The following is a 144,179-nucleotide window of genomic DNA, read 5'->3' on the forward strand; positions in this document are numbered from 1 at the left end:
CGCCTCTCTCGCGTCATAAACTAACGCGGCGGACAGCCCCTGCGTGGCGAGCCCCTGGCCACCCGCCCCGCGGTGCTGCTTGCTGCGCCGATAGCGGGACACGCCAGACCGGGACTGGGAGCCGCCAGCTGCTAGCTAAAGCGAAAGCTGTCACCGGCACACGCACGTGACGTCACGCTTCGCGACGCGCCCGGCCGTTGTTAGCTACGGTCCCCATGGTGACGTGCTGCCCGCCCCGTTAAAAGTCCCCGCCTCACCGGGGCGGGCATGCCGTTGCTGACGGAAGCGAAGATGGCGGCGGCCGCCTCCGAGCTGCTGACGGGATGGTGCCTCTTCGGCCTGGCGCTGCTGGTGAGCGGCGGCTCTCCCGCGGCCGGGGCTCGGCCGGCTGCCCCAGCCGCACCCCCCTGCCCCTCCGCCGGCCCCGGCCGCTCGTCCTTCCTCGGCCGCCGGCTGCTCCAGCTCCCGGCTTCCCGCCCGGCCTCCTGGCTCGGCCCGGTGCCCCCCGGCAGCCGGCGCCTCCCTGCCGCTCCTGCCGGTGCCTCGGCGGTGCTGCCGCGGCAGAGCCCGGAGCTGCGGGCGCGGGGCTGTCCTGCCTCCCCGCCTGGGTGGCCCGCCGTGCTTGTTTGTGGTTTAGCCTGTTCCGTGTGCGAGTGCCGCCCTTGTTGCTCAGGCTGCTCCTCGCCAAGGTACAAAGAGTGAACTGTGTTATATTTACCGCACGCTGATGCTTAGGGCTCAGGTAAACAGTGCGTTGACGCTATGCCAGTCATCAGTACCAAGACACAGGGTCTAACTTAAGTACCTGCGTTCTGGCGTCCTTATTATGCAACTCATAACTATCTTTCCCTGTGTATTTCAGGCTATTCTAATTTTCTGCTGGGTTTATGTGCGCAAGTATCAGAGTCGGCGGGAAAGTGAAGTGATTTCTACCATAACAGCTATCTTTGCGTTGGCAGTTGCTCTTATCTCATCAGCGCTACTACCAGTGGACATCTTTTTGGTTTCATATATGAAAAACCAAAATGGTACATTCAAGGTATGAACTTTTAAAAACATTAATTGCCTCTTCTGAAGAAACACTTGCGTTGAAAGAGGATATTCTTGGGTTGTCAAAGTGTTTAAAATAATACCTGTTCTGGTGCTTGTGGTTTTTTTTGAAAGCTGGGAACTATGCTGTGAATACAACACTAAGCTCTGTTTGTTATTTAAGCTTGATTTCAGTTTTCACTTCTATTACTTACTTTTGATATTCTTCTCATTTCCAAACACTCATTCCTTCTATTGCACTAAAAGGAGTGCATACACCATCCTGAAGATATAAATAAATCTCTTAAGTTTTGCTTTTTAGTACATCATAATGTGGCATTGTAGAATGGAATTTGTTGCCCCTTTGTTCAGAAACAGACTGAATTGCCCATTTGCAGTTTAAGATTATTTTTATTGTCTTTTTTGGCAGCATTCTCTTATTCTGGTACTGAAATATTAACATCTGTAAAGATTTACTGTGTTAATCTACCTATAATGTAGAGCCTGAGTTAATAAGCACTTTAAAGAGGGAAAGCTGGAAAAATTCTTGGGGGAGGGGAGTACAGTAGTATCTCTTGTTGGCTGATACTGCCTTAACTGAACTACTGTTTTTATAAACTTAAACTGTAGGGGGTTGCTGTGCAAATGAGTTCTTAATGAGGTGAATAATCATTATACTCTGCTCTAAGCATTTCTTTAGGTAAGCGTTCTTCCTAATGCTTAAAGCACTGGCCTTTTTAATTTTCAAGGAGGGTTCTTAAAGGTAGTGACCCAGTGTTTTTAAGGACACTACCACTAAAACCAGGTCAAACTGCAGCATATTAATAAATTTGAATAACAGCATAGTTTGGTTTGGAGCCTATCTGGATCTATAGTAAAAGAGATGATCCTGAAACAAATGAGAGAGTGGGCAGATGGTAAATGCCTGCACACTAGATTCAAAGACTGTATTCCCTTCCAGCCCTCCTTCCAAAGAAAGACCTAGGTTCTGCCAGATCCTTGATAACACTTCAGAACTAGCGTGGAGCCAATACAGTGCCTTTTGGTTGGTGCTCATGTAAATGCAAATCATAAGAAGCCTTTAGAATTGAGCTGTGATGTGACTTTTGTTGTGTTTATTGCTCAGTGGTAATACAGAATAAATTAAGCTATTGTTCAATGTTATTGTTAGAAGTTGGTGTCTTCAGACCTTGTTTGTTCAGAATTAAAATGGATATAGAAGATGGAAGAGATCTTTCATAAGTCACCATACTAGCAGTTCATTGAGAATAATACTGAATATGGAGAAACATATTGAGCCTGACTAGCTAGAGAAAAAACAATGATGTAACTAGTCCCCAGCAGATGTGCATTTTTCAGCCAGGCCTAGGCAGAATTTCCTGGTGCAAAGGAGACTTATTTTGTTAATGTGTGCATTCCCTGATCTGAGAAACAAACCCGTGAGGAGAATAGGAGGCCAGATGTGGTTGTGTGGTCACTACAGTCTTATTTAAGGAAGTATGATTAGTAGAAAGAAAATTGCTGTACTTAAAGTACTGTTATTCTTGAGCTAGCTCTCTTTGTTAATGGCCACGTGTTGTGATATGATGGAGTGGGTAGATTCTGTTTAAAAATTGTATCTGAAAGCAAGCTTTCATACTTGTAATAAAGCTTTTATTTCTTTGAAGTACCTTTGCCTATACTTCTGCGGCTTCTTGGTCCTGCTTACTTCCTAATGTTTGTAGATGCTGCTGATGGCCTGTTGAAATAAAATGGCTCCGTACTGCCTTGCAGAAGAATTCTTCCTTCTCCTTTAAGGCTCAGCTAATTGAATTTCCAGCTTGGCAGCAATAACAAGATCTTCTGATACTAATACATTTGATCCAACACAAGTGTTGAAATTGCGATACAGAAATGTTAACGTGACCTTCCTGATAAAGTTGAGTGGATCTGAAGTCAGTCAGAACATACAAAGCTGTATGTAAACACACAGCTTTATTGATTTGGTAATTTCAGTTTAGGAGTAATGTCAAGTTAGGAGGTTAACAGCATCTTAAATTGAGATTTTCATTAATTGTTACCCAGGACAGTGTTAAAAGCTTTAACGTGTGCTTCTTTTCTGCTACTGCTTCACAAACAGGACAGACTGGATTGGGTTCAGAATATTTCCAGAAGACCACTGCCCTTCCTCTGGACCATCCTTTCAAACCCAGCACCTCCAAGGCCCTGTATCTGATACCAGGGTCTGAAGGACTATGCCTCTGGCAAGAATCCTCTGTTGTTTGGGATTGCCAGAGTGAGTTAAGTCTTCACTAGATTATTCTTCTCAGTGTGTTTTTGAGGCAGATCCAGGTAGCAGATGTGGATAATATTCTCTGTAGGTAAATGATTAGTTCATCAAAAAAGCTTCCAACTGGATGATTTCAGAGCTTATGCCAAAAGAGTAGTGGCAGTTATCCAGATCCTAGGTAAACAGGTTTTTTTTTTGCTGTATGTACTCTCTTCCTCTACCTCCCAACTGTAATTCCCAGTATCAGTGTTAGATGAGAAAGTCAAGGATGCTCAGCCAAGGAAGAGGTACTGTATGTGGACTTTCAGTTCATTTTTAATGCATCTGGCCCTACTATCCACTTGTAGATATTCTTGAGGATTTCCTGTTCACAAATTTGCAGCAAACTCAGGGAGAAGTATGTTATACTAATAGCAGAGGTTAAATTGAAGGCATAGTCTGATGGTTCAAAGTTCTCTTTGAATTTTGTGTTCAGTGGCAAGTGAAGGTATGTGTCCTGGCTGCAAGGATCCACTTAATTGTCTGAAGTGTAGTATCCAGGCAGATTACCCTTCTCTGAAGGCTGTCAAAGAGATGCTGCTTTCTGGATGAATTCGCCTACAACGGTGTTGCGTAGCCCTTTTCCATCATGTGTTCTGAGGTGTCTTCCTTGACAAGGGCCATATACTGTACCTTGCTCAGCATTTGTTAACCTTGAGGTTTTGTCCATTTTGTCAGGACTGTTAATGTACTATTTATACATCTTTCAATTAAGACAAGTTATTCTTTACTGTAAACAAGTGGCTTGTGGCAGTTGGTACCTGTTGGTGTGTCTCAACATATTTTGTGAGACTTAACAAATATTATTTTAAAGCTTTTAGAGAGTGAATTGAGCAGGTTTGGTATTAGAAGGTGTTGCTCAGTAGTTGTGTAGTCCTTTAGGAAAGGAGCAGTGGTGCGTGGACTTGAGTGGTCATTATTCCTATGTACAACAGAATTCATTGCAACAACATCTTTTCTGGAGGCTGGGATTACTTTGATTCATAGTGCTGTTAAGTAGGAAAGCAGGCTTTTGGTTCTAGTACTGATCAAAAGAGCTAGAGTACTACCTTGTAAGCAAAGTCCTGATAATATTCACCACCACTGCTTTTATCTTGAAGGTTTTAGCTGTTTGCATTGACAGTGCTTTAGTTTGTGCAATGGACTTCAAATACATTCAGTTGGATCTGATCTGTTTGATCTGAAAGCTTGTTTGACTTATAACAAGCACTTAGGAACAGAAAACCTCACCCTAGCTTAAAGACTTAAGGTTGCTGCTGGAACCCAAGACCTCTGGGTCTAACCTATGTGTCATAAATATTTAAAACATAGCTGATGCTATCTTGCAGCAGGAAAACTGCTTGAAACAGGGATGTTATCACTACCACACTGTCTTTTTTTTATTCTATTGCTGATGCAGCAGAAGCCAGGGGAGGTGGTGAGAAGATTTTTTTTTTTTGAAATGTATGGATTCTTGCTACTATATGAAGTTAAAAGCCAGTGGCATTTCTTTCACTCTGGTTAGGCTGAACACCTCACAAACCTTGAGTGTGTCATGGTTTAGCCCCAGCCAGCAGCTAAGCACCACGCAGCCGCTTGCTCATTCCCCCTGCCCTGATGGGATGGGGGAGAGAATCAGAGGAGTAAGAGTGAGAAACACTCCTGGGTTGAGATAAGAACAGTTTAATAATTGAAATAAAGTAAAATAGTAATGATAATAGTAACAATAAAATAATAATAATATACAAAGCAAGTGATGCACAAGGCAATTGCTCACCACCTGCTGACCGATACCCAGACAGTTCCTGAGCAGTGATTGCTGCTCCCCAGCCAACCCCCCCAGTTTATATACTGAGCATGATGTCATATGGTATGGAATAGCCCTTTGGTCAGTTTGGATCAACTATTCTGGCTGTGCCCCCTCCCGGTTTCTTGTGTGCCTGGCAGAGCATGGGAAGCTGAAAAGTCCTTGACTAGCATAAGCAGTACTCAGCAACAACTAAAAACATCAGTGTGTTATCAACCTTCTTCTCCTACTAAATCCAAAACACAGCACTGTGCCTGCTACTAGGAAGAAAATTAACTCTATCCCAGCTGAAACCAGGACAGTATGTCTGCCTGGGCTGTTAAAAGCCAGTTGTCTCCTTAATGATTCAAGCAGTAGCATCTGTTTAATGGGAGTTCCTTTTTGCAGACCACTCTGTTAAGATTTTTTGCATCTTGCGGGAAACTCATTATGTAGCTGCTCAGAATACAGAATTATTAGAAATGTCAGATTTTTTTTATTCTAGAAGGGTGTTAGCTGAGAAATCATTATTGACTGAGACCATGCTTCCTGTCCTGAGCAGAATTACTACTTGTGAAGTAACAATACTTGGCCAAAATATTCATGGTAGCCAGATGTGGCTGATATGCATGTTTCTGGATGTTACTCTCCATCTGGCAGTCAAAATCCTGGCTCTCTCCCATTTTGGAGGTAAGAGGATGGAAGATCTGAGACCTGGATATGAAATTTCTCTAACCATACTATGACCGACTCTCCAGTCTTTGGTGTTGCATCTTCTTTCTGTTGGCTAAGCTTTGTGGGAGGCTAATCAGCAGAATGATGGGTTCATGTACATTTGAAGAAACACTGCAAATACTGAAACCTGGAATATTGCACCACTTCAAGCTCTGAGGTACATTTGTGGAGAATGAGAGCTATCTTCACCAGGTACTCATGAAATTATTGCAATTCTTGCAGGCTCCAGCAGTGACAGTAGAAACGTTCCCTTTAACAGGGACAAAAGAATGAAATTCATGGCCATTCCCTCACCAAAAAGGGGGGAAGGTCAAAAATGTCAGATTAACTTGTCCTGCTTTTGTTTGGGGAAGTTATCTGTACAGTTTGAATAGTACTGTTCTATTGAAATATGTTAATATAAATCATTAACTAGACACAGTTGCTGGGAGAAGGAAGACTCCACTCAATGATTGCTGGGGGAAGTAAGTGCTTTTCATAACTACTTTTTCATGACTGTAATAAAATGAATGTTTTGAGGGAGCTTTGCTTTGGTTTTGGCTTTTAGGTAAACTGGAATTGTCTTAAACTGCCTTTTTTATATCCTCATTTATGTAGCAACATTTTACTCATCTATTTACTTTTTACACTTGTAACTGTATTTAAGTTTCCTGAATCATTCAACATGGCTTGTGTTAAGGAATACTTAAGAGTAATAGCTTAACGTAGGCCATCATACTCGTTGCACATCCTTGCAACTTGTTGATTCTCTTATCTATCAGTACAATGCATTGTTACAGGTATTTTAAAGGTAACATAATGCATGCTTGCTAAACTGCATGAAACAGAATGAAGTACAGTAGAACAGTGCAGAGTGCCTGAATACTGCAGATCTTAAGAGGAATTTGTGGTCACATTTTCACATCTTAAACTGCTGTTGAAGGCAGTAATGAATTGTCACCTTCCTAATCTATTGTGCTTCTAAGGTATTTGCTGTATATATTGTAAGCTTGGGCCATAATGGATGGATAAGAGAACAGACTAGATCTAGAGGCTGTCCAGATGAGTTCTCAGCTATCAACTTGATGTATCAGCACTGATACTGAGAATGTCAGAGCTCTGACGCTCACTAGGTAGCAGTGCTTTTTGCTTTTGACAAGACAGTGCTGCTGTCACTAGCTTTGAAACAGCTCAGGTGAACTGGTTACTGCTGTTGAGTTGCTAATGATATGTGCATAAGGGTAATTTGCCAGTAAGAATAAGGATTTTTACCTTCTTAGCTTGTGTAAATGTGGGGTTTCAGCAGCTGACTGAAAGCTGACATAATGGGTGTGATATACTATTAAATTGGCTTGTATTACGGATTCTTCTTGTGCAGAGTAATGCAAAGTCTGTAGCTTCAGGCACATGTACACAATGGTGAAATGCATGCATCCTCACATCTTTTAATGTAAGGTAACATCTCAGTATTTTAATATACTGTAATGTATGTTTCCTAGTATATTACTCTGGTCCTTTATACAACTGAATTTGAGCAACAAAATGGAAAGGAATTACAATGTTTTGAAGTCCTACATTTGTATCCTGCTATAAGTGTTACTAATGCTTTTCTGGAGTTGGAGGAGAAGCAGTTTTTTGGCAGTTAAGCCCTGTTGTATTTAAATTACTAGCTACCTCTTGCTGTAAAGTGGCTATGCCACTTAAACTTCAGGTCTTACTGTTGCTTTTCTTGCTTACTCTTTGTTGGTGTGGCTTTTCAATGTTTACATTGCTCATAGGAGAGACCTCTTTCAAATACATACTTGGAAGTAAATGGTGGCACCTGTTCAGTTCAGTCTTGCTTTTCCCTTAGGCATAATTAAAGCAATGCATTTCATTAATTTTTAACACTAGGCAATTTAAATGCTTTAATATTCTGTGTATGTATTCTTAACTTTATTAAGATTAAATTCTTTTGTGGTGTATTTTCATACAAATGCCTAGAAATTTTTCTGTTGAAATGCTGTTGGGCTTAAGCCTGACAGTCTTCAAAGGTTGGGCTTATTGTGTACCTGACAGACACTAAACTTAAAGTGATGCTTCTGTTCCTTCTGCTAACATATTTTTCATCCTTTTTTGTTGATTAGATGACAAAATGCATGTGTAATTTTCTACTCAAATTCTAGTTGCATGATAATCTAATTTACTTCAGACGGTGAACTTTAAAAGCTTAATGTAAAGTGGCCTGCTGGAAGTCTTAATATAGTAACATGAAGGAAGGCGGTGCTGATTTTTTGAGATTATAGAAGAATGAAGTGTTTATGGTATGTCATCAAGCCCATATTCCATAAGAGTTTAGGCAGTTCTGAGACAACTGATAAAGCAAGTGTTAACCTTCAAGTTTTATTGTGTGCAGTCTTTAAGGAGTATGCTCACTTGCATTTTTATGTACTCTTTATTAATGCATGCGTCTTTACAACAATTGAAAGGGTTCGAGCTTACCAGTCTAAAAAAAGACTACAAAGAAATTGAAAGGAGCTTTGACAGTACTGGATCTTCTGTTTTCTCACCAATTGAATTATGTTGGTGTGTGTCCAAAATTGCTGGCTTTTGAAGAATCTTACTTCTGGATACCAATTTTCTTGATCTTGACTATATGTAGAGTGGACCCCACAAGACTTGAACAATTCTGGAATGTTTAAGCTGTACAGGCAGGCTCAGACCTCTGGATTCAATCCCTGAGTTTGGCTGCCAATGATCATGTTACAAAACATTTAGCTTCCTTAAACCAATACTTCCTCTAGAGGAGAAGAAAAAAGGGATGGGGCAAGAACTTGACTTCAGCCTTCTGGCTAGGTGCAGTTACTAATGCAGCTAGAGTTGTATTTTCACTTCCATTTTCTGAACAGTTCCCCAGGACTGAGTGACGCAGTTCTGAAAAAGATCAACTTTTGCTCTTGTTCAAATGAGGGATATCAATGCTGTTACATTTGGGGAGTTGTAGGATCTAAACCCAAACATGCATGGATGGGTCTCCTGCAGTTCTGTGGTAAGATTGGAGATATATTACCCTATTAATTTCTGTTAAGAACTGTGGCTTCTTGATCAGCATGTGACTTTTTGGATAGGAACTTCAGGAAAACAGTCTGCCCTTTGGTATTATGTAAAGAGCTTCAGTGCTTAGGCCAGAAACTCAAGATGGTATACAGTTAGTGTCTAAGCTATGCTAGTGTGCATAGTATCAAGTAATCCAATAACTTTTTTCTAATACCTTGTTTAGGATACTCTTTTCTGAAGCTAACTTGAATATTCATGTAATTCAAGCCTTGGTCAAACTATAAAAGGTAAAGGCTTATACTTCTGAAAAAGGAGATGATAGCTGGGTGGATAACTAATAAAAATAAAAGTCTGTAAGCTACAATTGAGCATAGTAAAAAGCTATTTGCCATTCTTATGTTTAATACTGTTGCATCTGTATATATAAACTTTAGTCATAACTATTCTGTGATAGAAATGCTGTGTGCATTGTGTACTGTGTGCAGCTCTGTGCCCCACAGTACAAGAAAGACATGAAGCTGTTAGAGCGGGGATACAAAAATCGTCAGAGGGCTGGAACACCTCTCCTATGAAGAAAGGCTGAGAGAGTTGGCATTCTTCAGCCTGGAGAAGAGAGGCTCTGGGGAGACCTTATTGTGGCTTTTGAATATCCAGAGGGCTTATAGGAAGGATGGAGAAACACTTTTGACCAGGACCTGTAATGACAGGACAAGGGGCAACAGTTTTAAACTGAAAGAGGGTAGATTTAGATGGGACATAAAGAAGAAATTTATGGTGAGACTGCAACAGGTTACTCGGTAGTTGTGGATGCCCCATCCCTGGAAGTGTTCAAGGTCAGGTTGGACAGGGCTTTGAACAACCTGATTGGGTAAAAGATATCCCCACCCATGACATTGGGATGGGACTAGATAATCTTTGGAGGTCCCTTCCAACCCAAACCATTCTGTGATGATCTTAAGAGACCCTGTTACCAAGATACTGTGGGAATCAGCACAACACACTTGGGAGCTGCCAAAGCTAGTCAGTGTTCTTTCTGGTCTGTAAAACCTTCCCTTTATGAAACTGTCCTACGCTTATTCCTGTATGCCCAGTCACCTGCACCTTTGCTAGCACTCTGTAGCCAGTAAGTTTTTAGAAGTAGAATTTTTTTGTATCTATCTCTCTATGTATTTGTGTTCTTTAATGAGTGATTCTCTTGTAGTGTTGTCACATACTGTAGTAACAGGTAATGAGTGATTCTCTTGTAGTGTTGTCACATACTGTAGTAACAGGAAGTGAAGTGCTGTAGGGATTCTCAGAAGAATATGGATCTTTATATACTATTCATATCTAGACTTACACACTTGAAAAATAGATGTTGGGTACCTTAGAAAGGGCCATCTGTAAAGAATTAATTTTTCTTCCTAATTCAAGTCCTAACACAGCAAATTCTGCTTATCAAATTTGACTCTGCCCTTTCTATTGAGTTGTGTTAGAAAACATTTTTGTCTTATCTGACTTTTCTTTCTAGAAGTTGTTCCTAAACTCATTTGTGGTGTCATTTGTATGATTGAAATTCAGTAATGTGGATATCAGCCTCAAGTGGGGTTTTGGGGCTGCTCTTCTAGCAATTCCCAGTGTCAGCCTTACTGATACAAAACTAGTGCTTTTTTGAGAGGTGTTGACTTAAAAATGAGTGGATCCTTGACTTGATTGGGTCCCTCCATTAGTGCCTTGCATGTGCATATTTTCTGAAGAGTTGCAAAGCAGATGTAAATGTGTTAATTATAAAATTAAGTCCAATGCATCCAACTGCTGGGCTGGGCAACTCATACAGCTTGGTTGTCTGTGCAGTCTTTTCTAATGTACCATGCTGCTTTCAAGCATATCATATGTTGGGTTTTGTGGAAGACTCATCCTGAGGACAGCTTTGTCCCTGCAAGGACTTGGCTTTGAAGCTTAGTGTCTACTGCAGTGCTCAGAGTCCAGAAAAAAGGGCTAGAACTGCAAATAACCATACCTCCAGTTGTCTTTTACAAGACACTTTGAAAAACTGTTCAGATTGAGCTTCAGACTCAGTAGCTGCATTGTCTGATACATAGAAAACAAAAATCAGTTTTGTAAAAATAGGTACTTAGGGTGCCACTTAACAATTCACTTTTGTATTTAGCTGCTAAAAATCATATTCACTAATAAAATTATTTCAGTTGTGCATTGACAATATAATGTATGGTGACTAAGGATTCTTAATCTGAAAAAAAAAGTAGAGCTTTAAGTATGAGGCCAACAGCCAACGTGGGTATAAGCAGCAGGGATACTACTGCAGTGTCTATCCCCTGAAATGCAGCATACTACTTGATCATCTTTGTTAGGTGAATTAGCTCTAAATTAAATTCTAATATGTAAAATAGGCAAGCTGGGTGCTTGATGCTTTTCCTTAGGCATTTGATATGAGCAGTTTTTTCAGTTCTATAAGAATGCTATTGAGTGAAGTGTTCTTTTGTTTCATTTGATATTAAATACTTCTATCCTTTATTACTAGGACTGGGCTGATGCTAATGTCTCAAGACAAATTGAAGACACTGTACTTTATGGATACTACAGTAAGTATTTTTAACTTTTTTCAATTAATAGGACCTTTAAGTGAAGGCATGAAGTTTTTAGGGGTCCTACTGGATTATCCCTTTTTGGTTAAACATTAGTCTTACCCTTAGTACCATTCAGTGATTTTTTTTTTTCTTTTACATTCAAGAGCCCCCTAAAAATGTAAATATACTGAAGGCCAATCTATGAAAAGGCTAATGGCTTCTGTCATATAATCTATTGTTAACATGTTTCCTGTGTGTTTATTTAGAGGTCCATTAAGGGAAACACGTGGTTTTGTGCTACCTTTTATGGCACTTAACATATGCAGCAGTGTGAAACTTGCCTATGGTGTATAAAGTTCATGCAACTTTGAGTATAACACTTCTGTTTTAAGTGTTCAGGTTCAGCAACTACCATATTCAAAGAAAGAGCTACTGTAAAGGAACATAAAGGAGTTGATTCAAAAGTGGTAATCCTAAACAGAACTGAAGTAAAACATTAACTGTAATCAAATCTAATAAAATAACTGTTCACCAAACTTCTGTGTAGTTTTAGATCCGTTTATTTTAGTTGTCCTTCTGAAATTTATGAAAAGTTCTACTACTAATGAATATATGTAAGAGGTAGCTATAGAAGCGTGATGCTTATCATGGTTTGAGTGAAATGCCTGCCTCTGTCAATGATATGAACTCAGAGGTAGTTGCCTGCTTTTGGTCATGCTTTGTAAGACTTGAAGGTTTTTCCTCTTGGAAGACTGTGGGTTGGCTCTTTTGAATATATTTTTTTTAGGTCAGGAAATAACTGGTTCAAAACAGTGGTCTCTTTTTAAGTTACAGAATACTTACTGCTTGCCAGCGATAGTGACAGAAACTAGAATGTGCAGTTTCATGCTGAGTGAAGCCTAAAGCCAAAAGTAGTAAGAAACTTCTCTGTTTTCAAAAAGAAACTTTTTAAATGCTAGTTTATCTTCCACAAAGATTCTTCACTATAGAATAATGGAATTGCTTTTTATTTGCTTTCTACTCTTGTTAGGTTGCTAAGGTCTTATTTAACAATCCAAGCATTTCACAACTCCTAATGTGGAACAGTCTTCAAACTCTTTTGTGGACCATTTTCTGTAGATTTTTGGGACTGGTGGATTAATTTCCATAAGATGTTTTGGGCTAACTGAGTCTCTTTTTAAAGCAAGATGTCTCTTGGTAAATCCTGAACTTATTTTTTGAATAGATTTGAGCTTAAACTTGAAAAACCACTTTTGGTTTTGGCCTATCTGGACAGGTCTACTTGAAATATTGTAGGACTAATGTTTTATTTCATAGCATATCCTCCAGATGGTGGTAGAGATTTAAAGATGGCTTTAAAAGTATTTATCTTTTGTGATCTTAATTTGAGGAATTGATGCCTAGTTTTATAACCAGAGCTACACTAAAGTGAACAGTAATAGGTAACTTATTTTTCAGAAGTCTCCATCATTCCTATATAAAAACAAAACTTAACGCCTCTCCTGCATCACTAGGTCTAGTACCCTGCTGCTGTTGCACAGCATAGTGACATGAAAGCTGAGAAGGAATAAGTTAAACAACTCTCCCAGTCTTGTTATACTATTGCATTTTTTCCTACTTCTATCCTTTTATAAAAGTATGTGGTCTTGGCATGTTTTTTTTTCAATAAACAGGATGAGCAGAACTGAAATCTCCTTTTGCACTTAAGGTTGTGAATACCAGTACTTTCTTATCTCTCCTGAAAATGCAGTCATAACTATATAGATGTTACTTGCCTGCTGTAGCTATATTGGCAACTTACAGTATGAATAATTGGTACACTGAGGTCACTGCCCTTCAATCTAAGTCACTTCTAATTGTGGCAAGAATTTGGAGGCTGTGGTTTAACTGATGTTTTAGAATATTAAGGGTTACTTTACTACCTGTATTGCAATTTACTGAGAAAACTGTCACTAAATGTAGAAAAGCTGTGGCTTTTTTTTCTTTTACAAAGTCATTAGTACACATGTATGATGTTCTCTCTCTCATACCCAGCTGGTTTCTTGGCTAGGCTGATATAAAAGTAGAATGGCTTTGTGCTGGTAGAATAATAAGTAAGGTAACTTTCAGAATGAAGCTTGAAATAACTGTATTTCAAAGTGGGACTTCAGTAGCCTAGAAGCTTTACTTAAGAAACCAGTCTGATTGCTTTGAAGCCTTAGTGGCTTAGTGTGTTAATTCTCATAAAAACAGCTGTAATAGAATGTGCCTGCCAGTACTTGAGTGACTGAAGAATGATCAGTGGTTGGCAGATGCTTTAAAACAGCATGTCAGCTTGTTTGGAAGGAAAACCCTTTTCAGAAAGGGTTACAATTGGAAACTGTCCAATGGCAGTTTCCTCTGTACCACAAAGAATCAGGCTGAATCAATTTACAGTAACTTGGAGCTGTGTTCTGTAGCTTTTCTTTCTCTAGTAAGTAAATCCTACCTGTTGGAGTCAGCTTGTTGTTCAGTGTCCTTTAGTAAAGTTTTGTGAATAATGAAAGGATGCTATTGGTAGATATCGGTCTTCCTGTGAGGCAGACAAAGATCTCTTGACCTGCATGTGTGAAGTGTCTCCCAACTATAGCGTGGCAAGGAATGTCTGCTAAATTCTATGGGGAACTTTTTGGGTGTGCTTTAAAGTCTATGCTAAACTTCTGATTTTCTATTTCTTTTTTCTTAAATAGAATTATTTTCTGAAGTCAGCAATAGTTATTGTATGGTGGTTCCTAGGTTAAAGTCCTTGAATAAGAATTTATCCAAAATAGTACTTGCTATAACTTGGATGACTTGTGCATGGAGTTTTGTATGCTTACTGCAAGTGTTTGATACTGAGTAATTGACATAAGGACTTGGGCTTCTAGGAATTAGTAGGCACAAGTCAAATGTGGCTACATGTTTGGTCTGGTCCTAAGAGGAGATGTGCTAAATACTATGGAAGACTTGCATAGCTGTACCTGGCAAATATTGTGGCATTAGATCTATAGAAACACTCTTCTAATAAGTGTGATTTTTGAGAAGCAATGTGCCAGAAAATAAATTGAAAGTCTGTTACAGTATTGACCTTACTGTGGTGAACTGCTTTAACTGTCCTGCTTCAAACAAGTGTGTGATGGCTTGAAATTCATTACTGTTTTGTATTCCTTAACTTTCACTAGGGAAAAACAAGATGTCTGTTCTTACAGTCCTGATGAAAAATTGGTTTAAGAAATTTTTTTATTAGATGTGAGAGTAATATATTTGGGAAGAAACACTCATCTTAAGTTATCTGAAGTAGCTTGTGACTTCTCAGCAGAAGTGAGGAAGTATATAACAAAGCATTGTTTTAAGCAACTTAGTAGTATTGATGTTATGCAATGCACTGGTATATGATACCATCTGGAAGAGCAGAAGTTTTGTATGATGGAAGAGACTTCTGATAATACAATATTCTTCAGCCTCCTGTAGTGTCTCAAAGGGATTTGAGGGACGATATTGATCTCAGATACTCTGCTTGAAATCTTCCTAATTCTTGAAGATATTTTGGTTCCTTCTGCCTACTGCATTTTGCTATTCTTTGTTCCTAATGCTGTTCCTAGTTGCCCTTGCATACTACTAGGAGAAAAAAAAAACCAAGTCAAAACATAATGAAGGGACCATTGCTATAATGTACTTGAAGACTACTACCAGGTGTACCTTTCTCATAGTTAAGGTGTATTTGTATTGATATGGTGCAAAACAGCAGAAGATGAGTCGTTTTGACTTGAGGTAAGAATTGCTGTCTGATAAACATCTTTAAAGCAAACCTTACCAAGGAATTCTTGCTAAAGATTGCTTAGACTCAGTGGCAGGAGCCATTCTTGTACTGGCTATACAGTGAAGCAGTTTTCCAGTGGTAGTGGTTCAAGCTTCTGATACAACCCAGAAAAATGTTTTGAAACTAAAGTGGGACCTCTGAACCAGAGCAAATAGCAGTCCCTGATCTAAAACTAAAGTCCATAGAAGTGTAATAATGAAAGCTGAGACAGTCTGTCATGCCACAAGGTTACAGGGGACTTATGGGGAAGGGAATATCTTTGTCACTTGTTTGACTGGCTGTTTGCTGCTGCAAGAGCTTTGAGTTCGAAGATTAGCTTTCCAGGGAATAAACAGCCCTTTTAGTGGGCAGAATAACAGGTGATTAGATGCTTGCCCTTGGGTAACTAACTTGTATGAACTGATGAAAGGTGCTGCTTTTCCTTTTTCATAAGTTCAGAAAAATAAAATTAAAAACAGATGATCAGTTTCCTGTCTTATTGATAGGAACTTTGCCAAATCTTTTTAAGTTTCCTTTGTATTATAATAGGAAGAACAATGTTTTGCTACTTTTAACTGTGTAAGCTATAAATGTAATTTTCAGTTCTAACTGAAAAAAACTCACAGGCAGTTTTAAAACTTCACCTGATGGACAACCAAAAAGGTCTGTCTTGGAATGATCTTGCTTGGGGAAAGGCAAATGCAAAGCTGCTTAAGCTCACTTTTTCTGTGGTAGTCCTATAAAATTACTATGGTAACAAGGTTTTTCAACAGAGCAAATAGAGCTGTTGGAACAGTAAGTGTAAGTTGGGGTTTATGCTACGACATGTAAATAGTTACACTCAAGTTGTAATATTAAATCTTGTCTTGAAATGCATTGAAAGCCTGTAACTTCTAGAGAGCACATTTAAGGTGAACTTAAGGACTAGAGTGCCAGCAGAGCATTCATGACAGATGGAAAATTCAGCATGAGACTCATTCCAGAATCTTGTTGTGTATGCAGATACTGTCTCAGAGTTGATACAGAGTGTGCTATTAGAGCTTAAGGCTTTTAATATAAAACATCTGTTGCAAGTCAGCATTGGCTGAGAACTTCAGTTCTTTTAGCAAAGCATAAATTTGAAGGAATTGTGACTATTTAATGACTTCAGATAATATCTGTGGGACACAACTGCAGCCGAAGTTGGTTGATTGTCATTTTAGGTGGAGGTGACTACCATGACAGGTTTGTGAACTGCATCAAGGTATTGGTCTCTACTTGGGGATTGCCCAAGGTCTTCACTGAAGAACCCCCAAGGAGGACTGTTACAGCTCTACAGGTCTGCTGACTTCCACAATTGAGTTGGCAGAAACAAAGCTTTAGCTGCACCTGGAATTAACTTGGCTCAGTTTTTGTATGTATTTGTATTAACTTGGCTCAGCTTAAATAGTGTGAGAAGTATCACTTAAGTATTAGAGCTAGATGCTCTCTTGAAATGGAAGTGCTCTATGTGTGCTAGAAGGGGTCCTGTTTCTGGCAGCGTGCTAGTGTGCTTTTTGCCCCCTACTGCTTGAGCCATTGTTAGCATGTGGTGGATGCTTGTGGTGCGCTAACCCAGATTTCAAAATTGGTAGAAGTTTACTTTGACTTCTACAAGTGCTGAGGTTAGAAAGGGAACTCTAGAGATAATCTAGTTCAATATACTCCCTATTCACAGTGGCTTATTTATGCCAGTCTCCAGTTGGATTCTGAATATCTCCAAGAATGGAGACTCTACTGTGTCTTTGAGTAGCCTGTTCCAGTTTCTGACTGCAGGCAGAATAAAAGTTCTTGTTTGAATGGGAATTCCTGTATTTCAGGTGGTGCTCATTCCCTTTTTATCCTTTCCCTGGGTACCACTGAGAAGTCTGTCACAGTCTTCAGTCCCACACAAGTATTTGTACACACAGTCAGATCCCTCCCAAAGCCACCTTTTCTCCAGGCTGGGCAGTCCCAGCTCTCTCAGATGCTCAAGCCCTTAATCGTTATTTGCTCTTCACTGGACTCTCCAGTATATGTGTCTCTTGTACTGGGGAGCCCAGAACTGGACATGGCACTCCAATTCTGAAGTGCTGGTGAGCCCACATTTGAGTCAAGGGGAATAATTACCTTCCTTGATCTGGTGGTGACATTCTTCCTTATGCAGCCCAAAGTGCTGTTGGCCACTTATGCTGCCAGATTGCCAGACTTGTGGCTCTTTTCTACCAGTGTGGTGAGTTAAGGTGACCCAGCACAAGGTCTAGAAAACACTAGAGCTGGTGCAAAGAAGAGTTTTAATATGACAGATGGATGGTGGAGAGGGGGATGTGGGACCTTTCCTTGGATCAGACATGACTTGCCTCTTAATGCTGACTGAGGAAGGCATTTCAGCATCTGACTGCTGTGGTCAAATAAAATAAGATTCTGTTTTTATTATTGGTGTGGAATGTTGCTGTGCTTTATGGTCTGCTTCTCAGGTGCTTATGGCTAGAAGTAAATAGTTGTGTCTGAATGTTTTAGCCACACTTAGAGTCTTGAACTCACAGATAAAACCCCATGTATTTAGTCTTTAACTTGGAAGCACAATCTAGCTCTATAATACGGCTTTTGACCATGCCTTAAGAATCAAGAATGGAATGTGGGGTAGAGGAGACTTGAATCTAGAAGCAACTCCTGTGGTATACTTCCCATGCTGAGTTTCAGCTTGAGGCACTTCATTTAGCTAAAGAACAAGCCAAATGTGGCAAAGAAAAATCTGACCTAATCATGTTTCTTAGATGAGGGTGAAAATGGAAAGATTTTCCACAGAAATAACTGATCAAGCAAGATCAGATGAGTCTTCAATATCCAGTAACTACTGCTGTAAGTATACTGTAGTTGCTTATCAGTAGCACAATAGCATCAGCCTTGCTGCTAGCTCTTTGTTTGCCTGCTTAAAATGGACTCATTTTGAGTAGGAAAAGAGAGTAGGCCAGGATGCTCCAGTGATGGCTGTCTGGGGAGTCTTAATGGCTGAAACTGCAGAAAGTGACCAGGCTTGCATGCTTTTTCTAAATCTCCTCCTTTTGCCACCATAGAGAGGACAGTACTGGGCTTGATGAACCATTGGTCTGACTCCACTTTTGCATTCTGCACTGATTTTTACAGGATTGTTGGTTTTTTTTCCAAATTTGTTTTGAGAATTGTGGAAATGGAAGGCTGTTTTATTAGCAAAGGCTTGCAGAAATATACTCAATTAGATTCGTCCACGACTTTAATAACCACTACAGTCTCTTTTTAAGAAGGTGTAGAGCTTGAGCTGATGGAGTTCTGTGTGAAAGGCATTAATTTGATATGATCTGTAATGAGACTAAAGCATAGAAATCAATCTTTTTTTTTAAACACACTTCTATATATAGTGTGGGGACTGGCAAGGTAGGTATTTCTTGTAGCTTGCTAATCAGCTCTTAGATGAGTTTTAATTAGTTTGGCAGTATTATCTGTAGCTAAATTTTTACCTTATCTTGCTAATTTGAAAATATATATAACTTTGGTCAGATGTGGCTTGGGTTTTCAAAATAAGGACCAGAAGCTACCTCTTCTTTTTTTCAAGAAGCTGAGTGGCACTTCCTAATACTTGACTGACTTTACTTTTCAGAGTTGGTTTTGACTACTCAGGTAACTTCTAAAAAATAAGCTAATTGCTACCAGGTAAGCTTTCAGTGAGTTGAAGCATTTTGGTTTGATAGTTGAGGGAAGAGTATACAAAAGGAGGTGGGTAATAGTTAGCTTCAAACTACTAAGGAGTTGGCTTGACATAAGAGGGCTTAGTGGGATCTTTAAAGGGTTTGATCCTTCATTGTGCCTTCCTTTATTCCATTTTCCAGAGCATTTAACACTCTACTACACTGGGTTGCAAAAAATCTAGGCTAAACTCTTCCCTCTTGTTTTCCTGCTGACATGACATTGTTAAACTAGTATGGATTTTTTTCTTGATTTGGTAAATTCCTGGCAAGAACTTAGGCTGGAGAATGCTGGGAAGAACTTGGGGATTGGATTGAGTTAACTGACTTCAGAGAAAGTACAATTACTTAGCCTTAGCAGAAGGTTAATCTGGATAGTAATTTGCTTTTTTTTTAAACTGACAATGGAGAAGCTTATAGATGTTAACTTCAAATGTATGAAACTTGGGGAGGATGTCAAGAGCTTTATGCAGTATTCTATTTGGAGCTGCTTAAGTTAATTCTTACTGAATGAAAATTCCTTGTTTTGATGTGTCTTTGATCTGGTTTTACATGAACTCTTTGCATATTGCAATGTATTACTGAAATAGTGGGTTTAGGGAACTAGTATAGTCATTTTTCTGACTGCCTTTAATGTGGAAATCAGATCTGATATGTAAAAATAAAGTTTAGCCACTTATTTGGCACACAAACTCCTCTAGGTATTCACATGGTCATGGTATTGAACTGTTATAAATTCTGTAAAGGTTTTGTTTTATAGAATTGCCTCCAACTTAAGCTTTACTGTAATGGTTTAAGCTTGCTAATTCATCATTTGAGTTGAAAGGCACCACTTAGCCTGGAAGCTTGGAATAGATGACTTAAAGATAAGATATATTTTCAAGACTTCTTGACAAGTCAGTTGCCAAACACTTGTCACAGTCCTTTAAAAGCTGAATACAGTGATATTAATAGCAGTGTGTGAAAACAGTATTTTTGGTAGTGCTTTTAACTGAATTGAAAACTTTGTTTACTTGTGTGCTGTTCAGATGCTTGGTCTATGAATGGCTCTTTTAAAACCTGGTGAAGGCTGGGCAAACTCTACATCAATTCAACAGCCTCAATCCAATTAAATAAGACAATTCAACAAAAAGTTCAGTTGGTAAGTGTAGCTGATTGTCACTAGCCATTGAGAGTAGTCCTCAGCTTATATACTGATCAGAAAAACTTAGAAAACTGGACATTAGTATGAAGAATTACAGGAAAGTGTCAGGAAACAGGTTTCAGAAAGGAAAGGATTTATAGTTTTATAATGTGACAGTAAAACATACTATGTTCTGGTTTCAGCTGGGATAGAGTTAATTTTCTTCCTAGTAGCTGGCATGGTGCTGTATTTTGGATTTAGGATGAGAATAATGCTGATAACACTGATGTTTTAGTTGTTGGTGAGTAGTGCTTACAGTAGTCAAGGACTTTTCAGCTTCCCATGCTCTGCCAGGTGCACAAGAAGCTGGGAGAGGGCACAGCCAGGACAACTGACCCAAACTGACCAAAGGGCTATTCCATATAAACTGGGGGGGAGTTGTCCAGGGGGCAGCTATTGCTGCTTGGGAACTGGCTGGGCATCAGTCAGCAGGTGGTGAGCAATTGCATTGCGCATCACTTGTTCTGTATATTGTTATTGTTGTTGGTTTTCCTTCCTTTTCTGCCCTGTTAAACTGTCTTTATCTCAACCCATGAATTTTTATCCTTTTTTTTTCTGATTCTCTCCCCCATCCCACTGGGGAAGGGAGGGAGGGAGCGAATGGTTTGTGGTGTTTAGCTGCTTGCTGGGTTAAACCACAACATATGTAGAACAAATTCAAGATATAGGTTAGCTATGCATTCAGTAACTGAACGCCAGTGTCTTAAATTAAAAAAAAAAATCAAGTTTAGTGTCAGAAGCCTGAGTTGTTCTCTTAAATTAAGTTACTGCAGCAACAGCATTTAAGTAGTACCAATGTTTGATTGGTGTAGTGGTAAATGGTAGCCTTATTTCACACAGTTCATAGATATTCTCTTGAATTTGAGTATCTCTGCCTTTATCCCTTTGGAAAAACATGGATCAGTCCCATTATCTAGTAAGCTGTGGGTGTACCTCATGAGTAAGTATGCTGAAGTTAACATAGCAAAACTTGGAAGCGAGGATGTTTTCTGTACTTGCAGCGACCTCTATGGGCTGACTATTCTTACCTTTGATTAATGATGCATGTAACTTGCCAAATTTACTGGCACAATGCAGTGTGGATTTAGGACTAGTCAAAAAAAAAGCAGATTTTAGAAAGGCTTGATTTCTGAAAGCATTCACAATATTGAAGTTGTTTGAGTACTACTCTAGAAGGTCTAAGAATACTATGTTTCAGAGTTTGAAATTTTAAGGTGTCTTAGCCCTGAACCTTATGCTCTTGGCAAATGTGAGAAAGCTTATGGACTGACCAAGACATTCTTCCATTTGTCACACTGCCATACTAACTCAGCAGTCTAAGCAGTAGATACCTCTAACACCTTGAAATATTTTTCCAAAGAATGAACTCTGTTTAGATATAAGATGTTATTCATATTTAGGTTCTAGGTGTTGATATTTTATTTGGCTTCTACACCACCTTGAGTAAAAATGCTGAGGTAGATTTCTTTGAAGGACATGGATATTGTAAAGAGTTTACTAGGCAAGATAAGAGGCCACAAACTTAAGTTAGGTTAAGTCAGGCCACAAACTTATATTGGTTAGTGGTGGGAAGGCACTAATTAGTTATGCAAAATAAGACAAAGATTTAAAAATAGCCAAAGATTACAGGATTTGTGTGGTTCTAGGTACCTTTACTTAACCACTCAAAAGGGTGATCTTATGCTTGCACAAGCAGTCTTGGTTGTGTGGTACTTGTAGCATTTTGAGGGTTTGGTTAACTGTTCTAGGTTACCTTTCTTGTGGGGTGTAAATACTGTAACATACTGCTTTACTTTGCTAATAGACTTGTGAAATGTTCATAGTATAAGATATTTTGAGGTATTGAAGGATTTTGCTAAATAATAATGTCCTAAAAAGTAACTTACAATAGAGAGGTGAAGATTTAAACTTGAAATTCTTGATGTGAAATTAATCTCTTCCCTTTATATCACTAGCTAACCAGTCCAATTGTTTTTGACTAGCTTTCTTAATGTCTTCAGACTTACCAGTTAGTATTTGAAGACTTATGTGTTAGTTTAACCCTTCACTTAGGTTAAGCTAGCTGGTTTAAAGTCTCTTAAGATCACCTGTGCGTCAAAGTAATGTGACAGTATGACAGTTTTGATTTAGTGGATACTCAGCTAAATGTCTGTTGCAATCTCCAATCAGTCCCCCCTTTAAAAAGGGGATGTTAATTGATGATACTATATTGCTATAGCTTGTTCCATTCTGTGAACTGAGATCATCCATAACAGAACCATGCCTTCCATCTATAATGTATTTACATTAACAGTAGAACATCCACTGAAATGGACTGCAGTGATCAAAATAGCCTTGAATTTGTTATATTTTTGTATATACCTTTTCTATGAACAACTCCTGTTATTAGGTGGTATAGCTTGCTCTTATTCACTGTCTTCTGTGCTACCTCTTCCTCACCATGCTAGTCCTGTATGTCACCTACATGCAGATGATTACTTCTAGTTTATCATTACTGAATTGGAGGTGGATCTGAAATTCTTAGTCTGAAAGGGTTAATTCTATAAGTCATTTGGTGTTTACAAAACAGTAATAGTTCATATGCTGGCTAGTAAATTTTATTAACTTTTCAATGCTTGAAATTAGTAAGAGCTAGAATGAGAGGAAGCTAATGTTTGATTCATTCCTTTTGAATGGCTATGCAGTAAATGAAGTGCCAATGTAATGTCATCTCTTCACTTAATTAAATTCTTTCTCCTAGCGTTGTACTCCATCATACTGTTCTGTGTCTTTCTGTGGATTCCCTTTGTCTATTTCTATTACGAGGAGAAGGAAGAAGATGATGGCAACACATGTTCAGTAAGTTCACTCTAGCAAATGTACCAAGTGGTGAAAAGACAAATGAATACAGGCAAAAATGAAAGCAAGAATGATTGTCTAACTGGAATACTACAATGTTAATAGCATTTCTAAGTCTGTTACTACAGTTCCTTTAAAATACTGAGGCAGCTCTTAATAACACTTAGTCTGACATAGTCCACTCTAAGCACTAAGGTCTCACATGAAATGAAACTGTAGTGAGATAAGTAATTAACTTCTGTATTGCCATGAATTCTTTAAGCTTCCTACACAAATTCCTTTGAGCCTGATTTCATATACAGGAAGTCAAACCTTCTTACATCCTTAGAATAGAAAACATGTATGAACAGGTTTTAAAGTAGAAGATGGGAAGATTATACTGATTCTGAGATAAACACTAAACTTGAGTACCTTCTTGTAGTGTTTGCATTTTTTAAGTAGGCAGTAGTAATTTATCTGACGCTAGCACTTGGTTATTTTTATAATGCACTGAAGATTTTTGACATGCATGACATTCCAGGGAATACAATAAATGCATGCCAGTAAGGTGCTAACTTCTCAAATTAAAATATTTTCTTAAAGAATCTTTTAATCATTGATCATGGTCACTTCCCCTCTATTCAGCTGTAACCTTAACATGAGAAAAAAAGACTTCTAATCATAGCCATAATATAAAGCACTGGTAATAAGAATCTTCTTTCAGTGTATTTGCACTGAAGAAATGTACTCTGGCTTCTGGCTACAGCTGCTCAAGTGCATAGTTTATGATGGAAGCATAATTCAATGTCATTGTTCATAGTTCTCAAGCTATGAGACTTCAAGAATGTATACTTCTGACTTGTATCCAAAATTACTTATGTTTTCTGTGGAGGTCCTTTTGTAGAACACAGTTATGCTAAGTATGCTTTGCCATAACTTGTTGGACAAATCTCTGGACTTAATTTAATTATTCACTTTCTCTTTAACATACAGCAGGTTAAAACTGCGCTCAAATATACTCTGGGATTCATCACGATTTGTGCAGTTCTTCTCTTAATTGGGTAAGTAGTTGTATTGAATGTTAACAGGGGATATACTAAACAGAACCCCAAACAGAACTTTGTCCTGTGCAAGATCAAAAAGGTAGATTATGGTACACTCAATCCATATAATGAATATGTATTTTAATCTCGAATAGGGCTTAAATATCCTGAGAATTAGGTATGTGAAAAGTAAGAGTTTAACTGGAAGCTAAAACAGTTTTCTTAATTGTGGAGGAACCTGTGCTTACAAGTTCTGCCTGTTTGTGCAGTGTGAACATCCATCAAGGACATGATGGCTATGACGCTTACAACTATTGATATCTCGGTGTACAACAGGGAGTAAAATATTTGTGCTCTTCCTGTTTTCTGCCTCTATCAAAAGCTTTCATGGATGTCCCAAAACAGCTTTTAGGAATATGAGTATGTTATATGTGTATACTTTGCTAAATTGAAGTGTCTGTGAAGGACATAAGTATAGTGTGGGGTTATACTTGACATAGTTGTGCCTTGTATGATAAAGGTTTTGCTGGCATTTGTTTGAAAGGCAGACATGACTGAAGTGGGTAATTCATTTGCAGCAAGTGCTGTTATTCTGAAACTGCAAGCAATATTGCAAATTCAATTTGAGATCACCATTAAGCATGACATGCACACCAATATTGGATGTTTCTAATGTATGCTGTGTCATAAGCTTTCTAGCATTTTGACTGCAGCAATAAAGTTGATAAAATTTACAAAATGTATGCTAAAATGATCCATATCAAAGTACTGGAGTGTGAAGTAAAACTAGAGTGAAATTAATGCTTCTAGCTGTATACTACCTTATTGGAATACTGTTTTAGTTTTGATAAACACTTTGGGTACACTTCCTAGAAGTCTGTTGTCCTTTCAATTAAAAGTAACATATTTGCTATTATGATAGACTAAAGGAGTTTGAGTTAGCTTAATTGTGGTCTGGAAATATTACTAAAGCTTTAATAAAAGCTGTTTCTCTGACTGTTGGCTCACATCATAGACATACCTATATGTACTATATAATATATCAAGTTTAGAAAATTTTGCAGTATCTCTAGCAGGTGTCAGCTGAATCCTCAGTAGCTGTAAGCATGTTTATTCCTCTCTTCCAGTAAGATGAACTTGGTTCTTGACTTCCTAACTGTCCTCTGTGCTCTTAGGCTTGTTCTTTAAAGTCTTCACAACTTGTAAATTACAGCAGCTTCCATGATCCCCTGTGATACTTTGCCATATGACAGTGAGATTGACTTGCAAACCAGACAGCTGTAGTACTTGGCCTGGGGCTAAGTTAGTTACTGAACAGTGCTTCTCCATAGGTCCAGACTTGAAACCCACTGATCTAAACAGCTGGAGTATCTTCTGTAGGGAGGCAGGACTCCTTGAGGTACTGATAGGGATTTTAGTATTTTGGGGTTCTAACTGGAACAATTTTTCTGCTATTATATGTATGAGGTTGCTTGCTTTCTTTTAAGATGGTAATGATTAAATAGTAGCATCATCCTAATGCCCTCAGAATGGAAAAGCACTCTTGCTACTTAAGATACTGCTGCAGAAGAATATAATTCTTCTGTCCCCTTTAAGGGAAACTACAAGACTGAACAGCTCAGTTTAGGAAGCAAATGAGGTGACTGTGCTGAAGAAAAATGTGAACTTTGGTTCTAGTATAGTAATATATATATAAAAAAAATACTGGGTGTCTCAGTATTTATGTACATGCTTGTTATGGAGAAGTTATCTGTCTTGGAGTTAGTCAGCTGTCTGCACAGCAAGGGCAAAGAGCAGCCTGAGAAGTCCCAGCATGATAGAGAGATAAAAGTGTTGGAGCTGAAGCTTCTACATGCGGGGCTCAACTGAATGTGGTAGTGAAGACCAGTCTTGCAGTACTACCTGTACCTTGCAGTAGCAGTAGATTTTCTCACTGGTGGTCAGAATCAGACCAACATTAAAACAGACTGGAATTTTATGTACTGCATTTAATTTTAGGGGGCTAGGCTTAATGGGCTAGAGTACTCATGCACACAGGTTACAAGAGCAAGAGGGGTTGGACTATTTCCTGTTAAGTGCCTAGCAAATAGTCTATCTTCTTGTGCTTACATGACTAGTCTCATGTCAAGACAATCTCTGTTCTGATTGATTTAGCAAGTATTCTGTATAAATAAAACAGGTCAATAAATATCTTGGTTCCTTTAAAGATAGGTCTACACAACAAGTCCCTACCTCTTTCCTGGTCAGCAGTCCTCAAAGAAACCATAAAAGCTGGATTAAGCTTGAAGTTTAAGAATCTCTTATTCTTACCTGGATGTTTACCTTGCTCCATTAGAGATCTGTGTGACTATTTTGGGAAACATAATATCTCTTCTGTGCCAGATGATCTTGGAGGGTTTTTCTAAGTTGGTAACACAGCTCAATGAGCAGGATTCCATTGTCTAAATTGTTAGCAGGAGTAGTATTTATACCTCTTACTCTTGTCTGTCTGCTGTGGCAAAAATGTGCATGTCTGTAATAGCACTTAAATGCTCTGCACACAAATAACTTGATGCAGAGTATCATTAAAAGCAAAGTATAGGACAAATTTATACTGGGATACTTGGGACTAATATTTACTTGTAAAGCCTTTCCCTTCTTAGAAATTATCTTCTTTCCTTGAATATAGCTTATTTACTCTCAATGTCATGTGCTGGTGCCAAGGGGCTTGAGATACTGCAATCTATATTAAGAAACCCTTATACAGCAGTCTGGTTTGAACTAAAATATTTGCTTTTGAGGCTAATGAATGTTTGGTTCTAAAAGTAATGTTTCCCTTACTGTCAGTGTTTGGAATTAAACTGGTTACCTTTTAAATTTTCTAGATCCATTAGCTTTTAAAAAGCTATCAATATATGTCTATTAGCCTATAAACAATTATGCAAATTATATTGTAGCAGAACTCACTTTAAGGAAATGAGTTTAAATTTCATAGAACCATAGAATGCATTGAGTTGGAAGGGACCTTTAGAGATCATAGTATGCTAGAAATTTTCTTAAGGATGACAGTTAATGGCACTCTTTGATTTAAGGATCAAACTTGACCCATCTATACCTATGTGTTATTAGCCCTGCCAAAGGTTAGTAGTTTTAAACTGCTTGTTTTACTTTCCTTGTTCTGCAGCCTAGATATTGATCTAGATCTTATTCATAATATACACAGGATGTGTTTCAAACAGCACAACAGTTTGCTTCTATTAAAATTACTGCAGTTAATTTCATTTGTGTCCAGAATTCCAAGTATAAGACATCACATAGCAGTTGAGCAGCTCTGTTTGCTTGTGTTAACTAAATTCTCAGCCACACCTGTAAAACCCTGCACTGGAACTTGTACTCTATTCACTTGCTGTCAAGGGACTGACTTGTATTGCATCACAGTGATGACAGGTGAATGGAGTTATTTAGCATGGAAACTTCTCATTCTGATGGCTACAATGGCCCTCAGGCTATGTTGACCATTTAGTCAACATAGCAAAACGGCCAAGACTTGTCAAATTTCTTCTTGCTTGGCGTGCATGAAAAATAGGCCTAAACTTCTGTGTGCTGTGCTGGTGCAATGGATGGACTGGTTTTTTTTTGTGAGTGTGGACTGGATGCAGGTCAGTAGATGCCTAGGCATGCTAACTCGGTCTTGTTCTTCTAGCCTGTTAAGGTAGAGGCCAATAGTCTGTTCAAGTGGGCTAGTTAGCCTTCTGGCTAGTTTGCTACTAGTTGAGGGACCCTGCTCAGGAGGGGAAATAAGATTGCTGCTTGCTTGGGACTAGTGTGTGAAATTATAGCTCCTCTGTTCCTTTCTGAGGCTCTTGGTCCATGGAACTTGAGCAGGAGCAGAATCACATGTCCATCTCCTTCAGTCAAGATTTTCCTGAGTACTAACTGAAAAGTGTGTATAATGAGTACTGTGGCTTCTGCTCTGATTAGTGTCCTTTGACATGCTGGTTGTAGGTAGTCTCAGGAAAAAAATTAACCCTGCTGCTTGGGGGGGGAGACAAGCAAACTGTAAATATCCTAAGATATTTTTCCATCTCATTTGTTCCCTGCATATGGTCCACAGATAGCAAATTCATACTGATGCTAAAATAAAAGGACTTGAGCTCACTTTGTTTCCCAGAGTCTCCTATTTTAACCCTTCTTACCAAATAAACCTGCAGTTATTTGTGTTGCTATCTCTTGTAAGTGGAAATATTGCTTGACTTTAATACCTGTGTCTTGGTTTTTGCCTGGATGCTATTTTACAGAAATGATTGCTATTAGAGGCGGATACAAAACAAAAATCAAGCATGCATCAACTTAAGTAAATGCTAGACTTAATCTACCTCTTGCACATTCAAGAAGCTAAAAATCAAACACTTTAATTCTAAAAACTTTAACTTTGCAGAATACCAGTTTGGTTCTGATGTGATGATTATATGTGCACACAGTTCATTTAGCACTAACCTTTGAAACACATGCTTATGTTCTGTACCTGAAGTTTGAGACATATTCCTAGAAGATGTATATTTGTTACTCATTTGTTTATTGGGACTTGAAGCAGAGATCTAATTATGTACTCTTTCTTACAAAAGACCAAAAGATACTTGTGAGTGTTCTTTATGGACTTTGGTTTGGGTTCTTGCATTCTTCACCTAAAAAGTTTCCCTCCAAGAGATGCTGAAGAGTTACTCATTATTGGACTTTAGATGAGGAGACTGACAGTAGGAAGCACTCTTTGCTAGTCTTTGCTTATTGGAAGGTAAAAAATATTTAATGAACTTCTCTCCAGTTCAGTTCTCTGGGCCAACTACAGAACAAGGAATGGAATGCAGCAGATGTTGTGTTATTTCAGTTGTAATAATGGAAGATAAACATGTCCCTTTAAACTTAAATTAATGCTTGCTGTGGGAATCATACTTGGTTTATTCTAGCTTCCGGAAGTGTGGATTATAAGAATGTGTCTCAGTTGATGTTTAAAGTCTCTTTGCTCCTCTGCATGTGAGTCAAACCAGGATAGTAAATCAGATGATTATATCTTTTAATGATGCTTGAGTGTAGGATCTTACCTCTGTTAGGACTGGTAAACAGAAAATCACTTGTTCATTGACCTCAGACCTGACTCTGCATGCGCTCACACACATACTCTGCTGATCTAAATGCAGCAGTTGAGGGGAATGTGAATAAAATAAAACTTTGCCTTCAGAATTTTTTAAACCTGTCATACAATTTTTCTTCAGGAATAAATGAGTTTCTGTTTTTCTTAGTTTGGCAATTCTTTTGATATTTGACTGATTAGGGTAAGTGAGACGACTTTTTTGCTTTGTTACAGTGCTTTTGTTCCTTTGGATATTCCCAACAAGAAGAATTCCACAGAGTGGGAGAAAGTTAAGCTCCTGTTTGAAGAATTTGGAAGTAGTCGTAAGTTTGAGATTTGTTCTGAGCTTTGCATAACTTGCTACTAACTTATTTTGGCATACTCATCATTGACTGAACAAGAAAACTAACTTTCTTGGTGACGGTTTTCTAACTCAACTCTAACTGCTCACCTGCACTAAATCTTTGCAATAAGATTGTTCTCTTTCTGCTCGGACAAAAAAAAAATCAGAACCATCTTTAAAGTACAGAGAGGAGACACTGGCTGCTTTCAGTGCAGTCACCTTTTGACAGCAAGGATTCCAGTGTTGTGTCTTATGGTATTAGTGGTGGGGAGGGGAAGGTACTTTTTTTCCATGGAGTCTTCACTTAACATAGCTTAAATGTTACCTGGATAACCTAAAATCAGTGGGTTTCAGTATGGTGAGTGTGTATCTTGTATGACAGTTTTCAAGTGCTTACCTAATTAAACGTGATACTGCTGTTCACTGTAAGAATGAGACTATTTCATAAGTGGCTTTGTCTATTTAGACAGGAGAATTCTATGGGTGTTATGCTTTTTTCCCCTTTTGTTCTCCTAGTATTGACCTCTTCTAAAATTGTTTGTTTGCATTTGTTAACTTTATGCTAGGGCTATAAAGAACTATTGTGAAGGCCAAACTCCATGAAATTGTATTTAACCTTTAGCTTATGCAGTTCATGTATTTAGCCAGGGTGTGTTTTCAGAGCAAAGGTGTGAACAAAGTATTTCATAAGTAAGCTAAGACAGACTTGATGTCACTTTCCAAATGTATCCAGAAAAATGGTAACTAAAAGTTCTCTAACAAACATTAATCTAAATGTGTAAGTACTGTAATATTTGTGCCTCATTCTTACTATGTATCAGAGTATTGGCTTCTGTCTGAATGTTTTAGAATATAATGTTACAAGCCTGGCTCAAGTCGTATTCTGCATTATTCTAGGAGTTTTGTACTGACTAAAAGTTCCCTGCAATGACATTTGCTAGCTCTGTCAGCACTTGGTGTATCCCTTCAGGGCCCATCAACCTTGTATGTCCAGTTTGCTTTAGTATTCTCTAATCTGATCCTCTTCCACCAAGGGTACATCTTCCAACCTTTTCCTCTGGTCTCTCAGGCCTGGTTTTCCTGAAGTCTGGTCTTGCTAGTAAAGACTGAGGCAAACAAGGCATTCAGTACCTCAGACTTTACCATGTCCTGTTTCACCAGCGCCCCTGCCTCAGCAGCAGGCCCACGTTTTGCCTGGTCTTCCTCTTGCCACTTACGTACTTGAAGCCCTTCTTGTTGCCTCTGACATACTTGTAGAGTCTTTCATCATAATATGCACTGTGCTGTAAGCTGTGCTTGCAAGCATAGGAAATAGGGAGGACAAGTCCACAGCTTTTTTATAATTTTGGCTGTCTGCTTGTCTGTGTTTCTCTTGCTTCACAAAGATTCTAACTGACAGCGTAGAATAAAATGCTTCTTAAACTGTTTATACAGGTAGTGACAGTGGTTGAGCTGAGTTGCAAGCTAATTTTTCTAGGCTGCCTTGATGTGGCTGTCAAATATTCAGCTCTGTACCTGTCCTTGCTATGAAAGTGTAGTGTAGCTAATGTTTATTTCTAGGAAGGCTTAATCTTTAAGATGCTGGATTGGGATGTAGAAGTCTGACTTTGATTTCAGACTCTACCAGTATTCTCTTGTGACTTAATTTCATAGGATAGTTCAGACTGAAAAGACCTCAGGTCATCTAGTCCAGTCTCCAGCACAAAGAAGGAAGCTGTAAGGTCAGAGCAGGTTGCTCAGGGCTTTATCAGTTAGCTCTTGAAAACCGTAAGGATGGAGACTCTTTCATCTTATGGTGAAAAAAAATTTCTCCTCTTATCCAGTGTGGGTATACACAGTGTTACCCATTGTCTCACACTCAACTACTATGCACCACTGAAGAGCCTGGGCTCCACCTCTTTGATAAACAGGCAGGCTGTATTAGGTGTCTCCAAAGCTATCTCTGTTCCAGGCTGAATGAGCCTGGCTCCCTCATCTTCTCTGCATAGCACATACTCCAATCTGACCAACTTAGCTCTCCCCTTAACTTGCTCCAATTTATCAATCTTGCCTGTAGTGAGTGTCTCAAAACTGGTTGCAGTACCCCCTATGTAGTCCCCTTCCCTAATAGATGGGCATGCTCCTGTTGATACAGCCCAGGATGCTGTTGGACTCCTATGCTGCCAGGGCACACTGCTGGCTTATCTTCAGTTGGCTGTCTGCCAAGACCCACCCCCACCCCCCCGGGTTTTGTAGAGCTACTCCATGGTCAGCAAATCCCCAGTCAGTATTGTTGCAAAAGGTTCTTTTGTGTTCCAGAAGCTGGAGAAATGAGGACAAAATTCTTGCCTGTTGTCTTTACTTGTACCTGTTGTCCTGTTTTTATATTAACTTACCCTTTTCCTTTGTCTTTCTGCAGTTAACCCAAGAAATACAAAGATCTTAATTTTGGATGTTTGTTCTACGTCTATTCAGTTTCTAGTGGGATTATAAAAGGAATGCAAACTCATCCACTGAGGCAGAGCCTGATAATATACTTCTGGTATACAATTATCAATTTTTCAGCCAGTTAGTTTCTTAATGTTCCATTGAACATAGTTCAAACTTAAAATGGATATTAAATGTGTGTTTCAAATACATGTACAGGAGGATCATCAAATATGGTGTTGAAGTATGTTGTGTGATACATTAGAAATAGGGGTCACTTATGTGTGGGTTTTTTCCTCTTAAACTTCAGAACATAGGTAAAACTTTCACAAGTACTAAAGGGGGAATAGTGCTGGGTTTTTTTCTTCAGGCCTAAACATAGCTGTAGTATTTGAAACTTATGAACATATTGCTGTTAGCTTTGGGACAGTTGTTTGGTATTATCTAGCAAAAATAGTAAAGGAAAGATTTGACCTGTGAAGTTGGATTTGGTTGTTCTATTCTATTAGTTTTTGGCATTCTTACAAGGAGGCTTGTAGGGTTGGTCAGAAGAAAGATGTGGCTCCTCATAGAGGGTAACTATGACAGGATTTCTCAGTTTGTGAATGCTTGATGCTATATTAAGGAAAAAAGAAGGGAAAACAGCTAATGAATGCAAGCTGGCTAATAATTCTGTGCAAGTAGAAATAAAAGTTATTGTGCTCTGAATTCTTCAATTAACTAGAGAGGAGGATGTTGGGGAGAATGCTATATAGTAGCTCAGTTGCTATGACTGGGTACAAACATGAAATTGATTGCTTATAGTAGCTATTATAGAAATTAAGTTTCTGTGCTACTACTTATCCAAAAAGGCTTGCCATGTTGTATCCTGTATGGTGAGGTTAGGGACAGAGCTGTTGTGAAAAATTACATAGGAGGATTCAGGGAGTTTGCCTTTGGGGATGAGATTGATAAAGCTTTTCTATTGTAGTCTTACTATCACTCTAGAAATGAAAAGGGATAGTAACTACTTAGTCTCTTGACCTTTTTCCAGTTTGTGCATCTGGATGTACATGGTCTGAGTGAAGCTGAGGCCTGCAGTCTGGCTTGTTTGGGTGTTTGAAGGATCCATGCTTGCCTGATTCTCTGGACAGTGCTTTATTATGAGAAATCAGATAACAACAAAAAAAACCCAAAGATGAACCATCCAGAATGCATGTGCAAATTGTGAAAGTTATCACAGCACCCTATGGAGGCCAGAAGTAAGTCTTGAAGGGGTACTAGACAGATATAGGAGCAAGTTCATTAGTGGCTATTCAACTGTTGGAGTGTAACATCTGTGAACTTGTAGCAAAGGTGAGATGGCTGTGCTGCTGCTTGTAGTATTGGAGAAGGATCTGCTGATGACAAAAAGCTGTGCTAGGTGAATTTTTCATCTAAGTTGTTATGGCTGGTAACTATGTCTTTTTCTTTTTTTCTTCAAGCTAATGAACTTAAATATCTTCAGGAAACCAATTCAGGAAGAAATGTTCTTATATCTACTGTAAGAATTTTCAACAGGCTTTTCTTTTTTTGCAGATGGCTTGACTGCTCTTTCATTTTCCATTAGTTCCTTGACTGTGATTGGAATGTTGGCAGCTATCACTTACACAGTAAGTTGTTATGCGAATGTTGCAGCTCTTTATGTTCATGGTACTTGCAGTTATCATGGGCTGTACCTGTAAGGAAAACTGTCATCCTGCTAAATAGCTTCAACAGTGTCTTCTAGCTCTGCATTTTCATAGTTTGAAACACTGCTTCTAAGTTCTTGGAATGAGAGAAATAACTTTTTTACTGCAAATTTAAGAACCACTGTTTCAGTACTTGAGCACAGATCAGACTTAATTTCAGTGTGTTTCTGCAAGGGAAGGTCACATTATTTCTTATGGCTTGTAACATATTCGGTGGCTCCTCCTGTTTTAAGCCTCTGTCTCCATCCAGCAGTGGAGAACTAAGTACTGCTTTTTTTATTCATTGAACTATGGCATAACCTAGACTTGGTCTGGTCACTCTATAATACTGAACATGGCCTTTACTACAACTTTTCTGCATTGATGTGTTTATCTCTACAGAGCTTTACAATGAAAAGTCTGGCAGAATAACTTGATTTGTAAAGAAGCATGCAAAATGTTCTTGATTGTAACTGTCTCTTTGTAAAAGGCTATTTTTCATTCAATAAATGAAAAAGCAATGTCTTTAATAGAGCATTGCTTCATAGTTCTGTACTTCTAGAATTTGAGTAAGGGTAAATATCTATGCATGTCAGGATTCAGTTTTGTGTATGAAGAATCTGCAGCATCTTCTGTGACATGTGCCTTAAATCAAGAACAGCTAAAAAGTTAAAAGCAAATAGAGTTTGAAACTGTTTATAGACTTGTTTTCTAAAGCCTCAAGAATATTCTTGTTAGTCCTAGGCATGTGACTAAACTACTGCAGTTCCTTCTGTAGCTTAGAAGGATTCGGAAGCGTTCATTCTGTAACTGATGGTAAATCATATGAGTAAGGCTATGTTAGTTCAACCACTTGACTCTTGCTTTTATGTGCAAAGGAAAGGAACCATTTTAACTTGTTAATTTGGCCAACATTTGATGTTCATGTGATGACTTGCTTTTCCAATCTGTTCTATTTCTTCAGTCACTGAATAATCAGCCTGTTTGTAATGCTACATGTATTAACTTGTCATCAAGGTAAAATTTTGCAACAAAGATGGAGCTTTAAAGCTTAAGATAACTGCAGACAAAGCTTTAAAACTTCTCGGAAGTCAGTGTTTTCCTTATAGGTTTCAATCTTTAAGTTCATGTCCTTGCTAAAATAACTTTCTCTTCCATTGCAGCCTGGCTCTAACATAGTAAAGTTGTTCCTATGTAGATTTGCTAGTGAATTCGAAGTGGCTCTGTAACAATAGCTCATGCAATAAGTTATTTTGAAGCATTGCTAGCCAAGGAGATACTTTGTGGTAGCTTGTTGTCGGGTATAGGATAAATGGATAAAATTATCAAAGAGGAAGGATATAAGGAAGGGAAGAGTGTTTTAGTCATAATTGGGTAAGGGGGTAAAGTACCTGCTAAATAACTGCCTTTAGACTCTTAAACAAATCTAAATTGAGTAACAAGCATAGCTAATGATTTTCTGTCTCTTTATACTACTGGCTTAAGCTGGTGTAAGTTACAGCAGGACTATGGGAGGCAATTCAGTACAGGTTCTTAGATGTAAGTGTCAGAACATTGACAGCTTCGTGGTCATTAGGCACTGTGCTGTAGTGAGGAGAGCAATTTGGTGGATCAGCTAGTAGGTGTCTCAGGTGAGCTGAATGGCTCTCAGCCCCATTGACTAAGTGCTTTAACTTGACTCAAATCATAAATTTTATTACTTCAAGCCTTTTCTGATTGACATGGGTCACTAAATCATTCAGGCTATATTGCTGACATCTAGATCATGTGCTGGTCAAAAAAGATCCAGACCTTTGCTTAGCCTGTAATAATATGTCAGCTTTTAAATTTATTTCCATTAATTATGGAAGGAAAGATTAATCTCTTGTGCTCTGCAGTACTGTAATTGAACATGTAGTGTTTTTTAACCTCTGTGAGACTAACATTAAGAGCAAACTCATTAGCTGGGAGAATACCCTCAGTGTTGTTTTTATTTTTAAACAGCTACCCAAGTATGGTTTTTATAACTGTTAGTAAACCTCTTGAAGCATCTGAAATGCAATATTGTTTTATTTTGGACAAATTTATTGCTGACTGAAATGTAAACAATGTTTTTAAAAGTAGCATTTGGAAGTTTTTTTAATTGCTAATATTCCCTACTTCCGATGTTACTTCCCTATTTATTTTTGAGCACAGATTGGTTGTAGGCACCATTCAGCTGAGTATCACAATATGCTTCTGTCCTCAAAACTAGCTGAACCTGGAAATATGACTTCGATTTAATGTTCAATAACTTCAGTGTGCTGTGTCTTTATCTGAGAAACCACACAGACAATACCTCTGTCCTCAGTGTTGTTACCTTAGTTTTACTGTATTTGGAACTTGTACAAATACTGTGTGGTAAATGAGGTGAAAATCAAGCATGAGAACTAAAATAGTCTCTGAATGCTTTAATTGCTAAGTTTTTAGGCTAATTTGTTGCTTTGAGAACTTCAACCAAGGTGCCCATGCAAATGCCTAGAGCATGGAATAACTATTTACTTTAACTGCTGTATTTGATACTTCTGACACTATCCCTTCTGTCTTACAGTAGGTGGTAAGGCAGGGTGGGAGAAATGGAGGAGCTATTTCACAGAAGTTTTAGGGATGAGCTCGCACAGGAGGTGTTTGTCCATCTCTGGGTATGAGTGCTTTTTGTCATTGCAGGCGATCGTAGATTCTTATGCTGAAACAGAGAGCTGGCTTGGGTATGTGGGTGGACTGAGGTACAAATATGTCATGGACAGTGAAAACCACTTTTAAGGTCTGTGTTCTCAAAGTTGGAGCAGGAATAGATATTTTTTATTCTCTTGTGCTTTCATAACAGTTTGCCCACTGCCAATGGTGGTCGAGCTTCCATATGTAAGCAATTTCCACCAGCATGACAGCATAACCAGTGCTGTTCTCATGGTCTGAAAAGTGAATTGCAAGTGTGACCTTGACAGCATGTAGATGCCATGTACCTGCTTTGCAGTTTATATTGTGGGCTGGGCTTTTCCCCAGTGGTATGACTTGATACAAAAGTTACTTCACTAGTGAAAAGTTCCTGGGTGGTCATGCTTCTGTAAGCCTCAGGGAGAGGTTATCCCAGAGTGTAGCTTCTCAGTCTCTACCAGTTTGGATTATTCCACTCAGTCGACTTGGAAGGAGGAAAAGCATGATTCTGGAAGGAGTAACTGTTTTTTGCTTGGTAACTCCCCACTTCGTTGTGTTGTGGATTCTTTTGCTGTATTAGTCTTGTCTTACTTAGTGGTTATTTTTTTTTTATACAAAGGCATTAGTACACAGGCAAGTCTGAGGCATTGTCTGTAACACTTGCCTCTGACTTTAGATGTCTGACAAGTAAGTAGCTAGGCTCCTGTATTTTTCAGCTAGCCTTCTGCATGCCTGTCAAATTGTTTGTCCCAGTTTCTAAAGGTGGGAGGCCTTTGTGCTTAGTCATCAAACCACTGTTTAATAATCAGTGGTAGATTTTTTTAAGCACAAAAAATACCTTTATAAAAGGGTGAACACAAGAACAAAGACACCTGCTTCAAAATTTTCCACAAATGCTTAGCAGATGATGAAAAAAAGGGTAGAGAGAATAGATGGGGACACAATATGTGGTGTTTGAGTTCCCTTGTCTCTGAACAGAGGTGACCTCAGATCTTTGGTTTTTACTAGTTAAGAGTTGAGGATTTGTAGTACAGACATAACAGAATTTTTGATGTTCCCCTGTATTCTGAATATCCTCAATCTGTTCCATTGCCACTCTTGCAATTGTATTGTTAAAGGCAAGCTAAGAACAGGTGTATCTGATCTTCTGTATACTCATATTCACCTTTTTACTCTAAAGAAAAAAGTCTATTCTAAATGAATATCTAATGAAGGTTGTATTGTGATAATTAGATGTGAAAATATTTGCTAACATATCACTTAAGAATGGCTTTACATTGAATGCCTACTACTTTAACACAAAATACTAAAAGAAAATAGGGATGCTGTGCCTGCACTGACTGCAACTGACTGATTTAATCTTAATGTTATTGGTGGAAGAGTACCATGAGACAGATGAATCAAGTCATTATATATAAGTTGTTTGGAGTACAATTTATCCATTCTACAATTAGTCAAACATATGTTAACAGTGCTGCTTTGTGTGGTCTTCAGTGTGAAGAATTAGATTATGGGTGTTCTAAAATTGCAGTTCTGCATTGTGGTAATATACAATACTGTGAGAAGTTGGGGAAAAGAGGCTTTGGCGCAGGCAGCCTTGGATTTGAGTAGATACTGAGAGCAAAAGCTCCCTTCTGCATGTGTGTGCTTCCTAGGCTTTCTATGAAAGCATACTCTCCTGCTTCTAAGGGATGTAGGGGCATGGTGTTCTGTAGATTGTAAATGGCTACCATTTAAATTATGGAACTAACAAATTTACCCTAATGACTAATCTAGTTAAAATCTATTTTTTAAGGAGTACCATCAGCATTGATCCAGTGTTCTGGGCCTCTCTTAAGGCCCAGGTTGATTTAATGTATTACTCTGAAGTACATGGTCAGCTATTCATGCAACAAAGAACAGGCGACTTACCAGACCACACAATATTGTAACATTTGGTGTGGCTTTTTTGGGGGGGAAGTGGTTGGGGGACGACACAAATTGAAACATCATGCTGGACCAGAGTTACCAACAACTGAGGAATTGTGTTACTGAGTATGATAGAAAGGTAGATAACACTACAGTTCAGTGTGGTTGTCATTTTATTAGCTGGCTGGCTTTCACTTTCTATGGCTTCAAACATCAAAATCAGTTCACTAAATTTGATCTAGTGATACATACAGAGAAGAGCTTTTATCATAGTTTGAGGAAAAAAGCAGAATTTTGCTGTTGAGTTGTGAGCTTCTCTGCAGCTTCTGAATGGGGTAGCATGAAATATACTGTTAAAGCCAAAGGTGCTAAATAAATGAAACTTACTTGGTATGAAAAATTCCTGAGTGCCTCAATTTCTGTGAAATACTAGTTAGGAATTTGGGAAGGAATTAGTAATAAATATTGAACCTGAAAGAATCTCATCCCTGAAAGTAAATCACTAGGAGGATACTAACATAGAAATTACCAGCTTAAGGAGAGTTAATGTAAAAGTTGCTTCTCCCAGGGAAGGCCAGGGCTTCCTCAAAACTGCTTTCAGTGATGACTTAATATAGAAGATGGTATGTGGTTTTGCAGACGCTCTTGGTTAAAAGCAAGAGTTATTGTAAGAATTAGATTTGAATTTAAGTTTTACGCTAGCTATGAAGTATCTTCAGGAGTCAACAGCTAATATTTGAATAAAGGAGCAAATTAAATATTTTATAGCAGTTCTTAATGCCATGTCATTCAAATGAGAATAAAATGAGATGCAAGAAAGATGATTGAGGAGGACTAAAAGGAGTGTTTAGAAGTGAATCTGAACTCCACACTTGAAGTGGAAAATAAATTGCCTTGTTCTGTTTAGTTTTCCATGTGATGACATTTGGGACAGTCCTGCAGAATGTGGCAACCATGGCTTCTCTGGACCTGCAACAGTGTCTGTCTGTGGGCTATGTGGTTCTTGAGTCTGAACTTTTTCAGTAGTTTTAGCCTTCTATAGGAAAAACAGAGCTTCTCTAACACTTGATTGCAAAGGGAGATGAAAAGTGTCTAGCATGAGGCTAAACATTTTGAAGATAGTGTATAAGGATAAGCTAGAGCAGACATCCTAGTTGTATTTGACAAGTCTCTCACATTATTAAAAAGTCTGTAACAGTAAATTCTCAAACTGCCTCTTGCATTTGCCCTATAAACTTTTTTCTATTAGCTTTGTTTCTGGTTTTTTTACTATAGCCATTCCAATGAGCAGTTTTTCTTCCTAAGGTACTTGTTTTATTAGCAGGTGGGCACTTAACTGAATTGTCTAAATTTTCCAAAAACTTAAATCTTTTCAGAGGGTAGCAAACTTACAGGCTAGGACCAAAAGAATAAGAAATCAATTAGATGTGTGGTAAAGCAGAATACTGTTTTAACAGCATGATTTGTTTGAAATTGAGTATAACAGTTTAGGTGAGTACTGTTTCTATACCTTATTCATATTGCTAAAGTACCATTTTTTTAAAATGTAAATCAAAATTCTGAAAGCAAGTGTATGGACAGATATGCATAGCACTTAACTCTTGAAGCTTTTAAAGTTGTGTTCTGAAGAATACTTCTGAACTAAACTGTTTTCGGAGTTAAACTGTTTTCAGAGTAATGCTTCCAACTTCAGCCTTTAGCTCTTGACACACTACTATGCTGTTATAACATGCTAATATATCTTGTCAGTGATGTGCATTTTCCAGATTGCCATTGGGAAGCTAAACCTAGCCCACATTGAGAGTCTCCAAGATCCTCATAGAGATGCTTATGAAATGGGCTGGATGAGTAGACTGTGAGGTGGATTGAAAACTGGCTGAATGGCTGGGCCCAGCAGATGGTGATCAGTGGCATGAAGTCTAACTGGAGGCTAGTTGCTAGTGGTGTATGCCAGCAGTCAGTACTGGGTCCAGTCCTGTTCATCTTCATTAATGATCAGGATGATGGGGCAGAGTTGTACCATCAGCAAGCTTGCAGGTGACACAAAACTGGGAGGAGTGGCTGATACTCCAGAGGGTTGTGCTGCCATCCAGAGGGACCTGGACAGGCTGGAGAAATGGGCTGACAGGAACCTCATGAAGTTCAGCAAGGGAAAGTGCAAAGTCCTAAAGCTGGGGAGGAACAAACCCAGGCACCAACATATGCAGGGGACCACCCAGCAGGAAAGCAGCTTTGAGGAGAAGGACCCTCAGGGTTCTGGTGGATGCCAAGTTAACCACAAGTCAGCAGTGTACTCTTGCTGCAAAGAAGGCTAATGGTATCCTGGGCTGAATTAGGAGGAGTATTGCCAGCAGGTTGTTGGAGGTGATCCTTCCCCTCTACTCAGCCCTAGTGAGGCCACACCTGAAATACTGTGTCCAGTTCTGGGCTCCTCAGTACAAGAGTTATGGAGCTACAAGAGGGGGGCCCAGTGAAGGGCCACAAAGATGATTAAGGGACTTTCTTTCTATGAGGAAAGGCTGAGAGCTAGTACTGGTTAGCCTAGAGAAGAAGGCTCAGGGAAAATCTTATCAATATGTACAAATACATGAAGGGAGAATGCAGAGAATGTGGAGCCAGGCTTTTTTTTCAGCAGTGCCCAGTGATGGGACCAGAGGCAAAGGGCACAAACTGAAACACAGGAGGTTCCCTCTGGACATCAGGAAACTTTTTCACTGTGAGGGTGACCGATCACTGGCACAGGTTGCTCAGATTGTGATGTCTCCCTCCTTGGAGATATTCAAAAGAGACATGGATGTGGTCCTGGGCAAACAGCTGTAGGTGACCCTGCTTGAGCACACAGGTGTTGGACCAGATGACCTCCAGAGGTCTCTTCCAACCTCAGGGGTTCTGCAGTCTGTCTGCTATGTGGGCCTGCAGGATTTAGTAGTGGCACTGATGGGTGGCACTTAATTGTGTTGTACCTCATGGTGCGAGATGTCTTCTCTGTTTAAGCTTGGCTCTAGCCTATGAAAAGCTTGAGGGGTTAGTGATTGACAGTAAGATTGGTTCTTATTAGATTAATTTAATTCTGCAATACTGCTTTTACTGTTATAACCTCATTTAACTCATGTGGGAGAACTTTTTGTTCCATCACAGCTGTTATTTTGTGAGAAAATTTATTAGAGATTCTTACTATTATTCACCTCAGTACAACTAATGTTTAAAAAAGTGCAGTGGGCACTATGTTGAAAAACAATATACAATATCCTCAGAAAAGTAGGTAGTTCTGTATTTTAGTAGCTACTAACTCTTGCAAGACTATTCTATGTCAGAGGATAGTAATAACTTTTAAATAGTTTGATAGGTGGCAATGTTCAGAAGCTCCTTGTGTAAGTGGAGGGGAGAATATTCCTGTTCGGGGGGTGGGGATGGGGTGGTGAAACCCAAAGATTTAATACTTACTCTTAATCTAAGCAATACAAACTACTTTTCTGTCATTTTATAACTTCAAAAATTTGGTTGTACAAGAAGCAAACTTGCATGCTTCTGCAAATGAATGTAAAAATTTAAAAGTATTTTTTAGCTGCAGAAGCTGGAGTTATGTTTTTTGTGACTAACTTTGAGCTGATCCTTATTAGCATGGACTTCTAGAATATAATACTAAAGTTCACACTTCGTGTTGCATTTTCTTGCTGAATACACTGAAGAATAGTGTTTTCTTGACATTAATTGAGACTTTGGAGGACTGGGAAGGGGGGAGAAAGGTGCAACTAGGGAAGATGTGCATTCTAAATTTTTATCTTTTTAAGGGGAAATAATGAATAGTAGTTTTATTGAAAGTGTAGATGAAGTCTACAAATGTTCACATGATAACATTATTATTACTGAGAAGAACATAAACGTGGATGGGATTTTTCTCAAGTACATACAATGTTTAAATGATTAATATTGTTTAAACTTTTTTGGTATGGCTCAATTCTCAACATAATCTTGAATTGGTAGTTGCTTTTCTGTTTTAAAGCTTTAATAACACAACATCTACTTTTTTGATGTTATGTAATGCATAGTAGTGAAGTATGGCACTTATATTTACAATTGTTTTGTAAGAAATGTGAACAAGTGATCCTCGGGTGCTCTGCAAATCTATGACCTTGATGACTTATACTTACAGCTTTCCATGTACATAAACGTGGAATATAACAAGAAAATGATAAATTAGGGCTGCAGTGCTTTGTTTGAAACAGTTTCACAGATGATGTAGTTTGCATCTATTCTTTCATTATTGTGTTCTGCATTGAAGTGGTTTTACATTGCCTTAGGTATTAATACAATACTTGTCAGCTCCAGATTGCTATTTGAATTCAAGGCAGAATAACATATTAATCACAGAATGATAGGCAGATTAATTTTTGAGTGATCTTGTGCATCTCATTTAGCATGTCCTTGAAGGATTATTATAATTGGGTCTGTAATTTTTCCAAACCATTTAATAGGCATTATTTGATTTTTTTATGAAATTGTGAAGTGATCCTTTTTCCTCCATCCTGAAAGAGGACATGTTACAAAGCTCACTTTGTCTACTGACAAATTTAATAACCTTTTCACACCTAATTTTTGTCCATTTGTATGATTTACTTTTCTTGCAGTTGACTATTTTTATTAACAGCCAAAAAGCTTAAAACTTTTTATAATCTGTCTAACCTTAAAAACACTCCTTCACTACTTATTTTCTTTTAAGTAGACACCAAACAGTTACTGAGAAATCCAGAAGCTAGTAGCATTCATCATCATTACCACTTAATCACTTCAATATCAGTTCTTAAGTATAAAAGAAATACAGTTATTTGGTTATGTTCACTTCTCCATGAAGCAGTAAATAACCAAAATAGCAAATCAATCTGAGTGTACTTTGTTTCAACAGTCTGATTCCTACTACACTCTTGGAGAACTGTAGATACTAAACTGCTGGATCAATGATAGTTTTGTACTTTGAGATTTTTAGGGTTGCAGCTTGAAAGGAGGTTAATCTTTTGGTTGTTAATGCTCTTTTAAGCCTGATGGAGCAACACAGAAGATGGCAACTGGGCAAAATAGTTATATTCAGTATTACAACCGAGTCAGAGTTAACTTTTTTACAGATGATATGTCTAGCAAGCACAAGTTAACTATGCCTAGTAGAACAACTGTAGGGTAGAGGCTGTCATACTTGGTTTCTCCATCTTGCAAACCTTGACCACATTGTTTTGTCCACTTAAACATTGACAAATAAGTGAGACAATCTTTGAATCTGTATGGTGAAGAGAAAACATTAATATGAAAAATGAAGGTGAATGTATAGCAAGATACAGTAGTGGTGAGTGTTAGAGTAATGGATAAACAAGTACCCAATGCACTGTTCATGTTGTATACAACAGATTGTGCAAGAAACGCCATACTGAGCATACCAGTTCAGTTTGGTCAGTCCATTCCATGCTTTGAGATTTTTTTTATAGCATTGTTATTCCAAAACCTATGTGCTCTTATAGCAACTGAAGATTGGGTACTAAAACTATCTGTGAAAGAACTAAGACTTTACTAGTTAACATGTTGAATGATTTTCCAAGCTGTATGGCATGAGCTTTAAAAAAAAAAAAACCCAAACAAAAAAACAACCAACTGTCCATGAGATGGTCTGCCATCTTCCGATGCATTTAAGAGGCTTTCTCCTTTACCCTTCATAATTTAGGGAGGATGTGTGAACCACTGTCACTGTTTGCCATGCTTAATGGTGTTCTGAAAAAAAGATTTCTGAATTCCAGTTTTTATCTTTAGAATGGTAGTATGTGTAGATAGCTGGAGATGGAGACAGATTTCTTTAATATGAGAAAGTAGATGACTATTACTTGCAGAGTCAGATTACCTTTCAAGAAAACTGTGCAGTCTAGGTGCACAGATAAGAAAGGTGGAGTCCTAGTTCCTCTTACCCGAGCTCAGAAGTGTTGCCTATATTGGTGTGACATATGAAAGTTCACCACACTTGAGACTACTTAATTGGACTGGCTTACCTGCTCCATCAGTTCAGCAATGCTGACAAAGGCGCACTGTATCCACATGAGGTAGCATTCATTGTAGGCAACTGAACTATATCAGTTGCTATGAGGGATAAAAGGTATCATAATGTGACTTCCCTCATGCTTAACATAATTCAAATAAAAAGCTGATTAGGCTATGAATACATCTATATTATTCTTCAAATGGAGGGGTTTTGTGGGACATTCATATTAAAACAAACTAACTTGTACTTGACTTGTATTTCTTTAAAGCACTGTGTATCCTAAACTAGAGTTTAACTGGTTTTTTTTAACTTGAACAGATGCATTTTTTTGATCATGGTCTAGTTGGTAGAATTGAACATTTTGTCTTTCATGGTCACACTTTCAGTCTTGAAACAAGTTGTTTTAAGAAAATAGGAATTTGAATATTTGTATATTTGAAGTTGTGAGCACTTAGAATAGAATCATTAAGGTTGGAAAAGATATCTAAGATCATCTAGTCCAACCATCAACCCAACACCACCATGACTACTTGTCCTGGTTTTGTCTGGGATAGAGTTAACTTTCTTCCTAGTAGCAGGCATAGTGCTGTGTTTTGGATTTAGTAGGAGAAGAATGTTGATAACACACTGATGTTTTTAGTTGTTACTGAGTACTGCTTATGCTAGTCAAGGACTTTTCAGCTTCCCATGCTCTGCCAGGTACACAAGAAACTGGGAGGGGGCACAGCCAGAATAGTTGATCCAAACTGACCAAAGGGCTATTCCAATCCATATGACATCATGCTCAGTATATAAACTGGGGGGGGTTGGCCAGGGAGCAGCGATCGCTGCTTGGGAACTGTCTGGGTGTTGGTCAGTGGGTGGTGAGCAATTGCATTGTGCATCACTTGCTTTGTATATTATTATTACTATTATTATTATATTGTTGTTGTTATCATTACTATTTTACTTTATTTCAATTCTTAAACTGTTCTTCTCTCAACCCAGGAGTGTTTCTCACTCTTACTCCTCCAATTCTCTCCCCCATCCCATTGGGGTAGGGGGAGTGAGCGAGCGGCTGCGTGGTGCTTAGTTGCTGGCTGGGGCTAAACCACGACACTACTAAACCATGTCTCAAAGTGCCATGTCTACATGTTTTCTGATCACCTCCAGGGATGGTGACTCCACCACCTCTCTGGGCACGCTGTTCCAATGCTTGACCACTCTTTCCATGAAGAAATGTTTCCTGATAATCAATCTAAACCTCCCCTCATGCAACTTGAGGCAATTTCCTCTTGTCCTGTTGCTAGTTACTTGGGAGAAGAGACCAACACCCACCTCACTACAACCTCCTTTCAGGTAGTTCTAGAGAGAAATAAGGTCTCTTCTTTCTCTACTACTTATGCCTTTTATACAGTGATATAATAGTAGTTCTCTTTTTTATTTGGCTGTTTCATGTGACTTCACTAGAGGGCAGTGCTATGCAAGAAATGTTTGTCAGTATTAATTTCTAGTTTTGCACAAGATTATATGTACACCTTTTAAAACACCTCAGTGATAGCACTTAAAAGCCATATCTGCTTGATATATGGACCTCTAAAAATAAATGGAGTGGGGAGTCTTTGTGCTATGCTACACAAGTACTTATTGATAATCTCTTGAAATCACAAGTTTAATTCCTAAAAACACCTTTAACCAGAAAAAGTTGGTAAACTACCTTCAGTTATGGTAGTGCTTGTTGTGTACCAAACTGATCAGAAACAATGTACCTGTTCTGTTTGATCTCTAACAAGGAGAGATTATCCTATTTGGGCCACAAGTTAATCATTAGACCATACTTTATTAGCTGGACATATCAGATGTAGCAAGTGAAACATAATCAACTTCTAGTTAAACTATAATGACTCATGGCTTCAGGCTTTTTGGAGTAGGTGTTCAAAGTTAGCTTTAACTCATTTAACTCTTTCTTAAAGGCATTTGCTATATTAATTTCAAGTGGTGGGTTTTTTTGTGTTCCTCATGACTGATCTGTGTGCTTATGGCTGATCTGGCTGATTATTAGGTGTTCCCACCTTAATACACCCTTTTCAGTGGAACTCCTTGGTAGCTTGTGCAATTGAAAAATGTTAAGCTAACAGTTATGGTTCCCAGTGGGAAACCTTTCTGGATCTTTTTAATACCCAAGGGTTTATCCCTGACATAGTTGCTTGCTGCAACTTCGGTAAAATGTGATTTTACAACTTGTCTCAACTTCACTTCTTTTCTGTCTTTTGCCTATGAGTGACTATTAACATACTGGGCAACTAATAAGAAACTGATATAGCTACTATGCCCTTATCTAGCCATGGGCTATGTGAATTTGGCAAGTCTAAAATGTTGTAAGTGCTGAGTCACAAGAGACAAAAGGATCAGAACAGCAACTCTTCCTTCTAAATCCTCACTGTGGAATGACAGGAGAATAGCTGGATCTGCTGCAACAGGATGGGAAGGAAAGGGAGACAGAAGTGAAGATTAAGCAAACTGGAAGCAATGCTCATGTAATCTCTGAGGTATTGTAGTGCTCTGTCTGGAGTACAGAGTATATTTGGGTTCAATGGCATGCTGAGAGAACAGCTAGAGTATGCTTCTTGCTGTTCTTCAATGCCTACTGATACTGCATAAATGGTATTGAACTAATTGTTGCTTTCATGTGAGTTACAGGCTCCTGCTTTATGGATGACAGATTTCTTTGCAAATTCCTGTGTCAGGCCTAGCTACTGCTTCTGTGAATAACAAATAAAGGAAGAAGTCTTAGCTTTGTTTAGGCTGTTCTTTTTATAGGATAGGTAAGCTGGGTTTTCTGTTGCTTTGCTTAAGTTCTGGTTTTTTCTCTTCTCCTTTAGAGTAGAAGGCCATCTACTTCAAGAAATCTATGAAGTATAAACATGAACTTCATCCATCCAGAGAGATTATCTGTATTGCCTGTGGGCAGACTCTCAAATCCGAATGAGACAGCTGCTCATGGATGATGCCTCTAGTTTGTACTTACTCTAGGTAGTGAGCTCTCAGGGTTTGGCTTTCCAGCCCTTAAGCTAACTGATAGGGTGTAATATCTTATATGGATCACGTGTGGGGATTCAAGTGTGGAATCTTCTTTAAAATAAGTTGTTTTAACTATGAACTTAGATTTATTCTTTTTCCTACTGTAAAATGGGGTTTCAATGAAGCTGATCAGGCATTCAAGTAACAGCAGAGACAGCAGCCTGAGAATTCAAAGACCTAACCTTGCAGCAAGTATTATTGGATACCAGCCCGAACAGTTAGTGTTTAGTACTAGATCCAGTTCATTTTGAAGAACCTATGTGGAAGAAACAACCATGTATGCTGTAATTGCATGTTACATTTGGATGACTCTTTTTACTCTTCAGTGCAGTGCCTCTTATCTGACTTAACACTTCTAGGCAAAGGTTGTCTAAAAATAAGTCCTGGAAACTGTTGTTTCAGTGGTGTAAATATGTCAAGACGTAATTACTTGTTTTATCAAAATTCATTTATATAAATCAACTTGTCATCACTACTTTAAAGGTTCTTCTGATCTCTTTTTATTAATGTTCCAAACTTTGAACCAATAATTTGTTTCAGGACTGCACCCTCTCTAGGCTTTAGTGTACAGCTTTGGTTTTCCTGTGCTATCTTTACCTTGCTTGCTTGTTGAGTTGCAGATGCCCAAAACAATAGTCTATGAATAACTTAATCCCCTGGGTTAGTGCAAGTGTTAAAAACTTTGTTCAGGGCAGCCTTGAACCTACATCAGCCTGAAGTGAAATACAGCTTGAAACTGAGCTCATACAGCTTCTGTTCAGACCTGTGACACATCACATGAGTTGACTCATCTTTCTGTTCATTATTCTGTATATTGATGTCTTGAAGCACCAACGTGGCTTTTTCCCTCCACTGGTGATGGGAGGCTTACTTGCATAATCATCTCACTATTAACATCTTTTGTAGTCAAGCAAGGAACTTAATCTGCCTTTATCACTAGGGCAAGCTTGATGTCCAAGTGGGTAATTCACATCTGCAAAAACAGCAAAACAATGCATTGCTTTAAGAGTTGCAGTTTACTTTGTAGAAAGTTAAATTTAGAAGATTTAGAACTCTGAATTTTATTTCTTAACTATTTCTGTTGAGTAAATACTTGATATTTGTTAGTTGATGGTAGCTGTTTGAAGAACAGGTGAAAGCTTCTGCTTAATGGTGAAATTTAATTGCTTCTAAGCTTAGGTTTGTAAAATTGTGTAGGCCTATTGTCATAGCAATATCTCATTATTATGTGTTTCTTCATACTGAATGTCCCTGGCTCCATCTGGAAATGTTTTGGGTTCCACAGAGGGACCTTGGTTAGATTGCAGCCTGCATTCTAGTTATGAAATTAGATGGTGTTTATACATTCACCTAAATTCTGGAGTTAGGCTATTAGCAGCCAGACCTGAGTGAGCTCTTCAGGGTCAATATGGGCCCAATACTATTCAGTCTTCATAAATGATCTGGATGATGGGGTTGAGTATATAGTCATCAAGTTTAACAATGATATCAAACTGGGAGAAATAGATACCACAGAATGAAGAGCCACCATAGAGACACCCAAACTGGGTGGGAGTGTCGATCTGCTGGAGGGCAGGAAGGCCCTGCAGAGGGACCTGGACAGGCTGGACTGATGGGCTGAGGCCAACTGTATGAGGTTTAACAAGGCCAAGTGCCGGGTCCTGCACTTGGGTCACAACAACCCCATGCAACGCTACAGGCTTGGGGAAGAGTGGCTGGAAAGCTGCCTGGCCGAAAAGGACCTGGGGGTATTGGTAGACAGACGGCTTAACATGAGCCAGCAGTGTGCGCAGGTGGCCAAGAAGGCCAACAGCATCCTGGCTTGTATCAGGAATGGTGTGGCCAGCAGGAGCAGGGAGGTGATTGTCCCCCTGTACTCGGTGCTGGTGAGGCCGCACCTGGGATCCTGTGTCCAGTTTTGGGCCCCTCACTACAAGAAAGACATTGAGGTGCTGGAGTGTGTTCAGAAAAGGGCAACAAAGCTGGTAAAGGGTGTGGAGCACAGGCCTTATGAGGAGCGGCTGAGGGAACTGGGGTTGTTTAGCCTGGAGAAGAGGAGGCTGAGGGGAGACCTTATCGCTCTCTACAACTACCTGAAAGGAGGTTGTAGTGAGGTGGGTGTTGGTCTCTTCTCCCAAGTAGTTAGTGATAGGACGAGAGGAAATGGGCTTAAGCTGTGCCAGGGGAGGTTTAGGTTGGAAATTAGGAAAAATTTCTTTATGGAAAGGGTGGTCAAGAATTGGAACAGGCTGCCCAGAGAGGTGGTTGGAATCACCATCCCTGGAACTGTTCAAAAAACGGGTAGATGTGGCACTTCGGGACATGGTTTAGTCCAGTCTACCCTTGATTGGCTTAGAGTAGACTTGGTAGTGTAGGTTAATGGTTGGACTGGATGATCTTAAAGGTCTTTTCCAACCTAAACGATTCTATGATTCTATGACATTGACAGGTGGGATGATTGGGCCAACAAGAAAGTCATGAGGCTTAACAGATGTTAAGGCCTTCTATTGGAATGGATTAATTCCAAGCAACAGTTTATGTTGGGGTCTGACTGGCTGGGGGATGGCTCTGTTGAAAAGGACCTGGAAGTCCTGGTGGGCAATGAACTGAGCATGAGCCAGCAATGTGCTGTGCAGCAGAAAGACAGTGTCCTGGGCTTGCATCAGCAAGAGCATAGCCAGTAGGTCAAGGGACATGATTATTCCACTGTACTTGGCACTTCAAAAGCCACACCTGGGTATACAGTGTCTGGTTTTGGTTCCCAGTTTGAGACTGGAAAACTGTAGAGGCTCTGGTGGAGGCTTGTGAAAGTGATTAGAGAGTTGGAGAATGCAACCCATAAAGAAAGGTTGAAGGAATTATTTTTTCAGCCTACAGAAGAGGAGGATTGGGGGAAAATGCTTTCTAGCTCCTGTAAATAGCAAAGCAGCTTAATGCTCTGAAAGGAAATACTCTAAGGGAGAACTGAGCCACACTTATGGACGGAGTTGTAAAGTCCAACCGAAGTTAAATTCTTTTCCTTACCTAAAATACTTAATCTTGTAGGTAGGCCTTTTTGTGGTTGCATAGCTGTGTTCAGACCAGAACTTCTAGAATGTCTTGGAAAGCATGAAATTTTGTTGCTATCGCTAGCCTTTTATAAGAGGCATCTTTCCCTTGTATAGCTTTTACAGCAAAAAGCTATACCATAGGGACTGAAATTGCCAGTTCTTTCTTGTTGCTAAAAAAATTGAGTTTAACTTTAACTGGAACTGTCTGTAAACAGTGCTACAAATACTTTTTTTAAGCTGTATTTTTGGGTGACAAGTGAGGTTATGTCAGCTGTGAAGTCCTGAAATGCTGAGCAGGTAGCTAATAGACTACCTTATTTCCTAGGAGTCTGGTAAAACCAGTTCTAATACCTTATAGCTATGCAAAAAAAGTCACATAGTGCAAGTTGTCAAAGATCTAGCTGAATGTGTTCTTTGCGAATATATACTTCAAGAAATATTTGAAGGAAAATGCTTTTCTCCTACCCTTACTTAAATACTTTAAAGTGATTTAACAGGTACCACTGTTTCCTTGGGTTTGAAGCCTGTTGAGATACATATGCTGTCTGCTTGTTGAACTTAACTGATGCTGTTCCAACAATTTACTGGTAATTGTCACTCTGAACATAAGAAACCTAATTCCACAGTAAGTGAACAAGGTTGTCAGACTGCTAAATTTGTTTCATGCTTTTGTAGCCTAATACTTGGAGGACCGTTTCTTGAAATCATGGAACATTGCTTGCAGTGTGAAACTGAAGTTTGTGGGCTCAGTGTCAGATATTTATATTGAAATGGTTATCAATTTAAATAGTTAATGTGGTTTTGAGCTACAATAGTAGTAAATAAGACCCCTTTGTTAAAGGGCTTAGAAACGGGTGTTGGTGGCAGGGTATATGGCATGTTGAAAAATACTCCAGAAAAATGGACAGCGTTTTGCTTTCAGTACCATGCATGAGACATTAGTATGTCTAAGTAGATTCTTAAGCAGGCCAAATCAAGTCTTGTATACAGAAAGCTTGTGTGATCTGACAGCATGTATGGTGACATTTATAACATACTAGCATTTGTGTTAAATCTATTTTCAGTATGAAATGTGAAGCTGTGCATGAAGGAGGGAGTAGTTTTCCTTTGAAAACTTAGAGAACCGCTCATTTCTGTAATTAGTGAATGATAAGCACTCTAGTAAAACTGCATGTGTTAATTGTGATTAAGAGAAAGAAAAGAAAAACGTTCTTGCTGAGCTCTGCACCAAGAACAACCCATCACCAACAGCTTCCCACCCACAGTAAAACAAATAAACCACCTATGGCTAATGTCTCTAAGCTGCTTGGAGAAACTTCTGACCTTGGCCTATATCTATAAGACTTCATAGGGTAGCAGGGAGGAAATAATGGCATTTTCTTGTTTACCTCGCCTCAAATATCTGTTTCTTATGTTAGTGGAAAGCTTGCAGACTTTACATTGGAAAAACTTGGGCATAATGTTGATGTAGAAGCTGGCAAACACTTTGAATGGTATAGAATTTATAACTAGGAGTAAATGCCAACAAAACTTACGAATGTGATTGGGTATCTAGGCAGTCTTGGAATGTAACTGAGTTGAGGTGTTCACCTAGCTTCTGCTGTGTATTTTTACTGCAGATTTTTTTTAGTAAATCAGGTATTTTCTACATAATTTCATTTTAAAAGTAAGTTGAAGACTACTGGCTACAAGAAATTGTGTATACTTTGCTTCTAAAACTATTTAAGTTCAGTATCTAGGAATTCCTGTATTATACAATGTTTTGATTATGATCTAAAGTGGGAAAGTTAAGGTTTTAGAAAGCTAAATGATTTGACAAAAAAAACCCCAAAGGCTACCTTGATCTTCAGTGGACTATGCTTATATAAAGTCTTAATGCACGCTGTGGTCTCAGTGATCATGAGACCCTTAAGTACTATTGGAACAATGGAGGACACTGGAATCTGCATAGCATGTTTGTTATGTTTTGCTCAAAAGGAAAAGAATTGACTGCTGTAGTCTGTAGACGGAGAGTGGGGGGAAAAAAACTACCAGTGATACCTTATAGCTACAACACACAGCGGCCTTATCAGATGAAAACGTGTGGCAGAAAATTTTAGTATGTGTGTTTCCTTTTTATTTTAGGCTTATGGGATGTCAGCTTTGCCTCTAAACTTGATTAAAGGAACTACCAGTGCAGCTTATGAACGTTTAGAGAACACTGAAGACATTGAAGAAGTGGAGCAACATTTATTAAGGATTAAATCAAAGGTATGGTCTTCACTGTTTTTACTTTATTAATGAAATTTTTTTTTTCTTGCTTGCTTACTAGTTTACGGCCATGCTGTAGAGAGTTTTTGTTCCAGAAAGAATAGCAAGTCAGAAGTGACTAGCTTGAGTTATTTGGAAACAAATGTGGTCACTTGTGTACTAGAAATTAGGTTTTCTTTATCAGTCCTGCAGCAGTAATTGTTTCTGTCTAGCTACTAATGGTGCTGATGAGCTAAACTCAAACTTTTCCAGCCCTGCTTGGATATATGGAAGAGATTTTGTAGAAGCTAAGAAAATTAACCTCACTTAGTCTGCTACCCGATATGGCATCCAATTTGTTGACTTACTCAATGTAGTTATCAACACTGGATACTTGCCACATGGAGCTGTCATGAGTTAGATTCATCAAACTATTAATCAACTTTATGAATAAATAACAGCCCCAGATATTCTTGTTTCCCAGTTAATGTACCTTGCTGTTATAAATCACTTCCTTGTGAAAAGCATACATATGGAAATCTCTGTTCTGAATCCCAAACATCTCTAGGATGTTAACACCACTTGTAAACCCATGATGGCTTTGCAGCTCACTGAAATGCTGTGCCTAATGTAAGCAGGACACTTTTAACAACCTAAGAGTGCAAGCCAAAGGAAGATAAGACTTCTCCTTTACATACAAGATGCTAGGGATAATCTCCCACTGTTTTCTCAACCCATTTCAGATAATGATTTGACTGGTGTTTTCACAGCCCTGAGTGGGAAGAAGGGGCATTGAGATGCACACTTTCATCTTGGCAGTCCATCTGTGCTGTTGTGTGCTCTGTGGTAGTAGACCTCAGCAGTGATGAAACAGTTCCAGCAATCTTCCCTTGATACTTGGCTACCTCTATGCAGTGTGGGCACCTTCAGCATTCTAGAAATCTTGTTACATAACAAAACCTAAAAAGTATTCTCCCTGAGTTTGGATTGTGAAGTTTTGGGGTTTTTTTTTTGAAGTTTTACAAAGCACTACTACAACAAAGGCATCTGTATTACTGGAATCAATATGAGAAAAATGAGAAACCTCTAAAAAAGAGCATTACTTACTACAGCCAAGCTTAATATATTGGCTTAGTTATGGAATTTGGTTGGGAGGGACCTCTGAAAGTCATCAGGTCCAACCTCTATGCAAAGCAAGGACTCTCTTCAGGTTAGATGACGTTATTCAGATCACATCTGGGCATTTTAAGTGTTTCTAGCCGTGGACACTGCCTACCCTGTTAAAATTCTTGGACATTCTCGTTGTAAAGAGTGTTTTCTACCATCTGATAGGAATCCCCCTTGTTGCGGCTTGTAACTCTTGCACTTCATCTTGCTATGCATAGAAACAGTGGGAATTATATACTCTAAAATCTTTAGAGTTGTAACTCATTAAACTTGATGTCAAGTCTATTTTCTTGATTCCTTGTGCCTTGATCTTTTGCACTATTTCTTGGTAACCAGTGCAGAGATGGTCGGCCTCTGTCATCAAGAGATAGACGGGCTGTACAACAACTAGAAGAGAGACTAAGGACACTTCGAAGAAGAGAGAGGCATCTGGAGTCTATTGAGAAAAGCTGGTGGACGAAGTTCTGTGAAGCTATCCGACCTTTAAAGGTGAAACTTTTTCTTGCTTTTTGAGACTTCAATTGGAATAACTTAGAGCTTTCTTCTTCCCATATAAATCATAGGTCAAGTTTATCAATTACTATCCTGAATATCAACTGCTTATTTTTTAATTACTAATATGCTACACAGTGACAGCCCTATAGCAAGCTGTGTTTGAGCTCTTGGAAAACCTCTTTGCCTAAAATATGATTTAAGATTGAAAAGGAACAAGTCTAGCTGATCTACTATAGTGACAGTGCCATAGAAAATCTGAATATTTTATCTTTTTTCAGGCGTGTGAAAATGAGAAGAAGAGAAGGAAGAATTCTATAGCTGTCAAGTAGCTTAGGTTAATCTACATTACATGTAGCCAGCAGAAGTGAGAGATACTTTGATGAGAATATATGCATTTGGAATGAGCATCTTGCCAAGTAATTACTTGATCAATAGTAAGCTAGCTGCATAGAAGTTACATCTTGATACTTAACCAGTGCAAAAGAAACTGTTACTGGGGCAAAGCTTTGATCTTGTATCTTTTTCATCTTAGAACTTTGATTTTAGTAGATACCTGGTTTTAAAAACTAGTACTTTTATGGAACAGTATTGCCATATAAAGTATCTTTGCCAACTAGATGTAAGAAGAAATTTTAGCATTACTTTAAACTGTAGGCTGCACTTTGAAAAGCTGAGGGGGGAGCTATAAGCAATTTCCTCTAATGCCATTGCTACTGTTAATGCTGAGTACCAATGGAAATGGGCCGAAATTGCAGTTGAACAAAAGCTTTCAGTGTGAAATTCTTAGTAGAGATACCTTTCTATGTTACATTAGAAATCTCTACTTAACCCTTTCACTTAATTGTTATGGATATTTGTCCTTTCACTTTAACAGTTTGGATGCTTCCTTTGATTCAAAATAGTTTGTGTAGCTTCTTTAACTCTTCACATTAACCTGAAATTTGAGAAATGCATTGGCCGTATCTATTGTTTGTAAGACTTTATCAGTTCATTGTGTTCTCACAGGGTAGTGTACAATATCATTAGTTACTTACCATCCTGACCGTAAGTGATAATCTGTATTCCAGTGTCTCTTTGTTCTTGTGGTTTGAATGCTTTTTATTCTCTCAGTAACTGTGACAGTCACTGAATTGTTGACTTAAGAATCTCAGACTAAAGGGGAATTGCAGATGGATAATTTTTCCTGACAGATTTGCACTTAGAATAAGGTTGTGGTATGAAGCATGTTACAAAACTTGTTTACTTTGACTTTTCCTTGAGCTGTCCTGTGAAGGTGATAATGTCCATCACTTAATAACATCTTAACTCTTGCAGGACTGTTTTACTGTTACTTTAATAGTATTTGAGTTGTGTTTGCACATACTAATTGAACAATTGACAAGTTATGTGGCTTTCACAAACAGAAGGAAATCTTTTAATATCCATATATAATATTTCTGATCAATGTAAAAGTGCAGAAAATATCTTGCTGAACTTATTAGTGAACTTATTCACTACTACATTCAGACTTCTAAAATCATATTGTCTTTGCGTAGTGTCCTCCTATATTCTTGCTTTGATTTTGTTACTGCTAAATATCTATTAGCATGTGATTTGTTGTTAAACAAAGCCAAAACTTTTTTCTCTGAAGAGTAAGCTTTCTTTGACATGAAGTACAGTAAATTTTGCAAACAATTGTTTTACTCAAAGCTAAGTCAAACTCGAAGATGAAGCTGGTAATCTTTCAATTTAGTCAAAGCAACTCATCTGGGAGATCCCAAGGAAATGAGTAATGGTCAGCATGGGGTTGTCAAATAATGTCCAACTAGTCTAACTTCTTTCTACAAAATGTAACTTTTCCTGTAGATGGCAAATCTACTGCTTCTCCTTTTTCTTTATTATGGTTTCTCACACTTCCATCTGATACTCTTAGCAGTGAGAGAAATGTGGCATACTCTAGGGAAAGGTATAAAAACTGTTTAGGGGAAAAACCTCCAGAGCACATAGTTCAATATATGAACAAGACTATAGTTGTGAAACATGGAAGTCTACTCAACAATGGTAAGTTGGGAGCACTGCATTAGTTCTTCATGGGGTACTTCAAAGCAGTTGTGAACCAACTGAAGAGATGCCTAAGGAGAGTAATATAAGGAAATTAAATGCTCTGTTTTGAAGATTGGAGACCTGTGTGAACCGAGCATGCTCATGTGGCATACCTTAAGCAAGGACTTAAAGGCATTGACATCAGTCCATGTATATGGAGCCTACTACAAAGAGAATAGCATTCCCTTGATAGGGTGGTACACTTGAACTCTAGGAAGAGAGAGAGAAACTGTTATCCTATCTAATATTAAGGGTAATGAGGACTTTGTATGGGTGTGTCTGTCTCTTCACCTGCTGCTGAAGGCCTTCAGAGAAGCATAGGTACAGTTAATGCTGTTTTGAGGATGGAGGACTAGGGTATTCCTCCTCTTTTTTTTTTTTTTTTCATATGGGCTTTTGATTTCTTTCCCCGTCTCTGGAGAGAGCTGTAAGAGGGGAAACTGTAGGCAATTGCTTGGATAACAGCCATGCTGGCAGAGTGTTAGTGTAGACTGTAGGTGCTGTCAGGATTCAGTTTAGTTGCCTTAAAGAGGTGGTGTGGCTAAACTGACAGACTTTCTACCTGGCTTTACAGCTGCATCTTGTACATCAGGGAGGCTGGCAGTATGACAGTCAAGAGGTGTGAATGTTTCATGTCCTAAGCTTACACAGTGATAATTTAATACCAAGTGTTTTGCTTCATCTAGTAATTGTTTTTAACCCATGTTTGGCAGGTTACTGAAACTTCCTGGAAAGTAGGTCATGTCATACAATACTGTGGTGGTTGACTTGGTTGGCTGCCAAATGCCCACCCAGCTGCTCTCTCACTCCCTGTCAACAGGATGGGGGAGGAAATAAGATGGAAAAATGTATGGGTCAAGATAGACAGGGCAATCACCTACTAGTTACTGTCATGGGCAAAATCAAATTGAAGAAAACTGCCAATTAAAATTGATTTGAATGGTAAAAAGCAAAGACCATTTAAAACACTTTCCTGCCCCCACCCACTCTTTCCCAGGCTCAACTTCAGTCCTGTAGTCCTGACTCTGGAGTGGCACTGAGGGGATGGGGGATAGGGATTTGCCATCAGTCCACAAAACCTCTTCTCTGCTGCTGCTTCCTCCTCACACTTCGTCCCTATTCCAGCATGGGTCTACTCCATGGGCTGTAGTTCCTGTCAGAAGAACCTGCTTCAGCATGTAGGATCTCTGTAGGCTGCAGCTTCCTTCAGAAAATATCCACTTGTTCTGGTGTGGGGTCCTCCATGGGCTAAGCGTGGTTATATGCTCCAGCATGGTCCTCTTAATGAGCTGGGGGGGGATGTCTGCTCTGTTGCCTGGAGCAGCACCTCCTTCTCTGAACTTGGTGTCTACAGGGCTGTTTCTCACTTTTTCCTCTTGCTCCTCTCTACTGTCTGGTATTTGCCCCTTTCTTCGATAAGCTTTCCCAGAGGGGCCGCCAGCTTGGCTGCTGGGCTCAGCTCTGGCCAGCAGTGGGTCAGTTGGAGCCAACTGGAAACGGCTGTGTCCAGCACAGGGCAGCCTCTGGCCTGTCCTCAGAGAGGATACCCCTACAACTCCCTGCTACCAAAACCTTGCCATGTAAACCCAATAGAAATAGTGTGTTTCCCATGAGGAATCCAGCTTTGCTTCTTGGTCAGTGTAACTGTTCAATAATGTGCCACCACTTCTCTTTACCTTGTTAATGGACAGTAGCCCTGAGAGGATGACTGCTCCTTTAAATTTTTGTGTTGCTTCACTGTTGGTTCAAAGTCATGGAATAGCTGTCCTAAGCAGATCCACAGTTTCTTTTTTTTTTTGTTGGTACATAAGTACCACTGTAGGAAACAATTGGGCAGGTGAATATTCTTTTAGCTTTTTGGAGGGATGAATATTAACAATTTTTGGAAGTTGATTTTGAGGCTTTTTTTAAAGAAGTACCACCTAAGTTTGTGGATTATGAGGTCATTCCTGCTCAGAATAAATTAAGTCCTAAATTCTGTGATTATCTTAGTAACACTTTGGAATTATCTATAGATGAAACAACTTAGCTTGACTGAGATCTGGGAACAGGGACAGGAGGCAAAGAGCTTTCTGAATAACTTAAACAAGGGTGATGCAGAGGTCAGGAGAGTGTTCATGAAGTTGAAGGGAGGCACCAGAGAAAAAGTTGTAAGCAGAACATGAATAATGTCAGAAAAGACTTATCAGCTTGTAACTTGGTTATGTGTAGTAGCAGTGGAAAAATACACTAATCAGTTGAATATTTCTAAATTATTTGGCCTGACTTATTAAACTGAAATACAAGTCAACTTTCCCCTATGACCTAGAAGTAGCATGCTTCCATTTTTACTATTGAGAAATGCCTATATGGACATTTTTGTCTTGATTTTTTGCTTAGCCATGTATTTTAATCCCATATGTTCAAATGTAAAATAAAGTTTTAAGTAAACCAGTTCTTACTGTCCCCTGCTTTAGCTGCTTCCTTACTTGCCTGTGTAGAGGCTTTCTATTAAGATGCTAAAGGAACTCATTTCGGGCAGCAGCACAATTTGTATCAGTAGGTATTATTTCAACTCGTTGTTGTAATATCTGCAGTCTTGCATAAAAATGTGGTTCACTGTTTTTGGCAGTTACTTGTATGCATACTAGCTTGTACAACAGATTGTAGATTAGAAGATCCAAGCAGACACTTAGAGGTGATCAAAGTGATGTAAGTGCAAGGCAGCAGCTCTGAAACCTGTTCTGTAGCAAATGATTGAGTGCAGGTGGGTATGGGGTCTGTGTTTTTGTAGCTGAGGGATATGAGGATGTGGCCTGATTGTAGTGGAGGATGTAACATAGTTTGAGGTATGGTTGCATTGAGGTCCTGCTTTCAAAAGGACTAGGGAGTAGAAAATAAGATTGTCATGCATTGAAACTTAGACTTCTCTTAATATAGATCAAGGGTTGCTTGCTTTTTTTTGTAATGACCTTGCTAAATTCCTCTGTGTGGTGTTTGGCTGAAATCCAAGCTTTTTGTTTTTGCCTGTTCTAGTACTAAAAGCTTTTCAGCATCAGTTGATAAATAGTCCTGCTATGAGAACAAGAGGTTTTGATTAAGCACTGTCCTTTGCTCTGAAGTTGAACATGTACTCATGTTCTCAGGGGCTCAAATTCATTCTTGTTTATGCTGTGACAGAAAGCAAAATTACTTTGTAAATTTTCATGGCTAAGTGTGTCTAGAATCTTTGAAGGTATTCTAGTTGGTGTAAAGCTATAAACATCAGTACAGTAGTGTCCCAATAAGATTGTGGATGACAGACTTGTCCTTTGCTGTAGGTGACAAGTAAAAGGCAACAGTGAGTGTATAGCTCCTGCTGCAATGTTTTTCTAGTGTATCTTAATCTTTATGCAGGGGGAAAGGAAGTACTTACTCTTTTCCTTACCTAGATACAAAATGATACCCAACTGGAGGCATGCTTTTAATTTAAGGTTGGTACCACTTGATAAAGCTCAGCTGGACTGTGTAAGTTGCGAACTCAACTACTAGCCTGAGTGTTGGTATTACCTTAATTGTTGGCTAAAGTGCTGGTTAGTGGACTAGAAATGAGGTGTTGGTTGGTCTGTAATCAGTTGAGGTACAAGGAAAATATAGGTAAGAAGACAAGGATCTACTCTGCTAAAGGCCTAAGTCACTGATGCTCTGAAATTGAACATAGGTTGATGTTAATTGTAAATCAGTTATGGTTTAGTAGGCTTAATAGCACTGTGGAAATACAGGATGAACTAAGGTAGAATGAAGGTCTCTAGCCTTTTCAATCTCATATTTAATGGGACTGGAGCTGAGGTTAAAATGGGAAAAGGAGTGTTTTTTCAACCACTTATCTATTCCTAAGTGTTATGCATTGCTTTAGAAGACAGACATATTCCAGAGGAGATATGGATACCTGTCTACTGACCATAGCTGGCAGAAAGTAGTGAAGTAATGCAAGCTTCAGACTCTTGTTCTTAATTATTTTCAAACATCTATTTCCTGTATGGCTAATATCTAGTTATTTGTTGGAGTTTGCTGTGGAGTGGCAAAATCTTAGTACACTTAAATATGTGGAAATGCACAAGTATTAACTTGATATTAGGTATAGATTTAGAGACTAATAAGGCCTACATAATTTGAGTTGTTTTACAAATGATGTTCCAATACTGTGTTTGAGTTTGCAGATGGAAGCTTATCTTCACAATTTAATGAACAATAATAGCATTGTAACTCTGAATATCTTTAATGAGCAGCTGTAATAAAGTTCTTAACCTTTTCAAGATGGCTGTGTGCCAAGTTTTAAGGTTAATAAAATAATTTAAACTATGAAACTCCCTCATTCATGTGGAAGACCATGCATTGTGTTCCTGCATATAGAATTTGGAAATAAGTCTGTCTAGGTTGTCTCAGGTCTAGCAATCTGAAAGCATTATTGTTTTGGGAAGTTCAGCATGTTTATCTGAGCATATTCTGTGAGTAGGATTTCTAGGAAAATACAGTGAACCTGTTGGAGCTGTAACTGAATGGGTTTGCTATCTGGGCTCACTTTTGTGCGCCATCCGCTAACTGCACCAAAGAAAAGATTGTGATGGAGAAAACCTGCCAAAGAAATGGAGAATTATTTCCTGAACTAGCTTGTAGCCAGTAAAAACAATAGGAGGGTGTTCTTGGCTGGAAGAGGCTGGCTCGAGGGCTATATTTGGTAGGTATAATAAAAACACTTTCCTCTGTTTTAATTAACGTCTTCACAAACAACCTTATTTCTCTGAATCTACTTGATTCAGACCATTCATAGAAGAACTGAAAGAAATTAAGCCACCTTTGAAAGAAGGTAGCGTCTTTCTCTAAAAATAAAAATGAGAAGGAAATGGGGAAAACGGAATGTACAGGTATCAGAGTATTACTTTCAGTTCTCTAAACTTACTGTTAAGTTGCCTGAATTCTTCCTGTTTATTTTAAACTCAAACTTTTCATACTTTGACTATATTCAGGGACTAAATCATCTAGCTTTTTAAGCTGTTTGCTTATTTTAATCTAGTCTTTAAGCTGGGTTTGTGCATTCAGATTTTTCAGGTTTTAACTGCTGATACGGTTGGTCTACAAAATCTTCATTTACTCCTGGTAAACTTAGTTTAGTGTCTCATACGCCACCTTGGCTTAACCAAGAAATTCTGTTCTTATTTTGTACATCACACAGTTCTGTATTAGTGTGTAAAAGCTTACAAAAAAGCCTGCCATTGCTGATTTTAAAAACAATAGTAGTATCTGATTTAATTATAGTGGTCCTTAAAAATTTTTACCTGTACTTACCTATTCTTATGACTGGCTAAATAATCACAGCTGTAGTTATACTTTTTTGGTTTCAAATTCTTGAATAGGGTATGTACTCCAAAGGAAGATTGTGGGGCAAATGACTCCCCTAGTATGGCTAAAGGGGTATGGAAGCTCTTCTAGAACCTTCTCTAGAAGAGAGGCCTTTATCTGGTGGCTGTGATATGGTTGTAGTAATCTCATTTTATTTTAATCACTTGTGGATAGATACTGTTTTAGAATAATAGTATTTAAGTAGCACTTACCTAGATTTTCTTCAAACTCAAGTATTTTTCCTACTACCTTTAGTATTTATAAGCATCTCTCTTTTTTCTGTCTGTTCTCAAGTCTTCACATCACTTCAAAGTTAAATTTTGAGGTGACTTAAACATTTGAGTCAAAATACTTTGTAAAGCTGATTTCTATAACTTGAACCTTGAAAATTGCTTTGAAATACTCAATACTGATGAGTAACTGAGAGGACTTGCAGGCAGAAGCAAGAAAGAAGTAGACCTGGTATTTGGGCTTGGTTACTTGAGTTGTACATCACTCCCTCCAACTGATTTGGTCATTGAGTTTTTTGTAGTAGTGCTACAGAAGGGAGCTCTCACTCAGGAAAGGTGAGATGTTCCTTGTAAGCTGTGCACAGTTGCCTCCTGTAGGAAGGTGAGCACACAGGCATGGTGGCCAAAGGAAACAAACTCTAATTTCCCTTAATGAAACACAAATGCATGTATATAGTTAAGGTTTTCCATATAATATAGCAAGTACAGGTTGTGCATTCTGCTAAATGCTGTGTTCATTTAATATAACATCTCATCTGTGTTCTTAATGACACTTTTGACTTACAGGTAGAATTCTGTATTGCACTATAGCACATGATGTACTTTAATGCTTGATTCTGAGCTTAGTGTATCCACCAGGTGAAGAGGTTGTTCTCATCTTAGATGATCAACTCTTTAAATGCTTGACAAACTCTGTTTGACAGACTAGATGTTTTGTTAGCACTTCTCTCAAGTATTTACCAAAAAGTTATTGTTTCAAGTGTTTGAGCTCTGAGGTGGTCCAAGAGCATTAGTCCTTTATCAAAACTTAGACAAGTCTTCACTTGTATCAACTGCGAGCACTCTCAGTTAAATTGTAATAAATCTTTACTTCTAGATTGTGTGGGGAGTATTCTTCATCATTGTGGCACTGCTCTTCACTGTTTCTCTGTTCTTGTCAAAGTAAGTACGTTTCAGCATTTTTCTTAACCACTTAAACCACATAGTTTCTGCTCTAACATCAAAATCAGGGGTGGTTTTCTTCAAGAGTCAGCCTACTTCTTTTTTATGCTACACTGCTGTAACTAGAGCTACATTCCTCATTAAAATAGTATATATTGAAACTGAGCAAAATGTGCTAAAACAGATTCAAAAAGGACGTGGTTCAGCTTGATTGTATGCTGCTGAAAACAGTTCTGATTCAGCAGAGAAATTAACCATATATATATTAAGGAAGTTTAAATCACACTACAGAAGTGTTCTGATTGCTTGAATGAATCTTAATGTATGTAGGTACTTCTTGGGCTGGGTAACAGGTGCTTAAATTCTTGCAGTAAATGACATGTATAATCCATTATGAGGTGCATTACACTAATTGTTTCATGGCATTGAAAGCAATATAGCCAGCTGCAAATCTGGTGGATTTCAATGAAGATTGACACTAACAAGAGGTCTCAAATGTTGGCGTTTTTAACTTTTCAGACTGGGCAAATAAGATCTATGACCCAAACTAGGGAAAAGCTAAAATGCCAAGGAGATGCAGAAATCAATATACCATTTCACAGGACGAGTGCAATGAGTGTGGTAAAACAAGGCATGTGTCTATATAGATATGAAAAAGCTGTCATTCTCTGGACTTAGCTCAGATTTTTTTTGAGCTGCCCTTTTAAATTAAACTGAAGACTAAAGCTCTAGGAGAACCATAGTACTTAGCCAATTTTTCTTAATTACTGCAGTTTGGACAAAGCTCTGCATTCAGCTGGCTTCGACTCGGGATTTATAATTTTGGGAACTAATCTGACCAATCCATTGAATATGCTGTTACCTGTTCTTCAAACAGTAAGTAAAAAAAATGGTGTTATACATATGTAAGGATGCTTCTCTCTCTTTTTCTGGGAAGCTGCCAAAAGGCAAACTACACTTCTCCCCAAGTAACTAATTGAAACAAAATTGTCTAGATGTGTGTTCTGTAAAAGCAAGGCAACTTGGTTGTTAACAATCTTTTAGTTATTAGATACTGATATGAAAATGTTGGGTGGATGGAAGCTAGTTGCTGGAGGAAGGTGGTGCTTGAAACTAACTTTCATCTGATGAGAGCATAGTGGAAATGAAGAATGACATGACTTGTAGTTATCATGCACAGAATAAAAGCAACTTTCTCCCATGCCCTACCTACATTCTAGTTGTTTGTGTACAAAATAGTTTATCCCCCTTAAGTAAATGCACTCTTTCACATTTTAATATATTTGTTGCACCTTGAAAGATATATTACACTGTGCAGTTATGTATGTTATAGAAATGCATTAGTCTTTGAAACAAGCTCTACGTAAGAACAAACATCTGTTAACTTCAGTAGGGTTGGAAGGCAACAAGGCCACATAGGAATCTGGCAATCAGTCATGGGTAAGCTAAGAAAAAGAAAAGCCTTAATATGAGCTAGTGCTTTACTCTCCCCTAGTTGAGTTCTTTCCATATTCTTGGAATAATGGGTTGGCACAATGTGTTGCTTCCCCCTGGTTTCTAAAACTATTGAACACCTAAGCTTACAGTTTACTGAGAAGTAGTGTTCAGCAGCAGTATTATCTCAAGCTGTTATTAATGTAAATATAAAAATCAAGTTTTGTATGCAAATATTGTCAGAAATATTGACAAATAGAATGCCTATACAGTCCTAAAATGATTGTTGCCACTGTGGACTTTCTTTTAAATGCACTTTCAAAATGGAATTAAGGATTTCTTGGCCTAAAGTGTATAACACTTCAAAATTAAGGCAAGCTTTAAAATAAGAAAAATGCTCAGTTGCTTTCCCAAACGAATTCTATAGCTTGTGGCTAATAGAGCTTATATGAGCAGTATTTGGAGCCAGCTATGTAAAACTTTTAAATGGAAGGACACTTACTACCTCAGGTACTGTAAGTAGAAACTATGTATTTAGCTTTAAGTGGGGGAAGAGCTTGTTTTCTAGTTTGAATGTTTTCTTGCCGTCTTAACTGCTTGTGTTCTTCCTGTTTTAGGTTTTTCCGCTTGATTATATTCTTATTACAACTATTGTTATGTACTTTATCTTCACTTCAATGGCAGGGATTCGAAATATGGGTATATGGTTCTTCTGGATAAGGGTAAATATGATTTAAGAGTTATAATAGTAAGATGTTTAACAAATATGTGATACTGAATATATTAAATAGTCATTATTCATGTACTGCTTCATAAATACTGGATGTTGTGAATAGCATTGTCTGTATGTCTAATGAGTGTTAGAAGCCTACTGTACAACCTGTTGTACAATTTTCACTGCTTTTGAAAGGTGTTCCATTTTGTTATCAGACAAAAACTGATGTGTTGGTTTAAGCAATACAGTCAGCTGACTCTCTGAAGCATTTAATCAGTGGCACTTTGGCTTCTGACTTTTCTGAGTTAAAGCCATATGATTCTGATATACTGGAAGTATTCATGAATTTTATGGTAAAAATCTGAAATGTGCATGCAGTCAGTAGTGCTTGGCTTTATCTAGCTTGATAGGACATAAAACAGTACAGTGATGATGTGGCGTATCCAAGTATGATGAAAATAACATATTACTGTATTTGAAAAAGTGGCTTTGTATCCAACAGTATGCCATTCATGCCTGTGATGGTTGGTTAAATATTTCCCTGCTTCTGTGCCTACTCTCCCTTTAAAACTGTCACCTTTTCACGTGGTGACACCCCAAAATGCTGAATGATGACCCTGAGTCCTTACAATGAGTTGTGAGATTGGCTGTTGATTTTGGTCTCCCATCACTTACCCCTCAACTGCTAGCTTCTTTACCCTAATATGGTACTCAGGTTGAGCCTTTGGGGATTAGAATAGTGTATCTATGGAGTAACAACAAGGGATTATATTGTACCCCACAGTGTAAAGTGGAAAAGATGACACCATATGGTATGCAAGTTTTCTCAGAGCCTGGGAATACTCTCTTAACTCTCTCCTGTTTTCTGATTAGAGGTGTAGTGATAGATGACACCTCACCTTGACTGAAGGACACAATATTCTTTGACAAACCAAGGCACAGTTTATTATCAGTGATAGGCAACATCATTTAATCTTACTACTAACTGCTGGTTTATATATGTTCTGGGTCGTTACTACAAACAAAAATTAATTTGGTTAAATAGCTGTGCTTTGAAATTCGGATAAATACACCTGAAAACCTGCTTTGACTCATTGGAATTAACTTGCCAGAGGATAATTTTAGCAGCCTCCCACTTCTGTTAGTAGAATTAAAGCTGTTATTTGAATTGAAGAGGATTTTAAATGTCTTTAGGAAACCAAAAGATTTTTCATTATGTTAATATTTATACCTTTTCTGTTTTTTAGCTTTATAAAATCAGACGAGGAAAAACTCGACCTCAGGCACTCTTGTTTCTCTGTATGATACTTCTGTTGATAGTTCTTCATACAAGTTACATGATCTACAGTCTTGCCCCTCAGTATGTAATGTATGGAAGCCAAAAATACCTGGTGCAGGTGAGATGTAATACTTTTTTTTTTTTAAAAAATACTGCCTTCTGTATCAAAAAATGTACTGTTTACAGTGACTTTAAATGCCAGGCCCATTTTCAGTTTTGAAGACTCTTTTATAGCCTTTTTTTAACTACTAGTAGATCTCGTGATAATACACAAACCAGAGACTGGTTGTACTATATATAACACAGCTTAATTCCTAGATCATCTTCAGACAGCGTAAAACCTTTATTATTACTTCACTTCTTTTGATAAGACAGCTGCTAGCTTCCACTAGATCTTCTACTGGTATGCTTAGATTGCTAAGTGTCTGCAATGAAGATTAGTTTTAGTTGTGCAAGGCTGTCTGTAGACTGAAAGCAATGTTATTGTTCTGCAGTTGATAGTGTTTATGTGCATATTTGTGAGAAACAAAGATAACTTGGTACAGGAGAAGATGATAATCAGAACGAAGCTGAGTATGTGCTGATTAATCACACTTCAGACGCTTTGGACTATCCAGCTTCGTGAAACTCATTGCAATTCTTGCATAAAATCTTCTACAGAATTAAGTTGTTAACATTATTCTCTGCTTTTGTTACTGCACTTTTGTGTACTTAAAGGTTTTGCTGGTTTTTAAGTCTTTCGTCTTCTGTACCTGAAGGCTTTAATTCTTGTATTTCATCTTAGTTTGAGTGGAGGCCTGCATATTTATGGGGAAGTTCAAAGTTACATGTTATAAGCATCTTGAGGGGTTTTATGGACAGCTGTTTACTGATATACAGTATTCTACAGGGGTAGGCTTTGTTAGATCTGATCTTGCAAATGTAGATAACTAACCAGGTCATGACCTGGTTAGTCATGTTCAGGCACAATGAAATCCAGGTCTCTTGGTGTGCTGTTGGGCGTTTAAGTCTAAGTTTCACAAATACAAAACAATTGAGCTGAAGGGGTTGGGAGAAGGGATTTAAATGATACTGAAGTAACAGGGTGCTGCTTTGAGCATTTTGAATGCTTCTGTTAGTTTTCCAGAAGTCTGTGCCTCTGGGAGGAGAACACACTGCTTTAAAAAAACAATCATCCACCAACCTTCAGCTGAAAATATTTAGTAAAATGTGTAACTTATCACTATCAATTTTTTTCAGTTTAAACTGAGTAGATACAGAATACTTTGAGCAAAAGGATTACAAAGAGAAATTGAAGTTGAAGTAGTGTTAAACATGCTGGAGAAGAGGAGCCTGATCAACTTAAATGTGCTGACTGGATGTGGTAGAATTGTCACTGCAGGAAGTGAAGCATTCAATAAATACTACTTCTCTGCTGTCTTTACATCTAAATTGTCTGATAATGGGAGGTTGGTCATCTTGATGTCAATCCAAGCACAATAATAGAATCATTGTAGTGAACTTGAATATTTGGTGTTTAGGAATTGTAATGCATTTTTATTAGATTTTATGCTAGATATAACTAATATGAAACAAACATGCTTAGGCATGTACAAATTAGCTCAACTTGTCAGAATTAGGGTAGTAGCAGCAAGAAACTAAGCTGAAAATCAGTTTAGGAAAGCACTTTGCTTCTATGGTGAGTTTCCATAGAACTCTTGGCATGATTACTTACTGTGTATGTAGCCTAGAACATCATATAGCTATATCTGAATTAGTTAGAGCTTCGTCCCTGCAAAAGGCCGTTTGTTTGTGGGTTTTTTATATTGTAGACTGATTGTATGTCTCTAATTACAGTGCAGAACCACTGTGAGTGGAAGGGTGGGAAGGGTAATTTCATTAAGGATCCTACCAAGCTAGTCTTTAAGCCTTTCAGTGACCTGAGAAAAGAATCCTTTACGATAAAGCTTGCAGATAACAGGAAAGATGGAAGAGAAAAGCAAATAATAAAGACTGTGCATAGCGGTTTGGTTTGCTTTATGAATAAAAAGGCAATCTTTCAGTAAAATAAAATGTATGTGTATTGAGGGAGGCAGAAGGATTGGGACTTAAACAGCTAACATGCAAGTGTTCGTTATGACAAATAGTATCTGAACACAGACGTACAGTTTGTAATGAAAAGGGCCAAGAGAATGGAGCACAGCAGCAGGGAGGCTCTTATGTCATTCAAACAGCTATTGAAATACAATCCAGTGTAAGAAGGATTAGCTGGAATGGTTGAGTAGAGCTACAACTTTTAATTTAAAGGATTAAAAAAATGTTATGGTCAAGATAGTCATCCTGGGTCTTTAGCTTCTTATGTCCCATTTCAAAGAGCTGTGTTTAAAGTGCATAAAGTAACTTGGGTAGAAACTGTTTTACTTGTTAAAATAAAATGAAGCATAAAGAGTATGCTGGTAAATTACATCTGGACTTCTCTGGCATACCAAGTAAATACAAGGTTTTCGGACAACATCCTCTCAAAGAATTTTTCAGAATGTACCAGATACTTTTTCTGATATAACCAGATGTTATACAATCAAAATACAAAACTTTTGAAATGAGGAGAGATGGTGGCTGGGAATGAAGAGGAGTGACAGATTTTTTCTGTGGATGTTACCAACGAGGAGGTTCTTAAGAGTTATGAATTGTTATTATGGAACTGAGGAGTGGCCAGGAACATGCATGGAAACTGGGCAAGTGAAACACATTTTGTGCATATGGCAAGCTTCCTGATGATGGAAGCTGTAAGCAGTTTGCTTGAACAGTCCGGATTTTCATTGCTCTTGCACACCACAGTCAATTTCATCATTTAAGTAACACCACTGGTAACCAACACTGTACAGAACCAAGCAATAAATAAGCAATATTCCAAGTCAGCTTAGTGGATGAGTGGGCTGATAAACATCTATCTCAGAATCTGGTAGCTCACAGAAAGACAGTGTGTAAAAGGAACACTTCCCCCTTTTCTTTGCTCTACAGTAACTCCCAATCTAGTAACCTGTCAAACTAATTTGTAACCAAAATCCATAGTGATGCATTAGGTTAAAATCCTGTTTGAATCTTGAACTGTTTCCTTTGGAGACTGTTACTCTTGACAAGACCTTTTAACTTCGAAGTGCTGTTGACTTTTCCTGATAATTGAATATGTGTAGAAAAATGGAGCTCTTGTGAGGCAATTAATGTTAGCTAGACCTGGGCGACTTGCTTTATTTAACTCTTTGACCATTGGGATATTCAAAGCATGTGTCCCCAATTAATCGAAAGTGTCCTCAGCTATGATGTCTGTAGGAAACTTCTGAAAGTTTCTTTTGGATACAGTGCCCTTACCAAATGAGGCCCTGTGTAGGGCTTTGGTCAACTTGCATAACTCTTCAAATACTGAAGAATGTTTGGTTTCACCTCTTAAGACAACCTTTGTAACATCTGCTAAACAGCTGTGAGTTTTTTTTATAGCCTTTCACAAAGGTGAAGAGTTTGTCTCCATTCAGGCCCTCACAGCTTTGTAGCAAAAATGTAACTTTACCCGTACTTGAAGTGTAATTACTATTTCTGTTCAACAAGGCCAAGTTTTTTTTCTATTTATCTGAAAGACCGACCACTGCTTGCTGATGTTTCTACCTAGTGGACCTGTAAGACTTGATTGGCCCAGACAGGAATTAAAAGGCCAGTATTTACCATGGGTGACACTGATACTTTTCCCAAGTTGAGGGCCAGAGCAGCAGCAGTCACTTTCCTTCCTCAGCATTCACATAAATAATTTGGATGAGTGGAGCTGAGCTGCAGGACGCTGAGTGTCTCCGCTGTCATCAGCAGAAATCCAGAAGTATCCCTTAGGTGGCCAAGTGCACAAACAGATATCTTTAAGTTCTTGATCCTGAACATAAGCAGGACAAATTGTGTAAGTGTAACAGGCTGTAACCTAACCCTTTATATGACAGCTTGCTGTTGCCTTAAGTGTCCAAAACGTGTCAGCTTTTGAAGCACATACTGAGATACTGTACTTGGTTTTGTCTCCTGCTTGTCCTTGAGGCATCCTGCTTTCATCTTTGGACTGGATGTGATAACTGGAACACTAGAGTTTTACTCTGACAATACTCATACTAAAAATGTCTGAGACTTGAGTGCTCTACTGTGTAGTGCAAAGTAAATTATTTTGGGGAATTATTCTGTAGACACATCTCTGCTGTCACTTATGCATCTTTTCCACATCCAATCATTTTCTCTGTGCCCTGTGGGGCAAAAGGGGCTCTATGCTGAGATGGCAGCATTAAGGATAAAGCTCTCATACCTTTTCTGGGAAATCAGCACAACTTGGGTGCCTCTGAAGTGCCTGAATACTAATGCATGCAGCGGGAGAAACAAAGGAGGAGTTAGAAGTTTGCACGCAGTTGCAGGTCTACAGTCTCACTGGGATCAGATGAGGTGAAATAGCTCACACAACTGGAGTGCTTTCATGGCTAGGTGTGGGCTTCAAGAGGGACCAGCTTGGCTGGTGAGTAGGGAGAGTTGACCTTTAGGTGAGGGAGCAGTGGAAATGGATGGAGTTTTGCCTTGGGATGGGTAAGCTAGTTAAGTGCTTAGGGGTTAGGATTAGAGAGCCAGATCAGCATGGGTGATACTGTCTGATCATGAGGAAGTTGCAGATGATCCCTTAAGACACCTGTAAGTAACTTCATGTTCAGACTCCCTGGTCCTCATAGGAGGCTTGAGCAACATCTGCTGGAAAAGCAACACAGTTGAGCACAGGCAATCCAGGAGGCTTCTGGAATGCACTGATGACAACTTCCTGACACAGGCAATTGAGGAGCTGGAAATAGGGAGATGCTGTCTTGGACCTGGTGCTGGAAAGAAGGAGGAAGTGATGAAGGGCAGTCTTGGCTGCCGTGAGCATGAGATGGTGAAAGTTCAGGATCCTAAGAGGAAAGAACATGGCAAATAGTAGGATCACAGCCATGCACTCAGGAGAGCGGACTTTAGCTTGTTCAGGGACCTGCTTGGAAGAGTTCTAGCACATAGAAACCAATTTTGTGCTGGCAAAGGTGTCATTTTTTTTTTAATCTAGTTTCACTGGATGAAGTGATACTGAACTCTTACTGAGTTTTGCCATAAATATTGTTATTTTTTAGTTAATCCTTTAAGTAATAACTTCCAACTTATTTCTTTTCTCTGTGTTAGCTTTGTGTAAGACTACTTTTGCTTTGTTTAGTATATCTGTAGCTTGCTTTGTGTAGTACTAATTAATATATTAAAGAATCTCTTAAATTTGAATGTTAGAAATTCTAGCTGTTTAAAAATGAGAATGGTGTTCAGATGATAGAGTTAATGAAATTACCATTCTTCTTAGCATGGCAAATGTGGTTCTTAATTTTTATTAGGAATGGTTGATACCATGAAATGCTTTACTTGATATCTCTGTTTTGGAATACATGCTTCATTTCTTTCATGTCTGCTTTGTGATTAGGTAGAAAACTTTTAGTGGACCTTTACAAGGCTTTGCCTTGTGTAGGAGAGAAGAAAGGATTGCTAGAGAGGCCAGTTTTATGACTTTAAGGTACACCCCAGTGCCTTGAGCTTGTGGAAAGCATTTAGATATGTCAGAAGCCTTAAATAACAGGAGTGTTCATGGAGAACAAGATTATCAGACCTGGAAAAAAGCATAGATGTTATCAAAGAAGACCTGCAGGTCTAGCTATTGTTGCATGTTGTATTTTAAATTCCTACTATTTTAAAATCAAAATGAATAAAGATAAGACAAAATTTTGATTCTGATTGTTCTGTGCTTTTTGTATGCCCCTCTGTAATTGTACGATGTATAATGCTGTTCTTTTGAAAGAAGCACTCTCTGACTGAGCACTGTAAGCTGTAACGGTGACAGCCAGCTGGAATACCTCCTGGAGCTGGACCACTGCTAAATGTACACTGAATAATTGACATTTCATGTCTTCTGTTATCCTATTGTTTCTATCTACACATTGTCCTCTTACTTTTGGTTCCACTTTAGTTTCTGATTCCTGTGCCTAATCATACTCCTTTTGGATCAGTTACTTCTAAGGCAGTAGTGGTCTCCATGCTTCCATGCATTTGCATGAAATGAGGTTAACTGTTCATGCAAACCGCTGGTTTTTAGGATGGCCACTTAGTTGTTTTTCTTGAATGTTCATAGTAGAAGCTGAATCTACTTGATATTGATAAACTCTGTCGATTAAGTTGTCAGAGAAATGCTTAGTTTTATATGCCAGCTTGTACTGATTTCTGGTAGGTTTTAAGGGACATGTTTTCTTCAGCCTGAAGGAGAAAATGTGTTGACCCTTGCTGATTTCTTTAGAGGACTTCCTGTTTAGGAAATCATGAAAGTGAAAGTAAATACAGTGGATGAGACCCTTTGAAGTGAGTTTCTATGAAGAAATCAATGTAGTACAAAGGATTTGTATTGGACTCCGCTAATTCAATGATTGTTCAAAAGTAAATGTGGTACATGAAGAGTTCATGTGTTCTCTAAAAGGGTCAGTTTTACAAAGATTGAGACATTTAAACAGGAATACTTGGGTTTTTAATAGTTCACTTCAGCATAATTTGTCTTCCTCCACTCTGACTATCTAAGGATATTGGATACTATCATCTGACTTTTGGACCAGAAGTAATCTGCATTTGGTATCATTATGCAAGCCTAACACTTCCATGGTATCTTCATCATCAAAGTTGAATTCCAAATTCATTTTATGCACAGTTAAAAGGTTTAATTTCAGAGATGAAGTTTTTATTCTTCACAAGTCTTCAAAAAGAAACAAGCTATTAATTTTTTCTAAGTGAAAGCATATTTAGAAATGTTCATGTTGTACCAGTTCTAGCTTACTCCTGCATATACTGTTCAAAACCAATCTGAATCCTTTTGAATATTGTAAGAGGTTGGTCAAAGCCTTTTTTGTAAAATTAATAATTTATTGGGAGATGTGTTTGTTTCAGGGACTATCATTGTGTATGGAAGAACATTGCTAGTAGACTAGTGTACTAATTTTCCATATTTATAATGCAGAGTAATAATACAATTGATGGCCTGCCAAGGAATGTGACAACATTTGTATCTAAAGACTGTGATGCAGATGCACCTGAAGGTAAGATAAATCAGTTTCTTGTATTTCCTATGTTATATGTACATACTGAGCTGTAATAAGCAGCTCAGTCTCTTTATGACTTTGATTTGCTTTGGTCTAATATGAAGGTTTGATGTAGAGCTATGTCCAGAAAACAGCTTGCTTAAGGCTTATTTAATCCATTTGAAGTGACTATTTTTAATAGAAACCATGTGTAACTGCATTCCAGTTAACTTGAAGTCTGCTATTTGCTTTAACATGTATGTAGACAACCTTAGAAATAATCTTAGCCAGTGAACAGTTTAGCATCTGAAGTGTCACTTTAGTGTATGTTTATCACACAAACATGCAGGGAAGTATTCTATTAAATTTTGCAATATACTCGGGAAAATTAAGACCTGAACTTCTCAGTGCAACTTTACAGATAAGAGAATTCTGCAATTTTTATTAAGATGTAAATATGGGCTGCTCCATAAGCAACGATAACAGTTGACATCTTGGGCTATTTTCCTGTAGGCCTCTTACTCTTAATTGCTCCCTGTAGCATCATAGAATCATAGAATCGTTTAGGTTGGAAAAGACCTTTAAGATCATCCAGTCCAACCATTAACCTACACTACCAAGTCTACTCTAAGCCAATCAAGGGTAGACTAGACTAAACCATGTCCCAAAGTGCCACATCTACCCGTTTTTTGAACACTATCCAGTATAACTCTTGCTCATCCATGTTATTAACCATCCCTTTTTGACCAGTTATTTGAGCAGAAGATGTATTGTGGATATTCTGCAGCTGTGAGTTGTGACAAGCAAGCAGATGGATAATTGTGGAGCTTGCCTTGACTATCTATCCTTGACATCTATGCAGGCCTTAACATTTTTTTTTTTGAGAGAGAGAATGGTAGCATTTTATTTAATCTTTATTCCTTTATGAAACTTGGCTAAAACTGGGAATGAGTTTTAGCCTGGTTTCATTAAAAAAAAACAAGCTAATTGAGATCATGCTGGATTTCAGTTTTACAGTGTTGCCTTCCCCTTCCTTTCCCTCTGCATATAAACAATTTTTGCAGTTTGAATTGCACTAGCAGTTGCAATACTGATCTTGCTGTTTAAGGTCACCATCAATGTGATTGATTACTTTAGCCTCTTGTTTAAGAAATTGACCTCAGAAAAAGATTTATGGCCTTCAGAATGGTCCAGATTTTTTCAGGTTGGAGGTCTCAGTTGTTCTCACTCTGGCAAACTTTCAGCTCCTCTGTATAAAGAGGAGCTGAATTATGTATGCATTTATATACTGATAAAAAGGTAATCTTAAACTATTTTTGTACTAGTGGAATCAACTGGACTACTAGTTCTTTGTTCCCAATCTATCAGGCTGTGGTCTCTTTTGCAGTTGGTTCCCTTGCATTTAAACTCATCTTCAAATCTAATATGCAGGTGTTAGTCTTATTCCTGGTGGTTCATATGATTTCCCAAGGGGGATGGATTTTTCTGTCTCCCCCATACTTCAAATAAATCATTCATCCACCTTTTATTTTTGATGGCTATTTTTAGACCTAATGCAGTTCTAAGTTGTTTGATATTTTGACAAATGTAATCGTTCAATTCATATTTAAGCTGCAATATTTTTGTAATTAAAAATAGACACTCTACTGTGGCAGAGTTTAGAAGAGCAAAATCTGTCATCTTTCAAAATGAGATCACTTTAAGCAGGTTGTAAGGATCTTTGTTTCTTGTAAACAGCTTCTCGGCTTGGCTAGTATTTGCTGGGAGAAGAATATACTCACTGGCATCAATAAGCTCATTAGTCTTGACTTTTCTGGGAGAAATTCAAATAGTCTGATTTCCTCAGACTTTGTTGCTTAATCATAGGAACTGGGGTTGGACTGAAATAAACTTCCTAAATTCTATCTACGCTTGATGATATTTTTTGAGTACTTTGAATACTTTGCATGATTTTTTTCCCTAATTTGCTCTAATCGATGGAAACAATATAGCTGATGCTTAAAGCTAGTGTTCTGATGGGCTGAACACAAGAGCTGCCCTGTGTAAATGATGGCTTTGGTTTGCCATCATTAACATGTGTTGTTGCACTGGGCATCTTTGAGTCATGTTCTCCTTGCTTAATAGGAAAGAGATGGAGAAGGTATTGATATGGTGTCCTACGCTAGCCTAGTGTAAGTGGAAGATGGATGGATGTTTCTTAAATGTGAATGTTAATGCGATCAAAAGGCTATAGTGGAGTTCGGTTAACTACAGATACAGTCAGGCCATTAAAGTGTTTTTATAAATGAAAGAAAAGTTTCTTTTGTAATGCTCAACTTTTTAATTTTTAAAGTTGCATTAGTGAAAACACTTCATTCACTGTTTCATCCAGTCAATTTTAGAAAGTGGAAATGTAATGTTTACCTTGGAATACCTGCCAGTTTTAATGCCTGATAATGAAAAGTAATGAAAATGACTTGTAGATGCTACTCTTATGCTCTGTGATCAGATAGAATATGTTGACAAGTGAAACTTATTTTGAAGGTAGGAACTAGATTTTTAAATAAAACTTATTGTTTTTAAGGATACTAGCTACAGAGCAAAATAGATGCAACTAACTTCAAGTTAAGATAAAGATTGCCCAGGCACTTGTAGTTTATATTGACTTCTCTGGCAGTAGGGTTTTATCTTGTGTAAACCACTGAACTGGAACTAAATGTAAATATTGATTTGTCTTCTCAGTGCTTACTTTGTTTTATTTTATTTAAACTGAATTAATTCTAACAGGTGTTCTTCCTTAAACATAAAACAAACTATGACCTTCTAATGGTTGTGCTGATAGATGAAGTTATCTATCAATCTGCTCTGTTTTATTGAATACTCAGATGTTGTAGATATGATCTCTACTTACTGCAAGTACATTGTTTCTTTCTGAGATGGTAGAAGAGACCTGATCTGATTTTGTTGTAGCAACTAATACTCTCAAAAACTTCAATATTGTTAAAATTTCAGGCTTTAATGGGCAGTGTTATCTATATATGTTTCAAACCAGTGTTTGGCTTGATAAAAAGGACAATTATACTTTCTGAAGAAACATAAGGCAGTTAAAATACTATGTTATAAAAACCCCACTCTTAAGTATTTATGGTTAAATATATAATATGTCTGCTTTCATGCAGCAAAGCTTATCTGTATTTACTCCTGGTATGCAGGAGGTGAATCTGCTTTATACTGAATGCCAGAGGCTATCATAGCATAACTGCATGAAACAATGCACAAAATGCTTGTGTTCTGGTTAACAGACTTTTTGAAAGCTTTTTAAATAGCCTTTTGGAGCAGTATGTTTAATATATTTGTCATCGGCAAAACAAGCATTAGTTTTCAGTGTTTGGCAAAGACGTCATTTGATCATTGTTTTCAAGGACTAATGCCAGCTGAACTGTTGGGTCCACAGTTCGGTTGAGCATAAGGTCAAACAAAGAAGTTCAATTATGTGATTAAGACCCTTGCAGCTGGACTAATGCATTGAGAACTTGGTATAGGTTTAGCTAAACAGGTTAATGAGATTTAATGTAAATGAGCAATGACTCAGCTGCAAGCCTGTATACAAGAATTTTTCCCAACCTTAATTATGAGATCTGATAAACACTATCTGCCTCTTTCTAGACCAGGAAATCATGACAGTTGTTTTTTAAGCATCATTCACTTTAAATGAAGAACATGCTATGAATCCCCCTTGACTTGGATTCTCTCACTTCCTTAATTGGGGAAATGAGCCTTACTTGAGGCCTGCTAAATGATGGGTAAAATCTATCTGCTGGGCCTTTTGCATAGACTTGCACTGATTCTAGCTGCATGTGAAGTGGGAAAGAAAAAAGGTTATCTTCATTTCTAAGGCTTTGAACTGAGCAGGACTTACTGTGCTAACTAGATCTGTGCCTTATAGGACTCTCTTTTCAGCTGGAAATCAACAAGTGCAAGACCTCAGGCTTCATTTTAGCTTGAACAAAAACTAGGTGTAGATGTTACTCAAGCTGGAAAGGAATGCCAAACATGAATGCCAAATAGGAGTATATTCTTTGTTTCTCCTTCAGAGAAATCCAGGAGGCGTGCAAAGTCAAAGCACAAGCAAGTTGCTCAGAACCTTCAATATTAGTAATTTTCTCTTAGGTATCTTATGACCATAGATTACCACTTCCAAATGGTTGTTTTAAATGAATTAATTTGCAAAGTTATAAAATGCATCACAAAAAGCCCCAATTAAGATTTTAGAGAGGACTTTATCCATTTTCCTGTTACTTTACTGAATGACTAGTACTTTACCCTGATTCTCTACTCATACCTAACACTATTGAAGTCCTCTATAATTATGAGAACAAAATAGAAATAAGCACAATGGTGCATATTTGACTGCAGAAAGCCCTGTTTGGCAGCTGTAAATAGTATGAGTAGCAAGAGTGCCATAAATCTTTCTGCAGTACATTGTTTGTGGACATGCAGTTGTGGAAACATTAATTCCTGCACCTTTTTCTGCACCACACCACTGTGGACAGACTCTGAACTACACCTCCCTCCAAGAGATTGTAACTGGAGAGAGAAGAGTCTGCGTTTACTAAATGCTCTGAAATGTTAAACGGAGTTTAGCAAGAAAGCAATTGCATATTCTCTTCTTGGATCAACATCCTAGTTCTGTTGCCAGTTGGATTTAAGCCCAACAGTGAAGTGATATGCTCTGATATTATCTGTACTTTGGAATAAGAGTTGAAGCTCCTTACAAAGGATTGAGGGGTATGCACCCATTCTTAAAAGGAAGTAATGAACCCAGTGTAAGAACCCCCTTGAGTAAGAAACCTACCAACACTTTGTCTACAAAATGCCTTTTAATACAGGCAGTTCTCTTACCAAAAGAAGGCATCATATTTGGCTTCTCTATAAATAGCAATGCCACCAAATCACCAATTCATCACTGAGAAACATTAATTGCAACATGTATTGGAAATATTTTCAATGAAATGTTGGGAGCTGCTTCTGCTGGTGTAATCAAATCACCTTTTTATCTTGGTACAGACAGCTGATGAATTCACTATGTAACATGCTCAAGAACAGCCATGCAGAAAACTTAGCAGCCTGTAACTACAGCTGGTGAAGCTGCATACAGATGTTCCCTGTCCGTCTTCAAATATGGCTTGCCCAATAGAATTAGAAAGGATCAGTTCATGAAGATGGTCTTTTTCACTGCCTAGGATGTGTCCTGCAGCTGGGTTGGATGAATGACATTGGACTGAGCAAATCCTGTCTGAACTGCGAGAGAGAAACATGCCTGTATTACAGTCAATTGTATCTTAAATTATGTGTCTGAAGGAGGCAAAAGATGGGAAAGGATGGGAAGGAAGCCATTGTTTTCAGGGCATCATTAATGAGAAAATCAGTAATTCACATCTAGCTTCTTCTTAAAAGAATTTGGCGGTGGGTCTTTTAAGTTTGGCTCTTTAATGATAGTCATAACTGGTTTTGTTCTCCAGAGAATAAGGAAGGCATTCCAGCACTGAAAGTTGCCCTACTTTGTCAAATGCTTCTTTGAGTGTTAGCTGGCTATAAATAGTTTTGTCTAAGGAGAGAATACAAGGTACTCTGTGTAAGGATATTAAGAGGTCAAGATCAATCTGTTAAAATATGCTTTCTCCCCATCCTCCAAATTCTTTTCCATGTAGCATTATCTCAGGATGGAGAAAACAATGAATCCTTCTCACACAGGACAGACATCCTGCTTAAGTGTCAGCTAAAGACAGTATGAGGCAAGTAGAAAGGACATGACAAAAATGAGGTTAACATTGAAGGTCAAGTAGTGTAATGCACTTTCAAGGAGAAGTCTGAACTAGTAAGTTGAAGCTTGTACCAGGTTGATCCTGGGAAATGTGGTAGGTAGCTCATGGAAAGTGTTTTGATTAGAATGAGTATGATAGGTTATGCTGTGCATTGACTGCTTGCTTTCTGGAATCTTGCATGCATGTTCATCCCTAGGGTATTGCCTTTGAAGTTTATCAATAGCCATGTCTTTAAAATAAGAATTGTTGCCTTTAATTACTTAAAAATAAGATGTTCAAGGGAGACTGGGAAACATCTCTTGCAGAAGTTCAAATTTGTCAGCAATTTAAAGGCAAGAAATAGCTATTATATGGCTTGTGTACGAATGCATCTGGCCAGTATTTGTAATTAACCTAAATTGTACATAGTCTTTCAAAAGGTATCTAGTTTCAACAGAAACAGAGAACACTTTTTCCTTCTGCAGGTTGATCCAATGTTTTATTGCTTCCCTGTAGAAAAAGGACACTGTCTCTGTTGGGAATTAATGTGGCTTCAGATTTTAGTCACTGGTTAATGCTGTACCTCTTCACTATACACATGGCCTTGTAGTGTTAGTATTTTCTTCACTTGAAGGTATTTAATAAACATTAAAATCAAGTAATCCTTGAAACTTACAAAAAATGAGATTAACGTGTTTGAATCTCATTAAATGGTTTTCCTCTAGTCTGTTAATACATGCAAATCTTGGCACCATCTCAGATTTTCTGTAACCAAACTAAAATAGAAATGTTATAGCTGGGTGCAGTTTTCCATTGTAATGCCATAGCTGTGCTAGGATGAACTCCAAATCTAAAATGTCAAAAAGAGGACTGATGGGCTCTTTGAATGTATAGAGGGAAGTGGTGAGAACTCTTGGCTATGTTTAGCTAAAGCCTGTTTGTACTTGCTTGTTTGTAAGATCTAGTACCCTTTTTCTGCAACTAAATCCTGCATTTTTTCTTCTCCTTTTGGCACAAAATCTTGGAGGCTCTTACTGGAAACCTCCTTATGTTGTGAAGTCCTGCTAGCACTGATGGGACTTGCAGATTCTTGAGCCATTTAATGTAAACATTCATAGTGTGTAATTATCAAGAAGTTGTATGGCTGATGCAGTAGTTAATGTACTGCAAAGTACCTGCAAATAGCTATTGGTTATCCAGACTTGTGACTTTTATTACAAAATCAGATCTGACTATTTGTTATAAAACTAGACTGATTCACATTGATTATATCATTTTCTGGCTGTCTAGGTTTATATCAGGTTGGGTTTGATTTGCAGATATGCAATATGAGGTATCAGATGCAACTTACCTGTAGCTTGAGTCACTGAAAAAAAGCAGAGTTTGCCTTCTATTTGGGACAAGCTATCATTTAGTTTTTCCAGGTTCCTCATTAGTCCCTGGTTTCCAAGTTCCTGGCTCCTTCTTAGCCTGCTAAATCTTTTCCTTTGGCAAGATTTGATTCCAAGCCTACTGAGCAGCTCTTGTTGAATAAGGTAGGTTTTTGGACTAGACTTTATCCACCTAGACTTGGTTTTTACAGGTCTCTTCTAGGTGCCATCTCACTATCACTTCCAGCTAAGCAAAAAACAAAAAACAAACACACCCCCCCCACCACCCCAAAACCCCACCTGAACAAAACCAAACAACTGGGATGAAACAGCAGCTTTTTGTGCTTGCATGTTAGACCTATATTTAAAAAGATCGTAGAGATCTGCAAACTGTTGTTCAATGTCTGACTGATTTGATACTCATGCTTCTGCAGTGCACTGTCGTACTTCAAAGTGTTCTCAGCTTGAAATGTTGGAAGCTTAGTGATTCACATGTCTTTAAATGGGGAGATATTGTAGCTACGTACAACCAGTTGGGAAATGTTTTCAGATTCTTGCTATATGTGAATGAACCAATTCCAGTAGTATGTTTTCCAACATGTTTTTCAGTCTGATAAGGGATCAAAGGTGTACATTTTTTTTGCAAAGTTAACCCTGAGGCAAGTGGTGGTGAAGCTCTGTAATACTTGCATTATTGTGAAAACTGAGAGAGTGACAACTTGAAAGTTTAAGCAATTTCTGGAAAAAGTTAGCTGAGGGAAAGAGAGAACATGTAACACAAACTAAAAACTGTAGAAGCTTTGTATAGCAGTTTGATTTTTTTTTTTCTGTAGCTAGTGAAACCAGAGAAGCAGCAGCAGAGGGGTTGGATTGTCAGATGGGCTCAACAGCTGAATGAGGCCAGTATTAATTTTGTGTGTGTATATATATCACAGCAGAGAAGAATATGGGACAAGTGGGGATGTGCTCAAATAGAATATGAGGAAAAGCCTCTTTTGTAGTAACTGCTGAGTAACAACAGGCAACTAAGAACGTAGTCATTTTTTTTTCCCTGTTTAGCTGACAAGAAAAGACAGAAATACTGCATTTGTGGCTGGGGGCAGCTGTTACTGCCACTCCACTCCAGAGAAACATGTGAAAGTGGTACATGGAATAGTCTTAAACAACTGTGGAAGTTGGAAGTCCTGGAGTGACCTTAACACTTAAAGAAATAGGGATGGAAGATGTTAAGTTGCTAGATGATAGGTACAAGAGCAAAGGGGAAAGTTGTAATTGTTTTCCCAAACAGGGCTCTCTTACCCAGTGTGCAATAAGCCAATCTTCACACACTGAGATGAGATATTGTTTTATTTACTTTCTGCGCAGAGATGGGTGCTAGGTGGTAATTCCACAAAGCTAGTACACTGAATCATCAAGTCAGCACCTACTTATACACATTCGTTACCATATTTAATTCCCTAATATGTATGCAGTGCTATGATTGGTTAAAATCTCTTTACCTAGTAAGTAAATTAGTGAGCATGCTCAGTTGTCCTTCAATTTGAGTATGGGGTGTAATTGTGGTAGGAGGCTCATGAGTTGGTGGTCACAATCTCCCCCTGCTGGAATTACTTTTCCCCTAATTTCCTTCTTGGCAGATCTTAAGTAACTTCTCATGGTTTACTGATCAAGTCAGTAATACATCGGCTAGACTTCTGCTCTCAGACAATCTGTTCACTAAACAAAAGCATAGTTACAGTAGGGCATTACAATGGACACTTATAGCAGCATCAGGTTTGGACAACATAATTACAAAACTTTTGTGTCCTGGTTTCAGCTGGGATAGAGTTAATTTTCTTCCTAGTAGCAGGCATAGTGCTGTGTTTTGGATTTAGTGGGAGAAGAATGTTGATAACACACTGATGGTTTAGTTGTTGCTGAGTACTGCTTATGCTAGTCAAGGACTTTTCAGCTTCCCATGCTCTGCCAGGTGCATGAGAAACCGGGAGGGGGCACAGTCAGGATAGTTGATCCAAACTGCCCAAAGGGCTATTCCATACCATATGATGTCATGCTCACTATATAAGCTGGGGGGAGTTGGCATGGGGGCAGCGATCGCTGCTTGGGGACTGTCTGGGCATCTCTTGGCAGGTGGTGAGCAATTGCATTGTGCATCACTTGCTTTGTATATTATTATTACTATTATTATATTGTTATTATTACTACTACTATTTTACTGTATTTCAATTATTAAACTGTTCTTCTTTCAACCCATGAGTTTTTATCACTCCTACTCTTCCGATTCTCTCCCCCATCCCACTGGGGCAGGGGGAGTGAGCGAGCAGCTGTGTGGTGCTTAGTTGCTGGCTGGGGTTAAACCAGTACATGTGTCTCGGGATTGCTTGCAGTACTGTAGCACTCCTTCCCTCCGATGGTCAAAAAGGATTCTGGTCACTCGACAGGTATTTATGCTACAAGTGGACATGTTGCTGCTGCTTGAGGGAAAAATTAATTGCACATTATACAGTGATGAATATAGAATATGGCTGTATGGGTCTTACATCATTACATGTCACTTGCTTTCTTACCTAGTTGAAGTGTCATGGGTTTTCTGTGGGCTGTTAACTTACTCGTGCAGTTTCTTTGTACAGGCTAAGTTATTTAACTTTTTTTGGTCAGTTTGATTACTATAAATTGACTATAAATGTTTGCATGATTTTCCTAGTGAAATGTTGAATTGCAAACCAAAGTTAAAGAATATGACTTTTATTCTGTGTATTCCGTAGCCAACCCATGGGTACATTTCTGTACTCTTTCATAAGTGGTCTGAGTTACAACACACCTTCCTTGTCCAAGATGAGATACCCAATTAAGAAATTCCTTTTATTTTGAAGTTTGAGAAAGCATTACATATATTGCTGCAGAGCAAATGTTGCCATTATAAAAATAACAAGGCTTTGTCAGAGCTGTTGGTTTACCTTAGTGAGTTGCTTAGGGGGCGTACCTATCTGGGAATCATTCTACCATCCAGTAAAACATTTGTTATCATAGAACTTTCAAGTAAAATAATCCAATGGTTGCTTCATTTTCTGCTGTTGCTTAGTTTCTGGTAAGTAAAGGTATGTTTCTCTGTAGGCCACTTTCAAGCCTGAAATCTTTGCCCTGTACCTGCTCAGTTCATGGGAGTCCTAGTGGTGTTCTCACTTGAAAATGCTGATACACTGTGGCAGAGGAAAACATTAATAGTGATACTACTTGCAGGTGTCAGATAATGTTTCAGAAGGTGTTTAGGGGTGGCCTATCCAGCTGTGTTCCACAAGTTACAGCATCGAAAGCCAACTGTTCTTGCTCCAGTTGTTTATTGTATTTCTCAAAATACATTTTAGCTTTGTTGCAGGAAAGCCACAGTAAGGAAATCTGAGCATCTTTAAAAACAATTTAGAGGCAGTTGACTTGTTTTATTGTAATGTAGAACTAACTTGGCCTGTAGGAATGTGTTTTGTTCTGTGATAGAACATGCTGCTTGTCTTAAGTCATGTAACCCAAGTGAAGCATACAGGAATGGCAGTAAATAGTAAAATAGGTGTCTCATTGCATCTCAGTAGTGCAATGAGAAATAATATCTCGAAATCAACAAAAGTCTAGAAAGAATGTGTTTAAGATGTCATTCTAGCTGTTGCAGTGGTCCTCTGCTGGACTTGTTCCAGTATGTCAATGCTTCTCTCTTAGTGGGGAGCCCAAAATGTTGCAGATGCAGTTCCAGTCAGAGTAGAAGGAAGCAATCACTTGGCTGTACTTGTGTTAGCGAACCCTGGTATTCAGTTACCTTTTTTTGAGTTGCAGATGAGCAATGGTAACTGCATGTTCTGTTTGTCTGCTGGGACATGAGGTCATTTTCTTCAAAGTTGCATTGTATCTGGTCAACCCTCAGACTGCAGTTGCATAGTGTCACTTTGTTCCAGGTGTAGGACTTCTGCTTCTGTTAAACTTTGAGGGGCTGAAAAAACAGGCTCCCTCTGAATCTTACCTTCTAGTGTGTTGGGCCTCTGGTCCCCACTTCTCCCCAGTTTGATCTACAGATTTACAGAGTATATAATATGTTTCATTGTCCAGTTGATTAATGAAGAGGTAAAACAAGTGTGACCTCAGTATTGACTCCCAAAGAATGCCAATGTTTTTAAATTATGTTGTTTACAACAATTTGTAACTTCCCTAAGAAACTATTTCCTTCTGTATGCTTTTGTGAAAGCTCACTGTATGTTTGAGATGCAGAAAAGACAGATTGCATTATCTGTAAATAAGTTCTCATAATTTGAGTTTTCAGTGCATGAAATGACTTTCTAGGCTTTAAGAGTTGTTTATCAACAGATTTGTTTATCCTTGTAATTCATCTTAAACTAGCTAATTCATGTCTTGGAAGAAGCCTTTGTTTCAAAATACTAGTACATTGAGCCTGAGGGTTTTCTAATTCACCAGAATGGAAAACTTCATCAGTGGACCTGAAGTAAAATGTAGTTGACTCTTCAGGTAGTCATGGCTATTAGCACTTGTCATCCTTTGTTCAAAAAATTGTTTGTCTTGAATCCTGGCTGTTTGGCTTTGCTTGGTCAGCACTATGTAATATGCTTTATTCTTAGTGGTGGCAGTTATGTATCGGATGCTTGGTAGCTTTCCATGCATACTTTTGTTCCAAACGATCAAGATATGTCAGTAATATTCACGATGATCATTCTGTATAACAAGTAGTTATCTTAACTCAGTTTATTCATTATAACTTATTCTAAATCATGTCATATGGAGGAAAAGTTGACTAAAAATGTCATGTTATGTCAGCCTATTTGGTAATATCTTAGTTCAGAAGGAATAACTAAAATTTAGTTAGCTGAACTTGTGACACACTCCACCAGAAATGTTTTCTCAAGGTCAAACTGTTCTAAAATATTTACCATCATCTATTTAATCCAATTACTGTAGAGAGCCATCTGAAAGTCTTTTAGCTGTTTTTTTAATTCAAGTAACCAGCTGGAGAGCTGCTGATGGTGTTGACAATACTATCTGCAATTATGAAGCATCTTCACTTTACTGGCATTTTGTACTGTATTGGAGACTTCACCTTTTCTATGGACATGTCATGCTAGCATGGAATGTTGAGTGGTGTGCTACTTCACAATTTTTTTTCCCTCTTTTGTGGGGTAAATACTATTGACTGGTGTTAATGGGGACGGGGGGGCGGGATCAGCTTTTGCTGCGTAACTGAGATCTAGTGTGGAAAACCAGGAAGGATTAGTTCAGCCAAATTCCTTCCTTGTGCTTTCACTCTGTATGTGTTAATGGAGAAGCATGCTTTCTCTAACTAAGCTGTTTTGCACTTCAATTATCTGCAGAATGTGCCTAGTTGTGTGTTGTATCCCTTGTGTCTAGTAGTTGTGAAATCCCAGTTTAACTTCTTTTTTTGTCTGCGGATGCTGTGTAATAGATTCCAGAAATCAGTCTGCTGCATAAAGTAGTATTTAACTTAGTATTTTAAATTTTTGTTAGCTTTATCAAGTATAACTCATTGGAGAACTGTTGAAGGAATGGAGTTGTTTCTCTGTTTATGTACAATCATTCTAGACACCATAGGGTTTTAGTTTGGGGAGGATCATCTTGGCAAGTTCAAGCAGCAGACCTTCCTGAAAAAGACCTATCCTTAACTCCTAACTTTTCCCAAGAAATAGCAAGCTATAGTATGTGGTATTGTTATAGCAGCAGTTATCTAATGTGGAAGTTGCATCTTTAAATAAAATATTTACCTTCAGAAACTGATGATTGTCAGCTTGTTAGATGGCTGCTAAAAGTTAAGCTACGTAAGCAGCAGTGTATCACACTCAACTTTAGGAGGTGGGAAGTCTGTACTTCAGCTGCACCTAGGGGGTATTTCCAAACCTGGGGTCAGAACTGAGGGATGAACAGGCAAATTCTGGGTTGCTTACTTTCTCTAGTGTTCAAAGTGTTTAGATACCAATTTCTGCTCTGAAATGGGCTTTAGGTGGGGTTTGAAGCATAGTAAGTGAGAAAAACAGGAGATCGTGTTACACCTTAGCATGAACTCAGTGCACCCCTCCTTGCACTGGGGAGATTTGTCAGCTGGCTCGCATGTCCTGCTGCCTGCCCTCTGACATGACCTCTTGAATGTTACAGGCTCGGTGTCCCATACAAGCCTTTATGCTACCCGTCTGCAGTCTTAAAAATGCCTTGACAATTTGATTCCTAATTCTGCTAAAAGATCTGCCACTTTGTAATGGAGAAGAATACAAAGTATTTTTAGATGTGCTGTATGTATGGTGTCAGAGAAGGACTAAGATTTAACCAGTACTGTCAGGGTACAAATAAGCCCTCTGCTATCTGGGTCACAAAAGGCCCAGTATGTGGTGGGTTTTTTTCTTGTTTACATGACTCAATGTTGTTGTTGACTGATTTTTACAAAACTTATACAATCCTGGTAGAAAGATGTTTATTCAAAGTACTGAAATGTGGTTTTAGTACAGAATCTGCTTTGTATCTCTTACAGCTACAGTTTTATCTAAAATGGGAGGCAAGTAATTAGGATCTGTCAGAACAGGAAATAATTGACACATCTGTAGGAGAAATTGTACCCAAAAGTAATGGGGTTACCTGTGTAACTCTAAGCTTAGTGTTACCTGTTTTCACATTCACTCTACCATAATAACAAGTATTCCTCTTGCATACCTTTTTGGTAGAGGAGAGTAAATTTGATTTAGAATAGAATGGAATATCTCAGTTGGAAGGGACCTACAATGATTGTCTAGTCCAACTGCCTGACCAATTCAGGGCTGACCAGAAGTTAAAGCATGTTGTTAAGGGCATTGTGCAAATGCCTCTTAAACACTGACAGGCTTGGGGCATTGAACACCTCTCTAGGAAGCCTGGTCCAGTGTTTGACCACCCTCTCAGCAAAGAAATGCTTCCTGATGTCCAGTCTAAACCTCCCCTGGTGCAGCTTTGAACCATTCCCGTGCATCCTATCACTGAATACCAGGGAGAAGAGATCAGCACCTCCCTCTCCACTTCCCCTCCTCAGGAAGCTGTAGAGAGCAATGAGGTCTCCCCACAGCCTCCTTTTCTCCAAACTAGACAAATCCAGAGTCCTTAGCCACTCTTCACAGACATTCCTTCCAGCCCTGTCACCATCTTTGTTGTCCTCCTCTGGATGCGCTCAAGGACCTTCATATCCCTCTTAAATTGTGGGGCCTAGAACTGCACATAGTACTCCAGGTGAGGCAGCACCAATGCTGAATACAGTGGGATAATCACCTCTTTTGACTGTTTGGTTGTGCTGTATTTAATGCACCCCAGGATGTGGTTTGCCCTCTTGGCTGCCAGGGCACACTGCTGACTTGTATTGAACCTGCTGTTGACCAGCACTCCTAGATCCCTTTCTGCAGGGCAGCTCTCCAGCCACTCATCTCCCATTTTATACTTGTGCCCTGCATTGCTCTTGTCCTAGATGCAAAATCTGGCATTTTGACTTAAATTTCATCCCTTTAATCATTGTCCAATCTATCTAGATCCCTCTGCAAGGCCTTTTCTCCCTCAAGAGATTCAGCAGCATCTCCCAGTCTGGTATCATCAGCAAACTTGCTAATGGTGCATTCAGATCATTGATAAATGTATTGAACAGGACTGGCCCTAGAATTGAACCCTGAGGAACACTGCTGGTAACCAGTCACCAGCCAGATGTAGCCCCATTCACTACAACACTTTGAGCTTGGCCCTTCAGCCAGCTCTTCACAGAGTGCACTGTGAACCTGCTCATCCCACAGCTGGACAACTTGTCTAAAAGGATGCTGTCAGGGACAGTATCAAAAGCCTTACTAAAATCCAGAAAAGCTACATCCATTGTCTTCCCTTCACTAGGCAGGTGGCCTTTATAGAAGGAAATAAATTAAACAGGACTTTCCCTTTGTGAGCCCATGTTGACTGTGCCGGATGATTACATTGTTCTTTTATACTACCTACTACTGAAATGCATTTAATATTCCAGGAACTGAGGTTAGACTAACAGGTCTGTAGTTCCCTGGGTCTTCCCTCACAGCCTTTTTGTAAATTGGAATAACACTGGCTAGCTTCCAGTCAGCAGGGACCTCCCCAAACTCCCAAGACCTTTGATAGATCTTGGAGGGGTCCTGCCATAACATCTGGTAGCTCCTTCAGTACCCTGGGATGAATCCCATCAGGCCCCAAGGTCTTGTGAACATTCAGCTGATATAGCTGGTCCCTTACAATTTCAGCATCCACAAATGGAAAGTCACTGTTCCCACACTTGTGGTCCTCCAACTCAGGGGACCAGGCAGGCCAAGGTCTATCAGTATTATTAAAGGCTGAGGCAAAGAAAGCATTGAATGCCTCTGCTTTTTCTTCATCCCTGTTAGTCAGATGACCATCTCCAACAAGTATTGGTCCAATGTGGGGGGTTTTTTGACCTCCTCTTGCTATTAACATACTTAAAAAATCATTTCTTGCTGTCTTGACACAACACTGGCCAGTTTCAACTCTAACTGAGCTTTGGCCTTTTGTGTCTTCTACCTGCATATATGAACCACAGCTTTGTAATCTTCCTGCAAAGCCTGACCTTGCCTCCAGAGCTTATACAATTTCTTTTTCCTCTTGAGCTCCACAAGGAGTTCCCTGCTCAGCCAACCTGGTCTTGTGCCCTGCTTGCTTGACTTGTGACAGTAGAAATGCCTGGTCCTGTCCTTCTAAAAGGTGGTTCTTAAAAACTCACCAGCACTCATGGACAATAGAGTGTAACTGTTCTTCAGAGCTGAATTCTTTCTAAAACTGTTGAATTATTATCTTACAAATTGCAATTAGTTTATTTTTATTCATTCTGTGTTAATCAGTACTACTTGCTTTCCTTTTAGATCAGTGTATTGTTACTCGGACATACCTCTTTCTTCATAAATTTTGGTTCTTCAGTGCTGCCTATTACTTTGGGAACTGGGCGTTCATTGCAGTAAGTACTTTGATTATAGAGATCGCTGAATTAAGTTGGATAATTTACAGTAGTTGTCATTGAATCATTGCCATTCAGTTTTACATATATTGTCCTTGTGTGCCCCTTAATTGAATAATAGTAACTTTTACTACTTATTTTAAATTTGCAGGTCTTTTTAATTGGATTAATTGTTTCATGCTGCAAAGGCAAGAAATCAGTCATTGAAGGTGAAGTGGATGAAGATGATTCAGACATGAGTGATGATGAACTGTCTGCTTATTACCGTTGATAGCCTTTTGCCTTCAAGATAGAAAAATGCAATTTAAAGTTATGTTGAAAGTCACACCCATGTGGAATTGGTATCCAAATAAGCATCCTTGCACCTGTAAAAATAGAGGAAATAAGTGTACTCACTTAAAGGGGTAAAAAACTGAGTATCACTTTGAGTATCACTGTTGTTAGAACAAATATTGAAGCTGGGTTTGAATAATATATAGAAAATACTGTTTTATGGCTAAACATATATGTAACTTTCTGATGTATAATTTGATGAACACTGTTGTAACTACTTCATAATTCATGATGATTTTCTGTGAACTTAGGTTTTCTTAAATACTTTCATGCCTAACTTTTAGGACTTTTTTTTTTATTGACGCTCATAAATAAAATTAGCTACAATCCTGCAAAACAGCTGGTGTAAACATTGCTAGAAAGATTTGGATGAGGCTTACGCTTTCAGAAGGATGTGACTTTTGCATTAGTTTTGCTGGCATTTCTGGGATTCCCATAATAAAACTATAGCTAACAACTGTCCTTAAAGTATGCCAAAAACATCTACTTAAGTGGTGAGTTCCCAGTCTGTGAAGAATAAGTAATTTTCGTACTGTTGTCCCCACTGAGTTACCATGGAAATCCTCAGGTAACTATGAGGTGGCTTTTGCTCTAACAAAGGAAATCATCAGTGTAAATGACAATATTCAGCATTGCTGCAGTGTTTTAGTACAGTCCAGTTCTGAAACTGCCAGGTGCCTGACTTAGTAATAACCAATAGAATAATTAAGATATGATCAACTTTTAACTTATTTTTCTCTTTAATGCAAACTGTCTAGTTTGAAGTTTTCTTCCAATATTTAATGTAAATGTTGTCAACTTGTTTACAATCCAATATGTTTATATAAACATGGTTCATAAATATTTTTGTCATTCATGTTGTCTTTGTAATGTTGTTTTAGCTATATAGTTACTGGGCTATATTTCTAAGGCTGAAAATTATCTTCAGATATCCTTTGACAGACTCTGAAAGAGAAAATGTTTACAAGTACAGGTTTTTAAACTTTTAGTGCTACCTGAAGGAAATTATAGTCCATGCAAGCACATGGAAATCTAACTTAGGTAATCTTTTCATAAGATTAATTGTTAAATAATTATTGAAATGTAGGGGAATTACTAATAATGTCCTGCTTACATGTTTGCAAACTCTTAAAACTGATAGGTTTCTGTTCAGTTATTTCAAAAACAGTCTGCTGCTTCCTGCAGTATTTCAGAACAGCAGGCTCTCAGGAACTTCTGAATTTTAATTGTTTCAGTATTTCAAGAAATCGTAGGTGAGTTGCTTAGTTGATGCATGAACACAGGGAGCTGATGTTTGGACTCTTACAGGAACAAACAAAACTGAAGTATTTTAACAAGCCTTCTGTGCCAACTGCTCCAATAAGATACATGTTTATGTGGCAACCTGGAAGAATGTCTGATGTTGTAGCTTGATCTTAAGCTGCAAGTATGCAGTCAAGTCTGCTCAACTAATAGCAATCAATCTGTTTACTACCAATGAGACATTTGAAAGGACAGAAATTTATTCAAACACTGGTAGCATGTACTGAAACCTGACTAGGCAGTCTGAGCTCCTTTTGACTAGACTTAGTAGAACACTATTTGAACATGACCATTGGGGAAACTTGCAAGGAATTATTTATAAGAACTTCAAGTAACTCAAATGGAAAGTGGAACCTGATGTTGACTGTCTGGAAGCTGCATCCAGAGGATATCAGGAAGTTAGAGTATACTTCTTTGTGGATGTCCTGGTGGTAAACTTACATGAACTAATTTAAATAAAGTTAACTGCTCAGATGTTCTCCTCTTTTGTGGGTTTTGTTCATATTTCACCTTCAGCTTTAACCAATTATAATTATCACTTCCTCCTTTGGCTGTATCATGTACAGATTTGTTAATCTTTCTGGCTGTAAGATTGGGCTGCAATACCCAATTTTGCAGAGTTGTATCCATTCTGTCTTGACTTCTCACTGGTGTGATTGCTGCTTGTCTGGGGAGGATTAGCAGGAAGGTGTTGGTTTCATGCTATGTAGCTGCTTGCATGTTGCATGCAGGCTTAGGGGCCACTGGCCAAGATGCCTGGCCAGTGCCTAGGTGTTGCTATAGGTCTTCTGTGTTTCAAGTCTTTTCTTCACTTCTGGGTTCTTCCCAGTCCAGTCCTGTTTCCTGTATAAATAGTCTATATGCAGAAATACAATGATCTGCCTTTGAATTGGTGGCTTTGTCTCTTGTCTCTTTAATTGGAGGATTCAGTAAATATCACTTTTTAATCGAGGTGTTAACCAGATTTACAACCAGCCTATTGCTAGTTGCAGCTAGCAAGAAGCAGGCTTCCACGTGAGAGTTTGAAAGTTGTTTCAGACGTTTGCTGTCACCCTGTGTCATACAAGCAGTAAATAACTGTCAGCATTTATAATAAGAATTATTCTTCACCTGCCACATTCTCACTAGAGCTTCTCAGGATTTCAGTGAACCATTTGACTGACAAGGTTTTAAAAGATTTTTGTATGCACTAATGTAATTGTAATGAATATACACTCAAGAATTCATCTCTAATCAACACTTCATGTGATGGAAACTTGACACTTTTAACTGTACTGTGCCTTTAAAATGAACTAGAGGTGTTTTTGAAGTTTGTGTGATGAATGCATGAACTGGATTTGTACATCCAGTTTCACCCAGTGAAGAAAACTAGCTGTGAAATTTAAGATAGCCCTGGCTTAAAAATACTTGGCTTCCATCAATACTTGCAGGAACCTTGAACAGAACTTCCAGTATATTATTTCCTAGTTGTTTCTTGTGCTGTCTTTGATTAAAATACTTGCAAGTAACTTTTCTTCCTCAAAGTAATTAATTATTTTATCCCTGCTGTGGCAGCAATTATACTATGTAGTTCATTCATTTAACTGTTAGCTATGAAATGATAGTCCAGAGTTTTTTGCAGGTTTTGGAGCAAATTTGAACTTTCCAGACATGTTATAAGAGTATTCTACCTTGTAAGCAGATATCTAACATCTTCAACTGAGTCTTTAGCGATCTCAATTTTCTGGACTAAAGTTACTTAAAAAGGCATCAGAATTGTTTCACTGCTTTGATTATATGAATGATATTCCAAATCCATCTCCAGTGTGAGCTTTCAGAACTTCTGAATAGGTGTAGTGCTATTGTCAGACCTGGCTTAACTTAGGGGTTTTTTTGTTGTTGTACATTTCTAGTTAGTTTCTGCCATGTTGGAAGCTCATGAACATTTAGAAACTAGTGAGCCTTAAATCTTGCTGACACATCAAGCATAAACCATGGTCACTGGGAATATGTTTAATAGAATTCAGCAGCAACACATGCCAAATGAGTCCTCATCTTGCTGCTTGTTCTATAGTGACTGGTGGTTTATCTAGAGTTACAAATAACAAATATGATAAAGCCTGTGATAGTCTATTGCTTAGCTGAAAGCTGGCAGTATGCAGCAGATTTCCTACTGATTGTCAGAAAAAAGTGAAAAGCCTTTCCTAGTAAAAAGTGCAAAGAAACATCTGCTACTTTTCTTTTTATTTTCTGCTTTGACTTTAGGAAAAAGATTTCAGGGTGGACTGGAGATCTTGTACTGAAAACAGTAATCTACTAGGTAGAGTGTATGTGTACCAGAGTCATGCCACATAGAATAGTAATTTCATGGTCAGGTAATGTGACAATTTAAGCTAAAAACTAATGAACCCTTTCATTGTTCATGTTTTGCTTCTGAATAATCTGTAGACATAACTCTTGAGGTGGTGTCTTCTACTGCTTAGAAATTGTGTTTCTTGTGCTCACAGCTGTTTTGGTATTTGACTTTCTTGACACAAGTTCTTGAATTGGACAGTGGCATACAACAGCATTTTGAAAAATATTACCCCCTTGTAGAAACTGTTATGTGGTTTATCCTAAAATACTGGTAACTACTAACAGAGTTACAGTTGAAATGTTTAAGAAAACTGATTAAGTGTAGAAGGTGACTTGTCTACATATAAGTAAGTAGATATTCAACCCATTATGACAGCACTGAAACAGTTCTGGGTATGGATAGGGAAATAAAGCACTGCTTGTGAGACTAAGCAAAGGAAAAAGATTCATCCCTTTCTAGAATAATCTATAATAGTTTGAAATGCACAAGCTGTAACGCTTTTCAGGCTCTTAGGTGGAAGATTATAGCTCATATTGATAACACATCTTCTTATATTAGTGTAGATCTGTTCCCTTGCAGCCTTCTGCAAAGTCAGCTTTCCTGCAGATAAAGCAAAAACTGAAACTGAGAACGACTGGGTTTTTTTTTCTTTTAAATATGTGTTTTGACTATACTTCTCAAAAGAAATAAAAGCCTTGTTTTGATTGTGGTAAGATATCATTTTCTTTTAATAGTCTAAATCTTAAAACAAATTCTGCTTCTAAATTAAGACACTTGCCAATTCTGGATAATTAAATGAATTGGAAATTCCAGTGTTCTTGACCAGCTTTAGTGAGATGTTGTCAAAGAAATTATCTGGAAGCTGGACTAATTTTAACATCTTTCTATTCAGAGAGACTGTGTGAGTGATAGCACTTCAATCAAACTTGTATCTATGAAGAGGATTATTTCTTTGAACTAAACAGACAATCTAAGCACATTTAACAAAACCATATTTATAGCTTTCTTCCAGATTTATCTCTCAGAAGAGAGTGATATGTTTAGGGGGTCAGACAGAAGAATTTTGGTTTCTGGAAGGCTCATCTTAAAGGTAAGCCACACAGATCTGGTATGTTTCCTGATCCTCCTGTGTACTCCACCCAGAAGTACATGTGGGGCCTTCTCTTATAACAGCTGATTAATGTTGAGTCTTAATTTTGCTTGTCATAAACATATCTGCTTTTTTCCCTCCAGAGAAAATATGCAGGTTGCCTGTACAACATACAACTTACATTTTTTGAGCAATTTTGAAGAGTGACGTCAAAATCCTTATCGTGAGAATCCAAATATCTTGCAAAAAGGTAGACACTTCAAAGCAAATGTGAAGTTGAAAATGTGCATAGCTCCTACTGAAATTCAAGTCTGGATATGGGGCTTTTTACAAGAATGTATGTATCTACCTGTGATGAAGTAACATTAGATTGCTTTAATACTGACTCTGCTTCTGCTAAGCTGCTTGGACATAAATCATGACATTACTGTGAGGTACATAGAGTTTGACAATTCTCCCACATGTAGTAAGTGTATCACTTCAACTGAGACTACTTCAGAGTCAGGACAGCAAGAAGGACTTTACATTAATGTAAAGTTCTCTGATACTTTTCTCCTCCCCAAAACTTGCAGTTTATGAACTTATTACTGTATTAAGCAGTTGAAGGAATGTCCTGAGACTGAAATGCTTTATTATGAAAGCTAATATATAATTTAAAGGTATCACTTGGGTCCTAAACTTCTCCAAATTGTACTTGTTCTTCTCTAAACTTTTAAGCTAGAACAGTCTAAATCTGAATCCTTACTGCCTGCTGACTTTACATCCTTTCCAAATAGCAATGTTCCAGATGCTGATGGCAGGTGTATCTGATTTTCATGGAATATTCTTTTTGAATGGGCCAGTGAAGAAAACTTCAATTTATTATAGAGAGAAGTGGGTTTTTATGTTTTGAGGTGCATAATCCTGAATGTAAACCAGCTTCTTGTTTGAACCTGAAAGTTAAGTTCTTAACAATGGACATATCTTTCTAGTGCATGGAGGAAAAAAAAATCACAATTCTAAAATACAAAATCCAGAGGAATACTTATTTTCCCAACTATGAAACACTTTGGGTTTTTTTCAGAAATTGATCTTGAAGAAATAATGATAGCTTTGTTAATATCCTTGACTAGAAAAATATACCTTTTAAGTTGTGCAGACACTGATAACAGCATTATTTTAGGTTGGATTTTAAAAAATGAGGTGTGCAGCTCCTACTGAAAACCTCTGGGAGTTCAGATCCTAGGTGATTTGGAATATATTGCTTTGTGCTTGAAGTACTTAAGGAAAATACAAACCAAACTGTTTTCCTTCCCAGTTAGTGAAGGAATTAAAAAATCTTTTTAATGAATGGAGTTGAAAATGCCACTGTTTTTTCTGTATTTGAAAATACATTCCTGAAAAATTAATACTTTACTAACACAATCATCATAGCACAGTTTTTTAGGCTTAGACTAGTCATGTCCCCAGTTCTGGTAGGGAGCAGAAGGATACTGTCAGAAGCAGGATTGCATCTTTCCTGAAATAGCTTTGAGCGTAGTGTTAGGAGACTTAATGATAGAATGGGGCTTTTTGTAGATAATATTTTTAATATGTGACTCCTAGCCCTGTGCTATTTAAAGCCTGTTGAAATTTTCCCTGACAATATGTGGGAAGATGCTGACTTCTCTAGGAAAAGAGTGTTTTTTGAAGAAGCAATTTTCCATAGACAAGACAAAGGTTGAGAGAGAATACTCTTCCATGTGCTAGATCCACAGAATAACTTACAGCTTGCACTGTAGAGCTCAACACTACCTAAACTTTAGACAGTCTGGTATTTGAGAGTTAGATGCTGCTTCACTCTAGGCTAACTCTCATTGTGGGGAGAGTTAATGCTGCAGGATGGTGCATGCAAAACTAGAGTGCTAAGAAAGGAGCTTGCCAGTTACAGATGTGCAGGACCTAAACCTGATGTTCAGGTTCTTAAGTTTCAATCTATAAAGAGGTTTTCATTGCTGACAGGGGGTCGGATTTCTCCTGATGAGTTAAATCTCAAGAGCTATAGTACCTGTCTGGGAATGTGGCTTTGCATCTTCCATAGGCAAGAGATGAACTTCATTTGGTGGAAGCTGGGTGGAGGCTGAACCTAGTTTTTTAGACCTGGCATTTGAAGTCTTTTGTATTCATAGCAAAGGTTAGTTAAAAGATGTGGGGAGAACTTAGTCTGAGCAAGTCTTATGTAAATCCGGAGCCATCTAATCTTTAACGGACTAATCCCAGGTATTTTTAAAAACTACTAATGCATGATTTGGGCTACCAGGCTTCCTAGATATTTGTCATTAAGGTCCCTTGTATGTTCAATGATATCTTTCTCTGCAGATGTGCCTAACATCTGACTTGTACTATTTGAAATACAGCTGGGACTACCCACTTCATGCAGACAACCAGCTGGCTGCAGTACCTGCCCAGTACTTGTAGATCATGACACTATCCTCAATTTGAATGGAACAAACTTTTGTTTTAATGTGTTGAAAAGAATCCTCATCACCATGCTTTGAGGGAACACTCAATATCCCTGCTGTTGAACTTGATGTATTGCAGACTTTTAATCATCTGTTGATGTCAAAGAGAAAAGCAGAAGCACCAGTTTCTATAGCCAGTTGCTCTGCAGTGTGTCCACAGGTGAAGTGATGGTGGTGTTCTGACTAGAGGGTAGTGTGCCTGCCTGGCAGCAAATTACAATTTTTGTGACCTTGGAGGTATTCCAAGAGTGGCTAGATCTGTCCTACAAGCTTCAGAAAAGCTGCATTGTAACATAAACAAGCAAAAGAGTGCTAATTCATCCCTCATCCTTCCATATTGCCCTACTGAACAATGGATTTATGCTGTGGAACCAGTGCTATCCATGTGATGTGTGTAGAACCAGCATTGACGTGCAAGACTTGCAGAGCAGACAAATGGTGCCAGCTCTAAGTGGTAACAGAAGAAATCTGCATCACACCAGCAGGGATGCTGCCTTTTTTCAGAGATGAAGCACGTCTACTTTTGCTTTAGAAGAAGCTTAAGATCAGCATCCTGACAAGCTGGCGTCTTCCTACGGTGAAGCAAGGAGCTGTTTTAATGCCTTTCAACTGTTTCCACAGATTTCCGGTGCAACTGCAGAAGTCATGTGAGGATGGTTCTGTCTCATCCTCTTAGCTATGTGTGAACAGTCCTTGTTTTGACAGCCTTGCTGGATGTGTCTTCACAGTTCCCAGTAAGGTTCCCAGGTCCCCTGCCAAATACACAGTGATAAGTACGTCATTCAGGCTTGGCAAATCTACGAATGGGCTGGATGAGTAATGTGGAGAAGGGCTGCTCTTAACGTATGTGAATTTCTGTCTTAAGGAATGTACTCTAAATAGAGATGTTTCCATATTAGTGTCCTGTTCTAAGCTAGTGCCCGAACAAATCTTTGTAGCAGCAACTGACTTGTCTGATATGATGGGGATGTTTTGAACTGAAGAGCTCATCTCATAAACATACTAGCATATCAGTTCTGATAGTGTTACTTTTAATCTTACTCCATCTGTTTCTGAAGGGCCTCATGTAGATTTACCTATTCATCTTAAATTAAACATAGGACTTAACTCATTGTTCTCCAGTGACAACTTTTTAGGCTTTGTGATTTTGCCTTTGTTTTTCAACTTAGTTTTTAAAAAGTCTTTTCAGGATTGTTATCTGGTCCTGTGGGCAAATGATCTCCAAGTGCTTTGAAGAATCAGCTCATTTTGTTACAATAATATTGCAAAATTTATCCTCAGGTAGTGTGGGAGTTGCATTTAAGTAATCTGGTTGCTTAGCTGAGTTGTAAGTCATGATCCTCTCATGGATAAAAGAAACTACATGTTCTTGCTGTACCTAGTGCCCTGTTGTTGCTCTCTGACACAGGTGTATTGTTTGGACTCTTCCCAAAACTGTTCTCAGTGATTCTTTTGCAAATCCTCAGCTCTTTAACTGCAAAGATTATGCTGCTAGTTGGCAGATGTACTTTTTTATTTCCCTTACATTTTATCACAGCTCATACAGCATCATTATTTTTTTGAAATATGCCAGTACTCCCAAATCTGTAATGCTCCTGCATGAGCAATTGCAGTTATAAAACTTTATGTATTGGACTTGACTATTAAATTGCATGCTGGATGAGAGCTATTCTCCATACTGTAATAGATTCAGCTAGCTGCTTTTCTTCCTGCTGTTCTGAAGAGGATCCTGCTCTGTAGTCACCTCCAGTGGCTGTCATCAATATGAATTAAAAAAAGAAAAAAAAAAACCAAACTATCTAGTGTGCTCCAGTGGGGAGTTTGGCAGAGTATCTCCGAAGTTGCCCAGCCCCAGCAAGCCATATCCAGTTTTTAACTATCCTTAAAGCACTTCTGGTTGTTTGTTTGCTGTTGTGTTCATCTCTCTCAAGCTAGTAATGAGTCATATTATTTGCATCTTATATGTTCATATGATTAGTTCTTAGTTATAAAAAATGCTCTTCTACAGGGATGATGCAAGTTTGATTTTTAAAAAGTTCCTAGGGTGGAAACTGTTGCCCCAAAGTAGTAAAATGACTTGTTATGGTTCATCTCTTCCCAGAGATAGGAATGTTAAGCATAATTGACATAATGTGGACACTTCTATAACATTTTATTAATGTATATTTGATGTAACATGTGAAGTTTAGTGTAAACTATTTTGTGTTTAAGTGTACTTTGAGTTATCAGAAGTGAAAGTAATCAAAAACAGGGAGTTCTTTTCACTGTTGAATTAGATATTGTATTTCTTTTTTAGCCAGAGAAACACAAAAATTTATATCTATGGAAGTGAAACAGTGCCTATTTAAATTAAGAACAATCACATTGTCCCTTAGGTAAGGAAGGAATAGGATGAGGATGAAACTGAGTCATGCTGAACTGCTTTAACAGCTTGCTGCCAAAAGGTACAAATTTGCTCCCTTTTCCTACCCTCTGCGTATTCGTGCTGCATCTAGTGCTTATCTAATCTGTTTGTGAAGTGATTCAGTTTGCTACTGTAATAGCAAAAGGAAACAGACAGGAGGTGCAAAGGAGGGAGAAGGACTGCATGACTGGGGTGGGGGGAATGAGCTGGAGAGGGACTGTGGTGGGTTGACTGTGGCTGGATGCCAGGTGCCACCAAGCTGCTCTATCATTCCCCTCCTCAGCAGGACAGGCAGGGAGAAAATGAGATGGGAGAAAAACTACTTGTGGGTCAAGATTAAAGGCAGCTTAACAGCAAAAGCAAAGGTTGCATGTGGAATCAAAAGGAAAACAAAGATTTTATTTTCTACTTCCCATCAGCAGGCGATGTCCAGCCACTTCCCAGGAAGCAGGGCTTTGGTATGTGTAGCAGTTGCTCTGGAAGACAAACATAAATAATGAATACCCAGGTCATATGGTATGGAATATCCCCTTGGTCAGTTTGGATCAGCTCTCCTGGCTATGTCTCCTCCCAAGAACTTGCCCACCCCCAGCCTGTGGGCAAGGTGGGGGGGCAATGTTGGAGAGACAGTCTTGATGCTGTGTGAGCCCTGCTTAGCAGTAGCCAAAACACTGGTGTGTTATCCACACCTTTCTAGCTACCAATACAAAGCATAGCATTATGAGGGCTGCTATGGGGAGGATTAATTCCATCTCAGCCAGACCTGACATACCTTCTCAGGACAAACAGCAAGTTGCTCATAGGATCACATCAGAATTCTGTGGAAGAAAGATTGTCCTTCCTTGGAAGACTCAAGAAAGATGTCTCTAATGTGCTCTACCATGGGGTCCCCTTCAGGGCTGCAGACTCAGATACAAAGGTAGATACGATGCTGTCTTAGCCACTCTGGAGGACACTTATCTAGCTAAGGGAAACCTTTCTGACTAGCCTTAGGCTGCTGTGAAGCTGTGTCCTAGGGAAGTTGGTCACCAAGGACTCCGTCTCATCTCTTCCCCTTTTCTACCTCTGGCTCTTATCATGCTTGAATCTTATTTAATCTTGATTTCTGAACTGGCAGTATGTAGTGTCTTTTTTAAATAATAAAATATTTCAGAGTGTTTTACTATAATATGACTTCAATTAAATGTGCTCTAAGCAGCAAGTTGATAATGTGATTTTTTTTCACACAAAGGTGTAGGAGATCTCTGGTATGCCTAGCTCCCTTGCACATGACCAGGGTATCCAAAGGGCAACAGACTTGCATAGACTAGGGAGCAGCTGTCATCTGCAGGGAGAGGAGCCAAGCATTTTTGACAGGTTACCACAAAAGAGTTCTTGGACTGTGCTGAGGCCTTGCAGTGCACACTTGTTCCTTGAGGGTCTGTGAGTGGCTGATCAGACAGAGATGAGCCAGGTCGTCATCACCTGCCTGTTCCTTAGCAAGTAAGTGCATTTGTGCTGCTTGAGCAGGTGAGCTTACAGCTAGCTGTGGAGTAAGCCAGGCTGAATTTCATGCCCCAAGGAGAAGCCCAGAATCATCTTTGAGACAAAGGTGAAAGGGAAGGGCTTCAATTACAGTAAAGGTAATCCTAGAAACATCAGTGAGAAAACAGGGAAGGATTCATCTGTGACTCAGGATGGGTCTCAATATGTGTTGCTAAGGCCATGAGAGGATTTACGATGCTTTTATTGTGCCAGTCTTCACTTCACTGAAAGGGTCACATGGCTAACTCCTGGTAGCTGAAAGATTTAATCCAGTGATGAAAAGTTAAAATATAGCTTTGAATAAAGAAGGGACAGATTAAGAGGGTACTTCAGTAAGGTACTTTAAGATGGGTTAAGCGTGTTGAACTTAGTATCCTAAGATAAAACACTAACACTACCCCCTGCCCTGCTCCACCCCCCCAGCCCCTCCCCCCCCCCCCCCCCCCCCCAAAAAAAAGGCTCATGATATGTCAGACACTTTCAGTTATTTTGGGGAATTCAGTGATGATGTGTCAGAACACAAAAAAAAAAGCAAACTTAGTGTTTCTTTGACTTGGAGAGCTGAAAGTAGTAGTTGGAAAAATCTAGTTGAGTCAGCTTCCAAGAAAAACATTTTAACAATTGGTAAGTATCTGGAAGCTTGCCAGCAGATAAGTAATAATTGTTAGAGATTTACTGAAACGAATTTTCTACAATGAGAAAGGTATGGGCATTGTGGGCAGAGAAGGAAGTTCTGGCTTTAGAAAGCATTTTGACAGTCCTGATAGCATTCTGATAAGCCATCTTGGGAAACCTACTCGTGGGTAAATGCAACAGTGCTTGGAGAACTGCACACAGTAGATATTAACTGATCATTAATAAACTAGGAAAAATGCATCAAGTTGGGTATTGCTGTCTGTCCCAGATCAGTGTTATACAATAGTAACATTATGGATGGAATGGAGGGTAGATTTAATAAACTTGCAAATAGTTTAAGTCTGGGGAGGAGTGCAAGCATCGTAGAATAAAATTTAAAATCCTCTGACAAATGACAGGAATGGGTGATGTGATCAGGCAGAAAGCCAATCTGAAGAACAAGTGGCTACCAGTTCTAATTTAGAAAAGGCTCTGGAAATTACTGTGCATTACAAGCTAAACAAGTAGAGCTTGTGCCTACTATCTTTTTAGTTCCTTAACAAATTGATGGGAGCACATAAATGAGTAACAGACTTGCAAGAACTATGAAATCATTGTTCCACTTAAGATTAAGGCTTGACTTGGAATACTTCCTGCTGCTCTGGATACTGCATTTCAGAAACATGGAAACAAATGGGAGAAAAGTCTCAGGAGGGTAGCAGGAATGATTAGGTGTCAAAATATGACTTACAGGGACAGGCTGGATGAACTTCTGGGGAAACAACTCTTAATAGTAAGAACAGTGGAGTACTGGAATTAACTGTTTAGGAAAAGTTATGGCATCTGTCACGAGACCTTTGTCTAGCCTGATCGTAAGCATCTGTTTGAAGCAAAGTGCCTGTCTTCACTGTGTCAAGGACCTGCAAGGTCCTTCATTATGCTTCCAAATGCTTAATCTGTTAAAGAAAGGCTTGCAGTCATGTTAACCAGCCTGTGTCCCTAATTAACATCTGTCTTGTGAAAGCCTCTTGTTGGTGGACAATGCTTCTAACCTGCTGTTTAAGATTTTCTGGTAGTCTGTTACTTCCCACAGGTGAGAGTCAGTGAGAAGGAGATTGCAGGTGGGGGTGTGGAGCATATTTTATAGCACAAAGATATTTCCATGTTGATTTAAAGTAGCTATAGGTGTTCCAGGTTATGGGTATTGCAGAGGCTGAATTCACGCTATAGAAAGAAGCGCCTCATCTGAAGTTAACTCCCTGTTATAGTGGCTTGTACAACAAGTAATTCACATATTTTTCAAATATTGTCAAGGAGCCAATAAAGAAAAACTTGCAACTCTGACACTCTGACTTCATCTGATATCTATTTAAGAGGGAAGACCAAGGCTTACCAGTCACTCCTGGTGACTGCTGAGCAGTGAAGATAAATTTGGACAAAAAATAGATATCTGAAAAGCTGTAAACCAATTTCAGTGACATAAAATCACAAATGGAAACAGGCTGATCTGGGACAGAATTTCTGAAATCTAAGCAAATAAAGAAAATAAAATGTGGTAATATGCTGTACTTAAGTGATGTACCTTTCCTCTCCCTCCCCATCCCCATGTTTTCACATTGGGGCACTGATAATGAGCTATTCAGTTAAGGATGGCAAGAAAATGTTATCCATAGAAGAAGGTGTCTTAAAAAAAAAAAAAGAGGAAAAAGCGTAGAAAAATGTTGTAGAAGAAAATGCAACTGATTTGATGACTTACTCTTGATGGGTTAAAAGTTTGTCTAGCCATCTGTGCATTGCTTACAAATAAGCTTGCTGTGTTCCAGCCTTTTCTTGGGAATTGAATTTAAGCTGTTTTATAGGGGATTTTTTTTGATTCCTTGTATCCCTATGAAAGGCAGACAATCAGCTTCTCCAGCTTTTCTGGAATTTCTGCTCTTCATGGCCCTGATCTTCATCAGTTCTACTATGTAAGAATAGCTAAAGCACACAAGAATAGCTCTGGTGGGTCAGACCAAACATCTGTCTAGTCCAGGATCCTGAAAGCTCAGGGAAAGAGAAAAATATGGCAAATGTGTAGTGATGCTTTCCAAAACATCTTCTCAATATCTAGTGGTTCACTGGGGTCCTACCTTTTCTCTCCACTTCCAGCCAAAATTCTTGCCTTGTTTGTCTTTTCACTTTCTTTGCTCTTCCTCTTGTGGCTGTCATATGTATGGAAAATTCTTTGTGATTGTTAGCAAGGAACAAAATCTATCTCATTTTGCCCTGGACTTTCTCACTTGAGTCTCCTACACTTACTAATTTGAACCCATTTTCATTTCATGTGATGCTTTTTTCAAATTTTAAGCTGCTGAACACTTCATGAGTTCTTGTCCTTTATCTGCTCAAGGATTCTTTTTGACTGTGCTCTTACTCAGAATTGGAAAAATCTTGCTCTTCCCCTACTATAAGCTTATCCTTGTCTCTCAGCTATCCTAGCTAGCAAATTTGTTTTGAAGGCTACATTCTTAAAATCTGTGCTCCTCCCTCTTTGCCTAACTGAAGATGCATTAGTAGTATCATTTCATAATTATTTCCATACAAGTTTGCCTCTTACCCACCTTTGCAACTAACCTTTTACCGATTTATGTGAATCAACTATAGGAAAATCTTTTTGTTTTCTCCAACTTGGAATAGGTGGTCTACTATTTTTTACTCTAAGACATTGATGAATAATCTGTATTCTATTGTACTTGTTTCCACAACAGAGGTCTAAGTACTAAATTATCACTAGGTTGAGCACTTCAGAATATTTCAATAGGTATTAAAAACCAAAATCCTTATTCCTCTCATCTGCCTGGTTTGGTGCTCTAAAATAGTCCCTATGCCATGATGGAGGGCTTGGGTTTTTTCTTTTTCTTTTCCCCCTTTGCACCTCCCCTGGTTTTATTGGCTTGCACTCAATGCCAGTTCAATGTAGCCATATGGTATTTGGCTGGATTACAGCCTGTCTTTCAGGCTGGCGGCAGCCTAAGCCAGAATTTCAGCCTCTGCTATCTGAAGTTGTTCTACTCTATTAAAATAGTTAGTAAAGGAGGGGTTTACACCTTTTGGTGGTACTCCTGGCCACTTACTTACAGTATGTATCGTTCTTTCTAGCCTAGCTGTAGTGGGTTCACTGTGGCCAACAACTAAGCACCTACCCAGTTGTTCATTTACTCCCTTCACCCCCCTGTGACGGGATGGAGGAGAGAATCAGAAGAGCAAAACCGAGAAAATTTGTATTTTGAGATAAAGGCAGTTTAATAGGTGAAACAACTCTGTGCACCCAAGCAAAGCAAAATAAGGAATTTATTCACTACTTCCCACCAGCAGGCAGATGTTCAGCTGCTTCCTGGACAGCAGAGCTTCATCATGTGTAGTGGTTACTTGGGAAGACAAATGCCATAACTCTGAACATCTTCCCTGCCACCTCCTCTCCATGAGTTTTTATTGTTGAGCACAACATCATATGGTATAGAATATCCCTTTGGTCAGTTGGGCTTGCCTGTCCTGGCTCTCCCCTCTGAATTCTTGCCCACCCCGAGCCTACTCACTGGGGAGCAGTATGAGAAACAGAGATGGCCTTGATGCTGTGCAAGCACTGCTGAGCAATAGCCAAAACATTGGGGTGTTATTAATGCTGTTTTAGTTGCAAATCTGAAAAGCAGCATCATACTGGCTGTTATGGAGAAAGTTAACTCCATCCCAGCCAGATTCAGTACACTAATGAATACTTAAATGGATCTGTTCTTCCTTGTTAGTTGCTGTCTATGTTAGTTCTGTGTAGCTCATTGTTGCCTGTGGATATCACACAGTTGTGCCTGTTTCTGTGCATGTTTTGTGTGGAGACTATGGGCATTTTGTAAGTGGTTGAAGATTCCTGTAAGTGCTTAATTACCTAAAAAATTATGTATTACTATCCTTAAAAAAAAAAAGTGAAGCTATAAAGAAAGTATGAGAGAACTGAGTACCATTTTTTTATTGCTTCAATTCAGGATTTGACTGTATCTTCTTCCTAATTTCTGGCAGCATGAAATTCCCTCCAAGATTGACAAGTGCATCCCTGAAGTTTCTGTTCCAATCTAATTTTTACTGAACTCTGTTGAAAGAGTTCAGATCAGATGCTTCTATAGCAAAGCTAACTCTGTTTCAATCTTTATGAACCAAAAGACTGAGGAGTCCTTTTTTTACTGTCTGCATTAGTGGATACTGTGATTCAGTTAAGAGTAGATCTATGGAACAAATCACTTGGTGTGGAGACCCTTGTGTTGATGCTATGTGCATTTTGGAAGGGTTTATCTGAAGTAGTTCTGATCCTGCAGACTGGTTGGAGTTCATGAGGTTCACCCTGGATGTGCATCTTCTAGTTTTGTTTCATTCAAAAACAATCCCAGTTTGTACACACTAAGACTGCTCTGCAGTGTGAATCAATGATAAAAATAAGTTGTTCATTTCTGAGAGGTCTGATACCTGTGAAGGACCTAAAGCAGCTGGTGTTGGTGCAAATATATTGACCTGGCTGGCAATAGCACATAGTGTGCAATGACAGTGTGATAAAACCTGTGCCGACAATAAAACATCCCTTAGCCATTTCACCTGTGGGGTGAAACAGGTGGTGTTTGACCTGTTCTGAACATCTCTGGGATCAGGTTCCAACAATCCATAGGGCTTAAAAGCACCCTTTAGCTGTTTCGTTAGCTCTCTGTATCTAACGTTTTGCTGCGTGGTGTCTTACTGCCAACAGGAGGGACAGAAAGTGCTTCTCCCTTCAGCCCTGATCAGTTATGCTGTAGCGCTGAGTTTAGAGAACTGCCAAGGAAGTGGTATGCTGGGGAAAGCCCTTGGGCTGAGGGAAGAACTGCCCCCCTTATCTGCTGTATCCTGCCTCAATTAATTTATTACCTTATGATGGTGATGTGTATACTTTCTCTTTTGCTCCAGGTTGTATGTAGCTAAAATCTTTTTATGTGTCTTTAAAGTGTGTCAAGTTCTGAAACTGGTTCCCATGGGTACCTTGAGCTTTCAGGAAGAAATGATATGTTGTATATGCCCTTGACTATGGCACTTCTTATGGATGCCTTCCTTGACCCTAGTCAGAAGGCAGGCAGCTGTGTCCCCCATTCTTAAGTTACTATCCCTATTCTCTTTGCAAAGAGACAAAGTACATAATTCAACCCCATGTAAATCTGCACCTTATACTTGGTGCTGGAAAGCTTGAATATCACCATGCCTTAAATCTCTGGACTGTACCATTAAGAATTTTACTAGTTTGTGAAGAAACAGATGAGTGGCCACATCCTTTTATTGCAGCTCCCAGCATTCTAATTTGAGAGCATCATTTACTGGAGGGTCAGAATCAGCAACACAGAAATTAAATACCAGAAAAAAATGCAGCCTGCTTTGGCATGGCATCCTGACCATCCCCTTGTCTCAAGTGCAGCTGGGTGCTGCAGAACAATTTGACTCTTTATTATGAGTTGTTGAAGCTCTGAGGAATGAAAAACAGTATTTGTCATACTTTCTTCTATTTGTATGGAATTCCACTACTGCAAGTGTAGATTCAACTGTTCATTTCAAAGCCATGGCTTATACGTAGCACTTTATAAGTTCTGTTCCTTAGGCCTTTTGAAGTATTTGTGTGGGATGACTAACATTCTCATTAAATCTTTCCTTTTTGTTCCGTGAAGATTCACTTTGAAGGCTAGTATTACTTGCTTTGTTTGAATGGGTGTTACAGCTAAAATTTTTGCACTCTTAGGTGAAATACATTATACTGAAAAACTGTCAAACATGCTCAATTCCTGTTACCATAGGAATTCATGAGCAGCAGAAGACTATTTTATAATTTTAACAAACTTTCATTTCTTCTTGGACTCCCATTTTATTGAAATAGGTAGCAAGATAATGTTTTGATTGCAGAAAATACTGACTGTGGGGTCAGAACAACAGGCCAGCCTCATTTCTCTTAAAAAGTGATAATGATAATACAAAATTATCAGTATGGGAAGAGAAAATAAGCCTGGCTTTTGTCTTCTGAGTCTCAGTTCTTTTCCTGAAGGCTCTAGTCTGATTCAAAGATTCACAGTGATCTTAAAATGTCATGCAGCATTATTCTACACAGAGCTCATGCGGGAATCTGCTGCAAATGAAATGCAACTCCCATCAGCTGCTTCTGTTCTAGTTTAGAGATGCAAAAGTGAATGCCAGCTCCTCCTCATAGAACTTGGAGATAAAATGTGCTTGAGCTCATCTGTATGTACACTGGGTTTTGTACAGGGCTTTGAAGTAGGAAGACTGTGGAATCATTGTATTTCATAGTCTATTTCAAGTAATCAGTTTGGGAAGGGATGTTGTATATCACAAGACAACAAATCATGGGAACATCTGTAACTTAAGGTAGTTTGCCTTGACCAGCATAACAATTTCACTGGCCAAAAAGTTTCAGTCTTTAAAAGGAGAAAGACAAAAACCTGAGTATTTGAAAAAGAGTACAGGCAAACTTAAAAATAAACACTAATGATTGAAGTGGCCACATGGCTGAAGGGCCAAAAAGATGATTTAGGGACTGGAGCACCTTTCATATAAGGAAGAGCTGAGAGAGCTGGCACTGTTCAGCCTGGAGAAGAGAAGGCTCAGGGAGGATCTCATCAATGTATAGAAATGCCTGAAGGGAGGGTGCAAATAAGACAGAACCAGGCTTTTTTTCAGTGGTGTCCACTGATAGGACCAGAGGTAATGGGCACAAACTGAAACACAAGAGGTTCCCTTTGAATATCAGGGAACACTTTTTCACTGTAAGGGTGACTGAACACTGACACAGGTTGCCCAGGGGAGTTGTGGAATCTCCCTCCTTGGAGATATTCAAGACTCATCTGGACATGGTCCTGGGCAACTGGCTCTAGGTGGTCCTGCTTGAGCAAGGGCGTTGGACCAGGTGAATTCCAGAGGTCCTTTTCTACCCTAGTCATTCTGTGAAAATCAGTCCACAATTGCTATAATCCATAAACATATTTCACAGGAAATGACTATTATTTTCATATGTCCCACCCTTTTCTGCTTAGCAGTAAGGCACTTGAAAACTCCTGTCTTTGCTCACATTCTCTGTCAGTTCTCGCTTTGGGCTTGATTCATCATGTGGTCAGTCTTATGTTTTATCCTCTACTTGAGATAAATTGTCTCCTTTAGGTGTTAATGTCTTCATGCTTAATGCCAATCCTTCCTTAGTGACCTTGGTGAAATAAGTGAGGAACCCATGGCTAGCTGTCAGGTTCTCATGGTGAGTGCCTTTATGCATGTATGTATGTGTATATATACATTTATATGTGCACACACACGTATGCATCGCTATGTATGTTAGCTGTTATAAATGCTTACATGCTGTGCTGGTTTTGGTTGGGGTAGAGTTAATATTCTTCATAGTAGCTAGTATGGGACTATGTTTTGAATTTGTGCTGGAAACAGTGTTGATAATACAGGGATGTTTTCATTCTTGCTGAGCAGTGCTTACACACAGTCAAGGCCTTCTCTGCTTCTCCCACCACCCCGCCAGCGAGTAGGCTGGGGTGCACAGGAAGTTGGGAGGGGACGCAGCTGGGACAGCTGACCCCAGCTGACCAAAGGGATATTCCATACTATATGATGTCATGCTCAGCATATAAAGCTGGGGGAAGAAGGAAGGGGAGAGGATGTTTGGAGTGATGGAGTTTGTCTTCCCAAGTAAATGTTATGTGTGATGGAGCCCTGCTTTCCTGGAGATGGCTGAACCCCTGCCTGCCAATGGGAAGTAGGGAATGAATTCCTTGTTTTGCTTTGTTTGCATGCGGCTCTTGCTTTACCTATTAAACTGTCTTTATCTCAACCCATGATTTTTCTCAGTTTTACTCTTCTGATTCTCTCCCCCATTCCACTGCGGGGGAGTGAGCGAGCAGCTGTGTGGTGCTTAGTTGCTGGCTGGGGTTAAACCATGTCACATGCTGGCCCAAATGCCACCAACAGCCTTCCTGCCCTCATCTCATTCTAACCTTGTACTCTTCACCTGTAACTAGATTTACTTAATAGTTGACTGTAAGTGCTAGGAATGAGAGCTCTATCTTTTAATGGCTTTGTGAAATGTCAGCAATAATGGAATCCAATCATGATCTACATCTCTCGGGATTTCTGTAGCATAGACAAATGGTTTCTGCTCCTATATTGCTCAGTCCCGCAGTGCAGGGACTTTTATTATTTTTAAGTAGAAATTAAGCCAAAGTCCATTTATATTTGCTCACTATTAAGTAAACGACACACTTGTTATTTAAACTTTTTTCCCTACCTTGTTCACAGTCTTTGTCGTTGAAGCTTATCATAGGGTTTAGATTAAGGTTTTAATGATACAATCAGGTTTTTAAGGTATTCAGTGGAAGTGATACAAAGATGTGGTACTTTGCAAATATCTGTTTGTAACAGCTCCTTCAAAGCCACTTGTGAGAGGACTATTGTCATACTGAAGAACTCTACCTGAATACTGATTTAAAGAATTCTCTCCAGCGCTTCCTTTTCTATTGAGAGTATAGTTTCAGTCTAAACTACCACTTATATAAAAAAAATTAATAGCCTGGCTCTGGTTTTCTATCACAGGTTTGGCTTTTTGTGCCTTCAGCCATACTTCATATCTCCATTATTGCACCAGAACTTTTGAATGTTAGGAATAGTATTGGCTCTCTGAGGAACTAATCCTTCTTTTTACTGAATACCACTTGAGACTTTAAAAGTTCTGGATTTTTTTTTAGTTGAAATAAGCAATACATATACAATAAATTCATCATTTTTCTTCTCAAAAGCCTATTTGAGTACTTGCAATGATCAAGACACATTAAATAATCCCAGATTTCCTTTTATAGCCTGAGTAGTTTGTATAGGAACATTTAAATTAGCTGTCTCCTTCCCTGCTCCAATAGTAACCAAACAGGCCAAAAAAGTGAAGATTTACCAGGAAGAAATGTGTTATGTTTTTTCTTAAAAATTTTAGAAATTCCTTGGCTATTTTCTCCCTTGGAATTTCTTTTTGGAAGTTCATGAATATTCTCTATCTGAAGTGACTGGCATCACTTCACTGCACCTGAGTAAACCAGCTATATAAAAGAAAAGAACTTCCACTTTTTAGTAATGACTGGCTTGGAGAATCTGTGGCTATCAAATCAGTCAGCAGGATGTTTGAGATTATGGCTCTGTAAATTTCCATAATCCTTCTGTAAAGTCCTGATTGAGAAATAAGATTTAAAATGTGAGGCCAGCACGAATAGAAATTGAAATAATAGTGGTCTGACAATTGTATATTCAATTAGCTATGTATTTAGGAAAAGAATTGCTTATTCTTCAGCTGTTCCAATTCTGGACACAATATGCTTCTAAATTCTAATTTGATACTCAGCTCCCTGGCTTAGATGTTATGTCAAAAATTACTGTTCAGTGTGAAAGGTGAAAAGTGTACTTGTTCAGAGAAAAAAGAAGTCTTCCTTTTTTGAAGTTCCCTTCTCAATCTAATCTACTACACTTTTTTCCCTAGGAGCCATGAGAAAGCTTTTTTTTTTTTTTTTGAGGAACAGAAGAATCTCTGTAATATTCTCTTCTACAACATATATCTCCTTTGATTGTATTCTTAATACTGGAGAAATCTCTATGTTGTTCAAATCTACCAGTTTAAGAAGCTTCAAAATTTGCAAGTCTTGTATGTCCTGAATGGAACTACTGGATGTACTCACCCCAGCAACACCTGAGGCTGACACAGTTCATGTTACTGTGTATGAGGTCACAGCTGAAAGCATCATGGTGGCATCTAAAACACAAATCAGTAGAGTTCAGTGTGTTTATTTTACCATTTCCTGATGACGATTTGGTTTGGCATTTTTTAATTGGCTGGCTGACACTGGGGGATCCCTATCTGTATATGTATATGCAGAACCAATCAGCTCCTCTACTTCCTGTGGGAGCAATAAGGTATTCTGTACTTTGAGAAATCAGATTTTTAATTTGGGTATATACAGAAAGTTAAACTCATTAAAACAAATAACATTTAAGAAAACATTGATAAGATAACCTCTCTAAAGACCTAAACTATGATTTGTTGGCTGGTATTAATGTCTAGAGTTGCAGATAGTCTTGTTTGCAAGTAAAAATGGTAACTTTTTTCATGAGAAGGGAGATGCCTTACATATAGCAAACATTCCTTATAAGGGTTTTTGCAATCAGTTATTTAAAAAGTGTGCTATTTTTTATTTATTTTTCAGAAAGGATACCAAAGGTCACTATAAATGAAGTGGAACCTTTAAATTCTAGTCCTGATAATTTGAGAAAATTCAGGAGCTCCAGTGAATAACTTTTAACAGCTAGTTTTAGCAGGACCTTTCTGAATTGGCAGTAACCCAACTCATTGACTCATGGTCTTAGAAAGTGCTATGGATGATTTGTCTAATGGCCTGGCATAGTGCTCCAAAGCAGAGTAAATCACAACATGTAAGGCTTGGATGTGTGACCAATGTGTTTTGTTCACTGGGTCAGCAAGTAATTAGAGGGAAGATTCAAGCCCTGGCACACAACACAACTTATCCTGAAGAACAATGGTACTGCCACCACTATAAGCTCTATCAACCTTCAAATATTTTGTTTGCTCCCTAATGTCATCAGCATAAAGTTTTGTATTAACTGCACTGCTTGTAGGAGTCATTCCTATTCACAAGTACAAAACCAGAAAGATTTTAAGAGTTTGCATATCCTTTTATCTTACATCATAATTCTTCCTTCATCTCCCTCTTTTGTCTTCTGTTTCATTTACTGACATTCAAAAAAAAAAAAAAAATTCTTTGGTTGCCTGCGGGTGTGTAAACTTCTAGGAATACTTGGATAGTCCAAATGAGGGAGGTACCAGAAATAAAATTCCTTTCAGTTAAGTATATTTTTGAAAAGCAGAATATAATTTTTTTCCTATCTGTATAGAAATCTAAGGACTGTAAGGATTGTTTGATTACTTTTTTAAATGCTCTATCAGAGAGGGATACCTGAGTGGGAAAGGGAATGAGAAAGGTCATTCAGTCATATAAAAACTGAAATTTATGCAGGAATATTTAAATGGCTTTTAAGCTGTGAGTTAGACAAAAAATAATTTAGTTATTAATCCCAACTATGGAACTTAACTATCAGCAGCAAATAAAGACCTTGCTTGGCTGAATATTTTAGAAGATGGCTACACCTTTTTTTTCTTTAATAACTTGTAGGAGTAGATAAATTGTACTGCTAACTTTATGATTCAACTAATATGTTTTCAGTCTAATATAGCAGGAATAATCCAGAAGTGGAGTTTTTAAAATTAAAATATATAGTGTTCTAAAAGGGTCATATTCTTGCAGCCAGGCAAAAGGTGCAATAGGAGCCTGGTATAGATCCAAGAGAATCTCTCCACTCCTTGTCTGTCAGGAATAGAGGAATTCATGGCACAACTAACTTTTTTTTTTTTTTCCCATTTACCTGAGTGTGGAGAGATTGCACTTTATATTTTGATATGTTCCTCACAGGGAAAGTTTGCCTCTGTGTCCAAGAAAAGAAAGAACAGAGCGTACAGTGTCTAGTTCTTTTCTGCAAGACTCCTTCCTTATAATTTCTCTTTCTGGATGCTTTTTGTTCCAGCCAGGTTAATCAGGCATTCCAAGCATGAGTGCTCTGAGTTGATGAGACACCATTTAATCTTCTCCTTTAACAGCAGCCGAGACCTGCATCTGCCTGATGGCCATCTCTTTTTCCTGACACTTGCTTAGACCTGCAACTTCCTTTTCAGACCTAGTTCTTTTGGTTTCTAGGGAGAAAAGCTACTTCATGTTGTCTTTTCTTCCTTTTCCTCATAAAAAATAATGGCATTAGAATGCCAAATATCTGTGTCTGGAATGCATATTTTCTATATTGTCCAGTCAGGAAAAGGTCAATTTTTTAATGGAAGTTGTTTACTCAGTGAGTAAGCTCTATCTGAGGCTCTTTTGTCCATTTTATTAATAGTGTTGTTTTTTCTGTTGCTGAGTAGACACTTCCCATGTGAATGGTTTTGTGCAGAAGTAGAGAATAAGGTGTTTGGTATCGTCCGCTTCTTGAGAGGCCTGCCTCTTGGCTATTGATAGTGATATTTCACAGAGTAATTTGTCATTGTAAAATTGGTAGTGAGCAGGACTGACTTTCTTGCGGAAGTGTCTTTTCAAAGATGTGAAGGCTTTTCCATGATCTTCTGTCCATCAAGTTTTACCTGTCCATCATTGTATACTCCTTACAGCAGTTGGGCAACCAAGTAGGCTTTTGGCATAACTAGCAGTTACTCAGTCCCATGTCAAGCTTTAGTAGATTTGCATGGCAATTACATATGTGCTGCTTCTTTCTCAGGAGTCTGAGCTTGTATAACCAAGCTACTTCACCTGCCTCACTCTCTCCTTATCATACAGCTCCTTATCACACACATAGTAGTTTTGACTCTGGACAATGTCTCTACTAGCCCTACATTTAAGTCATGCCCTGAAGAAAGTGAAGTGTTCCCTACCCTGATTGTGTTGCTTTACCCTTATCCAGTGAGGTGAGGCTGCAGTGACAGAAAAAATTCAGGTCTTCCTTTTCTTGATGCTGTAGATCCCTCAGTGAGCCTGTCTTCTCAAAGCTTTATTTCCTCTATCACTTTTGAAAACAAAATCTTAATGCAATTTGCTTTAGGATGTTTACTGCTTTGTAACTGGTCTTAATAGAACCTCTGAAATGCTGTGATACAATAACTTGCTGTTGTAGTCTGAGATTGTGCTGGCATTATTTCATGGATAGGGTGGATTTGAATTATCACATCACATTCTGGTTAAATGATTTTGAATTCTTAACACGCTTCACTTGACGTTATTTTTGTCATCAAAATTGTAAATAAATAAATGCAGAAAAAATTATTTTCCATTCAAGAGCTCAGAACACTTCCTTCAAAATATTTCCTTAGCCCTCACTCACTTGCACTTCATCTGGAGTTGGAAATCACGCATAAAAGAATGAACAAAATGTGAAAATTAATTCCACAGAGCTCCTGAGAATGACTTTTATACTGAGGATCGTTAAGAAACAGAAATCTATTTGCTGTCTCTGAAGCAATCAGATAAATCCTGTTGAGTCTAGATACCCTGTTGTGGATACATCAAAAAGAAGATGTACTCATATGCTCCTCTAAGTGCCTCAGTATAACATTTAGCTCCTGCTAATGTTCACAGAATATCCATTAGACTTGCAGTCACTGAAGCTGACTCTGCAACTAAATTTTACTCATCACTGCCTAAATTCTGGTAGCTTCAAGTCACTTAGTTCCTATCTTATATAAAAGTACTGGCAGAACTGACAAAACAGACATTTGCTTTTGGAAGAGAGAGGTTGTGATACATATTTAGATGTCATATAACATGATTAAGCATATGTCTTCCCTCCCTTTCCTCTTTTAGAGACCATTGATTTAAGACTCAGGGTGTATGGTGTTCTTCCACTGGTCCTTAAGTTTTATTGTTTTGTAATAAATCCACTTTGTACACACTACTTAAATATTCATTGGGAGAAAGACAGAAAGCAGAACAGACTGAGGCTGTACAGGCTAGCAGTTAAGGCACCCACTAGGGAAGCAAAACACCATCATTTTGTTTCCTGCTCCAATGAATACTTAATATGAAATACTGAAATATTCATTGGTAAGTGGAAATGGTATCTGACCACATAAGAAGTAACATTTTAGGTTGCATGAAGTTAAAATGAAGGCAATCCTACAATGAGCCTAAGGAAAAAAGGTCCAACAGCTGACACTAAGTATAATTAGCTGGTTGTTAGGAAGTGCTGAAAGAAAATTTGCCACCAGTGCTGTTGAGAAATATCTTTCTGGGTTTTTATTATGAATTTAAAATAATACATATTTGCTATAGTGTAAGATGTAATAACTTATTTCCATTCTATTAGGTCTGATAGGACCATACCAAAAAAAAAAAAAAAAAAAAGAAGACTTTTTCATTCATAACATCTTGGTCAGTACCAGAACTAAAAAAGAGACTCTGCATAGTAACTAGCACCTAGTTGTCATGTTTTCTAAAAAATAACGACGTTTTCAGTGTGCCATGAAGCGATGAGCACCAAACTAATTTATTTTTGTGGGGAAATTGTTATACTGCACATTAATATTTTGATGCATAAAGTACAGAACAACAGGCGATATATTACAGTGAGGTAGAGAACTCCAGGCCTTCTGTGAGTGCTGAATATGTGGTAACTCATGAAAACATGTTGCTCAGTTCAGTCCAGGTCCTAATAAGAAAGTGGGTATTCAGTTACTGGGAAAATGCAAGTGGTATAAGGCCATAGATGGATGGGCATGTCACAGAAACTGCCACCGACATCGCCATTAGATGGAAGCCTTTGTTGGTAGCTTCAGCTGAAAGGTCAGATACTAAATGGAAGAAGAAATTAATCTAGCATCTCTTTCTTGCCTGTTGGTAGTAATTAGTCTGATGGATCTTTTTCTCCCTTTACTGATCTGAGGCATTTGTACCCTGTGGCGTTTTAAAAAATTCACATCTACTGTGACTTCTCATATGTTTGGAGCACTAGTAGGTGGTGCGTAGGTAAGGTGAGCAACTAATCACTCATTATGCAGTTCTGCCAATCAAACACATCTGCTGCTTTTTTCTTGGGGCAAAACCCTGAGTATAATTTTGATCCTTTATAAACAATTTGAGGGGAATGTTTTATATAGCACTTAGACATAGCCTTTAGACATTACACTGTTATTTGAAAGTAATGTAATCATTAACTTCACATTTTTTTCTTCTTCACAAATAGTCTGTGAAAGGTTTAAAACAAATGTGCTTGTCTGACAATGTTTGACGATATCATATAAACATGTTTGAAATTATGGCTTTTCATTACTACTTTTAGAATTCTGTATTCAGGTGGTTATTAATTATTGAGAAATTATCATTTATTGTTTGAGAGTTTTTTGAATGTTTGATTAGGTGATATAGAGGCAGTGATCGATTCTGTCCTCCCAGTAAAATTTGGTTACAAAATTAGCCTGTGTTTAGTTACCATGGTGATAATGGTTTTTAATATAGCTTTGTTCTTTCACGCTTTTATTCTTTTAATGAAAAAATGTGTGCTTCAAGACTTTTCTTAAGCCTTCATATGAACAAAAATTTCATGTATAAAATATGCACAAATTCCAAATTAAATACTGTATCAGTGTGGTTGAGAAGAAATATTTGCAGATATATTTTTCTTCATGTTTGTAAATAGTTTCCTTTCAAGCTATTAATCTAGGCAATATATCTCTAAAAAAGGCTAAAATATGTTAAAATACATTAATTAAAATGTGGTGGTTTTGGCTCCCACTTTCAAATACCTTCTAATGAACAAAAGAAATTCTGGCCTCTCCCTCTCCAGCTGTTTAGGACACAAGTTGCTCACTATTGAGTAATAATTAAAGTCCCCTTGGACACATATTAATAAGATGACAATAATGGCAACTTTTCCAGAACTGAGTGTTCAGTGCAAATCTGTAATAACTATAGAATGTGTGCTGGAAGGAAACTTGAGAGGTTGCCTTATCTACCCTCTGCTTCAAGGGTCAGTTAGATTATTTCTTAGAGATACTTGCTTTTTTTCATTCCTGATGGCCCTCAGTCCTCAAAACTCCAGTTTCTTATGGATCAAAAAGAAATGGAGGAAGTACATGCAAATGATTGAAGTGTGAATGTAGTAACCTCAAAAATTACATTCTTTATATATCCATGCATGTTGTGTAAGCTAAACTGATTATACTCTTCTGTGCCAAATCCCATTCCTGTATAACCCACCATCTGTAGCAACTGTGCATGAAAAGAAGTTCTCAGAAAGAGACACCATCATTTTTGGGACAGCAGTGGGGAGAAGAGAAAGGAGGTGGGGCCTCACTGGCAGACACAGGTGTAGGAGTCTATTATCTCAAGCTAGAGAAAAAGTGGTTATGTCTTTACTCTGTGGTTTTGTTATAAGACCCACAGATGACAAGATTAAGACAAATTCAAATTAAATTTTGAGTCTTAAGTGTATTTTAAATGTAGAGACATATACAGTACTAGTAATGATGAATAAATTAATTGGAGATTTATAGGATGATTCAAAAGCAAGATGTGCAGCTTGTAGGAGGGGAGTTGTGTGGGCAGAAATAGGAAATGGCTGGCAGTGTAAAATTGCAGAAATAAAAATATTTAATTGAATTATTGTGATTAAGTGATCTGGCTCTGAATGCTGAGACTGGGACTTTGAGACAGAAAAAAAATGTTTCAGGCAAGAATGAAAGCTGATCTGTTTTTTAGAGCATGGACCAGCACATAGGTCCAATAAGGAGATGCCTTATGCTTAAATCCCTGTTTTGGTGAAGCCTTCTTTTTTCTGTTATCTTAGAAAGTTTAATAAAAGAAGCTAGCAAGTTCTTCCTAAGGCGGCATTTAAAAATACCTACTTTTTTTTTTAGGATAGACTTTCGAAACATTACAGATGACATTTAATTTTTTCCAACTTTTGAACATTTCACTTAATTTCTAAAACATTTTATCTGTGTTTTCTTACATTTAAAAATACTGAAATTGTGTTTATTAGTTTCTTTAAACTTTGCAATGACTAAACTTCTCAGCTGTATTTGCAACCGCTCAGTTTCATAACTTGTATTTTCCCAGAAGCAGTATAAATGCAAGACTTTTAAATATTCAGTTTGTTTATTCCATTGTCTAAAATAATATTGTAGATTTTCAGAACACTGGCTACAACTATTCCATAAAGTGAGCAGTGCAAAATAAACAAAGATAAGATGTCCTGTGAATACTATAGTTTAACCTGTCAGCTGAACAGGGAAATGATAGGCTTTGCAAACTTTACAATGGCCATTGAATTTTTGCTCAGAGTGGGGGCAAACCTGTCCCAGTATTGGGGACACTTTTGCCAGCAGGTCCATTTCTTTGCTTTTTCAAGGGTTCCATCTGGGGTTCCTCAGCTGTCCTGTCCTCCATGTCAGAACATGCAACTCAATCGTATATAAACAATATTACAGCTTGGTTTAAAACAAGCTCACCTATTGCAAACCTGTCTATGGTGTAATGTGTTTTCATGGCACAATAGTTTAAAAGGTAAACAGACCCCAGGTATAGCCATAGACTCACTAGACTCCATTCAGAGGTTCAACTGAAATGTGGCAAAGGTATGGCTAGTTGTGTATAGTTCTAGAGTGAGGGGCGAAAAAAATAATCATAGAATCGTTTAGGTTGGAAAAGACCTTTAAGATCATCCAGTCCAACCATTAACCTAACACTACCAAGACCACCACTAAACCAATTAAGGGGAGAGTAGCAATTTCATGTTTCCTGGCTTGGTGGCTGGATTATTTTTTTAATGAAAGTAAAAACTAGGAATCATTAAGGTTGGAAAGGATCTCTAAGATCATCAGTCCACCAACCAACCCAGCACCACCATGCCTACTAAACCATGTCCTAAGTGCCACGTCTACCCGTTTTTTGAACACTTCCAGGGATGGCGACTCCACCACCTCTCTGGGCACGCTGTTCCAATGCTTGACTACCCTTTCCATGAAGACATTTTTCCTAATATCCAATCTAAACCTCCCCTGATGCAGCTTAAGCCCATTTCCTCTCGTCCTATCGCTAACTACTTGGGAGAAGAGACCAACACCCACCTCATTACAACCTCCTTTCAGGTAGTTGTAGAGAGCGATAAGGTCTCCCCTCAGCCTCCTCTTCTCCAGGCTAAACAACCCCAGTTCCCTCAGCTGCTTCTCATAAGACCTGTGCTCCACACCCTTCACCAGCTTCGTTGCCCTGCTCCGGACACGCTCCAGCACCTCAATGTCCTTCTTGTAGTGAGGGGCCCAAAACTGGACACAGTATTCAAGGTGCGGCCTCACCATAGTCTTACTTTCTTTCTGCATGCAGATGGATAATGACACAGAGACAGCTGTTAAACTGTATTCCAGAACTGATATTCTAGTTTTGGCTTGTTTTAGACACAGTAGTTGAACTGGTTTAAGTGGTTTCAATTCCACCAAATCTTCAGCTCCTCAGGATGCAAGCTTGTTTTCAAGTAAATCTGTTTTGCATTTTTTTCAGACCTGTGCATTACAATCTTATAGCTCTGGTTTTAATTTCTGTCTCAGGAAAGTAATGTGCTGCACAGATGCAGAAACCTACCTTTGGTCTTTGCAAGCACAATCTTCCAATATCTCTTAATCACAACAGATTAGGAGGTAGTAGCATTGGCTATGCCACTGGAGATGGCCAAGAAATTCTCTCACATGCCAGAATCTCTTTAGTTGACAGACTCCATGGTGGCAACTACTTTTATGTTTAAGTTCAAATCAGGAACATGCTTTTGATGTAAATCTTCTGACTGTTCCTACTTACCATGCTTTGAGTTGCATTGTGGAGAAGTTTCAGACTGTGTGAACTGAAATTAAATCTAAGGTGTGCTCCAGGAGTAAATCTAATGTGCTCCAGCCACTAGGGAATGTTCAGTCTGTTGGACCAGACCAGAGGTAGTCTGAATTAATGTGCAAATACTGCGGACATATATCAAGTTCTCAGCACCAAATATTTCACTATACAAATCTCTCCTGTTGTGCAGCACTACTTTTCAGTGTAGACACAGCCTGCTAGATCTCTTTTTCTATCTGATCTGTTTACTTACTGAACACAGTAGGCTTGAATCCTTTCTGCAAATCATATTTGGTTCAAGCTAAACTTTTTTCAGGTGGACCATTACCAGTAAATCATGACCTGTTCATCCCTGGCTGCCTGAATACTATGCTAGAAGTTTAGCAGCAGAACCTCATCTTGCCTTTCAGGGATTTAACCTCATCATAACCACTGAACATTTAAGGTAAGGAGAAGAGAGAAAATTGATTAAAATTAATCTCATTCAAAATACATGAAGTCTTATTTATAATAATGTAAAGGAAACAAGAATGAGTCGACACTATAGACTTTTCCTGTTATTCAGTAACATTTTCTTGTCTCCTCTTGACTATTGGCCAAGTGGCAAAATGGTAGTGTGCTAAATTGGTCCCTTAATTGATTTATTAGGAGACTGTCCTGGTTTTGGCTGGGATAAATTAATTTTCTTCCTAGTAGCTAGCATAGTGCTGTGTTTTGGATTTAGTAGGAGAATAATGTTGATAACACACTGATGTTTTAGTTGTTGCTAAGTACTGCTTATGCTAGTCAAGGACTTTTCAGCTTCCCATGCTCTGCCAGGTACACAAGAAGCTGGGAGGGGGCACAGCCAGGACAGCTGACCCAAACTGACCAAAGGGCTATTCCAATCCATATGACATCATGCTCAGTATATAAGCTGGGGGGCAGTGATTGCTGCTCAGGAACTGTCTGAGTATCGGTCAGTGGGTGGTGAGCAATTGGATTGTGCATGACTTGTTTTGTATATTCTTTTATCTTCATCATCATTATTATTATTATCATTATTTTCTCTTCCTCTGCTGGTCTGTTAAACTGTCTTTATCTCAACTCATGGGTTTTACTTTTTTTTTTCCCCTCTTTTCTGATTCTTTCCCCCATCCCACCAGGGGTGGGGAAGGTAAGCAAGTGGCTGTGTGGTGCTTAGTTGCTGGGTAGGATTAAACCACAACAGTACTTTTTGGCACCCAACATGGGGCGTGAAGGGTTGAGATAATGACATCTGACCAGAGCATGTTAAAACAAATTTGATATAAGCATTTATTATACTAGTTTAGTAGTCACTGGTCTCAATGTTGATATATTTGCTCTCAGTTGTTGTATTTGTTTTCAGAGTTGTGTTATGTAACACCTTACTGTATATACTGTCCATCAGTATTTATGTGCTGTTTATCACCTCTGGGAAGTGAATTAAGGTTATTGCTTTGCTCCACTGTATAACACCGGCTTATGGTATATGATAAAATGATTGGTCAAGAGATCAATCTTGTATTTGTACTCAGCATTGCCCTCACCTCTGTACTTCAGGAGCTATCTATCAAAAATTGTTAATAATTACATTTTTTACTTTTTCTCCTTGGAGAGCCAAACTATGGGGGAGACACCTGCCTCCATCTTCCCCGTCTTCTCCAGGCTAATTACAACAGCTCTTGAGAATTTTTAATATCCTTGGGATGTTCCAACCAGCATGTTCCTATTGCTATGTCTCCTGAATGTGTGTCAGGTCTTGCTTAGGGTTAAACAACTATTTAAGAAGACTGTGGCTATTCCAACACCTGCGACAGGCACTGAGGCTCCTCAAACCCTGGTGACAGGCATTGTGGCTACTCCAACCCTGGCAACAGGCACTGTGGCTACTCAAACGCCGGTGACAGGCATTGCAGTTACACCAGCCCCTGTGACAGGCACTGTAGCTGAACCAGAGAACCAACCCATGCCAGTATCAGTTGCCCCCATAAACAAGAAGAAATCTTGGAAGCAAAAGTCAGTTCATTTAGTAAGGGATGAAGAAGCTTCTCCTAAGAGGCAGCAGGAGGAAGAAGCATGCTGCCCCACCAGTGAGGAGGCAGACTACTCTAAAGCAGGGCCATGATGAGAACAGAAGGAGGAAGAGGAAGAATTCCCCGATTCCCCCTGAGGAAGAAATCAGTGGGAGGGTTCCTTCTCTTCCTTGGAGGGGGAGGAATAACTCATAAATGAGACGGTAACGACCTGATCTCTATCCCTGAGTGAGCTGTGAGATACGTGAAAGGATTTCAGCCATTGTCCAGGTGAGCACATTATCGCCTGGCTGCTCCAATGATGCAATAACAGGGCCAGCAGCCTGGAATTGGAGAGTAAGGAAGTCAAAGAGCTGGGATTCCTTTCTAGGGAAGGGGGCACTGACAAAGTGTCCTGGTTTTGGCTGGGATAGAGTTAATTTTCTTCCTAGTTGCAATATTGACTCATCTGTTCTCGATATTAGTTTATCTGATCCGCACCAAGCTCCTTTTTTTGCTGTACATGTTAAAGATTGGTGTTGGTTTTTGCAGTTTGCTGTGCTCTGCAGTGATTAGTGATGTTTTGCCTGGGAGATTTGTTATTAAAACACTGACCTCGAGCATTTCTGGTATTTGGGTTTTGTACTGAAGCCATTACTGTACTTCGGGTACCACCTCATGGAGAGAATTAGCAATTATACCTCTTCCTCTGGGAGGTTTTTTGTGGAGGAAATACAGAATGGTACCATCACTACCTTCTTCTATGATGTTTCCTCCTTCATTACAATAACTTTTCAGTATCTTGAACATCCTTGGGTAGTTAAAATATATCTATTGGTATTTCTTGGGAATATTGTTTTGGTTTTGTCTAAGGTTAATAAACAATTTAAGAATATCATCCAGAGATCGGCTGGATAGGCTGGATAGTTATGAGTGGCAGGGTATGTGGGATAGTATGGGCAAGTACCTAGGACAGTGGGCACCTCTAGTGTTTTGGAACTTCACCCCTGAACAAGTGCAGAATCCTGGAAAACTAGTAAAGTATTTGGAAAAATTATGTTGTCACCCTGGCAACTCCAGAGAGACACAAATCACTGCAGTGTGCCGGGGCCTTGGCCATGCCTATCGAGCCCTGTTCAACACTATTCAGCACCCTCAAGGGGAAGAGAAGGTCTCTGGATCTGATGACAAAACAACAGGCACTGCAGCCACTCCAACCACAGCCACGGGCACTGCAGCTACTCTAACTCCAGTGACAGGCACTGCAGCTACCCCAACACCCACCACGGGCACTACAGCCATTCCAACCCCTGTGACAGTGGCTAAACCAGAGCACTGTGGTTTAGCACTGTGGCTAAACTAGAGAACCAACCCATGCCAGTATCAGTTGCCCCTATACACAAGAAAAAATACACAAGAAAATCAGCTCATTTAGTAAGGGATGAAGATGAACCTGGGCCATCATGAGAACAGGAGGAGGAAGAGGCAGAACCCATAAATGAGATGGTAACCACCCAATCCCTATCTCTGAGTGAGCTGCGAGATAGGCAAAAAGATTTCAGTTGTCATCCAGGCAAGCATGTTGTCACCTGGCTGCTCTGATGCTGGGATAATGGGACCAGTAGCCTGGAATTAGAGGGTAGGGAAGCCAAGCAGCTGGGATCCCTTTCTAGGGAAGGGGGCATTGACTAAGCAATTGGAAAAGAGGCACAAACCCTCAGCCTCTGGAGGCAACTTCTGTCAAGTGTGAAGGAAAGGTATCCCTTCAAGGAAGATGTTATATGTCACCCAGGCAAATGGAGCACCACAAAGAGAGCTATCCAGTACCTCAGAGAATTAGCCATGCTGGAGGTGTTTTATGGTGACCTGGACAACGGGCACTTATCCAAAGATCCAGATGAAGTCAAGTGCACATGACCCATGTGGTGGAATGTGATATGGAGTGCACTGGTGTCGTATGCCAACTCATTGGCAATACTGACGTGGAAAGATGAAGAGGCACCAAAAGTGGATGACGTGGCTAGCTGACTGTGAATATGAAGAAAGTCTGTCTTCCTCCCTATGGGCCTGCATCTTGGCTGTGGAAAAACTGTCCCAGGAGTTCCAGCAACTCAAAGAGGATGTCCTACTCCCCACCTGTATGGACCAGTATCTCAGCCATTAGGAGTGAGCCTAATGGCTGAGATACTTGCCTCCCTCTTGCTCAAGAGAGAGGATATAGTGGATACATGCCACGGGCCACCCTGTGGTTTTATCTGCATGACCATGGAGAGGACATGAGGAAGTGGGATGGGAAATCTACCTTGACCCTAGAGGTACAGGTGCATGAGTTGCAAGGAAAAACTATTACAAAAGGCGGTTCTTCCAGGAAAACGGCAGCTCCAGTTTCCAGTGATCAGTTCCCCAGACAGAGTAAAAGGGCTGATTTAACTTCTGATCTTAACAAAGGGGCTCTTGATTTGCATTTACATGAATAATGAATGCTATGACTAGGACTAGAGGGGCCCTGCCTCCAGCCAGGTGGAGGAAAGGGACAACTGGGTTTACAGGACTATGTGGACTGGATGGCCTGGTACATCAGACCCACAGGAGTATAAGGCTCTGTGGACACTAGTGCACAGTGTACCCTAATGCCATCATAGAGGGGCAGAACCCATCTGTGTTTCTGGAGTGTCAGGGGCATCCCAACAGCTAACCGTACTGGAAGCTGAAGTGAGACTAACCGGGAATGAGTGGCAGAAGCACCCCATTGTGTCTGATCCAGACACTCTGTGCATCCTTGGCATAGTCTACCTCAGGAGAGGGTATTTCAAGGACCCAGAAGGGTACCAGTGGGCTTTTGGTATAGCTGCCTTGGAGATGGAGGAAATTAAACAGTTGTCTGCCTTGCCTGGTCTCTTGGAGGACCCTTCTGTTGTGGGGTTGCTGTATATCATCACTTCTGTGGTGGCTATATGCCATATCAATGGTATCACAGTTAGAATTGCCCAGATTAATGAAGAATGAACTCTGATGAAACCAAGCAAAGTGCAGCGGTGATGGAACCAGAGCTGGCTTCAGCATGCAACAATCCAACACCACATACCATCTCTCCTGCCCTGAAAGACTTTTATGACAGATGGAGCCCAAAGTCATGGACTAAATGAACTCAACGGACATTTTGGAGGGATAGCTCATAGATAAAGGGAATGATATCTGTGTGTATGTATCAAAAGACAGGAAAAGTGGTGGTGATTAACTGGAATCTATCGGAAAGGGTAGGACCTGGACATGACATAGATGGTATAGAATAAGGGGTGGATAATGTCCACCAAGTGACAACAAGTGATTGTATTGTGCATCAATTGTTTTGTATAGTCTTTTATTGCTATTATTACTATTATTATTTTCATTGAATCATTTAGGTTGGAAAAGAGCTTTAAGATCATCAAGTCCAACCATTAACCTAACATTACCAAGTCCACCACTAAACCAGTTAAGGGTAGAGTAATAATAAATTTCATGTTTCCTGCCTTGGTAGTTGGATCATTTTTTAATGAAGGTAGAACTAGAATAGAATCATTAAGGTTGGAAAGGATCTCGAAGATCATCAGTCCAACCATCAACCCAACACCACCCTGCCTACTAGACCATGTGCCAAAGTGCCACGTGTACCTGTTTTTTGAACACCTCCGGGGATGGTGAATCCACTACCTCTCTTGGCAGCCTGCTCCAATGCTTGACCACTCTTTCAGTAAATAAATGTTTCCAAATATCCAATCTTTCTCTTCTTCTGCTGTCCTATTAAACAGTCTTTATCTCAACTCACAGGTTTTACTTTTTTTTTTTTCCCCAATTATCTCCTCCATCGCACCAGGGGGGTGGGGAGGGTAAGTGAGCGGCTGTGTGGTGCTCAGTTGCCAACTGGGGTTAAACCACGACAGAGACTATTCAGGTGGTTGAAGTGAGCTTTATTAGCACAACTTTAATAACTGAGCTCTTTAGCAAAAAGAAAACAATATAAACATTATTTCATCACCAAGTTTGCTTCTACCTTGCAAGCACAGGGAAAGCATTCTTCAAAAATTTGCCTGCTTTATGATAGCTTTTTCAGTGATTTTTCATGAACTCTGTCGTACAAAGGGTGAAGCTGTTTAATTTATTTCTAGTTCCTAATTCGAGTACTACATATAGCAATGTTCTCACTAGCAATCCATAGCACCCTGCTGTAAAAAATGGACTCTTGCTCCTCTTAATAAATGTCCTGAGGCTGGGACCCAGCATGACACTGTAATTATTTGGGACTTCTCTGTCTCCCTGCCCCCAGCTCCTCTTGATGTGAGGTGCCAGCTTTTCCCCTTTCTGTGTATTTTCTTGTGATGGCAAGAACTCCTATATGTTTTGTTTAAAGAAAAAAAAAATTGTTGATGTACCTGGGGGAGAAAAAGACATTTTGCTGCTGCAGCCTAAAAGGGGAGAAGAGGCAGCATGTCTCTTTCTCAAGAACAGCTTGGGCCATGAGCTCCCAGGGAACACGCAGGAGTGCAGGGCAGGATGGGCTGAGAGACAGACTATGTGGGGACTCTGCAGTTCATACTCTCCATGTAAATATGTTGTTGGCAGGGAATGTGCTTGTGAACAGTGTTAAGAAAATCTTTTTTCCCTCCTTAGATGAATTTTTGCTATTAATAGAGTTATATGGTTTATGTTAATTGTGTCTTTATAAGGTCTTTTGCGTCCTAGAGCAGGTGCACGGTAAAAGAATGGGCATAATTCCACTTCAAGGCTTTGGCCAATTGAAGATCCTGGCCCAACACTGCAAAGTCAAGTATCGCCTCCATGTCCCTAGCCCTGAAGGAGGATGACAATCCTTACATGAAGTATCTCCTTTTTTCCACCCTCTCTGGATAGCCCCTCCTTTGTTGGTGTAGGGAAACTTTGGTCCTGAGCTTTTGTCCTAGCTCTTGTATACATCCAACAATAGCTGATTATTTTTTTAGAGAGCAGCAGAGAAGGATGTAAAAGACTTTTTAATACAGTAGCAACCACCTTTCTCTTTCAGTTTGTGTTTCCTGAATCCTCAAAACACCAAGCGAGACAGGACTTTTGTACCCAGAAGATGGAATGAACCACAGAAGTTATTTTTGTCTTAAGTGGTGAGTAGAAGTGAAAACAGTTTGGCTTATCTTGTTAACATAAGCCTTGGGTTTGTGTCAGCAGAGCAGGGCTGAAATTAGCTGTACAGCACTGAGAACCCTTATCAGAACTATGAGAATTTCTTCCAATCATTCACATTCAAACCTTGTGTCAACCTGTTTCTGAGTTCCCCTGAACTGGGAGCTTGTTTGGACCTATCTGTGAGGATTTACTGTATGCTGCCTTTAGCTTTCTGCCTGAGATGCTCATCCTTTCAGTCTTTAAGCAAGAATATGCAAAGGTGGCTAAAAGCTGGTGGCTGTACCCTCAAAGTTACAGAGGTCAGAGTGATATACTGCTGTCTGTAGTGGAGGCTGTGCTATGAGTCAAGGCCTTGTTCCTCACTCACATCATAATTCAGGGCTTGTGTAACTGTCATGGGAGAACAACCTACTAAGTTTCATCACAAATTCTCTCCCAGCTTGACCCAGAACTGTTAATGCCACTTCCCCTCTTTGAGGTTGTGCCTTCCCAAAGGGACATAGAGATGACCCTACATGGTTGAACTGAAGTCCCAGCGCAGCCAGCACACACTGTGCTTTGCACTGAAGATGTCTGGAAACCTGCAGAAGGCAGGATGGGACTCACATGTTTAATACCTTTATCTATCACCCTGAAGGAAGTGACTGAGTGCTTGCCCATAAAGTTTGTAGATGACACCAAACTTGGGTTGCACCAGTTGATATGCTCAAGGGCATGGCTGCCATCCAGAGGGATGTAGACAGGCTGGAGGAATGGGACAATAGTGACGTTGAAATTCAGCAAGGACAAATGCCAAGTACTGCACCTGAGAAGGAAGTGCCCCTTGCTATGACACATACTGGTGGGCAGTGACCTGAGCGCGAGCCAGCAGTGGCCCTGGCAGCAGTGAGGGCCAACAGTAGCCAGGGCTGTATCAGTAGGAGCACAGCCAGTAGGTAGAGCGACAGATTGTCCTCCTGTACTCGCCACTTGTTACATCACAACTGAAATACTGTGGGCAGTTTTGAGCACCCCAGTACAAAAAAGACATCAGTAAACTGGAGTGAATTTAGCAGAGCTTGCATTCTCTTGAATTGCTATCGAACCATGTCTTGAGATGCACAGAGGTGATGGGCTTGATTGCTGAGTGAGGTGGCAGCAGCTACTTCTACCCTTGCAATGGCCTTCGCTCTTCCATTTTAATCTTCCCACCCCACTATCTTGCTTTTGAATTTTGAAAGCTGCTTCCCGCCTCCAAAGCAAAGTGAGATTTCTGGGAGGATGTTTTCAATAGGGCAGGATTTTAAAGGAAATGCTGTTGTTTCTCAATTTGCCTACATATCTCAGTTTGACTGTGGTTGTAATTTGGAAGCTGATCTGAAAGGACGGGCCTGAAAGAATATTTTAGGGCTGAACACTGCCAAGCCTTGTTGGGACTGAAATTCCCAAACTGCTTCTTCAAGGCCTGAAAAGCTGTGAGTCAGGACTCAGAAAATCATGACATAAGTTTGGTAACAGAAGTTACTTATGATGATACATTTAGATGTGTCATAACACATTCAGCTATATACTTTTTGACAATACCCTTTTGACCCTTCTGGCTTTGTGGACCATTTTCAAGCTTTTCTCTGTAACCGGAAGGGTTTGGAATATAAAGTGGTTTTTTTTTTTCCTGACTTTTTTCTGGCTTTGAGTTTTAAACTTAATTTAAATTGGTAGTGATATTCTGGTGTGTTCAGGCAACAACAAATCTAAAATTTTTAAGATGAAGGCCAATGATTAAAATCTATGAGCTGGCAACACCAAAAATTGTATGCAAATATTATAATTTAATCTTATTTTTCATATAATTTATATGTATGTAGAGTATATTTTTTATGTCTATAATTATAGTTCCTCTTAATTGACTACTTAGCAAGTGATTATCACAGTAGTTCCTGGGGTTTAATATCTGTAATAAAATAATGTTTGCTTTCTCTTTCCTAAGAAGTACATTGGCTCCGGTAAGTGTGGCAAAATCTTTTCTCCATAGCAGAGAAAAGCAGCTATCAGTGGAGAATTTGTCCCTAAGTAGCAGGCTGTAGTGAGAATTTAAAATTATCAATTTCCAGAGTGAATTATTATTTGAAGATTTACCCCTAGAGCCATACATTCAGTGTTTATATCTGATGCTAAGCTTCAGGGAAATATTCCTGACAATGTTTTCCTCGTGCCCTGCACTGACTGATTGAAATTTACAGCTGACCTCCCTGACAATAATTCTGTCAGAGGATCGGTCCTTCAGGCAAATTGCCAGCTCAGACATGAAAATCTGCAAATGGAAGAATGCAGAAAGCCTTTTGCATTAAAACTGTAGAGATGTAAATTTTCCCTGACAAAGCTGGCTTTGTGGCTTCTTTTGCAGCTTTCTCCTTCGTCATTTTCCTTCCAACTGCGGAGGGGGAAATGATATTGTTCTTCTCCTGGGGCATGTCTAATCATACTAAAATGCTGTTGTACTAAATGCCAAGGACTCATTACTGTTCTTGAAAATTTGTCTCTCTAATGGAAATTTGTGGCCTCTGAGAAAGTTTCAGTTAGTTCTCAATTCCATGTATCAAAATGACTTCAAAATATCAAAATAGAAGAGTTTCATTATGAATTAATCTAAGGAAAGATTATTTTCATTGCAAGGGTTTTACTGGTATGTCATGCCCCTGAAGAGCTTTATGGCCATCAAGTACAATGTGCTATAAAAAGTGTCAGTGATTCAATAGGACACACTTTTTAGTTAACAAATTGAAGCATGGGACAATTTTGCAGGTGTTATGTTGCTGAAGGTGCTGTTTTTGATCTGGGAAATACATTAATCTGTGTAACTATGTTCTGCCTTATGATTCACTTTTCACGTAATTAACAATTTACTTCTCTACCCACACTCTCTGTTGGCTGTTGCTGTGTCCTGTAGAATAACTACTGTGATTCAGAGATCAGGAAGATGAACCTAGAATTTAATGAATAATTAACATGCAAATTTCATAAGTAAAGTGCCTTGGAAGCCCCAGGGCTGAAAGTACCATGCAGAAGTACACTGACAGGGTGAATTTATGCTGAGTGCAGACATGATCTCACTTCAGTTCCTGCTTCTTTTGGACCCTTTCCAAGTAGTTACAGGTAATTTATTTAGGTTCAGGGGTTTTTGTGTCTGGTCCCTGTAGCAGACCACTGTCCTCATGACTGTGTTCTTCACAGAAGCAGTCAGGAAGTTGAAATAAGATCCCTTATGACCAAAAAGCTGACAGAAACCTCTCCCAGGCAAGAAGCAGCAGATGATGCACTCAAAATGTTTTTATGGACAAAAGGGAACACATTGTATATACACATATATATATGGAGCTAAGAATTTATTGTTAGGCCAGTGGATACTTAACAGTATAATCAAAATACAACAAATACTTATTGTTAGTCCATTTGCAGGAATACCAACACTCATTGTCCACATCGATTAAAAAATAAATGCCTCTTACACAAAAAAGCCTGCAAATATGGACCCCTTTTCTTGGGTGTGATGCTCATCCTTCCAGTGTAGCTTGGACAACACAGCCTGGCAGCTTCCTGCTTCCTGGAGCAGAAAGGGCAGAAGGTGTTATGACAAATCATCAGCATCCTGTGGTCCTCAGCAGGAGGAATGTGATGCTTATGGTAGGACTTTCTTCTCCTCAGTGTTTTCTTTCTTTTGGGCTGCCAGCTGCAGCCTGGCAGTGGCCCCCAGCCCCAGACACTCAGGTTTGCCAGGCAGTGACTGGGGGAGAGTGGGCTGTGTGTCACCCCTCCCCAGCAGGGCCATCCCCAAAGCTGAAGCTGGAGCAGGGGAGGTGCAGGGATTAAACCAGGGACACCCAGCTCAAGGTTCTTCTCCTTCTTCCTTTCTCTCTCTTTTATGTTATTCTCTAGTTAGCTTTTCACTAGCAGATTTGGCCCTGAGCCACAGATTTCTAATTAATTCAGGTTTTGCTGATCTAGGTTTATACTTCTGGTCAGTCTTTAGTTTGGCAGCAGCAATGTTTATTTCATTGTCTGATTTAAATATTGTCAACACTTGGTCAAGAAACACAAGCACTGCTTAGACAGTTCACAATACATGACAAGTGATGTCCATAACATAAACCCTAAAGGTCATGTGCTAACATGAACTGTTCAGTTCCTGTCACCCCCAAAATAAAAGTTGCTGACAGGTAGTGATTATGTCCTTCATGTAAGGAAAAATTCAGTGGGATCAAAAAAGATTCAGAAAGTTTTTGTTTGATAGTTGGGTGCATTATGGGGAGGCAGAATAGATAGCAGGCCACTAAAATAGACAGCTGTAGAGCCTAAAAGTCTTCTTACCTGTTCTTGCAGCAGGTCACATGCAAGGGAAAAGCCCTGATTATCTCTGAGCTCTGTTGCCACAGTGCAGGAAGGTAAGAGACTAAGGGGCTGCTAAGAGCACCGAGCCTGACAAGAAGCATTGGCCAGTGTGGCTCCTGAGGGTCCAACCCCATGCACCAACACCAGGCACATCATCAGATGGCCCAGAGAGCACTTCTGCCAGCAAGCACTGTCACCTGAGCTCAACCCACTGCCTGTTTTCCACAATAGGGTAGACACAGCCCTTTATACCATTATAACATTCAAAATTATTTTCTCATTTGCTCCTTCTGGCCTAAGAAAAAATCTCTTAGCTTCAAATATGTGGTATGTTCTCTTCTAACCTCAAGAAGATTTTGAGTGTAACAATATACATCTTGAATTACACTCTCCTGGAAACTCCACTGACCTGGAAACTGTGTCTTGAAGGTAGGTGCTTAATTAGTTTCTTCCAAATAATGAAAATAGGCTCATTTGTTTTTTTCACGGCATAGAAAGACCTAGGTATGTTTCCTCCCTTGTATAGATCAACTTTGCATGTAAGGCATTTATCCAGGATGTAGAACACTCAGTTTCATTTCTCTTTCTCAACTGAAAGGTTTCAATTTAATCTCTTCTCCGTCCCATCTCCCGTATCCTTGGTGAATGTCTCACCACCAGACTGGGGATGAACGGTAGGGAGAAAAAGCTCAATTCTCTGCCCTTGAAGTTCTGTCACTGACATGAAGTAATTCAAGATGCCTTGTGCCTGCAAGTGCACATGTAAGTAAGGCATGACTGTGTATCCTACCTAGATTTCAGAGATCCTTATGTGGGAGAGGGCCTAACTTTGATTTCTGTGCCTCAGTGGGTAATAAATTTATGAAACATTCACTGGTTGAAGTTAATAAAGAGACCTTTGGAGACCTAAAGAGATCTTTATTTTTAGTATGCTTATTTGAAATATGTAATAACCATCAGAAAACACGAATCTGAATCAATGGAAATAAGTCATATATATATGGTATGTGAAACCTCCATAAATTTTTCTTGATCTACATGATATTGTGCTCAAAAAGTACATGTGTTCTGGCATATTTTTCAATCATAATGGTTTCATGTGACCAAATAAAAAGGGATTAAGAGGAAAAGAAATTATTTCATTTACTAATTTTTCTTCACTGTTAATCTTGCTAAAGCAGATTAATGATTTTGGTAAATGGTAGAAGGTTCAGAGTCCTGGAATTCTGTATTTTTGGGAAAAAAAATCAAAACCTGTACTGACAGATAAAAAAAATGAGACATGAAACAGAAAATGAGATTTAATAACAAAATTTGCTCATTTTCCTGTGCAAATAGTTCTATTGACTTTTGCAAGACTACTGTAAGTTGAAACTAAGGCATTCAATAATAATAGCTGTTGGTTTCCAAAGAATTAATCTCTTCCTGCAACAGAACTGTCCTTTCTCCTCCTGTATTACACAGTTAATCAACATCCATTTCTAATGCGTTGTTTTTTCTACATGGAATTATTTAAGTCTTACTTATACACCTAGAGGAGTATGTCTAACGATGACCAGTGCTGATCCTCTGTACTTACACCCTGACAGTCTATCCTAGCTTCTTAGGATGCACCATGACCAGCATCCTAGCTTCTTAAGACTGTCCCCTTGTAACTGCTATTTCTGTCCCTTGCTACTTACGGCTAGTCCATAACTATTTATTTCTCTTGTGCTTTTGAACCTTTATCATTGAAGAAAGAGAAAACAAATGAACCAGGCAGCTATAAACCCTGATGTCTGGATTCAACAGTGTGCCACACTTTGGGAGAAATTCCGATGAAAACAATAACTGAAGAGTTGGAGGTGAGAAGGGGTAAAATGCAACATAGTTTTCCAAAATGAGATGGGTTGTGCCAGGCTGTGTTGGGTGTAGACACCCCGTCCTGGCAGTGGGGGGGCTGCGGGGCGGCCGCTGTGAGGGGAGGCCGGGGCTGCCCCGTGCCGGACACAGCCGGTTCCAGCCGGCTCCAACCGGCCCAGCGCAGGGCACGGCTCAGCCCCGCAGCCAAGATGGCGGCACCTCGGGGGAAACATGGTTAAGAAAGGGCAGCAAATGCCACAGGGAGAGGAGGAGGGAACTAAAAGAGTGAGAAAGAGCAGAGGGAACACAAGGTCAGAGAAAGAGGAGGTGCTCCATGGTGGGGTAGATATCCACATTGCACTCCATGGAAGACACCATGACGGAGCAGGTGGATATGGCCTGAAGGAACTGTGGCCCATGGAGGGCCCATGGAGAGCCCATGCAGGGCCCATGGACAGCCCATGCTGGAGCAGAGAAAAGAGAGAGGAGGAAGGAGTGGCCGAGAAGAGCTGTTATGGGCTGACCCCAGCCCCCATTCCCCATCCCTCTGCACTGCTCAGGCTGAGGGGAAGGTAGAAGAGTTGGGAGCGAAGGATGAAGCTGAGCCTGGGAAGAGACGGGATAAGGGAAAGGTGTTGTTTTATTGTGTATATTTGTTTCTTACCTAATTCAATAATTAAATAGCTATTTTACTTGGCAATAAATTAATTTTCCCTGCATTGAGTCTGTTTTGCCTGTCATGGTAATTGGTAAGCAATCTCCCTGCTTTATCGCAACCGATGAGATTTCTCATTCCTGTCTGCCCTATTTTTTCCCTGTGTCCTGCTAATTGGGGGTGAAGGGGAAGGGTGAGCAGCTGGGTGGGAGTTTGGCTGTTAGCCAAAGTTAACTGTTGTGGTTTAGCCCCAGCCAGCAACTAAGCACCACACAGCTGCTCGCTCGCTCCCCCTACCCCGATGGGATGGGGGAGAGAATCGGAGGAGTAAGAGTGAGAAACACTCCTGGGTTGAGATAAGAACAGTTTAATAATTGAAATAAAGTAAAGTAAAATAGTAATAATACTAACAACAATATAATAGTAATAATAATATACAAAGCAAGTGATGCACAATGCAATTGCTCACCACCCGCCGACCGATACCCAGACAGTTCCTGAGCAGCAATCCTGGTCCCCTGGCCAACTCTGCCCAGTTTATATACTGAGCATGACATCATATGGTATGGAATAGCCCTTTGGTCAGTTTGCATCACCTATTCTGGCTGTGCCCCCTCCCAGTTTCTTGTGCACCTGGCAGAGCATGGGAAGCTGAAAAGTCCTTGACTAGCATAAGCAGTACATAGCAACAACTAAAAACATCAGTGTGTTATCAGCATTATTCTCCTACTAAATCCAAAACACAGCACTATGCCCACTGCTAGGAAGAAAATTGACTCTATCCCAGCTGGAATCAGGACACTAACCCACCTCACAGACTAATTTAATAGTTTTCTTTAATAACATTTTCTTGCCTATAGTAGCTGGTGACAGAACTTGCAGTCGTGGAAGAGGGTTACTCTTACCACTCTATCAGTTTGTCATGACTGTATGTGAAAATCCAGTTTGAAGTCTGAGCAGCTAGGGAAGCTGTTACTGAAACTTTTTTCATAGAATCGTAAGATGGTTGAGGTTGGAAGTGACCTCTGGAGGTCATCTGGTCCAGCATCTCTGCTCAAGCAGGACCACCCAGAGCAAGTTGCCCAGGAGCGTATACAGATGGCTTTTGAATATTTCCAAAGTGGGAGACTCCACAACCTCTCTGGGCAACCTGTGCCAGTGGCTAGTTACCCTCACAGGAGAGGTGTTTCCTGATGTTCAGAGGGAAACTCCTGTGTTTCAGTTTGTGCCCTTTGCCTCTTGTCCTGTCACTGGACACCACTGAAAAGAGCCTGGCTCCATCTTCTGTATGCCATCCCTTCAGGTATTTATATACATTGAGGAGGTCTCCCTCACGCCTTCTCTTCTCCAGGCAGAACAGTGCCAGCTCTGTCAGCTTTTCCTCAGAGGAGAGATGCTCCAGTCCCTTCATCATCTTTGTGACTGGACTCTTTTTTGCTGGACTTTCCAGTATGTCTATGTCTCTCTTGTACTGGGCAGCCCAGAACTGGACACAGTATTTCAGGTGTGGCCTCACCAGTGCTGAGTTGAGGAGAAGGATCACTTCCAATGACCTGCTGGTAGCACTCTTCCTCATGCAGCTCAGAATACCATTAGCCACCTTTGCCACAAGGGCACATTGCTGGCTTGTGTTCAACATGGTGTCCACCATCTCCCCCAGGTCTTTTTCTGCAAAGCTGCTTTCTTGCTGGTGGTTCCCTTACTGGAGGTTGTTCCCCCCCCAGCTGCAGGACTTTGTACTTCCCTTTGTTGATCTTCATGAGGTTCCTGTCAGCCCATTTCTCCAGCCAGTTGAGGTCCCTCTGGATGGCAGCACAAACCTTGGGCGTTTTTTTAATGGAAAGGAAGAGGATGAAAGCTGTTGGAGCTTTCAAAGTGGGCAGGTTCCACTGGAGAGAGAACTCTCCACCAGCCACAGATGGAATAGACCCCATTTGCATTTCAGTTATGTAAGGTTTGGAACATTTTAAGTAAGAAATTGTTTTGCTTTTGGAGTAATAAAATGGTTTTGTTTGTGCTGACTACCAAAAGCATCAAACGTTCACCTGGCAAAGGGTCTTTCTGATCTATATCGCAATGTGTCCAATAGAATCAGGGAACTTAAACGAGAAACTCAACACTTAACTTTACAGAAATGCAGTCGAGAAAAATGTAGACCTCAGAAACATACTTCATGTGAGTGAGTTGCATACTAGATACGCTGGCACAGAAGTCACCTTGTCATCTAGAATAAAGTGTCAGCCTTAGTTAAAGGTAAATAAACCCAGTACATTTGTGTTTGATTTTGTTAGAATTGTTCGCACATGGAAAATTGCAAGGTGAATATTGACATGGCAACAAGTTAATGTGTTGACATCAGCTTGGTGAAGACAATTTCCATAATTAATCATATAATTCTTCAATTATTTTAATCAGAATCAATGCATTAACTAATAAAATGAAGAGATGTTTAGAAAATTAACACATTCGGTAGACAAGATGGAAAACTGTGCAAAATAAGGTGGTTTTAAGGAGCTTTTCCATCACTAGTGCTCCTGGACATCATGAATTCTTTCTGCTAGGACATGTCAAGGTAAACTAGGAAGCCAAATCTAGCATCTGAGCAGTAAATGCACTACTTGCTTCCTGCAGCGTTTGCAATAACTTTATTCTGCCTGGTCAGTGACAAATCCCTCTGGTGTAACAGATGTTGTGGAAGCCCTGTCTAATCTCATTCTAGTTTGAAGACAGCAGAGAAAGAGGTTCCTCTCTCTTGAGGAAGTGTCCTCCTATTCTGAAGGAGTTTTGTAAGTTCATAAGTAAATCTGCATAGAGTCCTAAATAATCACAGTTTGAGCTGATTTTATTTTCAGAGGAAATCTCTAGATAGTTCAGCTGAGCCTTTTGTGGATGCCAACAACATACTTGCAAAGAATAAGTATTTTAGCTTTAGTGTATGTAGACTGGAGTTATGTAGTGAGTTAGATACATGGGGAAGAAGCATCATGATAATCTACAGTGGTGAAAGTAGTATGATAGATCTGTACACCACGAGAGTGATTTTTCTGGACTCATAAGCCAAATTCAGAGATGATCTATTGAAGTTTAAGTAGGGGAATTTACATCTTCATAACTTCCTGTAGTATATAATCTGCATCTCTTAGGCTATGTATATTGCAACCTTGTTTTATAGCATTTTTTAAATTGGATCACTGTGCTTACACTAGGGTTTTAGAATTTACTTGTTCAGAGTCTAGCAGAATGGCATTAATTTAAAAGAATGCTCCTTGAGTTTCTTGTATTCTCCTTTAACATGGGATCATATAAATATTTAACAGAAGAGATAACTTTGTTCTTACATGTAGTGGGCCAAATTACAAAGGTCATGAGTAGAGGTTGCAATGTCTATGAATCAGATTCTGTGGGGGTAGGAAAGAAATAAAAGTAATAGCAACTCTGTCTCCCTTGCACCCATTTACATTCACCTCTGATTTAAGTCCAGTGAAGCTGGATTTTAATGAACCATTTTAATGGACTCTGGTCTTAAAACACTAATGTAAACTCTTCCAGCTTTGATTAGTGGAGGCAGCAAGGTATTAATTTTTAAATGGGATATTCTGTGCAGGGAAGCTTTTTGCCAAAATGTGTCTAAAAGTCCTACTTAAGATGGAAATCTAAACAAGGTGCCAAAGGAAGAAATGAAATAGGATTGTCAGCTAAATTTTACTAGGAGAGATCATATAATAAGGATTCTGAGTAATATTACATTGCAGTGAAGTCCTACTCTAAGAATTACTAATAAAACAATATAAGACTTATTAGACTCAATTATGCATATCTGAAACCTTTTTGTGGAGCTCTTCATTTAGCCATAGCTTTTAAATGAGTAAGAATGGGCAGATGCATTAACTCCCTTCTCTGCTTCTCATGCCTTTATTCCACCATTTGGTCTGCTAAACCAAAATCTTCTGTGCTTATTCTAAAAAACTCCTCTCAGAGGATGGATTCAGAGTTTGATGTGGTCACCTCTCATTCTGCACAGGGGCTTGAGACAGCAAGTGTAGTGCCAATATACACACATTGGCCTGTTTTGTCTCATGCAGTGTTGGTTTGTCACAGGCTCTTTGCTCTGGATCACTGTACAGTTCAGGAAAGGGTGGCTGTTTAAGACTAATTTAAAATTTAATGGCCACCATGACAGGGTTTAACCTAAAGCAACTGGTATGTTCTTGAGTACACAGAGGATCATATTTAGGAAGGGATTCAGTGCCTTGGGAGAAGATGAATAATACATTTTTCCCCCTGACTAGACAATTACATCTTGCACTTTGAGGCGCAAGTCTGCCTTTGTTTCAATTAGGATAAAGAATTTTCTTGGTGGTTCTTTTATAAAGATTACTATGCCATGCGCAATTCAGTTTTAAAATTCCTTAATGTTTTATAATTTGTAGCCACCCATCAGTGGCCTGGTAAGGCATAATAACCATCTCCTGTTCTCAGGCATTAATACATTGCTCTGAAGCATCTTTTTCCTAAGCCATACCAGTCATTATAATTTACTCTACATTCCATTATGCTTTAATTACCTGATCATCTGTGCAGATTATGGTTCAGTGTTAAAAAAAGAAGGGAGATTCACAATGTTTGTCAGAAGCAAGTGCCCTTTTCTCATCTTCACCTGCTGTTATATGTTTGCTCCGAATTAAGCTGAGGTTGGTAATTGGAGAAATGAAAGAGGTTGTGTGAACTGCAAATCAGTTTGGTGTACAGGAGCACATGGCACAAAGAATGCTTTCTTATGAGACATTTTTGGGTTTTGCCTTTTTAGGTACCTGTAATTATTTATGCTCTATTTATGCATATTTATTAATTATGCTAATTATAACTAAAGTACCTCCCCAGCACATAAGGCTGGCAATTATATGTGACCTCCAAAATCAGAAACTTGTAAGAAACATGTTAGAATTACAATGCTAGAAAATACAAGTCCTGCTATGGGAGCTTCTACATCCAGGCCTGTATTTGTCCTGGAAGCAAGCAGTATTCTCACTCCACTGTGCAGGAGCAGTTTGAGCTTAGAGTGAAGGACTGGTCTCTTCCAGTTATGTGCTATCCAGTTATATCAGAGAACCTGTTTAAACCCCCCTGTTTTCCTTTGGTTGAATTTAAGCCAGATCCTTAGCTGGATAAATTGCCTTGTCTCTGAATCCAACAGAGCTAGCTGTTCACGCACCAGCTGAAGATCTCAATGGATTATGGGCAATTGAAAGTAGCTGATTATCTAGTACAGAGGGTAACAACCCCTCTGTGGTATGGAGTGGAGAGTCCTGTTGCTTGGGAGCCTTTCTCCCTCATTGCTGGATGGCAGACTTCCCTGTTCCCTTGTCCCACAGTTCCCACTCTTTGCTCAGGAAGGCCTCACCCTGAAGATTTGGCTGTATCACTACTTGACTAAAGAGTCAAGACAACAGCATTTTAGTGCAAAGTCCTAGCAAAATTCCTGCCATGTTGTTTTGAATCATGCACAGAAATATGCTCTACCTAGAAATAAAAAAGAATCTGCAAAGGGATATCCTTTACTACTTTATTTAGGAAACTAAGGCAATAGAAGCAACTAAGATAATATAGATCAAACTTTTCTTTTTGCTTTGGGCAACAGCAGACAGTACCAAAATTATATTTAGTACTACTCAGGCTAATGTTTCATTTGTGCAGCTCCATCAGTTGATTTCATGCGACTTTAGCTGATGGGGTAGTGACGTGAAAGGAATATGGTAATGGCAACAAGTTAAATCAAATTATTCTTTTGTGTGCAACATGTGGAAGAAGCCTTTGATCTCCAAGTCCTACCGTTGAGGGGAAGGATAGGCATTAATTTTATTCAAATCTTGCATGTTCTATAAGCTGTTCACTTCGTGCTATGACAGTAACTGGTTTAGAATACATGGCCATTGTTCCAAGTTCACCACGTTGTCTGGGCTTTACCATTATAGTCCAGAATCTTTTGACCTTTTTTTTACTTACAGAAGTGCTCATGGATCATATGGCCTAGATGTATCCTGATGTAAATAGGAGACAGGGAGGCCACGATCATGTCATTTTAGACAGGTACCATGTCAGACAAGGACACGTGGCATGGTCTCTGTGGCAAGGGACTGAGGCAGGGCTGTGATATGAAGCTATTGGCAATAATTGTGATGGCCAACGGCATATTTTGGAGAAGAGAAAGATTTCTTGCTTGTAGAGTTTGTGACAAATCTTGCAGATGTGCATAATTCTGATTAATAATAATGGAATATTTCTCATAAATTTATTGGTGTCAATGCTGTTACTCTCATATAAATATTAAGCACATTTGTAAGTACTTGATTGTCTGAGGGCCATGTTACATGGATGAAATAGTTCCTTTGACTGTAGTGATTGGAAAAGTTTCATAGGCAAAAGAAATCAGACTTGACAGCCTTTGCCAAACTACCTGGAATGCTTTATATTGTCATGTAAATTTGATGTTTTTCTTGTAAAGGTATATGGGGAGGAGAAGCATCATGTGATAGGCCAGTAGCTGATGTTATGAACTAACTTCAAACCTACTGGACTGAAGACAAGTCACAGAACCACTCAGTGCCTCAGTTCTTCGGTTACAAAAAAGCAGTCAAAAGTATTTGCTTAATTAGAGATTGAAATCTGCATATATTATGGTAATGAGACATAAATATTCTTAAGATAAGGTATTCCCACCCCACTCTCAAGGATATGTGTACACAGTAACCTTCTGAAGTGCAGTAAAGGCAAATTCAAATTGGCTCTGCTTAAGCCAGGTGGGATCTAGAAGCCCTGTATGTCTTTTTTACATGAAGCACATCTAAGCTGAGATGGCCTGTTGACTTGGATAAAGTGTCAGATGGCATATTCTGCCTTTGGGTCTTGCCTGGATGTTCATATTATATTTGAATGGTACTGTATAGAATTACGGCCTTGGTCTTCCTTGGTGCGGGATTTTTGCACCACTGTTCACAGATGAAAGCAAGTGAAATGTTGTTATATATATCAAGTCCAGCCTGGACTGGATTCTAAGGAAATAGATTCTGATCTCTTCTGAAATGAAGAAAGATTCCCGAAAGATGCTGCTTTTTTTATCCTATGACATACGTGTTATTTTGATTCAAATTATTTTTGAGGTATTGATAGCTGGCTATACGAGTGAATTTGAATATTAAAGCCATACATTTACATGTCTGCTTGGATTACATGCCTCTATATTGTATAAGGATATTGGATCTTGCAGGCACACTTGTGAGACACAGTACACACTTTAGGTCAGTGACCTGTTAGTAAGTGCCAGGTTTGAAGAAGCTAGCGTTTAAGAACTATAATAAACAGACAAAAAAAAATCTGTAAGAGATTGCGTAATGTACTTGAAGAACAAACAGAAAATCAATGGTCTATTTAGTTTGCAGCCCTTTGGTGTTGCCTTTTATATTTGTTTGCACAGTGTCTCATACTTTGCATCTGTTGGCAATATTATAAACATATAATTAATATAAATCACCATCCATGGTAGTCAATGCTAAAAGACCATTTGCTGAGAAGTAACTAAAATGAGAAGACAAGTTCCAGATGAGTTGCTTGCCAAGATAAAATAAATTCATTATAAAGGATGAAAACATAATTTTTGCGAACCTGACTTACACATAGCTCTATGACCTCCTACAAAGATAAATAACAACAACAAAAAATTCCAAACTTCCCTTTTAAAGTCTTCACCAGTATCAAGGATTTGCCTCAGCAATGATTTTGTGAGACTGAGCTCCCTAAATGCTTTTGAAAACAGTATGCTGGAGATAATAAATGAGTGACTCAATGCTTTGGCACACTCCTGAAAATGTGAACAGTTGGGACCACAGCTAACAGCAACAGATGGGGAGTTCTCCAGCTTTGAACGTTCAGTAGGAGACCACAGTAATTCTGTAAGCATGCCAAAGAAAACACCAAGTTGGAAGAAATAATTATTAGGCTTGTGGTCTCCTAGACTCTTCTGTACCCTTACTTGCTGATCGATACCTTCCTTCCTGTTCACATGATTAATGGGCCTTCACAATCTTTCCCATTAAAAGCAGTGGCAAAACTCACCCCAGAATGAGTAGAACCTCTCGATGTCCCACATCACTTTTAAAAATGTCAACTTTACATCATCTTGTTTGGAGTTTGGCTGAAGACATTTCATGTGGTAGCCTTGAACTGTATGGACAGTGTTAACACCAGTTTACGTGATAAGTGCTACTTTATTCATGGCACAGTTTATGAATGTCACCAGCAGTTTCACTTATATTTTGCCCACTTCGTGTCAAGCTGTGTGCTGAACATCCCATCTCTGTATTGGGCCACAAGAGAGGATAACAATGTGGAAAGGATTGCAGTGATTTTACTGTTCTACTAACACTCAGCTTTCTATCACCATGTCAACCTACAAGAATTTGTACTTGGTCCAGAGGTGACCAAGACACGTTTGACAGCTAGCTCGTTAGGGACCATACTGTGCTGATGCTAACAAGTTGGAGAAAGCATCAGTCAGGGAGGAAAGGCTGAGGTGAGACTTCTGGTGCTTTTTGATCAAGGCTTGTGATTTGATGTTGCATCTGGCTGTGACACTGGATCCTTATTTTCTCTGAGATAATAATTTTGCAGCATTCTGGGCAGGTGTGCTAGTTTTGGCTGGGATAGAGTTAATTTTCTTCGTAGTAGCTGGTATAGTGCTGTGGTTTGGATTTATTATGAGAATAATGTTGAGAACACACTGATGTTTTAGTTGTTGCTAGGTAGTGCTTACACACAGTCAAGGCCTTTTTCAGCTTCCCATGCTCTGCCAGGTGCACAAGAAGCTGGGAGGCGACACAGCCGGGATAGCTGACCCCAGCTGACCAAAGGGATATCCCATATCATATGATGTCATGCTCAGCAATAAAAGCGAGGAGAAAGAAAAGGAAGGGACACGTTCGGAGTGATGACGTTTGTCTTTGCAAGTAACCATTAAGCATGATTGAGCCTTGCTTTGCTAGACATGGCTGAACACCTGCCTGCTGATGGGAAATAGTGAATGAATTCCTTGTTTTACCTCGCTTGTGTACAGCTTTTGCTTTACCTATTAAACTGTCTTTATCTCAACCTACAAGTTTTCTCACCTTTACTGTTCTGATTCTCTCCCCCATCCCACCATGGGGAGAGTTGAGTGAGTGGCTGTGTGGTGCTTAGTTGCTGGCTGGGCTTAAACCATGACAGCAGGATTTTATGGGCAGTGTAGTGAGTGTTTTCTGTGTGTAGACCTTGCCCCGAGATCTGTGAATCTACCATTTTAAGGCTTCATTAGCCCTGGAGTTGTAACTACAGATATAAGTTGTTCAAAATGCAAACAACTATGACAAGTGCAGTCCATACATGAAGCAGAACCTTGCAGTGCTACTTATTACAATGCTACACAAACTATTTGGTGGTTTCCAGATGATTGCAAGACATCTGTTTTCACTAACAACACAAATGGTATGGGAGTAGTTAACTGGAGATAAAAAAAAGCAGGATTCAGCCCAGATTATTGGAAATCTAATCAATGCAGGTAATAAAGTTTAAAATGCAGTTTAGCTAACCAAATTCAGATGTCTACTTTAAGTGATCTGAACTAAGCCTGAGTCACCACTGACTGTACTGGTTAGATCTTAATTCATTTAGGAACTTAGACACCTAGTATACCTGTAGACACTCTCATGTAGTCATCTAATGGTAGGTGTCTTAGTCTGATCTCACTTTGCCTTTCTGGATCTTATTCTGACATTGTTAGAATCAGCAGAGGTTGACCCCTAGCAAAAAAAGAAAGGCTTTTCCACTAGAACTATTTTTCCTAAGCTTATTTTTCAGTTCCAGGTTTAGCATATCTGGTCTCATGTGAAATTCCATACATTCTGTAAAGACACCTCCTTTAGTGGGCACCGTAAGAAAACAAACCAAAAGTAGTATTTCTAACTAATTGTTAAAGTATCTGTGTGTATTCTTTAGCTTAAATATAATATACATTGGAAAATTCTGAATTTAATCTTAACTATTAGAGCAAGCAAGCCTTCATTTCAACTTCTGAAATTAACAGCAACAATAAGCCTGCAT

The 144,179-nt window shown here is 39.0% G+C and overlaps 1 protein-coding gene across 1 annotated transcript; it reads left to right on the forward strand.

Annotated features, from left to right (window-relative positions):
* Positions 1 to 291: 291 nt before the first annotated feature.
* LMBRD1 (LMBR1 domain containing 1) lies at positions 292 to 90,927 on the forward strand. The gene is made up of 16 exons (XM_075707284.1): positions 292 to 351; positions 863 to 1,039; positions 11,374 to 11,434; positions 22,858 to 22,955; positions 23,928 to 23,995; positions 29,319 to 29,407; positions 33,391 to 33,464; positions 52,353 to 52,478; positions 53,961 to 54,113; positions 62,667 to 62,731; positions 63,505 to 63,607; positions 64,783 to 64,887; positions 66,128 to 66,277; positions 73,214 to 73,292; positions 89,331 to 89,422; positions 89,574 to 90,927. The coding sequence occupies exons 1-16, from the start codon at positions 292 to 294 to the stop codon at positions 89,691 to 89,693; spliced, it is 1,620 nt and encodes a 539-aa protein (XP_075563399.1). The 3' UTR covers positions 89,694 to 90,927.
* Positions 90,928 to 144,179: the final 53,252 nt, after the last annotated feature.

Source organism: Pelecanus crispus, chromosome 3, assembly GCF_030463565.1.
Source record: "Pelecanus crispus isolate bPelCri1 chromosome 3, bPelCri1.pri, whole genome shotgun sequence".
In the NCBI taxonomy this organism is placed as follows: domain Eukaryota; kingdom Metazoa; phylum Chordata; class Aves; order Pelecaniformes; family Pelecanidae; genus Pelecanus; species Pelecanus crispus.

Coding starts and splice junctions, on each gene's coding strand:
- LMBRD1 (XM_075707284.1), top strand. CDS start 292: ATGGCGGCGGCCGCCTCCGAGCTGCTGACGGGATGGTGCCTCTTCGGC. Junction 22,956..23,927: donor ATGATGGCAACACATGTTCA/GTAAGTTCACTC, acceptor TTTAACATACAG/CAGGTTAAAACTGCGCTCAA. Junction 63,608..64,782: donor TGTTACCTGTTCTTCAAACA/GTAAGTAAAAAA, acceptor TTCCTGTTTTAG/GTTTTTCCGCTTGATTATAT.